The following is a 144,179-nucleotide window of genomic DNA, read 5'->3' as shown; positions in this document are numbered from 1 at the left end:
TCATACATTTCGCAACCTTGTACATTGTTGTTCCTTTTTTTAAGGGAATCCAGCAATATATTTTTTTCTATTGGTTCGTCATCATTATCACTGAGTACTGTGGTACTGTGTACCACTGTGTTCACATTGTCATGTTTTTATACATGTACCTTTATATTATCAATATTTTTTATAGTTTAATAATTTTCTAATTAATTTTTTGTTGTGGTTTTTAGCAGCCACATCTGATCTTTTATTTGTCTGAATGACATTTCAGTAGTTGAATTTCGATTCAACATGAAGTTTTATCATTTCAATTCGGATATTTTCTTCTGTTTCTAAGCTGTTTTAAGGTGAGGAATCTTGACCAACTTCCACTCCCAAACAGGGAGTCGAAGTGAGTCAAGGTTGGAATCAAGATATTTGCTTTTTTTCGTTTGCTTTGTACTAGAGCATAGGGTTCCAGTGTAATTACATTAACATTTTTATTTGATTTTTCAGAAAAGGTTGTCAGAGAGCTGTTCCAGCGGTAGTCAACTGTTGCAAAGTCACTACCATTAAAAAGGCCCAGGGGTACTTGAATCGTTAAAACTACTAGACATAAAGATTTAAGTACAAAAAAATTAAATAAACCTGAAAATGCTAAAAAAAATATCATCAGCCTTTCATAGAGTGTATTCTTCCACCAAATGTCCGCTCCCTACCCTACCCCACAGGGGATAGCACAACATGATATAGAGTGGCCCAAGTGTAAGCCAAACCCGCTTCCTAGGACTGAGAGTATTACAAGAATACAATCACCCCCACCCTAATCATGTTATGGGAAAACAGTATAGAATGCCGAGCGTCCTATCCCCAAAACCAGATCCCCCTGGAATCCGTGGTCCCGCCCTAAAGAATAGTTCTGCCTTTGAGCTATCAATCTGATAACTCTCAGGTCCGAACATTACCGGGCAGTTGATGGTCCTACCACGGTTCCCACTATTTACCTTTGGATATAAACCAAATCCCAGCTCTGATATCTTTTCCTTTTGAACAGATCCAATAAATTTTAGGAAAAGTGGAAAATTCCACAAAAATTAATCCAAACCAATATAAAATTATATATGAGACAAGTGGACTGAAACCCGGAATTTGTCAAGAGTCCCCTCACCAAGTCAAGGTGGTCCCGTATCGAGGGGGTTCTTGTCCCCAAAATGAAGATTAGCGTTGTTTATGAAGATTGATGAGGAAGACTCGGCAATAGTGAAATAAAATGAAATTGGAACAAATCAATATTCACCAGATATTCTGTACAAATTCTACATGTCCTCATATGGAAAAAATGTCAAAGTTTTCAGCGTTTCAGTTTTAGTTTTCTAAGTTCCAAAATAAAGATTAGTGTTCTTTATAAACGTTGATGATAAAAACTCGGACGTAGAGTGAAATAAAACGAAATTTGAGCAAATTTCACCACAAATTCTGTACAAATTCTTCAGGTCTGCATATAAAAATATGTCAAATTGTTCACCTTTTCAATTTTAGTTTTTTGTACCAAAATAAAGATGTTCTTTATAATCACTGATGATGAAAACTCGGCCATAGAGAGAAATAAAAAGAAACCGGAGCAAATCAAATTTCACCAGAAATTTTGTCCAAATTCTGCAGGTCTGCATATGGAAAAAATGTCAGATTTTCAATAATTTAATTTTAGTTCTCTATGTCCCCAAAATGAAGATTAGTGTTGTTTATGAATGCTGATGATGAAGATCCGAAATAGAGTGAAGTGAAAAGAAATTGGAGCAAATCAAATTTCACCAGAAATTCTGTACAAATTCTTCAGGTTGGCGTAGGGAAAAAATGTAGAAAATTTAAACGTTACAGTGTTAGTTTTCTATGTTCCCAAAATGAAGGTTAGTATTCTTTATGAACGTTCATGATGAAGACTCGGGCCATAGAGTGAAATGAAAAGAAATTGGAGCAATTTAATTTTCACCAGAAATTCTGTCCAAATTCTTCAGGTCTGAGTATGGAAAAAATGTCAAATTTTTCAACGATCCAAGTTTAGTTCTCTATGTCCCCAAATTGAAGACTAGTGTTGTTTATGAACGTTGATGAAGAAGATTCGGCCACAGAGTGAAATAAAAAGAAATTGGAGGAAATCAAATTTCACCAGAAATTTTGACCAAATTCTGTAGGTCCACGTACAGAAAAAATGTCATATTTTTCAATGTTTCAATTTTAGTTCTCTTTGGCCCTAAAATTAAATATCAGTATTCTTTATGTACTGTACTCTGATGATAAAGCGTTAAACATAGAATGTAATAAATATAGATTAGCCATTGACATACTAGCAATCGCGCCTTTGATCATAACGGCTCCAATTACCAATAACACAGTCCTCTTGGTCCTTCTAGAAGAGAACTGAAAAATCGAAACACCTAAATTTGGAAGCCATGAAAAGTCTTCCTTATCCTATCCTGAACCCTAACTGCTGTAGCATTGTTTGGTTAGCCAACCCCGTAACAGATCAGACAGATTCCGTCTTATATTCAACCCTCCCCCAAAAAAAAAAAAAAAAAAAAACCTAAGCAACAGAACTTCATTCTGAAACTCTATACTCAAAGATACTGCATCAGACAACAACTACACCTCATAATATTTCTTATATAATAACACCCGGGCCTAACCTCACTACGAAATTAGCCCACGCCATGACTCCCAAAGTCATGGGAATATGAGACTTCAGCATCTGTGTGAACTCATAATGCCCCTTCAGCAAGGAGAAAGCTGTGTACTCTCGACTCTCCTCGCTAAGGGGTACTTGCAAGTACCCTTGCATCATATCAGTTGAAGAATAAATATTCTTGCCCCCAATCTCCACAAATAAATTTGGCAAACACGCCACAGGGTTGTGATCAGGAATGGTTTTCTCGTTCAACTTCCTAAAGTCCACACAAACCCGGACTGAACCATCCTTCTTAGGCACTGCCAACAACAGGAAATTAAAAGGCGAGGAACTGGGCATAACAATGCCTTCTTCCTCCCACTTATTAACCTCTTGCTCTGCCTGTTCTCTAATCTTAAAAGGAATCCTATATTAAGGAACAAAAATAGGCTTAGTCTTGTCCTCCAAACGAACCTTGTGTTCTAACACACTTGTTAACCCTAACTTATCCCCTTTAAGTGCTACTACAGTATGTCCGCAAACTCAGCCAGAACATCTTCCACACCCCAATATATTCTTTATAATCAGGATTGACTAAATGGTCCCTAATAACCTGCCTCCTAGCCTGTAAATCTGCTTTTGATAAACTACAAAAACCCCCGACAGTAGCAACTGAATTATCTTCATCGACCCAGTCAACAAAGTCAGTTGCATAAGTACCCTTCTGATAATTGCGAACTGAATCATTACAGTTTAGCAATTCCACCCAAGTATCCCCTGAACTTGATACCTTGTTTATAGAAATCGTACACACTACCCCCTTCAGGTTTTTGCTACACTCATCCACACACACCTGTCTGGGTTTATGCAGTCCTTTCACTCGAACTTTCACCATGGCAACCATACCAGGACCAAGAACCACATCATCCGAAAAAAAAACCTTATAACACTTCTTACCCACCGACACATGCTCAGCATTCACCTGCAAACTCTCATGTAACCCCCACCCATCATTATCATCATCCTCATCACTACACTCACATCCGTCCCCTCATAAGGCACAAACACACCAGGTACTCCAACAGTTATACAACACACCCCTTTATGAACCGAGATCTTTTGTCTCTGACGTGCTGGATAACCCAGTAACAATGTATTCCCCAAAGCAGCCCCTCGTATAACCAGAAATGGTTCTGCAAATGTTCTACCCCAAGAGATAAGTCCACATCTGCGTATCCCGAAACCCGTAACCTATTTGCTTGAACATCACTTACTGTCTCTTTAGTAGGTCTCAAAGAACAATAGGAAAACTTCGGTCAGAACAACTCATAATTCATCAAATTAGTAGAGGCACCTGTGTCTTTAAAAATATTGACCCTGACCCCATGCACAGACCCTTTTACCACTGGCTTCGCCTCTGAGGGTTCCCCAGATGTCTATATCACAAGAAACACCTATCCAGTTTTCCTGTACAACTGATTGGCCTTTAGAAAATGCTCGCCGATCACAAGATCCCCTCGAAAAATCCGCTTGAGGAACTTTCTTACCTGAGCTACCAAAATTCTGAAATGTAGGCCTACCATTGTACTGTCTCAGAGACGGACAAGACCGCCAGGGATGACCATAACTCCTACAACTGCCACGATATTTAACTCGGAAAAATCTCTTAATGTGTCCCTGCACATTACAGTTAAAACAACGAACCCGTGGGGCCTGAGAACGCAACCCAGCCATCGACCTTTGACGCTTCTGAATTTCAACAAAAGTCTTTAAATTGCAGAATGAATCTCTGTGCCCTACACAACCATAGGCTGACCTAAGGAATCTCTGATCACTATTTCTTCTCGCCGTTTTCGCAGCTTTCCCTTTGTAGATAAATCCGGTAACTTACTCTTGGCTGATCATAAATACAAAATTTCCCAAGTCCTGCAAAAGGACACCCCTTAAAGAAAAAACACAAGAAACAAAACAATTCTCCCTGAAAGAATTCTCACACAGTAAGAAACCCACAATGTTAATTCCCATTACTCTAACAATATCTAACAGTCAAAAGAAAGTACTAATTAAACCCACAATTAAATCAAAACCCCATGGGGAAAAAAGACGGGCAGACCCAGCGCACAGCTGACCGCAAAGTAGGTCAAGATGAGCTTTGCGTCTTCAAGGGCAAACAAAAAAAAAAACTCAGTCCCCCCCTCAAGTAAAGAGAATGGAGCCTACTCCCACATAAAGAAAACAGGACTTGAGCAAATGGAAGAGAGAGAAAGAGAAAGGAAAAGAATTTGATCCCCTCCCCTTAGTGCAATATCTCCCCCCCCCCATCTCCCCAACACATCCATGATCTGCCAAAGCATGCAAAAAAAAAAAAAAAAAAAAAAAAACGCTGAGCGCAAAACCCCAAAGAGACGAGCTCGCCTCTCAAGTCATCAAGGCAAATCTTACCGAGTAAGCTTACAACATTAGCTTCCCCCTTTGCATACATGCACGTATGTACCCAAAGTGAAACTCGTACATATGTAATTATAAAAAGCTTAAAATCTAAGAAATGTACACACACTTGCATGAAAAATGTTTACTCACAGTAACTGAACAACTGTCAAATGAATTATTTCCCAATAATGAAAGTCCTCAGAGATAATACAATAATTAAATAATCCCTTTATTAAACCCTAAACTCCGATGCAAACAGCTGATTGCTCTAAAAAAAAAAAATAAGGCATGCCCAAAATTCAAATGCGCTGCAAAGAGGATGGCGAAGAAGGCGAGAAACTCTGCCCAAACTAATGACGCCGACACCTGACACGTCACTCAGGGGATGACGCCACGACTGCCAAGGCCCGATATTAGTTGCAGTGTAATAAAAAAAAACCATCCCCCTGCCCCCTTAACTGGTTTGTACACTTCAAATCTGACACTAAAATTAACAATAAAAAAATAATAACACTTATGTATGCCCCTGGTTGCGGTGCGAAAATCCTTCCACCAAAGAAAGAGAGAGAGAGAAAAAAAGAAACAATTTTGCATTTTCGCGTGTTTTACCACACACAAACGGTCAAGATACCGCAATTAAATACACTGCGCACACACCCTCTCTTCCCTAAACATTCCCCAATATGAACTAAAGTCCAGAAATACCTGTAACACACTAAAACCTTGCACCCCATGACTCTTCATTAACCACACACACACACTCACGCTCGAGAAAGACTGACTCGAGTGCATTACACAACACCTCCCTAAACCGAATTGCTGAACCATCAGATCCTATTCTGAGACGGCAATACCACTGTTAATGAGATATGTCTCTTCGGAAGCATAACCTATGACCAATCTATTTATCTACTTGACTATCTATTCATGTGTATTACTGCTGCCACCAGACTGTCATGACCATATACCCAGGTTAGTTAGGGTCATAATCTCTTACTGCATCTGCTTTAAGAACAGCGTCGCATCATCTTACATCCCTAAGATTCTCCAGTAGCAGTGGCTGACACCTGGGTCAGAACATTCTTTCTCTCTTGTCGACTCCTCTCACTGAATCTATCCTCAAACAAAGACCTACTGAAATAAAATGCCAAGCTACAAAACTAGACTTTATTTGTAAATTTAATGAAAGTATTTTAACAAAAGCTATGGTCATGAAATGAAGGGACTCACACCCCCTAAAAAATGGGAATCATAACTAGAGGAAATTCAGATTCACAATCAATCGAATTAATGATTCTAGGCCAACCAATACTAATGACTAACACCCTGGTCACCAAAATAAAAAGGCCATAATTATTCTAGATCAAAATAAATGTCACAGAGTATGTTAAAAGAACACCACTTGCAAAATATTCGTCCTCACAGGACGAACCCAGAATTCTTCCTATTGCCGCAAATAACGTATCTCACAGTGGCTGTTCTTATTCATTAACAATGCACAAAGAGTAAATCACACCCAGCCGCAAATTGTAGTCCAAAGATATTGTATGTTCCTCTCATAATATACCGTTACAGAGTGCACACATGCATGCACACATTTAATAACCCCTTCCAGGAAACGTGACAACACTGGTTCAATGTTCGAAGGATCACAACACTTTCACCAATCTGTATCTAACTGTGGAAGCCTCCAATGTCAGCATAAATACACCTGCACCGGATATGCCTTTCACAGGCCAGCACATAGTTCGTCACAAGACTTAATATGTACACAGACCTGAAGAATTTGAACAGAATTTGTGATGAAATTTTATTTGCTCCAATTTCTTTTTATTTCACTCTATGTCCAAGTCTTCATCATCAGTGTTCATAAACAACACCAGTCTTAATTTTGAGGATATAGAGAACTAAAATGGAAATGTTGAAAAATTTGACATTTTTACCATACGAGGATCTGCAGAATTTTGACAGAATTCTATTGAAATTTGATATTCTCCAGTTTCTTTTTATTTCACTATGTCCAAGTATTCATCATCAACTTTCATAAACAACACTAATCCTCATTTTAGCGACTTAGAAAACTAAAATTGAAAAATTTGACAATTTTTCTGTACACGGATCTTCAGAATTTGTACAGAATTTCTGGTGAAGTTTGATTTGTTCCACTTTCATTTTATTGCACTATATCCGGGTCTTCATCATCAAGGCTCTTAAACAACACTAATTTTCATTTTGGGGACATAACTAAAATTGAAACATTGAAAAATTTGACATTTTTTCCATATGCCGACCTGGTGAATTTGGACAGAATTTCTGGTGAAATTTTATTTCCTACAGTTCCTTTTTATATCACTCTGTGTCCCAGTCTTCCTCATCAGCATTCATAAACAATACAAATCTTAATTTTGGGACATAGAGAACTAAAATTGAAACGTTTAAAAATTTGACATTTTTTCCATTAGGTATTTTCCATAAGTATACCTACAGAATTTGGACAGAAATTGGTGTTGTCTATGAATGCTGATGATAAAGACTTGGACAGAGAATAACATAAAAAGAAATTGAAGCAAATAAAATTTCACCAGAAATTCTGTCCAAATTCTACAGGTGTATGTATGGCAAAAATATTAAGTTTTTCAGTATTTCAATTTTAGTTCCCCATGTCCCCAAAATGAACGTGATTGTTTTTATGAACGCTGATGATGAAGAGCCGGACACAGAGTGAAATAAAAAAAAAAAGAGAATCAAATTTCGCTAGAAATTCTGTCCAAATTCTGCAGATCCGCTTATGGAAGAGATGTCAAATTTTTCAGTGTTTCTATTATAGTTGCCTATGCCCCATGTGTGTCATCTTCATTTTGGGGACATAGAGAGCTAAGATTGAAATGTTGAAAATTTTAACATTTTTTCCATATGCAGACCTGCAGAATTTGGACAGAATTTCTGGTGAAATTTTATTTCCTCTGGTTTCTTTTTATTTCAATCTATGGCTGTTATGACCTCACTACCTCGAGATCAACAGGTTCGAAATAAAGACAAACAATTGGGATGAAATGACTGACGAGAGGTGACGAGCAAAGGGGGAAGGAACAGAACAGAACCAAAGAAATGACCATAAAATTAATTTATTATAATAAGATATATACATATTTACAAGTGAGTCAGGTTTGGTTCAAAATAGATCAGATAAATTACATACCCAATATTAGCACCAATGAAATATAATTACCAGCAGCAAGGATTCAAAATAATAAAAGACTTAAATACCATGAATGAGTCCATTCAAAATATAAATACATCAAATTCATAACAGGAGTCAGTTCCAAATCAAAATAACACTGATGTAGCTAAACCAAAGTTACTTTATGAAAGACCATCACATTAAATTAATAAAACAGTAATCATTATGAGTGAACAACACTTTGGCTACATCACAAAATATAAACAAAACAGACAACATAAACAATATGATCAAGCAGCATCAAGCATAATACAAAAATAACATAAATAATTAAGCAACACACATGATCATGAATAATAATAATAAAGCAGCATAAGTAATACCAATACAACAGAAAAAATAATACAGGTACTAGTAGAACCTCGTGCAGCGCAAAAACACAACAGAGAATCTTCGTTGAGATGTCAAGACCAAACATCAAAGGTCAAAGAGGATGAACACCATTAGACAATCCGCCGAGCAATCATCGAAACAGTCCATGACGGTTAACAGGAACAGATCCGAAAATACAGATGATAACGACATTGTCAATGTGACTGCAGATCTGCTGCCCAACAGGAACGACTCCACTCCACTGATAGCCATGGTTTGGCCATCAAACCATCCTCAAGCTGCAGAGGACAACAGGTAACTAATAATTGCTGTTTCAAAACTCCAAGCTGCTATGCTGTCGAGAACATGGCTCGCTGCTATTCCAAACCTGACTAACGCTCTCGAAGACACCGAGACAGACGTCAACTCCTACGCAAAGAAAACAAAAAAGTAAGAAGGCAACAACCCACCAAGGGGAACAATCGACAACGATTGTTCTCACAATGGCCGAGTCTTCATCATCAACTTTCATAAGTAACTCTAATCTTCAATGTTGAAAAATTTGACATTTTTTTCATAAGCGGACCTGCAGAATTTTTACAGAATTTCTGGTGAAATTTGATTTGCTCCAAATTTCTTTTATTTCACTCTGTGTTCGAGTCTTCATCACCAGCGTTCATAAACAACTCTAATCTTCCTTTTTGGGACATAACTAAAATTGAAACGTCGAAAAATTTGAAATTTTTTCACACGGACGTACAGAATTTGGACATAATTTCTGGTGGAATTTTATTTCCTCCAGTTTCTTTTTATTTCACTATATTGTCGTGTCATCATCATCAACGTTGATAAACAACAAAAATTTTCATTTTGAGGACATAGAGAAAAAAAATTGAAACTAAGAAAAATTTGACATTTTTACCATTCGTTGACCTGCAGAATTTGGACATAATTTCTGGTGAAATTTGATTATCTTCTATTTTTTTGTATTTCAATCTATGGCCGAGTCTTCATTATCAAAGTTCATAAACGACACTAATCTTCATTTTGGGGACATAGAGAAATAAAATTGAAACGTTTAAAAATCTGACATGTTTTCCATACATTTACCTGTAGAATTTCAACAGAATTTTTTAGTGAAATTTGATTTCCTTCATCTTCTTTTTATTTCACTCTGTGGCAGAGTCTTTATTATCAACGTTCATAAACGACACTAATCTTCATTTTGGGGATATAGAGAACTAAAATTGAAACGTTTAAAAATTTGACATTTTTCCATACGCGCACATACAGAATTTCTGGCGAAATTTGCTTTACTCCAGTTTCATTTGATTTCACTCTATGGCTGAGTGTTCATCATCAGCGTTCATAAACAACACTAATCTTCATTTTGGGGACATAAAGAACTAAAATTGAAACGTTTAAGAATTTGACATTTTTTCCACACTCAGACCTGCTAAATTTGTACAAAATTTCTGGTGAAATTTGATTTGCTCCAACTTCTTTTATTTCACTGTGCCCGAGTCTTCCTTATCAGCGTTCATAAACAACACTAATCTTCATTTTTTGGACATTGAGAACTAAAATTGAAATGTTGAAAAAATTTTGGCGCTTTTTTCCATACGCGGACCTGCAGAATTTGGACAGAATTTCTGGTGAAATTTGATTTGCTCCTTTTTTTTTTTATTTCACTCTTATGTCCGAGTCTTCATCATCAGCGCTCATCTTCATTTTCGGGAGTTAGAGAACTAAAATTGAAACACTGAAAAATTTCGTATTTTTTCCATTCGCGGACCTGCAGAATTTGTACAGAATTTCTGGTGAAATCTGATTTGCTTCAATTTCTTTTTATTTCACTCTATGTCAGAGTCGTCATCATCAGCGTTTATAGACAACACTAATGTTCATTTTAGGGACATAGAGAACTAAAATTGAAACTGTGAAAAATTTGAAAATTTTTCCATCATTTTGCGGACATAGAAAACTAAAATTGAAACATTGAAAAATTTGACATTTTTTCCATGGAGAATTTGTACAGAATTTCTGGTGAAATTTGATTTGCTCCAGTTTATTTTTATTTCACTCTGTGGTCGAATCTTCATCATCAACGTTCATAAAGAACAAACACTAATTTTCATTTTACAGACGTAGAGAACTAAACCTGAAACGTTGAAAAATTTGACATTTTTTCCAAACGGCCACCTGTAGAATTTGGAGAGAATTTCTTTTGAAATTTGATTTCCTCCAATTTCTTATTTCGCTCTATGGCCGAGTCTTCATCATCAACCTTTATAAACAACACTGATCTTCATTTTGGGCCACAGAGAACTAAATTTGAAACGTTGAAAAATTTTTAATTTTTTCCATACTCGACCTCCAGAATTTCGACAAAATTTCTGGTGAAATATGTTTTCCTCCATTTCTTTTATTTTACTCTATGTACAAATGTTCATCATCAATGTTCGTAAAGAACACTAATTGAAATGTTGAAAAATTTGACATTTTTTCCGTAGGGCTTCCTGCAGAATTTAGACAGAATTTATCGTGAGACTTAATTTCCTGTAGTTTCTTTTTATTTCACTCTATGGTCGAGTCGGCTTCGATGTTGGACGACTTTAACGTGGTGAAGGGGCTCTGAAACCCTAGGAATTTTTTCTTGGATTTGAGTCCAAGAGTCTCACATATTATATATTTCTTTGGAATATTTTTGTGGAATTTTCCACTTTTAAAAAATTTATTGGACTTGATAAATCGGAAAAGATATTATAGCTGGGACTAGGTTTATATTCAAAGTTAAATAGTGGGATGTATGGTAGGACCATCAACTGCCCGATAATGTTCGGACCTGAGAGCTATCAGATTAATAGTTCAAAGGTGGAACTGTTCTGCAGAGTTGGACCACTTATTCCAAGGGTAGATATCTGGTTCTAGGGTTAGGACTCTTGGGCAATCTTGCTGGTTTGCTATTAACATGATTAGGGTGGGGATGATTCTATTGTAATACTCTCAGTCCTAGCAAGCGGGTTTGGCTTACACTTGGGCCACTCTAATCATATTTTGCCATCCATTGTGGTGTAGGTTTGGATGCGGACCACTAAAATTTGGCATTTTATCCATGCACAGGTCTGCAAAATTTGGACAGAATTTATGGTAAAATTTTTATTTACTCCAATTTTTTTTTTCACTCTATGTCCGAGTCTTCATCATCAGCGTTCATAAAAAAAATTAATCTTCATTTTTGGGACTTAGAGAACTAAATTCCAACTTTGAAAAATTTGACATTTTTTCCATACCCAGATCTGCAAAATTTTGACAGAATTTCTGATGAAATTTGATTTCCTCCAATTTCTTTTTATTTCACTCTATATCCGAATCTTCATCATCAGCGTTTATAATAAACAACAACATTCTTCATTTTGGGGACATAGAGAACTAAAATTGAAAAGTTGAAAAATTTGACCTTTTTTCTATACACGTACCTGCCAAATTTGGACAGAATTTCTGGTGAAATTTTATTTCATGTAATTTCTTTTTATTTCACTATATATCCGAGTCTTCATCCTCAGCGTTCATAACCAACACTAAACTGCAATTTGGGGACATAGAGAACTGAAATTGTAACGTTGAAAAATATGACATTTTTCAATACGTGGACTTGCAGAATTTGGACAGAATTTCTGGTGAAATTTGATTTACTCCAATTTTTTTATTTCACTATATGGCCGAGTCTTCATTATCAACGCTCATAAACAACACTAATCTTCATTTTGGAGACATAGAGAACTGAAATTGAAACGTTGAAAACTTTGATATTTTTTCCATACGCAGACCTGCAGAATTTTTACAATTTCTGGTGAAATTTGATTTTCTTCAATTTCTTTTTATTTCATTCTGTGGCTGATTCTTCGTCATCAACGTTCATAAACAACACTATTTTTCATTTTGGGGGCATAGAGAACTAAAATTGAAATATTTAAACATTTTTTATTTTTTCCATACGCAGACCTGCAGAATTTGGACAGTATTTGTGGTGAAATTTGATTTTCTTCAATTTCTTTTTATTTCACTCTATGGCCAGTCTTCATTATCAGCGTTCATAAACAACACTAATCTGCATTTTGGGGACATAGAGAACTAAAATTGAAATGTTAAGAAATGTGACATTTTTTTCCATCCTCGGACCGACAGTATTTGGGCAGAATTTCTGGTGAAATTGTATTTCCTCTCATATTTTCCTTATTTCACTCAATGTCCGAGTCTTTATCTTTAGCGTTCATAAACAACACTAATCTCCATTTTGGGGACATATAGAACTAAAATTGAAACTTTAAATATTTCATATATTTTCAGTAAGCGGTCCCAGCAAAATTTGCACAGAATTTCTGGTGAAATTTGATTTACTCCAATTTCTTTTTATTTCACTCTATGTCCGAGTCTTCATCATCAGCGTTCATCGACAACAGTAATCGTATTTTTGGGGACATTAAGAACTAAAATTGAAATGTTGAAAAATTTGACCTTTTTTCTATATGCGTACTTACTAAATTTGGACAGAATTTCTAGTGAAATTTGATTTCCTCTAATTTCTTTTTATTTCACTATATATCCGAGTGTTCATCCTCAGCGTTCATAACTAACATAAACTACATTTTGGGGACATAGAGAACTGAAATTGAAACTTTGAAAAATGTGACATTTTTCCATACGTGGACCTGCAGAATTTGGACAGAATTTCTTGTGAAATTTGATTTGCTCCAATTTTTTTTATTTCACTATATGGCCGAGTCTTCATTATCAACGTTCAAAAACAACACTAATCTCCATTTTGGGGACATATAGAACTAAATTTGAAACTTTTAAATATTTGACATTTTTTTTTTTAAGTGGTCCTCTCAAAATATGGGCGGAATTTCTGGTGAAATTTGATTTACTCCAATTTCTTTTTATTTCACTCTGTCCGAGTCTTCATCATCAGCGTTCATCGACAACAGTAATCTTATTTTTGGGGACATTAAGAACTAAAATTGAAATGTTGAAAAATATGACCTTTTTTCCGTACGGCTTCCTGCAGAATTTAGACAGAATTTATCGTGAAATTTAATTTTCTCTAGTTTCTTTTTATTGCACTCTATGGTCGAGTCGGCCCTCGATGTTGAACCACTTTATCTTGGTGAAGGGGTCTTAAACCCCAGGAATTTTTCTCTCGGGTTCGAGTCTAAGAGTCTCATATATTACACATTTCTTAGGAATATTTTTGTGAATTTTCTACTTTTTTGTAAAATTTATTGGACTTATCGGAAAAGATATTATAGCTGGGACTGGGTTTATATTCAAGTCTAAATAGTGGGATGTGTGGTAGGACCATCAACTGCCCGATAATGTTCGGACCTGAGAGCTATCAGATTAATAGTTCAAAGGTGGAACTGTTCTGCACAGTTGGACCACTTATTCCAGGGGTATCTGGTTTTAGGGTTAGGACTCGTGGGCAATCTAGCTGGTTTCCTGTTAACATGATTAGGGTGGGGATGATTCTATTCTTGTAATACTCAGTCCTAACAAGAGGGTTTGGCTTACACTTGGGCCACTCTAATCATATTGTGCCATCCCGTGTTGGGTAGGGTATGGATGCCAACCACTAATATTCATTTTGGGGACATACAGAACTAAAATTTAAATGTTGAAAAAGTTGACATTTTATCCATACACAGACCTGCAAAATTTGGACAGAATTTATAGGAAAAATTTATTTACTCCAAATTTTTTTTTTTTTTTTTTTCTCTATGTCCGAATCTTCATCATCAGTGTTCATAAAGAACACTAATCTTCATTTTTGGGACTTAGAGAACTAAAATTCAAACGTTGAAAGATTTGACAATTTTTCCATACCCAGACCTGCAAAATTTGGACAGAATTTATGGTGAAATTTGATTTAATCCAATTTCTTTTTATTTCACTCTTTCTTTTTATTTCACTCTGTCCGAGTCTTCATCATCAGCGTTCAAAAAGAACACTAATCTTCATTTTGGGGACTTCGAGAACTGAAATTGAAACGTTAAAATTTGACATTTTTTTCATACGCAGACATGTAGAATTTGGACAGAATTTCTGGTGAAATTTGATATTCTATAGTTTCTTTTTTTCACTCTATGGCTGTGTCTTCATCATCAGCATTCATAAACAACACTAATCTTCATTTCGTGGACATAGAGAACTGTAATTCAAACGTTAGAAAATTTGACATTTTTTCCATATTGTGACCTTTTAGAATTTGGACAATTTCTGGTGAAATTTGTTTTTCTCAAATTTTTTTTTTTTACTTTGTCCGAGTCTTCATCCTCAGCGTTCATAACCAACACTAATCTTCATTTTGGGGACATGCAGAACTAAAATTGAAAGGTTGAAAAATGTTACATTTTTTTCATATGCCGGCCTGCGGAATTTGGACAGAATTTCTGATGAAATTTGATTTGCTCCGGTTTCTTTTTATTTCACTCTTTGGCTGAGTGTTCACCATCAACGTTCATAAAAAACACTAATCTCCATTTTTGGGACATTGAGAACTAAAATTGAAACTGAAAATTTTGACATTTTTTCCATATACTGACATGTAGAATTTGTACAGAATTTCTGGTGAAATTTCATCTGCTCCAGATTCTTTTTATTTAACTAAATGGCCGAGTGTTCATCGTCAGCGATCATAATCAACACTAATCTTCATTTTGGGGACAGAGAGAGCTAAAATGGAAACTGAAAAATTTGACATTTTTTCCTAGCGTGTACTTGCAGAATTTGGAAAGGATTTATGGTGAAATTGATTTGATGTACAGTAGTTTCTTTTTATTTCACTCTATGTCCAAATCTTCACCATTATCGTTCATAAAGAACACTCATCTTCATTTAGGGGACATAGAGAACTAAAATTGAAATTTTGAAAAATTTTATATTTTTTCCATATGTGAATCTGCAGAATTTGGACAGAATTTCGGGTGAAATTCGATTTGCTCCAGTCTCGCTTTATTTCACTCTTTGACCAATTCTTCGACATCAACGTTCATAAACAAAACACTAATCTTCATTTTGGGGCATAGAGAACTAAAATTGAAACGTTGAAAATTTGACATTTTTTCCATAACCTGCAGAATTTGAACAGAATTTCGGGTGAAATTCGATTTGCTCCAATTTCTTTTTATTTCCCTGTATGCCTGAGTCTTTATCATCAGCTTTCATAAACAGAACTAATCTTTATTTTGGGAAAACTGAAAACCAAAATTGAAATTTTGAAAATTTGACTTTTTTCATAAGTGGACCTGCAAAATTTTGAGAGAAATCCTGGTGAAATTTGATTTGCTCCCGTTTCTTTTTACTTCACTCTATGTCTGAGTCTTCATCAGTAACTTTCATAAAGAACACTAAGCTTCATTTTGGGGACATAGAGAACTAAAATTGAAATGTTAAAAATTTGAAATTTTTCCATATGCGGACCTGCAGAATTTGGGGAGAATTTCTGGTGAAATTTTATTTGCTCCAATTTTTTTTCACTCTGTGTCCGAGTCTTATCATCAGCGTTCATAAACAACACTCTTCTTTATTTTTGGGACATAGAGAACTAAAATTGAAAATGTTAAAAATTTGATATTTTTTCGTTATGCAGTCCCTGCAGAATTTGCACAGAATTTCTTGTGATTTTTTATTTGCTCCAATTTCTTTTTATTTCACTCTATCTCTGCGTCTTCATCATCAGTGTTCATAGACAACACCAATCTTATTTTTTGGGATATTGATAACTAAAATTGAAATGCTGAAATATTTGACATTTTTTCCGTACTCTGTCCTTCAGAGTTTGGACAGAATTTTTGGTGAAATTTAATTTCCTCTAGTTTCTTTTTATTTCACTCTATTGCCGAGTCGCCCCTTGATGTGGGACATTCAACGTGTTGATAAACAAATTTGTTCTTCATTTTGAGGATAAGAGTGTCATAATTGTTGTTATATATTTCTTTGACTATTTTTTGTGGAATGTTTAGTTTTTATAAAGTTTATTAAACCTGATAAATAGGAAAAGATGTCATAGCTGCGATTGAGTTTACATCCGAAGCTGAATAGTGGGATCTGTGGTAGGACCATCATCTCCTTGACAGTATTCGGACCTGAGAGCTGTCAGATTGATAGTTCAAAGGTGAAACTGCTCTGCAAGGTGGACCACTTTATTTCATCCGATTCTTCATTTTTCAGGCAATCTACCTGGGCAGTTAGCATGATTGAAACGGTGGTGACGATTTTTTCTTGTAATACCTCAGAATTTGGACAGAATTTATTTAAATTTAATTTCCTCTTTAAATTTGTGCCATTTCACTTGGCCGAGTCTTTCAGCGTTCACCAAACAAACTAACCTTCATTTTGGGGATATAGAGAACTAAAATTTTAAACATTGAAAAATTTGACATTTTTTCCATACGCGTCCTGCAGAATTTGGACAGAATTTCTGGTGAAATTTGATTTGCTCCAATTTCTTTTTATTTCACTCTGTGTCCAAGTCTTCATCATCAACGTTCATAAGCAACACTAATCTTCATTTTGGGGACATAGAGAACTAAAATTGGAACGTTGAAAAATTTGACATTTTTACCATACACAGACCTACAAAATTTTGACAGAATTTCTAGTGAAACTTGATTTGCTCCAATTTCTTTTTATTTCACACTATTTCCGAGTCTTCATCATCAGTGTTTATAAAGAACACTAATCTTCATTTTGGGGACATAGAGAACTAAAATTGAAACATTGAATACTTTGACATTTTTCCATGCACAATTTGGACAGATTTTCTGGTGAATTTAGTTTGCTGTAATATCTTTTTATTTCACTATCCAAGTCTTCATCATCAGCGTTCTTAAAGAACACCCATCTTCATTTTGGGGACATAGAAAACTAAAATTGAAACATTGAAAAATTTGATATTTTTCCATAATCTGGACAGAAATTTGGACAGAATTTCTGGATTTAATTTCTTCAAATTTCTTTTTATTTTCTCTATGGCCGAGTCTTCATCATCAGCCTTCATAAACATCACTAACCTTCATTTTGGGGGCATTGAAAGTAAAATTGAAAATTTTTTTTTCTACGTGGACCTGCAGAATTTGGACACTTTGAAATTTTTTCCTTCATTTTTGGACATAGATAACTAAAATTTAAACATTGGAAAATTTGACATTTTTACCATTCGTGGGCTTGCAGAATTTGAACAGAATTTCTGGTGAAATTTGATTCGCTCTTATTTTATCTTTATTTCGCTATATGTCCGAATCTTCATCATCAGCATTGCATAAATAACACTGTTCTTCATTTTGGGCACATAGAGAACTTAAATTGAAACGTTGAAAAATTTTATTTTTTATTCATATGCAGACCTCAGAATTTGAAGAGAAGTTCTTGTACAATTTGATTTGTTGTAATTTCTTTTTATTTCACTCTATGGCCTAGTCTTCATCATCAGCGTTCATAAACAACACTAACCTTCATTTTGGGGATATAGAGAAAAAATTGAAACGTTAAAAATTTTTGACATTTTTTTCCATACACGGACCTGCAGAATTTGGACAGAATTTCTGGTGAAATTTGATTTCCTCAAATTTCTTTTTATTTCACATTGTGGCCGAGTCCTCATCAATAGCGTTCATAAACGACACTAATCTTCATTTTGGGGATATTGAGAACTAAAACGGAAATGTTGAAAAATTGATATTTTATCGCACGTGGCCTACAGAATTTGGACATAATTTCTGGTGAAATTTGATTTGCTTCAGTTTCTTTTTATTTCACTCTGTGGCCGAGTCATCATCATCAACGTTCATAAAACAACAAACCTTCATTTTGGGGACATAGAGAATTAAAATTGAAATGCTGAAAAATTTAACATTTTTCCATACATGAACCTGCAGAATTTGGACAGAATTTCTGGTGAAATTTGATTTCCTCGAATTTTATTTTATTTCACGCTATGTCCGAGTCTTTCTCCTCAACGTTCATAGACAATACCAATCTTCTCTTTCATGACATAGGGAAGTAAAATTAAAACTTTACAAAATTTTACATTTTTTACATTTTTTCATATGCAGACCTTGAGAATTTGGACAAATTTCTGGTGAAATTTAATTTGCTCAAATTTCTTTTTATTTGTCTCTATGTCCGAGTCTTCATAATCTGCATTCATAAAGAACACTAATCTTCATTTTTGGGACATAGAGAGCTAAAATTGAAGCATTGAAAAATTTGACATGTTTTCCATATGGTGGACCTACAGAATTTGGACAGAATGTCTGGTGAAATTTCGTTTTCTCTGATTTCTTTTTATTTCACTCTATGTCTGAGGCTTCATCATGAACGTTCATAAACAACACTAATATTCAATTTGGGGACATAGAGAGCTAAAATTGCAGTGTTCAAAAATATGACAATTTTCCATGCAGAATTTGGACAGAATTTGTGGTGAAATTTTATGTGCTCCAATTTCTATTATTTCACTGTATGTCATTCTCTTCATCATTAACGTACATAAACAACACTAATCTTCATTTTGGTGACATAGAGAACTAAAATAGACATGTTGAAATATTTGACATTTTTCCATACGACAAATTTCTGGTGAAATTTAATTTCCTCAAATTTCTTTTTTATTTCACTCTATGTCTGAGTCTTCATCATCAACGTTCATCAACAAACTAATCTTTATTTTGGGGACATAGAGAACTAAAATTGAAACACTGAGTGATTTGACATTTTTCCGGCCCTGTTGAATTTGGACAGAATTTTTGGTGAAATTTGGTTTTCTTTAGTTTCTTTTTATTTCACTCATGGCCGAGTCTTCATCATCAACATTCATAAACAACACTGATCTTCATTTTGTGGACAGAGAGAGCTAAAATTGGAACATTGAAATGTTTGACATTTTTTCCATATGAGTGCCTGCATAATTTGGACTGAATATTTGATGAAAATTTATTTGCTCCAATTTCTTTTTATTTCAATCTGACAGAGTCTTTTCATCATCAAACGTTCATAAACAACACTAATCTTCATTTTGGGGATATAGAGAGAACTGAAATTGAAACGTTGAAAAATTAGACATTTTTTCCATATGCGGACCTGCAGAATTTGGATAATTTCTGGTGAAATGTCAAATTTTCAAATTTCTTTTTATTTCCCTAAATGGAGATGAGTGTTGTTCATCAGGTTCATAAATTATTAACCTTCAGAGGGAAATAAAAAGAAATTGAAACGTGAAATCAAATTTTTTCCATACGCGGACCTGCAAATTTGGACAAAATTTCTGGAAGAAATTTAAATATTTTCAAATTTCTTTTTATTTCATGTCTAGATTAAGAGAGTAGTCTTGTTCATCAGCGTTCATGAAAAAATAACCTTCATTTTGAAATAAAGAGAGCCTGAAATTGAAATATAATTTCAAAATTTTCAAATTCTTCCATACTGACCTTGAAAAAATTTCATGTTTTTTTCTGGTTCAAATTTAATTTCTCTGTATTTCCCAAATGAAGAGTATTTCACTTATGGGAGAGAGTCAATATTCATCAAAGTTCATAAACAAACACTAATTTCATTTTGGGGATAAAATAAAAAAAAAATTATAAAATGAAAATTTTTGACATTTTTCCAAATTCTGAAATTTGGAAAAAAATGGTCAAATTTTCAATGTTTCTTTTTATTTCATCTATGTTCCTAAAATGAGTCTTATTTTCAGACGTTTATAAACACTGATGATGAAGATTTAGGCCATAGAAAAAAAAAAATAAATTGCAAAATTTGAAATTTTTTTCCATATTTCACCTGCAGAATTTGGACAAAATTCTCTGGTCCTCGTATGGAAAAAATGTAATTTCCTCAAATTTCAAAGGTATTTCATCTATGGCCCAAGTCTTCATCATCAGTTTTTCATTTTTTGGAAGCTTCATTTTGAAGATTGGCTATTTTGAAATACAAAAATTGAAATAAAATTTAACCATCAATTTTTCATATTCTGCAGAATTTGGACAAATTTCTGGAGAAACTTTTTAATTTTCAAATTTCTTTTTATTTCACTATATGGCCAGTCATGGATTTCAGCGTTCATAAACAACACTAATGAAGACTTCATTTTGGGGATAGAGAGAAATAAAATTGAAACGTCAAATCATTTGACATTTTTCTGTCCAAATTCTGCAGGTCCATCTGCAGAAAAAATGTCAAATTTTTGAAATTTAATTTTAAATTTCTTTTATTTCAAAATGGCCGAGTTTTCATCATCAGACAGTGATGATGAATAATCTGCCATAATTTTGGGGATAAAAAGAAATTAGAGGAAATTAAATAAAAAAAATTTTGACAATTCTGTATTGGAAAAATTTGTCAACTAATTTCTGGTGAAATTTAATTTTAGTTCTTTTTATTTCACAAAATGAAGATTAGAGCTTCTTGGATCAGATTCATAAACAACACTAACCTTCATTTTGAAGGGATATTGAGAAAATCTAAACGTTGCAAAATTTGATTTTTTCCATACGCGGACCTCAAAATTTGGACAGTTTTCTGGAAAAAAATTTTGAATTTTCAAATTTCTTTTTTTTCACTCTATGGCCCGAAATTCATCAGCGTTAGCTCATAAACAACACTAACCTGTCATTTTGATATGGAGAAATTTAAACTTGCAAAATTTGAAATTTTTCCATGAATTGGAGGAAATAAAAATTTATCAAAATTTTTGCAAAATTTAATTTCCTGAAAACTTTTTTTTCAAAATTTTAGTTCTCATCATTAGTCTTCATAAACAACACTCTGATGATGGAGACTTAGTCATAGAATTGGGATAAAAGGAATTGGAGAAAATCAAAATTATCCAAAAATTTTGCAAAAATTTAGTAGGTCTGCATATGGAAAAAATGAATTTGGAAAAATGGTGCAATTTTAATTCTATTAAAGCTTTTTTCATCAGTGTTCATAAACAACACTAATGGATTCTTGGGTCATAGAATTTAAAAGGCAAGAAAAATTTTTATGCTTGAATTTTGAAAAAGTTAAAATTTTCAACTTTTATTTCACTCTAGTTCTGTATTTCATTATATAAACAACACTTTTTCATTTTGGGGGTCCATATAGAGCTAAAATTGAAACGTTGCAAAATTTGACATTTTTAGTACTGCATAATTTTTCAAAATTTCTATGAAATTTTGATTTCCCCAAATTCTTTTTTTATTTCATCTATTTGACTAAATCTCCATCATCATCAGAGTTCATAAACAACACTAATCTTCAAAATTAGAGAACTAAAATTGAAACGTTGAAAATTTTGATGTTTTTTGCATGCGTGGACCTGCTGACTTTTTGAAAAATCTTTTGGTTAATTTTGAATTCCTCCAATTCCTTTTTATTTCATTCTATTTGATTATTCTCGATCATCAGAGTATATAAAGAAAACTAATCTTTAATTTGGAGCCATAGAGAACGAAAATTGAAGTATTTATGAATTTGACATTTTTTGCCTACGATATATGCAGAATTTCTACAGAATTTTTTGCTAATATTCATATCCTCCAGTTCCTTTATATTTCATTCTATGACAACATATCCATGATCAGTGTACATGAAGAAGACTAATCTTTAATTTCGTGCTATAGAGAACTAAATTTGAAACCATGAAAAATTTGACGTTTCTAGCATATGCCAACATGCTGAATTTTTGGTTAATTTTGATTTTCTCCGATTCCTTTTTCTTTTATTCTATGACTTAATCTCATCATCAGAAAATAAAAAGAAGACTAATCTTCAATTTAGGGCCTTAGAGAAACGTTGAAAAATTTGAAATTTTTTTTAAATGCACGGGCCTGCTGACTTTCAACGAAATTTTTGGCTAATTTTGATTTCCTCCAATTCATTTCTGTTTCATTCTATGATTTAAACTTTATCATAAGAGTGCATAAAGAATACTAATCTTTAATTCTGGCCGGTAGAAAACTAAAATTGAAATGTTGAAAAATTTGACATTTTTTTTTGCATATGGGAACCTGCGGAATTTCTACAGAATTTTTTGGTAGTTTTCATTTCCTCGAATTCCTTCTTATTTCATTCTATGACTAAATCTCCATCATCAGAGTATGTAAAGAAGGTTAATCTTTAAATTGGGGCTGTAGAGAACTAAGATTGAAACGTTGAAAAATTTGACATTATTTGCATATGTGGACCTGTGGAATTTCTACTGAATTTTGTGCTAATTTTGATTTCCTCCTATTCCTTTCTGTTTCATTCTGACTAATTCTCCATCATCAAAGTACGTAAAGAAAACTAATCTTTGATTTGGAGCCATAAATAATTAAAATTGATACGTTAAAATCTTGACATTTTTCACATAGGCGGACCTGAGGAATTTTTTCTGTAGAATATTTTGCTAATTTTGATATCCTCCTATTCCTTTCTGTTTCATTTTATGAATAAGTCTTCATTATCAGAGTATATAGAGAAGACTAATCTTTAATTTAGGGTCATAGAGAACTAAAATTGAAACTTTGAAAAATTTGACATTTTTTTGCGCATGTGGTCCTGCTGAGTTTTACAAAAAAAATTTTTGTTTTATTTCTTCCAATTCCTTTTCATTTCATTCTATTATCAGAGCACATAAAGAAGAATAATCTTTAATTTGGGGCTATAGAGAACTAAAATTTAAACTGAAAAATTTGACTTTTTTTTCATGCACATTCTGAATTTTTGCAACATTTTTATGCTAATTTTGGTTTTCTCCAACTCCTTTTTATTCCATTCTCTGATAAAATCTCCATCATCAGAATGCGTAAAGAAGACTGGTCTTTAATTTGGGGCCATACAGAACTATAATTGAAATGTTGAAAAATTTAACATGTTTTGTGGAAATCATAAAAGAGTTTTTTTCTAATTATGATTTTCTCCAATTCCTTCTTATTTCATTCTGTGACTAAATCTACATCATCAGAGTACATAAAGAAGACTAATCTTTAATTTAGGGCCATACAGAACTAAAATTGAAAAGTTAAAAACTTGAGATTTTTTACTTACGCGGACCTGCAGGATACATCCAGAATTTTTTGCTATATGTGATTTCCTCCAGTTCCTTTTTATTTCATTCTATGACTAAATATCTATCATCAGAGTACATAAAGAAGACTAATCTTTAATTTTGGACCTTAAAGAACTAAAATTTAAACGTTGAAAAATTTGTGGAAATTATAAAGAATTTTTTGTTAATTTTGAATTCCTCCAATTCCTTTTTATTCCATTCTGTGACTAAAACTCCATCATCAGAGTACATCGTGAAGACTAATCTTTAATTTGGGGCCATAGAGAACTAAAATTTAAACTGAAAAATTCGACATTTTTTTCATACACATTCTGAATTTTTGCAAAATTTGTTTTTGCTAATTTTGATATCCTCCAATTCCTTTTTGTTTCATTCTATGACTAAATCTCCATCATCAGAGTAAGTAAAGATGGCTGATCTTTAATTTGCGGCCATACAGAACTAAAATTGAAATGTTGAAAAATTTAACATTTTTTGTATACACTGACCTGCGGAAATTCTACAGAATTTTTTTGCTAATTTTGAGTCTCCAATTCCTTTTTATTTCATTCTTTGACTAAATCTCCATCATCAGAGTACATAAAGGTGACTAATCTTTAATTTGGGACCATGGAGAACTAAAATTGTAAAGTTGAAAACTTAACTTTTTTTATACATGCAAACCTGCGGAATTTCAACAGAATTTTTTGCTTATTTTGTTTTCCTCCAATTCATTTTTATTTAATTCTATGACTAAATGTTTTTGATAAGCTGATTTTTACATAAGTAGTTCCAGTGGTTATGATAACTTTTATCTTGTTTTATTAAGTTTTGAACTTTATTTTTGTAGGTTGAAATTATTTTTGTATGTATGAACTATGTTTTTTCTTCTTGTCAGGTATGTATTGTGGACTCTCTCGGTTGAATAGGTTCTTTATATCATTCTTTAACAATTAGGTAAGTACTTATGTTTAGAGGTACAGCATTACAAATATACACTATATGTGAGTTTTCATCCGTGCATGTGCGTGCATGCATGCAACTGCAGTCTTAGTAAGTGACACTACGTAGAGATCTCTGTCCTAGTAATCCATTGCATCTTAATCGAAGGTAGGAGAGAGGGTAGTTTTAAATTTCTTGGGGAAGAAATTCTTCATAAATAGAGTGTTTGCTGAGGAATGTGGTGGCAATAATTGGTAAAAAACTTAGAAAATTGTGCTCTAGGAAGTGCAATGGTTTGTGACATAGACATGATGTTCTACGAGGCAGAGGAGCACCTGGTGAGGGTTGCAGAACCTTAGTAGGATTAAATGCCCTGTAAATGGCGGCTGAGCCTCTTCTCTTGAGTCCAGTGGCAACCAGTCTTTCACGCTTTTTGATGCCGGGAAAGGAAAATAATAGTATTCTCGTTGTTGTGTGTGCCTTTGAGTCACGAAGAAAAGTAGGACACTAAGTCTTTAGCTTCTGGGTGTTCTTGAATGTGGTACAGAGTGGTATAAATGTATGATAGTTGACTTTTTTAAAGAGGGAAAGCTGAATGTGTTGCCATTTAGTGAGACAGAAGTGACAGGTCATTGTGTTGTCCAGGAATGGGAAGGAATGAAACTGATTGTACATGTGGTAGCTGAAAGCTGTAGAGCTAGAGAGGGGTATTTCTTAAAGTATTAATTCAAGGACTGTAGAGATGGGTGGCCGAGGAAGAGATGATGGTAGTATATATGGAGTTGCTGGAATACATAAGAATGGAGAGTGTTTGTAGAAATGGTTCGGAAATGTTCTTGAATGTTAGAAATATATGAATCCTAAAGAATATTGGTATTAGATTTACATTAATAAATATAGTACATATAAAGTACAAAATTGAAAATACTAAAAGAAAGAACAGTGATGTCTATAAAAGAGGCTAAATTAGAATTGAAAGTGAGAGGGCTTCAAGATCCTGCTAAGAAACTTACATATTCCTCGATAACAAGAACTATTAATGAAACAAAAACACAGATAGAAGTAACAAAACGCACCAAATAATTATCAAGAAGAAATTAATGCACTACATAAAAAAAACTAAGATGGTAAAGAATCAAGACACAGGTACAAAGGATATGTATAACATTTTATCATTCATTTGAAATGTTAATGTAAATAGGAGCACAAGAAGATACTACTGCAGAAGTAGCAGAGGAAAGTTGTGAGGGACTGGAAATTAAACATAAAAATTGACCTTTGGAGAGGACATCACCTAAAACAAAAACAAAAAAAATTATATTAGAGCAACATCGGTTAAACCAAAGGCAAAGGATATAGAACAAAACCAAAAACAAGCTAACAATATACCTATATCTCCAAAAATAATAGTAAAACCTATCGAAGCAAATATCCAAAACACCAAAGAAGTAGATGACCATACCAAAGATAAAAATGATTAAGTTAAGGAAGAAGAGATTACTACTACATCACCAATAATTGGTACAACAAGAGCAAATGAAACAAGAAATGTACATGAAAGCACATGCGGATGTAATGATTGTTTCGTTGAATTGTGCAAGAATAACAAAAACATAACAAAAGATGGTTTAAGAAACATTATAAGAAATTTTATGAAATATAGAAAAAAAGAAAACACAGATTTGAGTAACCATGAAAAAAAAGATGCATGTGCATTGAGCACTTAATCTATTATAAAGAAAAACAGATGAATGTCGTGAGTAAATTATTAGAAAAATTCCAAATTGATAATACAAAAAGAAAACAAAACTCGACCGCTATAAAAAATATTTTCAATAGTTATATTATACAATGGAACGTAAATGGTCTACAGACCAGATTACACCTAGGAGAAATAATGGTTATTAAAAGAATATGAACCAATGATATTATGTTTGCAACATGTCAACAAAACAATATTAACGATAGGTAAATATACCTTAGCATCTTCATCTAGAGAGGAAGAAGGAAATTTAGGTACTGCTATATATGTACATAACAAAGTATGTTATGACAAAGTACCTGTAAACTTTACTGATTTGCAAATATCAGGTATTAGAATACGAATAAAAACGATAATTATGTAATTCATAATTTGTACAATCAACCTAATAAAAATTATGACGTTGATAAACTCAAAAGAATTACTTAATAATACTAAGGAACCAACATTAATAGTAGGTGATTTTAATGCCCACAACCCAATGTGGGACTGTAATTGTACAAAATCAAATAGAGTAGGGAATAAAATAGAAGAATTCATAGATTCAAATGACATGTGCTGTATAAATGATAACGAAATCAGCACATATTTTTCAAAAACACATGGAACATATTCCTCAATAAACCTAACTCTATGTACAACAAACATAGTAGACAGATTGGATTGGAATACAGTTGATGACTTGCATACAAGTGATCATTTCCCCATATTAATTTCTTTATTACAAAATAACCCCACCAAACATGCCCTCTCATATATAACATTTATAAAGCAGATTGGGAACAATATGAATTCCACACCAGGAATATCCCACCATTTGAGTATTTGAAAGACCATAATGAAACTAATAAATTTCTTGTTGATTTCATTAAAAATGCTGCTGATAAAGCAATACCAAAATCCAAATCTCATCCAACAAAACACAAAGTCCCATGGTGGTCTGAAAAACTAACAGAATTAATAAAAATAAAAACACCAGATTGGAAGACGACTAAATAATTTGAATAGAAAATTCAGTAAATTAAACAAAACTAATTACCGATATTAGAAGGAACCTTAAAAAAAACTAACTATATTATTATTAGAAATTGATACATTAAAACCTCTTTATAATAAAATATCTGCAAAGTTTAAAAGAAAGTAATTCAAGGAAGAATCATTTCATGGAAAAAATATGTATCAGATCTCTCTAAAAATACTCCCATACAAAAATATGGGAAAAATTCAGGAAAATAAATGGTACCCATGTTAAACCACCTAGACATGCCATAATAAAAGATGGGAAAAGAATACTTGATCCTAAAGAAATTAGTAATGTAATAGGTGAAAATTTAGCAAATGTAAGTAGCAACAAAAATTTAGATGAGCATTTCCGCACAAAGAAAAATAATATAGAATTAATAACAATAAATTTTGAAACAGTAGAAGATATATATTATAATAGAAAATTTAGTATGGAAGAGTTGGAATTTGCTCTGTTGAACAACAATAAATCTGCCCCTGGAGGTGACAATATTTGTTTTGAAATGATATGCCATTTAGCACCTTTGGCAAAGACATACTTGTTAGAGTTTTATAATCATTTATGGCTTAGAAATTTATTTCCTGATGAATGGCGTAAAGCTATAATTATTCCAATCCCCAAACCTGGAAAAGATCCCAGTAATGTAAATAATTACAGACCAATTTCTTTAACAAGTTGTTTGTGCAGATTACTAGAGAAAATGGTAAATGCTCGACTAACATGGCACATTTGAGAAAATAAAATTTTAACTCGCACTCAGTTCAGGTCACAGTGTAACAGATCTACATTAGATTCTCTCTGTAACTTAGAAGACCATATACGCAGAGGTTTTGAACGAAAACAAATTACTGTAGCTGTCTTTTTTGACATTGAAAAAGCATACGACACTACATGGAGGTATGCTATATTAAAAACTTTACAAAACAACAACATATGTGGACATTTACCTAGGTTTATACAAAACTTTTTGACAAATCGCAGTTTTCAGGTGAGAATTGATGATGTTCTGTCTAGAACATTTCCTCTAGAAAATGGTGTTCCACAGGAAGCGTCCTTAGTGGCACCCTGTTTACGTTAGCAATTAATGATATCAGTAAAAATCTACCTACTGGTATTAAAAGTAACCTGTATATGGATGATTTTGCCATATATTATTCAGCATCTCGAATAAAACATGCAGAACGAATCATTAATAAAAGCATAGTAAAAATAGATGAATGGGCTTTATCTGTAGGCTTTAAATTTTCTATAGATAAAACCGAAGCAATCATGTTTTATAAAAACAAAAAATGGAAAAAAGGAGAAGAAATAGACTTAAAAATCAGAAACCATAGTATACCAATTGGCCAAACAGCAAAATTTTTAGGATTAGTATTTGATACTCACCTGAACTGGAAAGCCCACATAACATACATGAAATCAAAACATAAAAGGGCATTAAATCTAATTAAAAACTATGGAACACTACTTGGGGAGCCGATAGACATACCCTTACTTTACTGTATAAAGCAACAGTACTGTCTGTCATTGATTATGGAAGTGAAATATATGGCTCGGCATCAGACGCAACGCTGAAAACGGTAGACCCAATTCATAATGAGGGTCTTAGAATATGTTCAGGAGCTTTTCGATCATCACCAACATCTTCTTTATAAGTTGAATGTGGTGAACTACCTCTGTGTCTCCATAGAGAGCTAGTAACGATGAAGAGTGCTTGAGCTCAAGTGATTCTCCAACCAAAAAAATATTTGGATTAAGAGATGTGTTTATAAACAATCATCCACCTTTCTTTCCCAATTAGGGCTAGAAGATTGTTTGAGTCGCTAAATATGTATGTACAATTACCTGTAATGTTAAAATTGCCTCCTCCTTGGACAATGAATAAAATGAGAATTTGTACACACTTGAAATATTTATCAAAAAATCATTCATATACTTCAGAATACCAAAGACAACATGCAGTAGAGCATATAATCCGAAAAGGTCCACATTACAATAACACACAGACGGATCTAAATCAAACATTTTGGGGAGGAGGTGGGGATATGCTCAGGTATCCCAAAACAAAACGTATCAGTTCTCTTTTAAACAAAGCCTCTGTATTTACAGCTGAGTTATGCAATAGTTTCATGGCCATAAAAATAATTAGAGAAGTCTCATATAATAATTTTGTAATTTTTATACCATAAAGAACTCCAGAAGTGCTATAGAAGCTATTCAAAGCTATAATCCCAGAAATAATATTGTACAACAACATAAAAACTTCTCACTCCATAAATTGTATAATAAGGGAAAAATATTGAAATATGTTGGATCCCTGCCCATGTAGGGATTAAGGGAAATGAAGAGGCTGATAAAGCAGCTAAAGAAGCCAGTCCACATGACAAGAACAAATGTAGACATCCCTATCAGTGACTATACAAAATATATAAAAACAGTCATTGTAAATAAATGGCAAAATATATGGAACGAAGAACCTGAAAATAATAAATTAAAACATAAAATCCAGTGTTGGAAAATGGAATTCGTCATATCAAAGAGAGACAAGCACAAGTGATTCTGACACGTCTTCGAATAGGCCATACTCGTTTGACACATGGACACTTAATGAACAGTCCATGTGGCCCTCAACCCAAATGCCCAGATTGCAATGTGCTGATAACAGTTAAGCATATACTGTGTGAATGTCCAAAATATAACCTGCAGCGATTATCAAATTTTTCATAGACCAATAGAAGAAATTTTGTCAGAATCTTCAACGTTCTCAATAACACCCATTTTAATGTTCTGTGAGAAGCTGCAAATTAATTGGAAAAATATAAGAAAAAAAACAATCAATCAGTATAATGAATTTTAAAACAAGTAAATTTTATGATTTTACTTAATTTATTTTAAATTTTAATATACCTTTTTAGTATGTATGTATGGAAGCATGAGTTTAAATGTATTTATTGTGTGAGTGTGTTCCAGTATGAAAGTGTATGCATTTTTACAGCTTTTAATTTCATTTTCATTTTCGTTTATCATCATTGACAAGTGACCTATTAGGGTTGGTGTGCTAGGCTTCTAGCCTAGACTTGTCATTCCATCCTAATCCTTCAAACTGTCAAAGATGTGAGAGCTGATGGTCAGCTCAGTGGTCTGGTTAAACTATTTTAATAATAATAATAATAATAATAATAATAATAATAATAATAAGTGTTTTCAATGGAAGAATTTCTGGTAAATTTAATTTCTCAAATTTCTTTTATTTCATTTCACTCACTACATAAACAACACTAAATCCATTTTGGGGATAAGAGCCGAAAGCAAAATTCATCTTTGACAACACTAACCTTCAATTTTCAATGAAATTTAATTTCCTCAAATTTCTTTTTATTTCACTCTATGTTGCTCCATCATCAGCGTTCATAAACAACACTAACCTTCATTTTGGGGATATAGAGAGCCTTGAAACGTTGCAAAATTTGACATTTTTTCCATACGCGGACAGCAGAATTTGGACAGAATTTCTGGTGAAATTTAATTTCCTCAAATTTCTTTTATTTCACTCACTCTATGGCCGAGTCTCCATCATCAGCGTTCATAAACAACACTAACCTTCATTTTGGGGATATAGAGAGCCGAAATTGAAACGTTGCAAAATTTGACATTTTTTCCATACGCGGACCTGCAGAATTTGGACAGAATTTCTGGTGAAATTTAATTTCCTCAAATTTCTTTTTATTTCACTCTATGGCCGAGTCTCCATCATCAGCGTTCATAAACAACACTAACCTTCATTTTGGGGATATAGAGAGCCGAAATTGAAACGTTGCAAAATTTGACATTTTTTCCATACGCTACATTGCAGAATTTGGACAGAATTTCTGGTGAAATTTAATTTCCTCAAATTTCTTTTTTTCACTCTATGGCCGAGTCTCATCATCAGCGTTCATAAACAACACACTAACCTTCATTTTTATAGAGAGCCGAAATTGAAACGTTGCAAAATTTGACATTTTTTCCATAAGGACCTGCAGAATTTGGACAGAATTTCTGGTGAAATTTAATTTCCTCAAATTTCTTTTTATTTCACTCTATGGCCGAGTCTTCATCATCAATGCGTTCATAAACAACACTAACCTTCATTTTGGGGATATAGAGAGCCGAAATTGAAACGTTGCAAAATTTGACATTTTTTCCATACTGAGTTTGTGCAGAATTTGGACAGAATTTCTGGTGAAATTTAATTTCCTCAAATTTCTTTTTATTTCACTCTATGGCCGAGTCTTCATCATCACTGTTCATAAACAACACTAACCTTCATTTTGGGGATATAGAGAGCCGAAATTGAAACGTTTTGCAAAATTTGACATTTTTTCCATACTTACCTGCAGAATTTGGACAGAATTTCTGGTGAAATTTAATTTCAAATTTCTTTTTATTTCACTCTATGGCCGAGTCTCCATCATCAGCGTTCATAAACAACACTAACCTTCATTTTGGGGATATAGAGAGCCGAAATTGAAACGTTGCAAAATTTGACATTTTTTCCATAGACCTGCAAATTTGGACAGAATTTCTGGGAAATTTAATTTCCTCAAATTTCTTTTATTTCACTCTATGGCCGAGTTTTTTGACTTCATTTTTTTTTTCATTTGACTAAATTTGGATGGGCATTTTTGGACAGAATTTCCTGAAATTTAATTTTCCAAATTTCTTTTTATTTCACTCTATGGCCGAGTCTTCATCATCAGCGTTCATAAACAACACTAACCTTCATTTTGGGGATATAGAGAGCCTACTATTCCACCATTGAAACGTTGGCTGTTGACATTTTTTCCATCACGTGGACCTGCAGAATTTGGACAGAATTCTGGTGAAATTTAATTTCATCAGATTTATTTATTTCACTCTATGGCCTAGTCTTGATCATCACCGTTCATAAACAACACTACCCTTCATTTTCGGGATAGAGAGCAAAAATTGAAACGTTGCAAAATTTGACCGTTTTTACATACGCGGGCCTGCAGAATTTAGAGAGAATTTCTGTTGAAATTCAATTTCCTCAAATTTCTTTTTATTTCACTCTATGGCCGAGTCTTCATCATCAGCGTTCATAAACAACACTAACCTTTATTTTGGGGATATAGAGAGCCGAAATTGAAACGTTTCTCCAAAATTTGACATTTTTTCCATAACCTGCAGAATTTGGACAGAATTTCTGGTGAAATTTAATTTCCTCAAATTTCTTTTTATTTCACTCTATGGCCGAGTCTTCATCATCAGCGTTCATAAACAACACTAACCTTCATTTTGGGGATATAGAGAGCCGAAATTGAAACGTTGCAAAATTTGACATTTTTTCCATAACGCGGACCTGCAGAATTTGGACAGAATTTCTGGTGAAATTTAATTTCTCAAATTTCTTTTTTATTTCACTCTATGGCTCAGTCTTCATCATCAGCGTTCATAAACAACACTAACCTTCATTTTGGGGATATAGAGAGCCGAAATTGAAACGTTGCAAAATTTGACATTTTTTCCATACCACCTGCAGAATTTGGACAGAATTTCTGGTGAAATTTAATTTCCTCAAATTTTTTTTTATTTCACTCTATGGCCGAAAGTCTCCATCATCAGCGTTCATAAACAACACTAACCTTCATTTTGGGGATATAGAGAGAGCCGAAATTGAAACGTTGCAAAATTTGACATTTTTTCCATATTCACCTGCAGAATTTGGACAAATTTCTGGTGAAATTTAATTTCCTCAAATTTCTTTTTATTTCACTCTATGGCCGAGTCTTCATCATCAGCGTTCATAAACAACACTAACCTTCATTTTGGGGATATAGAGAGCCGAAATTGAAACGTTGCAAAAATTTGACATTTTTTCCATACGACCTGCAGAATTTGGACAGAATTTCTGGTGAAATTTAATTTCCTCAAATTTCTTTTTATTTCACTCTATGGCCGAGTCTCTTCATCATCAGCGTTCATAAACAACACTAACCTTCATTTTGGGGATATAGAGAGCCGAAATTGAAACGTTTCCAAAATTTGACATTTTTTCCATACTGCTTGACCTGCAGAATTTGGACAGAATTTCTGGTGAAATTTAATTTCCTCAAATTTCTTTTATTTCACTCTATGGCCGAGTCGTCATCATCAGCGTTCATAAACAACACTAACCTTCATTTTGGGGATATAGAGAGCCGAAATTGAAACGTTGCAAAATTTGACATTTTTCCATAAGCGGACCTGCAGAATTTGGACAGAATTTCTGGTGAAATTTAATTTCCTCAAATTTCTTTTTATTTCACTCTATGGCCGAGTCTTCATCATCAGCGTTCATAAACAACACTAACCTTCATTTTGGGGATATAGAGAGCCATTAATTGAAACGTTGCAAAATTTGACATTTTTTCCATACACGGACCTGCAGAATTTGGACAGAATTTCTGGTGAAATTTAATTTCCTCAAATTTCTTTTTTATTTCACTCTATGGCCGAGTCTTCATCATCAGCGTTCATAAACAACACTAACCTTCATTTTGGGGATATAGAGAGCCGAAATTGAAACGTTGCAAAATTTGACATTTTTTGTCATAATTTCACTCGACCTGCAGAATTTGGACAGAATTTCTGGTTTTTAATTCAAATCAAATTTTTTTTATTTCACTCTATGGCCTGAGTCTTCATCATCAGCGTTCATAAACAACACTAACCTTCATTTTGGGGATATAGAGAGCCGAAATTGAAACGTTGCAAAATTTGACATTTTTTCCATACGCGGACCTGCAGAATTTGGACAGAATTTCTGGTGAAATTTAATTTCCTCAAATTTCTTTTTATTTCACTCTATGGCCGAGTCTTCATCATCAGCGTTCATAAACAACACTAACCTTCATTTTGGGGATATAGAGAGCCGAAATTGAAACGTTGCAAAATTTGACATTTTTTCCATTCAGAATTTGGACAGAATTTCTGGTGAAATTTAATTTCCTCAAATTTCTTTTTATTTCAGTCTATGGCCGAGTCTTCATCATCAGGTTCATAAACAACACTAACCTTCATTTTGGGGATATAGAGAGCTAAATTGAAACGTTTCAAAATTTGACATTTTTTTTTTCTGCAGAATTTGGACAGAATTTCTGGTGAAATGTTTTTTTTCTCAAATTTCTTTTTATTTCACTCTATGGCCGAGTCTTCATCATCAGCGTTCATAAACAACACTAACCTTCATTTTGGGGATATAGAGAGCCGAAATTGAAACGTTGCAAAATTTGACATTTTTTCCATACGCATGACCTGCAGAATTTGGACAGAATTTCTGGTGAAATTTAATTTCCTCAAATTTCTTTTTATTTCACTCTATGGCCGAGTCTCCATCATCAGCGTTCATAAACAACACTAACCTTCATTTTGGGGATATAGAGAGCCTGTTGAAACGTTGCAAAATTTGACATTTTTTCCATATGCCTACCTGCAGAATTTGGACGGAATTTCTGGTGAAATTTGATTTCGTCCGGTTTCTTTTTATTTCACTCTATGGCCGAGTCTTCATTAACGTTCATAAACAACACTAACCTTCATTTTGGGGATATAGAGAGCCGAAATTGAATTGTTAAAAAATTTAACATTTTTTCCATATGCGGACCTGCAGAATTTGGACAGAATTTCTGGTGAAATTTAATTTCTCAAATTTCTTTTTATTTCACTCTATGGCAAGTCTCATCATCATCAGCGTTCATAAACAACACTAACCTTCATTTTGGGGATATAGAGAGCCGAAATTGAAACGTTGCAAAATTTGACATTTTTTCCATACGCGGACCTGCAGAATTTGGACAGAATTTCTGGTGAAATTTAATTTCCTCAAATTTCTTTTTATTTCACTCTATGGCCGAGTCTCCATCATCAGCGTTCATAAACAACACTAACCTTCATTTTGGGGATAAAGAGCCGAAATTGAAACGTTGCAAAATTTGACATTTTTTCCATACTGGCCCATGCAGAATTTGGACAATGAATTTCTGAGAAATTTAATTTCCTCAAATTTCTTTTTATTTCACTCTATGGCCGAGTCTTCATCATCAGCGTTCATAAACAACACTAACCTTCATTTTGGGGATATAGAGAGCCGAAATTGAAACGTTGCAAAATTTGACATTTTTTCCATACGCTTGGACCTGCAATAAAATGGACAGAATTTCTGGTGAAATTTAATTTTATCAAATTTCTTTTTATTTCACTCTATGGCCGAGTCTTCATCATCAGCGTTCATAAACAACACTAACCTTCATTTTGGGGATATAGAGAGCCTAAATTGAAACGTTGCAAAATTTGACATTTTTTCCATACAAAACGGACCTGCAGAATTTGGACAGAATTTCTGGTGAAATTTAATTTCCTCAAATTTCTTTTTATTTCACTCTATGGCTTTTCTTCATCATCAGCGTTCATAAACAACACTAACCTTCATTTTGGGGATATAGAGAGCCAGAAATTGAAACGTTGCAAAATTTGACATTTTTTCCATACAGCAACCTGCAGAATTTGGACAGAATTTCTGGTGAAATTTAATTTCCTCAAATTTCTTTTTATTTCACTCTATGGCCGAGTCTTCATCATCAGCGTTCATAAACAACACTAACCTTCATTTTGGGGATATAGAGAGCCGAAATTGAAACGTTGCAAAATTTGACATTTTTTCCATAGCGGACCTGCAGAATTTGGACAGAATTTCTGGTGAAATTTAATTTCCTCAAATTTCTTTTTATTTCACTCTATGGCCGAGTCTTCATCATCAGCGTTCATAAACAACACTAACCTTCATTTTGGGGATATAAGAACCTGAAATTGAAACGTTGCAAATTTGACATTTTTTCCATATCAGGACCTGCAGAATTTGGACAGAATTTCTGGTGAAATTTAATTTCCTCAAATTTCTTTTTATTTCACTCTATGGCCGAGTCTTCATCATCAGCTTTCATAAACAACACTAACCTTCATTTTGGGGATATAGAGAGCCGAAATTGAAACGTTGCAAAATTTGACATTTTTCCATATAAATCGACCTGCAGAATTTTGACAGAATTTCTGGTGAAATTTAATTTCCTCAAATTTCTTTTATTTCACTCTATGGCCGAGTCTCATCATCAGCGTTCATAAACAACACTAAATTTTGGGGATATAAAAAATAAACGTTGCAATAATTTGAAAAACATTTTTCCATTTCTGACCTGAAACCTGGACATTTTTTCTTTTTATTTCACTCTATGGGAGTCTCCATCATCAGCGTTCATAAACAACACTAACCTTAAAATTTTGGGGATAAGAGCCGAAATTGAAACGTTGCAAAACCTTTTTATTTTTTCCATACGGACCTGCAGAATTTGGACAGAATTTTTGGTGAAATTTAATTTCCTCAAATTTCTTTTTATTTCACTCTATGGCCGAGTCTTCATCATCAGCGTTCATAAACAACACTAACCTTCATTTTGGGGATATAGAGAGCCGAAATTAAAACATTGCAAAATTTGACATTTTTTCCATACTAACCTGCTGAATTTGGACAGAATTTCTGGTGAAATTTAATTTCCTCAAATTTCTTTTTATTTCACTCTATGGCCGAGTCTCCATCATCAGCGTTCATAAACAACACTAACCTTCATTTTGGGGATATAGAGAGCCGAAATTGAAACGTTGCAAAATTTGACATTTTTTCCATATGCGACCTGCAGAATTTGGACAGAATTTCTGGTGAAATTTAATTTCCTCAAATTTCTTTTTATTTCACTCTATGGCCGAGTCTTCATCATCAGCGTTCATAAACAACACTAACCTTCATTTTGGGGATATAGAGAGCCGAAAATTGAAACGTTGCAAAATTTGACATTTTTTCCATACGCGGACCTGCAGAATTTGGACAGAATTTCTGGTGAAATTTAATTTCCTCAAATTTCTTTTTATTTCACTCTATGGCCGAGTCTTCCATCATCAGCGTTCATAAACAACACTAACCTTCATTTTGGGGATATAGAGAGCCGAAATTGAAACGTTGCAAAATTTGACATTTTTTCCATACGAGGACCTGCAGAATTTGGACAGAATTTCTGGTGAAATTTAATTTCCTCAAATTTCTTTTTATTTCACTCTATGGCCGAGTCTCCATCATCAGCGTTCATAAACAACACTAACCTTCATTTTGGGGATATAGAGAGCCGAAATTGAAACGTTGCAAAATTTCACATTTTCCATACGCGGACCTGCAGAATTTGGACAGAATTTCTGGTGAAATTTAATTTCCTCAAATTTCTTTTTATTTCACTCTATGGCCGAGTCTTCATCATCAGCGTTCATAAACAACACTAACCTTCATTTTGGGGATATAGAGAGCCGAAATTGAAACGTTGCAAAATTTGACATTTTTTCCATATGCGGACCTGCAGAATTTGGACAGAATTTCTGGTGAAATTTAATTTCCTCAAATTTCTTTTATTTCACTCTATGGCCGAGTCTTCATCATCAGCGTTCATAAACAACACTAACTTTCATTTTGGGGATATAGAGAGCCAAAATTGAAACGTTGCAAAATTTGACATTTTTTCCATACGCGGGACCTGCAGAATTTGGACAGAATTTCTGGTGAAATTTAATTTCCTCAAATTTCTTTTTATTTCACTCTATGGCCGAGTCTTCCATCATCAGCGTTCATAAACAACACTAACCTTCATTTTGGGGATATAGAGAGCTAAAATTGAAACGTTGCAAAATTTGACATTTTTTCCATACGCGGACCTGCAGAATTTGGACAGAATTTCTGGTGAAATTTAATTTCCTCAAATTTCTTTTTATTTCACTCTATGGCCGAGTCTTCATCATCAGCGTTCATAAACAACACTAACCTTCATTTTGGGGATATAGAGAGCCGAAATTGAAACGTTGCAAAATTTGACATTTTTTCCATACCCGGACCTGCAGAATTTGGACAGAATTTCTGGTGAAATTTAATTTCCTCAAATTTCTTTTTATTTCACTCTATGGCCGAGTCTTCATCATCAGCGTTCATAAACAACACTAACCTTCATTTTGGGGATATAGAGAGCCGAAATTGAAACGTTGCAAAATTTGACATTTTTTCCATACGCGGAACTGCAGAATTTGGACAGAATTTCTGGTGAAATTTAATTTCCTCAAATTTCTTTTTATTTCACTCTATGGCCGAGTCTTCATCATCAGCGTTCATAAACAACACTAACCTTCATTTTGGGGATATAGAGAGCCGAAATTGAAACGTTGCAAAAATTTGACATTTTTTCCATACGCGGACCTGCAGAATTTGGACAGAATTTCTGGTGAAATTTAATTTCCTCAAATTTCTTTTTATTTCACTCTATGGCCGAGTCTTCATCATCAGCGTTCATAAACAACACTAACCTTCATTTTGGGGATATAGAGAGCCGAAATTGAAACGTTGCAAAATTTGACATTTTTTCCATACGCGGACCTGCAGAATTTGGACAGAATTTCTGGTGAAATTTAATTTCCTCAAATTTCTTTTTATTTCACTCTATGGCCGAGTCTTCATCATCAGCGTTCATAAACAACACTAACCTTCATTTTGGGGATATAGAGAGCCGAAATTGAAACGTTGCAAAATTTGACATTTTTTCCATATGCAGACCTGCAGAATTTGGACAGAATTTCTGGTGAAATTTAATTTCCTCAAATTTCTTTTTATTTCACTCTATGGCCGAGTCTTCATCATCAGCGTTCATAAACAACACTAACCTTCATTTTGGGGATATAGAGAGCCGAAATTGAAACGTTGCAAAATTTGACATTTTTTCCATACGCGGACCTGCAGAATTTGGACAGAATTTCTGGTGAAATTTAATTTCCTCAAATTTCTTTTTATTTCACTCTATGGCCGAGTCTTCCATCATCAGCGTTCATAAACAACACTAACCTTCATTTTGGGGATATAGAGAGCCGAAATTGAAACGTTGCAAAATTTGACATTTTTTCCATATGTGGACCTGCAGAATTTGGACAGAATTTCTGGTGAAATTTAATTTCCTCAAATTTCTTTTATTTCACTCTATGGCCGAGTCTTCATCATCAGCGTTCATAAACAACACTAACCTTCATTTTGGGGATATAGAGAGCCGAAATTGAAACGTTGCAAAATTTGACATTTTTTCCATACGGACCTGCAGAATTTGGACAGAATTTCTGGTGAAATTTAATTTCCTCAAATTTCTTTTTATTTTCACTCTATGGCCGAGTCTTCCATCATCAGCGTTCATAAACAACACTAACCTTCATTTTGGGGATATAGAGAGCCGAAATTGAAACGTTGCAAAATTTGACATTTTTTCCATACGCGGACCTGCAGAATTTGGACAGAATTTCTGGTGAAATTTAATTTCCTCAAATTTCTTTTTATTTCACTCTATGGCCGAGTCTTCATCATCAGCGTTCATAAACAACACTAACCTTCATTTTGGGGATATAGAGAGCCGAAATTGAAACGTTGCAAAATTTGACATTTTTTCCATACGCGGACCTGCAGAATTTGGACAGAATTTCTGGTGAAATTTAATTTCCTCAAATTTCTTTTTATTTCACTCTATGGCCGAGTCTTCATCATCAGCGTTCATAAACAACACTAACCTTCATTTTGGGGATATAGAGAGCCGAAATTGAAACGTTGCAAAATTTGACATTTTTCCATACGCGGACCTGCAGAATTTGGACAGAATTTCTGGTGAAATTTAATTTCCTCAAATTTCTTTTTATTTCACTCTATGGCCGAGTCTCCATCATCAGCGTTCATAAACAACACTAACCTTCATTTTGGGGATATAGAGAGCCGAAATTGAAACGTTGCAAAATTTGACATTTTTTCCATACGCGACCTGCAGAATTTGGACAGAATTTCTGGTGAAATTTAATTTCCTCAAATTTCTTTTTATTTCACTCTATGGCCGAGTCTTCCATCATCAGCGTTCATAAACAACACTAACCTTCATTTTGGGGATATAGAGAGCTAAAATTGAAACGTTGCAAAATTTGACATTTTTTCCATACGCTGGACCTGCAGAATTTGGACAGAATTTCTGGTGAAATTTAATTTCCTCAAATTTCTTTTTATTTCACTCTATGGCCGAGTCTTCATCATCAGCGTTCATAAACAACACTAACCTTCATTTTGGGGATATAGAAATAAAATTGAAACGTTGCAAAATTTGACATTTTTTCCATATGCAGACCTGCAGAATTTGGACAGAATTTCTGGTGAAATTTAATTTCCTCAAATTTCTTTTATTTCACTCTATGGCCGAGTCTTCCATCATCAGCGTTCATAAACAACACTAACCTTCATTTTGGGGATATAGAGAGCTAAAATTGAAACGTTGCAAAATTTGACATTTTTTCCATATACCTGCAGAATTTGGACAGAATTTCTGGTGAAATTTAATTTCCTCAAATTTCTTTTTATTTCACTCTATGGCCGAGTCTTCATCATCATCAGCGTTCATAAACAACACTAACCTTCATTTTGGGGATATAGAGAGCCGAAATTGAAACGTTGCAAAATTTGACATTTTTTCCATATGTGGACCTGCAGAATTTGGACAGAATTTCTGGTGAAATTTAATTTCCTCAAATTTCTTTTTATTTCACTCTATGGCCGAGTCTTCATCATCAGCGTTCATAAACAACACTAATCTTCATTTTGGGGACATAGAGAGCTAAAATTGAAACGTTGAAAAATTTGACATTTTTTTCCATATGCGGACCTGCAGAATTTGGACAGAATTTCTGGTGAAATTTAATTTGCTCCAATTTCTTTTTATTTCACTCTATGGCCGAGTCTTCATCATCAACGTTCATAAACAACACTAACCTTCATTTTGGGGATATAGAGAGCCGAAATTGAAACGTTGCAAAATTTGACATTTTTTCCATACGCGGACCTGCAGAATTTGGACAGAATTTCTGGTGAAATTTAATTTCCTCAAATTTCTTTTTATTTCACTCTATGGCCGAGTCTTCATCATCAGCGTTCATAAACAACACTAACCTTCATTTTGGGGATATAGAGAGCCGAAATTGAAACGTTGCAAAATTTGACATTTTTTCCATACGCGGACCTGCAGAATTTGGACAGAATTTCTGGTGAAATTTAATTTCCTCAAATTTCTTTTTATTTCATATGGCCGAGTCTTCCATCATCAGCGTTCATAAACAACACTAACCTTCATTTTGGGGATATAGAGAGCTGAAATTGAAACGTTGAAAAATTTGACATTTTTTCCATACGCGGACCTGCAGAATTTGGACAGAATTTCTGGTGAAATTTAATTTCCTCAAATTTCTTTTTATTTCACTCTATGGCCGAGTCTCCATCATCAGCGTTCATAAACAACACTAACCTTCATTTTGGGGATATAGAGAGCCGAAATTGAAACGTTGCAAAATTTGACATTTTTCCATACGCGGACCTGCAGAATTTGGACAGAATTTCTGGTGAAATTTAATTTCCTCAAATTTCTTTTTATTTCACTCTATGGCCGAGTCTTCATCATCAGCGTTCATAAACAACACTAACCTTCATTTTGGGGATATAGAGAGCCGAAATTGAAACGTTGCAAAATTTGACATTTTTTCCATACGCGGACCTGCAGAATTTCTGGTGAAATTTAATTTCCTCAAATTTCTTTTTATTTCACTCTATGGCCGAGTCTCCATCATCAGCGTTCATAAACAACACTAACCTTCATTTTGGGGATATAGAGAGCTAAAATTGAAACGTTGCAAAATTTGACATTTTTTCCATACGCGGACCTGCAGAATTTGGACAGAATTTCTGGTGAAATTTAATTTCCTCAAATTTCTTTTTATTTCACTCTATGGCCGAGTCTCCATCATCAGCGTTCATAAACAACACTAACCTTCATTTTGGGGATATAGAGAGCCGAAATTGAAACGTTGCAAATTTGACATTTTTTCCATACGCGACCTGCAGAATTTGGACAGAATTTCTGGTGAAATTTAATTTCCTCAAATTTCTTTTTATTTCACTCTATGGCCGAGTCTTCATCATCAGCGTTCATAAACAACACTAACCTTCATTTTGGGGATATAGAGAGCCAAAATTGAAACGTTGCAAAATTTGACATTTTTTCCATACGCGGACCTGCAGAATTTGGACAGAATTTCTGGTGAAATTTAATTTCCTCAAATTTCTTTTTATTTCACTCTATGGCTGAGTCTCCATCATCAGCGTTCATAAACAACACTAACCTTCATTTTGGGGATATAGAGAGCCGAAATTGAAACGTTGCAAATTTGACATTTTTTCCATACGCGGACCTGCAGAATTTGGACAGAATTTTTGGTGAAATTTAATTTCCTCAAATTTCTTTTTATTTCACTCTATGGCCGAGTCTTCATCATAAGTCTTCATAAACAACACTAACCTTCATTTTGGGGGTATAAAGAGCCGAAATTGAAACGTTGCAAAATTTGACCATTTTCCATACGCGGACCTGAATAATTTGGGCAGAATTTCTGTTGAAATTTAATTTCCTCAAATTTCTTTTTATTCACACTATATCCGAGTCTCCATCATCAGCGTTCATAAACAACACTAACTTTCATTTTGGGGGTATAGAGAGCCGAAATTGAAACGTTGCAAAATTTGACATTTTTCCATACGCGGACCTGCAAAATTTGGACAGAATTTCTGGTGAAATTTAATTTCCTCAAATTTCTTTTTATTTCACTCTATGGCCGAGTCTTCCATCATCAGTGTTCATAAACAACACTAACCTTCATTTTGGGGATATAGAGAGCTAAAATTGAAACGTTGCAAAATTTGACATTTTTTCCATACGTGGACCTGCAGAATTTGGACAGAATTTCTGGTGAAATTTAATTTCCTCAAATTTCTTTTTATTTCACTCTATGGCCGAGTCTCCATCATCAGCGTTCATAAACAACACTAACCTTCATTTTGGGGATATAGAGAGCCAAAATTGAAACGTTGCAAAATTTGACATTTTTTCCATACGCATACCGGCAGGATTTGGACAGAATTTCTGGTGAAATTTAATTTCCTCAAATTTCTTTTTATTTCACTCTGTGGCCAAGTCTTCATCATCAGTGTTCATAAACAACACTAACCTTCATTTTGGGGATATAGAGAGCCTAAAATTGAAACGTTGCAAAATTTGACATTTTTTCCATATGCGGACCTGCAGAATTTGGACAGAATTTCTGGTGAAATTTAATTTCCTCAAATTTCTTTTTATTTCACTCTATGGCCGAGTCTTCATCATCAGCGTTCATAAACAACACTAACCTTCATTTTGGGGATATAGAGAGCCGAAATTGAAACGTTGCAAAATTTGACATTTTTTCCATACGCGGACCTGCAGAATTTGGACAGAATTTCTGGTGAAATTTAATTTCCTCAAATTTCTTTTTATTTCACTCTATGGCCGAGTCTTCATCATCAGCGTTCATAAACAACACTAACCTTCATTTTGGGGATATAGAGAGCTAAAATTGAAACGTTGCAAAATTTGACATTTTTTCCATACGCAGACCTGCAGAATTTAGAGAGAATTTCTGGTGAAATTCAATTTCCTCAAATTTCATTTTATTTCACTCTATGGCCGAGTCTTCATCATCAGACGTTCATAAACAACACTAACCTTCATTTTTTGGATATAGAGAGCCGAAATTGAAACGTTGCAAAATTTCACATCATTTCCATATGCAGACCTGCAGAATTTGGAAAGAATTTCTGGTGAAATTTGATTTGCTCCAATTTTTATTCTTTCATTCTGTGGCCGAGTCTTCATCATCAGCGTTCATAAACAACGCTAATCTTGATTTTGGGGACTTAGACAGCTAAAATTGAAACGTTGAAAAATTTCACATATTATCCATATGCAGACCTGCAGAAATTGGACAGAATTTTTGATAAAATTTGATTTGCTCCAATTTCTTTTTATTTTACTCTGTGGTCGAGTCTTGATCATGAACGTTCATAAACATCATTGATCATTGATCTTCATTTTGGGGACTAAGAGAACTAAAATTTAAACGTTGAAAAATTTGACATTTTACCATACGTGGAGCTGAAGAATTTGGACAGAATTTCTTGTGAAATTTGATTTGCTCAAATTTCTTTTTATTTCACTCTATGGCCGAGTCTTCATTATCAATGTTCATAAACAACACTAACCTTCAATATGGGACACAGAGAGCTCAAATTGAAACGCTGAAATATTTGACATTTTTCCATATGCGACCTTAAAGAATTTGGACAGAATTTCTGGTGAAATTTAATTTCTCAAATTTCTTTTTATTTCACTCTATGGCTGAGTCTTCATCATCAGCGTTCATAAACAACACTAACCTTCATTTTGGGGATATAGAGAGCCGAAATTGAAACGTTGCAAAATTTGACATTTTTTCCATACGTGGACCTGCAGAATTTGGACAGAATTTCTGGTGAAATTTAATTTCCTCAAATTTCTTTTATTTCACTCTATGGCCGAGTCTTCATCATCAGCGTTCATAAACAACACTAACCTTCATTTTGGGGATATAGAGAGCCGAAATTGAAACGTTGCAAAATTTGACATTTTTTCCATATGCGGACCTGCAGAATTTGGACAGAATTTCTGGTGAAATTTAATTTCCTCAAATTTCTTTTATTTCACTCTATGGCCGAGTCTTCATCATCAGCGTTCATAAACAACACTAACCTTCATTTTGGGGATATAGAGAGCAAAAATTGAAACGTTGCAAATTTGACATTTTTTCCATACAAGCGGACCTGCAGAATTTGGACAGAATTTCTGGTGAAATTTAATTTCCTCAAATTTCTTTTTATTTCACTCTATGGCCGAGTCTTCATCATCAGCGTTCATAAACAACACTAACCTTCATTTTGGGGATATAGAGAGCCGAAATTGAAACGTTGCAAAATTTGACATTTTTTCCATACGAGGACCTGCAGAATTTGGACAGAATTTCTGGTGAAATTTAATTTCCTCAAATTTCTTTTTATTTCACTCTATGGCCGAGTCTTCATCATCAGCGTTCATAAACAACACTAACCTTCATTTTGGGGATATTTAGAGCTAAAATTGAAACGTTGCAAAATTTGACCTTTCCATACGCTGACCTGCAGAATTTAGAGAGAATTTCTGTTGAAATTTAATTTCTTCAAATTTCTTTTTATTTCACGCCATGGCCGAGTCTTCACCATCAACGTTCATAAACAAAACTAATCATCATTTTGGGGATATAGAGAGGTGAAATTGAAAAGTTGCAAAATTTGACATTTTTCCATATGGGGACCTGCTGAATTTGGACAGAATTTCTGGTGTAATTTAATTTCCTCAAATTTCTTTTTATTTCACTCTATGGCCGAGTCTTCATCATCAACGTTCATAAACAACACTAACCTTCATTTTGGGGATATAGAGAGCTAAAATTGAAACGTTGCAAAATTTGACATTTTTTCCATATGTGGACCTGCAGAATTTGGACAGAATTTCTGGTGAAATTTAATTTCCTCAAATTTCTTTTTATTTCACTCTATGGCCGAGTCTTCATCATCAGCGTTCATAAAAAAAACACTAACCTTCATTTTGGGGATATAGAGAGCTAAATTGAAACGTTGCAAAATTTGACATTTTTTCCATACACGGACCTGCAGAATTTGGACAGAATTTCTGGTGAAATTTAATTTCCTCAAATTTCTTTTTATTTCATTCTATGGCCGAGTCTTCATCATCAGCGTTCATAAACAACACTAACCTTCATTTTAGGGATATAGAGAGCTAAAATTGAAACGTTGCAAAAAATTGACATTTTTTCCATACGCAGACCTTGAGAATTTGGACAGAATTTCTGGTGAAATTTAATTTCAAATTTCTTTTATTTCACTCTATGGCCGAGTCTTCCATCATCAGCATTTCATAAACAACACTAACCTTCATTTTGGGGATATAGAGAGCCGAAATTGAAACGTTGCAAAATTTGACATTTTTTCCATACGCGGACCTGCAGAATTTGGACAGAATTTCTGATGAAATTTAATTTCCTCAAATTTCTTTTTATTTCACTCTATGGCCGCGTCTTCATCATCAACGTTTATAAACAATACTTATCTTCATTTTGTGGACATGAGAACTAAAACAAACGTTAAAAAATTTAACATTTTTACCATACGCAGACCAGCAGAATTTGGACAGAACTTCTGGTGGAATTTCATTTTCTCTAATTTCTTTTTATTTCACTAAAGACAAGTTTTCATCATCAACGTTCATAAGCAACACTAATCTTCATTTTGGGGACATAAAAAAAAAACTAAAATTGAAACGTTGAAAAATTTGACATTTTTTCCATACGCGGACCTGCAGAATTTGGACAGAATTTCTGGTGAAATTTAATTTCCTCAAATTTCTTTTTATTTCACTCTATGGCCGAGTCTTCATCATCAGCGTTCATAAAAAACACTAACCTTCATTTTGGGGATATAGAGAGCCGAAATTGAAACGTTGCAAATTTGACATTTTTTCCATACGTGACCTGCAGAATTTGGACAGAATTTCTGGTGAAATTTGATTTCCTCCATATTTTTATTTCTCTCTATGGCCGAGTTTTCGTCATAACGTTCATAAACAAGACTAATCTTCATTTTGAGGATATAGAGAACTGCGACTGAAAAAATGAAAAATATGACATTTTTTCCATACGTGGACCTACAGAATTTGGACAGAATTTCTGGTAAAATTTTATTTGCTCCAATATGTTTTTTTTTTTTCACTCTGTGGCCGAGTCTTCATCGTCAGAGTTCATAAACAACACTGATCTTCATTTTCGGGGCATAGAGAACTAAAATTGAAACATTGAAAAATTTTACACTTTTTCCATACGCCGTCCAGTGCAATTTGGACAGAATTGCCGGTGAAATTTCATTTGCTCCAATTTCTTTTTATTTCACTCTATGGCCAGTCTTCATCATCAACGTTCATAAACAACACTAACCTTCATTTTGGGGATATAGAGAATTAAAAATTGAAACGTTGAAAATTTGACATTTTTTCCATACGCGGACCTGCAGAATTTGGACAGAATTTCTGGTGAAATTTAATTTCCTCAAATTTCTTTTTATTTCACTCTATGGCCGAGTCTTCATCATCAGCGTTCATAAACAACACTAACCTTCATTTTGGGGATATAGAGAGCTAAAAATTGAAATGTTGCAAAAATTTGACATTTTTTCATTGTGGCCCTGAGAATTTGGACAGAATTTCTGGTGAAATTTAATTTTCAAATTTCTTTTTATTTCACTCTATGGCCGAGTCTCATCATATCAGCGTTCATAAACAACACTAACCTTCATTTTGGGGATATAGAGAGCTAAAATTGAAACGTTGAAAATTTGACATTTTTTTGCAGACCTGCAGAATTTGGACAGAATTTCTGGTGAAATTTTATTTTTCAAATTTCTTTTTATTTCACTCTATGGCCGAGTCTTCATCATCAACGTTCATAAACAACACTAACCTTCATTTTGGGGATATAGAGAGCTAAAATTGAAAACGTTGCAAAAATTTGACATTTTTTCCATATGCCGACCTGCAGAATTTGGACAGAATTTCTGGTGAAATTTGATTTCCTCAAATTTCTTTTTATTTCACTCTATGGCCGAGTCTTCATCATCAACGTTTATAAACAACACTAATCTTCATTTTGGGGACATAGAGAACTAAAATTGAAACGTTGAAAAATTTAACATTTTTTCCATATGCCCACTGGCAGAATTTGGACAGAATCCCTGGTGAAATTTGATTTGCTCCATTTTCTTTTTATTTCACTTTCAGGCCAAGTTTTTATCATTGACGTTTATAAACAACACTCATTTTCATTCTGGGGACATAGAGAAATAAAATGTAAAAGTTGAAAAATTTAACATTTTTTCCATATGCCCACCTGCAGAATTCTGACAGAATTTCTGGTGAAATTGTATTTGATCCAATTTCTTTTTATTTCACTCTATGGCTGAATCCCCATCGTCAGCGTTCATAAACAACACTGATCCTCATTTGGGGGACGTAGAGAACTAAAATTGAAACGTTGAAAAATTTGACATCTTTTCCATATGCTGGCCTGCAGAATTTAGACAGAATTCCTGGTTAAATTTTATTTACTGTAATTACTAATCTGATTTTCGTTGACTTGAGAACTAAAATTAAGATGTTGAAAAATTTAACCTTCATTTTGGGGACACAGAAATCATCAACGTCCAACGTTGCAAAATTTTTCATTTTTTCCATACAACTGGACCTGAACCATTTGAAAAAATTTCTGTGAAATTTTTTCCATACAAATTTCTTTTTATTTCAATTTTGGCCGAAATTTCATCATCAGCGTTCATAATCAACACTAATCTTCGTTTTTGAGGACATAGAGAACTAAAATTGAAACGTTGAGAAATTTTGACATCTTTTCTATACGCTGCCCTGCAGAATTTGTACAGAATTTCTGGTGAAATTTTATTTGGTCCAATTTCTTTTTATTTCATTTTATGGCCGAGACATACTCATTAACGTTCTTAAACAACACTTATCTTCATTTTGGGGACATACAGAACTAAAATTGAAACGTTGAAAATTTTGACATTTTTTCAGTGTGGACCTGCAGAATTTGGACAGAATTTCTGGTGAAATTTAATTTCAATTTCTTTTTATTTCACTCTATGGCCGAGTCTTCATCATCAGCGTTCATAAACAACACTAACCTTCATTTTGGGGATATAGAGAGCCTAAATTGAAACGTTGCAAAATTTGACATTTTTTCCATACGCGGACCTGCAGAATTTGGACAGAATTTCTGGTGAAATATTTGCTCCAATTTCTTTTTATTTCACTCTATGGCCGAGTCCTCATCATCAACGTTCATAAACAACACCAATCTTCTTTTTGGGGACTTAAAGAACTAAAATTGAATCATTGAAAAGTATGGCATTTTTCCATATGTTGACCTGCAGAATTTGGATAGAATTTCTGGGGAAATTTTATTTGCTCCATTTTCATTTTATTTCACTTTCTGGCCAAGTTTTCATCATCAACATTTATAAACAACACTCATTTTCATTCTAGGGACTTAGAGAAACGTTGAAAAATTTGACATTTTTCCATCCGCGGACCTGCAGAATTTGGACAGAATTTCTTGTGAAATTTGAGTTCCTCAAATTTCTTTTTATTTCACTCTCTGCCCGAGTCTTCATCATCAGCATTCATAAACAACAGTAGTCTTCATTTTGGGGACATAGAGAACTATAGTTGAAACGTTGAAATATTTGACATTTTTTCCTTAGGCGGAGCTCTAGATTTTTTGACAGAATTTCTGCTGAAATTTGATTTGCCCCAACTTCTTTTTATTTCACTCTATGTCTAAGTCTTCCTCATCAACGTTGATAAACAACACGTATCTACATTTTGGGACAGAACTGAAATTGAAACGTTGAAAAATTTGACATTTTTTCCATACGTGGACCTGCAGAATTTCTGGTGAAATATGATTTGCTTCAATTTCTTTTTATTTCAATCTATGGCCGAGTCTTCATCATCAACGTTCATCAACAACACTAATCTTTATTTAGGGAACATAGAGAACTAAAATTGGAACGTTTAAAAATTTGACATTTATTCCATATGTGGACTGTAGAATTTGGACAGTGTTTCTGGTGAAATTTTATTTGTTCCAATTTCCTTTTGTATCACTCTGTGTCCGAGTCTTCATCATCAGCGTTCATGAAGAACACTAATCTTCATTTTGGGGACATAAGAAATAAAATTGAAAGGTTAAAAATGTGACATTTTTTCATACACGTACCTATAGAATTTGGACAGAATTTCCGGTGAAATTTAATTTCCTCAAATTTCTTTTTATTTCACTCTATGTCTGAGTCTGATCATCAGTGTTCATAAAAACACTAACACATTTTGGGGATATAGAACTGAAATTGAAATGTTGAAAAATTTTACATTTTTTCCATATGCAGACCTGTAGAATTGTGTCAGCATTTCTGTTGAATTTTGATTTGCGCCATTTCTTTTTATTTCACACTGTGTCCAAGTCTTCATGATCAGCGTTCATAAACAATACTAATCTTCATTTTATGGGCTTAGAGAATTAAAATTGAAACATTGAAAAGTTCGACATTTTTCCGTCCACAAAATTTGGACAGAATTTCTATTGAAATTTTATGTGCTCCAATTTCTTTTTATTTCACTCTATGGCCGAGTCTTCATCATCAACCTTGATAAACAACAGTAAGCCTTAATTTGGGGACATAGAGAACTGAAATGGAAACATTGAAAAACTTGACATTTTTTCCGTATCCAGACCTTCAGAATTTGGACAGAATTTCTGGTGAAAAAAATTTTTTTTTTCCTCCCATTTCTTTTTAATTCACTCTCTGGCCGAGTCGTCATCATCATCATCTACAAAGAACACTAATCTTCGTTTTGGGGACATAGATAACTAAAATCGAAACGGTGAAAAATTTGACATTTTTTCCATATGCGGACCTGCAGAATGTGGACACAATTTCTGGTGAAATTTGAATCGATCCAATTTCTTTTTATTTCATTCTGTGTCCGAGTCTTCATTATCAGCGTTCATAAACAACACTAATCTTCATTTTATGGAAATACAGAACTTCAGTTGAAACGTTGAAAAATTAAAATTTTTTCCATACGCGGACCTGTATTTGGACAGAATTTAGAAATTTAATTTTGGCAAATTTCTTTATTTCACTCCTGGCTGGTCTGAGAGTCATCCAGACCATAAACAACACTAACCTTCATTTTGAACCTATAGAGAGCCCTAAATTGAAACGTTCATTTTGGGGACCTTTTTTTCCATACACGGTCCTGCAGAATTTGGACAGAATTTCTGGTGAAGTTTGATTTGCTCTAATTACTTTTTATTTCAGTCTATGGCCGAGTCTTCATCATCAACGTTCATAAACAACACTAATCTTCAATTTGGGAACATGAAGAACAAAAATTGAAACGTTGAAAAATTTGACATTTTTTCCATATGCGGACCTTATGAATTTGAACAAAATTTCTGGTGAAATTTCATTTCTCCAATTTCTTTTTATTTCACTTTATGTCTGAGTCTTCCTCATCAGCGTTCATAAACAACACTAATCTTCATTTTGGGGACATAGAGAACTAAAATTGAAACGTTGAAAAATTTGACATTTTTTCCACCTGCAGAATTTGGACAGAATTTCTGGTGAAATTTTATTTGCTCCAATTTCTTTTTATTTCAATTTGTATTCGAGTGTTCATCATCAACGTTCATAAACAACATGATTTCCATACGCGTACCTGTAGAATTTAGAGAGATTTTCTGGTGAAATTTGATTTTCTCCAATTTCTTTTTATTTCAATCTATGTCCGAGTCTTCATCATCAACCTTCATAAAGAACACTAGTCTTCATTTTGGGGACATGAGAAATAAAATTGGACAGAATTTGTTGAAATTTTATTATCTCCAATTTCTTTTCATTTCAATCTATGGCAGAGTCTTCATCTTCAGCGCTCAGAAACAACACTAATCTTCATTTTGGGGACATAGAGAACTGAAATTGAAACGTTGAAAAATTTGACATTTTTTCCATACACGGACCTGCAGAATTTGGACAGAATTTCTAGTGAAATTTGATTTGCTCCAATTTCTTTTTATTTCACTCTATGGCCGAGTCTTCATCATCAACCTTCGTAAACAATACTAATCTTCATTTTAGGGGCATAGAATTAAAACTGAAACATTGAAAATTTTAAAATTTTTTCCATTACAAAATTTGGACAGAATTTCTGTTGAAATTTGATTTCCTCCAATTGCTTTTTATTTCACTCTATGGCCGAGTTTTCATCATCAGTATCTACAAACAACACTAATCTTCATTTTCGGGCAGAGAACTAAAATTGAAACGTTGAAAAATTTGACATTCTTTCCGTACGCGGACCTGCAGATTTTGAAAAATTTCTGGTGAAATTTTATTTGCTCCAGTTTTTTTTTTATTTAACTCTATGGCCGAGTTTTAATCATAAATGTTTATAAGCAACACTAATCTTCATTTTGGGGACATAAAGAACTAAAATTGAAACCTTGAAGTAAGTAAGTATACCTTAGTTTAACCAGACCACTGAACTGATTAACGTCTCTCCTAGGGCTGGCCTGAAGGATTAGATTTATTTTACATGGCTAAGAACATTGAAAAATTTAGCATTTTTTCCACCTGTAGAATTTGGTCAGAATTTCTGGTGAAATTTAATTTGCTGTAATTTCTTCTTATTTCACTCTATGGCCGAGTCTTCGTCATTAATCTTTTTAAACAACACTAATCGTTAATTTGAGGACATAGAGAACTGAAATTGAAACTGAAAAATTTGACATTTTTTCCATGGGCAGACCTGCAGAATTTGGACATAATTTCTAGTGAAATTTGATTCTCTCCAATGTCTTTTTATTTCACTCTATGTCAGGGTCTTTATCATCAAGGTTCATAAGCAACACTAATGTTCGTTTTGGGGAAATAAAGGACTAAAATTGAAACGTTGAAAAGTTTGACATTTTTCCCTACAGAATTTCGACAGAATCTCTTGTGGAATTTGATTTGCTCCAATTTCTTTTCATTTCAGTTTATGACTGAATCATCATCATCAGTTCTCATAAACAAGACTTATCTTCATTTTAGGGACATAGAGAATTAAAATTGAAACGTTGAAAAATCTGACTTTTAGAATTTGGACAAAATTTCTGGTGAAATTTAATTTGTTCCAATTTCTTTTTATTTCACTCTATGTCCGAGTCTTCCTCATCAGCGTTCATTAACAATACTGATCTTCATTTTGGGAACAGAGAACTACAATAGAAACTTTGAAAAATTTGACATTTTTTCATACACAGACCTGCAGAATTTGGACAGTTTCCAGTGAAATTTGGTTTGCTCCAATTTCTTTTTATTTCAGTATGGCCGAGTCTTCATCAGTGTTCATCAACAACACTGATCTTTTTTGCGGGTGCCATTGAGAACTAAAATTGAAACGTTGTAAAATTTGACATTTTTTCCATACGCGGACCTGCCGAATTAGGAAAGAATTTCTGATGAAATTTGATTTGCCCCAATTTTTTTTTTTTTTTTTTTTTTATATGGCCGTGTCTTCATCATCAACGGTAAAAAGCAACACTAATCTTCATTTTGGGTACATAGAGAACTAGAATTGAAACGCTGAATAATTTGACATTTTTTCCTATAGAATTTGGACATAATTTCTGGTGAAATTTGATTTGCTCCAATTCCTTTTCATTTCAGTCTATGGCCTCGTCTTCATCATCAATTCTCATAAACAACACTAATCTTCATTTTGGGGACATAGAAATCTAAAATTGCCGCCCTGAAATATTTGACATTTGTTCCTTGTGCGGATCTAAAGAATTTGGACAGAATTTCTGTTGAAATTTGATTTGCTCCGACTTCTTTTTATTTCACTCTATATTCGAATCTTCATCATCAGCATTCACAAACAACACTATTCTTCATTTTGGGGAATATAGAGAACTAAAATTGAAACTTTGAAAACTAGGACATTTTTTCATACGCGGACCTGCAGAATTTCGACAGATATTTCTTGTGTAATTGCTCCAATTTCTTTTCATTTCAGTCAGTGGCCGAGTCTTCATCATCAACGTTCATAAACTACACGAATCTTCATTTCGAGGACATCGAGAACTAAAATTGAAACGTTGAAAATTTTTTTAATATATTTTCCACCTGCAAAATTTGGACAGTAATTCTGGTGAAATTTGATTTACTCCAATTTCTTTTTATTTCACTTTATATCCGAGTCTTCATCATCAACGTTCATAAACAACGCTACTCTTCATTTTGGGGACATGAGAATTAAATTTAAAACATTGAAAAATTTGACATTTTTCCCAGACGCATACTTAGAGAATTTGGACAGAATTTCTGGTGAAATTTGATTTGCTCCAATTTCTTTTTATTTCACCCTGTGTCCGAGTCTTTTTCATCGGCGTTCATAAACAACTTTAACCTTCATTTTGCAGACGCAGAGAAATTGAAACTTAAATTTGACATTTTTTCCATTCGCTGACCTGCAGAATTTGGACAGAATTTCTGGTATAACGTGGTTTGCTCTAATTTCTTCTTATTTTAGTGTATGGCCGAGTCTTCGTCATCGACATTCATAAACTACACTAATCTTCATTTTGGGGACATTGAGAAGTAAAATTGAAACATTGAAAAATTTGACAATTTTTCCTTATGCAGATAAGCAGAATTTGAACCGAATTTCTGGTGAAATTTGATTTGCTGCAATTCCTGTTTATTTCACTTTATGGTCAAGTCTTCTCCATCATGGTTCATAAACAACACTAATCTTCATTTTGGAGACACAGAGAACTAAAATTGAAACGTTGAAAATTTTTACATTTTTTCCTGCAGTATTTGGACAGAATTCCAGGTGAAATTTTATTTCCTCTATTTTTTTTTCACTGCATGCCTAGACTTCATCGTCATCGTTCGTAAAAAAACAGTAATCTTCATTTTGTGGACATGAGAACTAAAATTGAAACATTGAAAAATTTCATTGTTTCAATGTTCGAACCTGCAGAATTTGGACAGAATTTTTTGTGAAATTTCTTTTGCTCCAATTTCTTCTTATTTCACTCTGTGTCCGAGCCTTCATCATCAGCGTTCACAAACAACACTAATCTTAATTTTACAGACACAGAGAAATTGAAACATTGAAAAATTTGACATATTTACTATACGCCGACCTCCATCATTTGGACATAATTTCTGGTGAAATTTTTTAGGCTCCAATTTCTTTTTATTTTTGTCAATGGCCGAGTCTTCATCATTAACGTTCAGAAACAACACTAATCTTTATTTTACGGACATAGAGAACTAAAATTGAAACACTGAAAAATTTGACATTTTTTCCATACCCTGACCTGCAGAATTTGGAAAGAATTTCTGGTATAATGTGATTTGCTCTAATTTGTACAAATTTTTTTTTGATTTCACTAATTTCTTTTTGTTTCACTGTATGTCTGAGTCTTTTTCATCAGCGTTCATAAACAACACTAATCTTCATTTTGGGGACATAGAGAACTAAAATTGAAACATTGAAAAATTTGACATTTTTTCACCAGCAGAATCTGGACATTATTTCTGGTGAAATTTGATTTTCTTCAATTGTTTTTTATTTCACTTTATGTCCGAGTCTTCACCATCAGCGTTCATAAACAACAATAATCTTTAATTTGGGGACACAGAACTACAGGTGAAACGTTGAAAAATTTGACATTTTTTCCATACTCAGGTCTGCAGAATTTGGACAGAATTTCTGGTGAAACTTTATTTGCTCCAATTTCTTTTTATTTCACTGTATGGCCGAGTCTTTGTCATCAGCGTTCACAAACAACACTAATCTTCATTTTGCAGACACAGAAAAATTGATACGTTGACATTTTCTCTTTATGCGGACCTTCAGAATTTAGATAGAATTTCTGGTGAAATTTTATATGCTCCAATTTCTTTTTATTTCAGTCAATGTCCGAGTCTTCATCATCAACGTTCATAAACAACACTTATCTTTATTTTGCGGACATAGAGAACTAAAATTGAAACACTGAAAAATTTGACAATTTTTCCATACCCTGACCTGCAGAATTTGGACAGAATTTCTGGTATAATGTGATTTGCTCTAATTTGTACATAATTTTTGGTGAAGTTTGATTTGCTTTAATTTCTTTTTGTTTCACTGTATGTCTGAGTCTTCTTCATCAGCGTTCATAAACAATACTAATCTTCATTTTGGGGACATTGAGAACTAAAATTCAAATATTGGAAAATTTGACATTTTTTCCATACGTGGGACCTGCAGTTTGGACAGAATTTCTGGTGAAATGTGATTTGCTCCAATTTCTTTTTATTTCATTTTGTGGCCGAGTTTTATCATCAGCGTTCATATGCAACATTAATCTACATTTTGGGGACATAGAGAACTAAAATTGAAACATTGAAAAATATGACATTTTTCCACCTGCATAATTTGGACATTATTTCTGGTGAGATTTGATTTGCTCCAGTCTCTTTTTATTTCACTTAATATCCGAGTCTTCATCGTCAACGTTCATAAACAACACTATTCTTTAATTTAGGAACAGAACTGCAATTAAAACGTTGAAAAAATTTACATATTTTCCATGCTCTGACCTGCAGAATTTGGATAGAATTTCTGGTGAAATTTGATTTACTCCAATTTCTTTTCATTTCACTCTATGGCCGAGTCTTCTTCATCAACGTTCATAAAAAACACTAATCTTCATTTTGGGGACAGAACTAATATTGAAACGTTGAAAAATTTGACATTTTTTCCATACCAGGACCTGCAGAATTTGGACATTTTTTTCTCAAATTTCTTTTTTATTTCACTTTATGGCCGAGTCTTCATCATCAGCGTTCATAAACAACACTAACCTTCATTTTGGGGACAGAGAGCTAAATTGAAACATTGAAAAATTTGACATTTTTTCCATATTTGGACAGAATTTCTGGTGAAATTTAATTTCAAATTTTTTTCAGTTTCACTCTAATCTTCATTTTGGCCGTTTAAAAATCTTTTTTTTATATCATCAGCGTTCATAAACAAGTCATCATCAGCGTTCATTAATAACACTAATCTTTATTTTGGGGACATACAGGACTCAAAATGAAACATTGAAAAATTTGGCATTTTTTCCATATGCAGATCTAGAAGATTTGGACAGAATTTTTCGTGAAATTTGATTTGCTCTAATTTCTTTTTATTTCACTATATGTCCGAATCTTCATCATCAGCGTTCACAGACAACGGTATTCTTTATTTTGGGGACAGAAAACTAAAATTGAGACTTCGAAAAATTTGACATTTTTCCATACGCTGACCTGCAGAACTTGGACAGATATTTCGTAAATAATTTTATTTGCTCCAATTTCTTCTTATTTTAGTCTATGGCCGAGTCTTCATCATCAACGTTCATCAACTGCACTAATCTTCATTTTGGGGACATTGAGAACTTAAATTGAAACGTTGAAAAATTTGACATTTTTTCCTTTTGCGAACCTGCAGAATTTGGACAGAATTTCTGGTGAAATTTTAATTCTCTAATCTCTTTTTGTTTCAGTGTATGTCTGAGTCTTCTTCCTCTTCTTCAGCGTTCACAGACACCACTAATCTTCATTTTGGGGATATAGAGAACTAAAACTGAAATGTTGAAAATTTTGACATTATTCCATACTCGGACCTGCAGAATTTGGACAGAACTTCTGGGGAAATTTGATTTTTTCCTATTGCCTTTTTTTCACTACGTTCATAAGCAACACTAATCTTCATTTTGGGAACATAGAGAACTAAAATTGAAACATTGAAAAATTTTACTTTTTTCCACCTGCAGAATTTGTGCAGAATTTTTCGTGGAATTTGATGTTTTTCAATTTCTTTTATTTCACTCTATGGCCGAGTCTTCGTCATCAACGTTCATAAACAACGCTAATTTCATTTTGGGGCCACAGAGAACCAAAATTGAAACGTTGAAAAATTTTTTTTTTTCCATACAGAATTTGGACAGAATTTCTGATAAAATTTGATTTGCTCCACTTTCTTTTTACTTTGCTCTGTGATCGAGTCTTCTTCGTCAACGTTCACAAACAACACTACTCTTCATTTTGGCGACAAAGGACTAAAATTTAAAGTTGAAAAATTTTCCATTTTTCCATACGGGGACCTGGAGAATTTGGACAGTTTCTGGTGAAATTTGATTTGCTGCAATTTCTTTTTATTTCATTTTATGTCCGAGCCTTCCTAATCAGCATTCACAAACAACACTAATCTTCATTTTGGTGACGTAGAGAACGTAAATTAAAATGTTGAAAAATTTAACATTTTTTCCACATGCAGTCCTGCAGAATTTGGACCGAATTTCTATTGAAATTTGTTGTGCTCCAGTTTCTTTTTATTTCACTCTATGGCTGAGTCTTCATCATCAACGTTCATAAACCTCTCTAATCTTCATTTTGGGGACATAGAGAACTAAAATTGAAACATTGAAAAACTTGACATTTTTTCCATACGTGGAAATAATGCAGAGCTGGTATGGTGCCTAAGTGTTATCTATGGAATTACAAGAGGTAATGGGTGAAATTCATCCTTCCCCTGCTTTTTAAGTTGTTGAAGAGTTGATTTGAAATCCAAGTTGTCATAAATAAACACATACCTCATGGGAGTATGGAATGAAAGATTTTAATACAACTGGTATGACGAAGCATCGTAGGAGGAACAGGTGACTTCCATGGTCATTCATTGTTCCAAGGGTACCACTTTATCACTAGCCTTGCGCTGCATTGAGGGTATTATTAAAGAGTGTATGTCATAACAGATCATAGTATTGTATTGTAAATTCAAGCATCTTTCCTCTAGGCTTTCCTGAAGGGTTATAGAATATCACGGGGTTTACTTGATGTTAATCAAGTGATGTTTGTGGAGGCAATTTGAATAGAAAGAGTAGCCACATCCTCATGACATTTTGCATGATGCAGTTTTAAATGTCTGAACTCCAAAGGCTTGTTTTAATATAACCGCTTGCTATAAATGTGGCGAAACCCATTGCAGTTGGCAGCTATAGGTTCTAGATAATAAGTTTCCTTGAATAATCATGTGTGTAATTTAGGTTCACGACAATGAATGGTCACCATTAACGGGGAAACTCTTGTATGCAGTTATGTATTGGGTGTAGATATATCATTGGAACAGTTCTATCTTTTTTCGACGGGATGAAGTATATAATGTATTTGCCAATGCCCAACACGAATAAAATAGTCTTTACTATTGTTTCCCTAGCTCTTGATTGAAATATGCCAGTCATCAACCTGCCATTCAAGCTGCCTTTGAAAGCTACATAATTAAATGCTTTAGCCTCATTCATAATAGATTTAGTAATCATTCCCAACTTAGAGATGAAGGAAAGATAACTTATTGTTTGCTATTAGAAGAAAAGAAAATAAATCAGGATACCCCTTACATTAACACTGTTAACCAATATTTCCTAGCCGTCCCTATTCCTCGGCCTAATTTAACATATCAGTTGAAGTGAAACCCAAGTGTAGCTTCCATCAGACATTGCAATAAGTTTAAATCACACACAAATAGATTTTGCAGTGTGCCGGCAATTGTTGATCATAGACTTCCTGACTACAAGAGTAACATAGTATTTTATTGCTTTTTTGATATGAAGAAAATATATAGTAGTGTGTGGTGTGTTTAAAGGAAGGGGTAATCCATTATTGAATACAATATTTTTTTTACAGTAAATATCAATTTACATTTTTTTAAATCTTGGTGATAATTCTATTATCTAACCTATTCGATTTTTCTTTCAGGTATGTACTGGAACTTCCAATCTTTTTGGCTTGTGCTGCATTGATACAGTTTGTGAGTTCTGTAATGCAGGTATGTAGTTCATTTATGTATAGTATGCATGTATTTTATATGTCTACACAAGCATGTGGACACCCCAATATATGTAGATGTACGGTACTGATTATATACATGGAGTGTATTCTCAACGTACATCAGGTTTTCCAGTTGTAAACATTTCATATGTGTGTAATCTTTTTTCGTTAAAGTGGACATACGGGTTCTAGATTGAAAGCTAGTGCATGAAGTGTGTAAAAGATCTCCCTTAGCATCAAACACATTTGTGTTCTTGCTTGGGTTAGTGCTTGTCAAGTTATTCATCAAATTGTGTAAGTTTAAATGCTTTGCATGATTGGTGTCAGTAGTTGAGGCATATTTCAGTGCTTCCTTACCTATTTACAGTTCCACAAATTATTGGTTTGGGAGAGATGGCTATTTTGGGTGCACAAAGTTCATAAATGACACACTTGAGAATACTTCAGAACAGGTTGTACCTTTTGGACAGATGTGTAGCTGTTGCTTTGTAGACTGTTTACGATGAATGAAGGGATTTGCATTTGCTTTGTGTAGCTTTGTGGTTCGACTAACAAACTTTACGTTCATTACCTAAGTAACTATCTTTAAAGTATTGATGTTGAATATTTTACTAGTGTGTTATCTTTTGGGCAAGTAACTTACTCCATTTGTTGTGAATAATTTTGCGTCCCCTTTTCACTTCAAGAATCATCTTAGCACTCAGATGATGCTTTTCCCAGTGTGCTTATCTTCATAGCTCTTAGGTTTTTAATGATATTTATTGCCATTATCCTACTTTCCACAGCAGTAGGTTCCATTGAAGCTTAACCTTGTATCGGTTGATCTGTAATTTTAACATTCTGTCATGATTCCTTTATGTCAAGGACTTCTAAAAACTTATGCCATTCTGATGACCCACCCTGTCTTTTTTTTTTTTTCTCTCTCCCAAGACTTTTAAACTATATATCATTGGCACCAGCTTTTCATTCTCTCCATACCACCCAATTACTTGGAACCGCTGATTAACATTCAGAGGTAATTCATATCAGCAGCTCCCGATTTTTTTTTTTTTTTTTTTTTTTTTTTTTAATAAATAAATCACACTTAAATTTAGTGTATAGGGTAGTCAAAATAAACCCTTCATACATTCTTCTTTGGCTTCGAAAGACTCATGCAAACGCTTTCAAGCTCTTGTACCAGTCTGCGCAGCTTCTCTTCGCTATTTTCACCTACATCTATTCTAAACAAATACTTAGTCTACACACCTTGCTCTTCCCCAGCCAATTACTGTGTTCTCTCACCTTCAGATCAGGACAATCCAAATATTTTCCCAGTGCCATGTAAACAATACTTCACACTTAAAGCGCGTACAGTAACCTATACGGAATTTTCTTTTATACGAGGGGACAGTTATCCCTCCTATCCATTAGTTTCGGATCTTTCCTTTATCCAAACATGCCCAGTGAAGCAGCCTGTAGCATCAAATTAGTAATTAAATCTTTTTCCGTCTTTTACTCTCCTTCATTTTTATATCTTGCGCAATTTGCCTTTCTGTCCTGCAGGTCTGCTTGAAATAATCTTTTTATACATTTATATGACTGTCCTACCTGTTATTTCTTCTCCCGTCTTCCTGTACCTGCAAGTATCATCTTCTGCCAGGTGATCCCATCCTTCATCATTTAAGACTCGCTGTTAGCTCCATCCACTTTTGTATCTTAAAGAAATGTAGCATTGTTAATTCGGTGGGATGGAGGCAACTATAGGTGTCCATCTGTCTATCACGCTTATATTGTCATCACAACTCGTACATGGTTCAATGATTTACAGTAAAAAATTGGTACGAAAGTAGACCATCATACATTGATATGCATGAAGGAAGGTGGTTTGTATGTTTGTCAATGTCTGTTATACTTATCGTGTCACCACAACTCCTCCCACCGGGAAGAAGGGATTACATGCAGACTTTGTGCTAAAAAGAGCGCAAAAATAGACCATCATAAATAGACATGCTTAAAGGGAGATTGTATGTCTGGCTGTCATCACATTCTCTACGTGAAAAGGGATGTGTCTTTTGTCTGCCACTGAATCTCCTACGCTTAAACCCCGTAGAGGGGAAGTGCGGTCAACAGGCAGTACTTAAGGTTCTTTGCAGCATCCCTTCGGCCCCTAGCTGCAACTCCTTTCATTCCTTTTATTGTACCTCCATTCATATTCTCTTTTTTCCATCTTCCTTTCCACCCTCTCCTAACAATTGAATCATAGTGCAACTGCAAGGTTTTCCTCCTGTTATACTTTTCAAACTTTTTTACTGCAAATTTCTGTTTCGGCGCTGAATGACCTCACAGGTCCCAGCGCTTAGCCTTTGGCCTAAATTCTATATTCTATTCTCTTACAGTTAAACTGTCATCACAACTCCTACTCTGTTGAGTTGGTTTCAGTCAAACCAGTGAAAAAGATGGGCTGACTTTTATAGAAGCACATCAAGAGGGCGATCATCCTTTTGTCTGTCCTTCTGCCTGCCTTTCAGTGTGTTGTTCGTCTTATGTTGGCTTTCATTCGGACCGCGTGTGAGGAAAGATGAAACAATGGCATGGAAACCCGCAGATTTTTTAAAACACCAAATGCATTTCGCTGTGCGATTGTTGGAATTACCTATCTTTGCTAGAACCATGATGGTGTCATCATATCATGACTTGGAATGCTCTTAGCAAGAAGTTAGTAGGGGACATGTATTGCTGTAGCAATATTCCCAGAATGCTTGTTGAAATGTAGTTCACTTGTTTGGCTGTAGAGGCTTCATGGGATCTTGATTTTTTTTTTTTTTTTTTTTTTTTTGCAAGATTCTGCAGAATGGCGGTTTCTCTTTTTTCAGCAATAAAATCTGTGATTTAGACCGTCATTGGGAGATATCCTGTTCAACTTGCAAAAGCACTAGGAAGCTTTCATCAGTGCCCATTCCCCAAGACCTTGCTTTGCTACCCATATTCTGCTTAGGTACCACGTTGATGTACTTTCCATTACCAAAGTCTTGTAACCCTTTTACTGTAAACTGTAGAATGATATTTTTGGCAGCAGTATTAGCACGCAACATTGACTTAGTTTGTAACCTGTCGTTCTTTTATGAAAATGTTTATATGTGGTAAAGGCCCTTGTCAAACTTTTACAAAGGGCCATTGGCCTAACCTGAGTTCAGTTGGTATCCAATAGCTGGTAGCCGACAAGTTCCTTCTCTCTCTCTCTCTCTCTCTCTCTCTCTCTCTCTCTCTCTCTCTCTCTCTCTCTCTCTCCTATTCTGTCTAAGGTGTGTAAATCAAATCCTAAAATTACAAAACTTAAATTTATTAAGCAGGTTTAACAACCAATCGTGTAAAATGAAATCGTGGAAGATAGATATTAAACCTATTAAGCATTACCCCGAAACAAAAGAAATATCGCTTGTCAGATATGATACGTAGAGATTATTTCCTGTCCCTCACCAAGTCTCTAAACCAACCTTCCATTTCAGTGAAGTCTGTTACACACAACTTTCAAAGTAATTTCTGTCATTGGTTCCATTATAAACGACCACTTTCCACATCGGCCATTTTAGAAGCTCGCTTATACAGGATCCATTGAAACATTCCTGGCAAAGAAGTGAATCATCTATATGAAAATCCAGTTTATAAACACACCAAAACACATGAGATAAATGTTAAATAATAAAAAAAAAAAAATCGCTAAATCAGTTTCATAAAGGTTAGTCATTTTTCTAAGTCTACTCGTGCACCAAGCGTTTTCATAATGTGCAAATGGATTCACATCTCTGTTGACACACACCAATATCCGAATATAACCAGACCAAAAAGTTCCATGCAATAATGATGGAAATTCCCATCTTTGACACGACGCTGTATCCGTGTGCCCTCCGAACAATGTTCAGGTCACCCATCAATCAGTTGCTGAATATACTTGTTACCATGTGGACAGAATCTCCGTGGTTTCCAACCGCCTTTGGAAGGACTAACACAGTTGCATCTCAAAAGTGACTGAACGTTAGGTGCTGAATTAAACACTTAAGAAATCTGCAAAATTGGTGAACTTGGCAAGTATTCGCATGTTACGAATACCTCCATACAGGAGCTCAGTCCACCTCCACCTGTGTCACCCCGACACGGGCCACACTTATTGACTTCTATGGTACAGACTCATGATTAACAGCCAGACTTGTGGAGCTCACTTCTCCGTGAGGCAGCAAAGTTTCTTGCATTTAAAAACAACAGCCACCACCATAATTGTAATTATAAATAAAGCAGCAAGGGCACACATCAACACCAATATGTGCTCCAGGAATAGTTCAGCATCGTTTATGTATTCCATTTGTTGTAACGCTGGCAACGTTGTAACCTCCATCATGGCCCGATTCTACAGCCCTGTGCTGATTGTGACATGCTGCATAAAGATCCTTGCTGATGAGTTGCAGATCCTCCTGTGCATGTCGACACCCATCATAGCTATTACCGTGCACGCTCCATCCAAATTGTGAACCCCTCTAGAAAAAACGAAGACAGCATGTTGTGGCACAGCTTCGTCAGTCTGCTCCCCGACAAAACAACTGCTGATGACGCCTCTAATGGTACTCCCCCTGTAGGGTTTGGGGAATGGTCTATAGGAACAGTTTGTTGGAGTTATGTCATGGGTCAATCAAAATTTCGTAACCCCTGAAACTATATTTCTCATAATGAACGCTCTGTTATCGCAAACATACCTATAATGGTCTAATGTACACCTGCCCTATAATCAATAGCTACTGACCGAAACTTATCCCCTATTATATACAGTGTCTAGTCCCTCTAACAACACTACACTTATATGTACTAGGAAAAGCCTTATGATACAACCACAAAATGATTCATTGTCACTTCTAAGTCATCTCTAAACTCCTCAATAGTAGATTACAACATATTGAACATTTTCCTCAAATTTACAAAACATCCACACAACTCTACGGTACTACTACAAAACTTTTAACTTCCAAAAATACAAAGTATACCAACCCCCTCCCCAAAAAATGCAAAAGAAAACCAGAAATGATGCAAATAAAAAAAATGACCCGATACACAACTTCCGTGTTAAAAAAACCTGTCACATTACACTAAATCCCCGCATCTGTGAGCATAGGAAAGTGAGGAAAAATAAACCATAAATAATTATTTAACCGTAACGAAACAAAAACGAGAAAAAGAAAAAACAAACCATAATAAATGTCCCCTGAAAATAAAACATCCAAACAAACCTCCACCCATTATTAAGTTGTTCCCTTGATCTTAGATATATTTGTCAATCTAGTCATCCCCGTATCTTCATCCAGAACAACAAACCTGAGTCCCCTTTTCTCTTCCATAACCCGAAACGGGCCTTCAAATTTGGGACCTAATTTATAATTTAATTAATTTCTGACATTAATTTTAAAAAATACCTTATCCCCAACCACAATTTTTGTGCTGACAGATTTCGCATTACTTCTCTCAGCCTTTTCTTGCTTCCTTGACTCAAGAACTACTACTAAGATGTGCATGTCTTTCCTTAGCTGTAGCAATTAACGATGTAATTGTATCGTCACAACAAGAAGGTATAGACAACAAATCAAATGCACCCCAAACTGGATAACCAAATAATGCCTCAGCAGGCGACATACCAGTGGTATCACTAACCATTGTATTTATGCTAAATCTCAATCTAAATACCTAGATCCCAAATAGTATCATTACCACCCATTGTAACTCTAAGGGCCTTGAGCACCCTTCTGTCGGCTCGTTCACATAACCCATTAGCTTCAGGCCTATACAGAAGAATATTTACTTTCTGTATTCCCAGAACTTCCGCAAGACACACTAACATTCTATTCACAAATTTTCTCCCATTATCAGTAATAAGAACCTCAGGAACCCCATATCAACAAATATACCCAATGAAAAAAAATCTCTATAGCCTCATCTGCCATCTTATTCTTTAAAGGAGAAATTGCCACAAATCTCGTTAATTCATTTATAATCACCAACAAATGCCTATAGCCATAACCTGATTCGCAAAAGTTGGTCAAAAAGTCCATGTGAACACTTTGAAATGGCCTACTAGGGATAGGAAAAGAGCCTAGTTTACATGACGTAGCCCTCGCCGGTTTGCACGAATTACACACAGAACACCCCTTGACAAAATTCTCCACTGAGGAAAACATATTTCTCTAGAAAAAATTGTTATGTACTTTCTGGTACATCTCCTCAATCCCCAAATGTGGGCTACCAAACATACAATGAACAATATCCAAAACCACTGGAATCAACTCCTTTGGCACCACAATCTGCGTTGTATCACCTTTATAATCACAACTCCTCAACTTATATTCAATTCTCCTCCAACAAATTACTCTCTAACTCCTGACCTGCATAAGAAAACTTATAACCCTTTCTCACTAATTCCCCTTTTAGAAGTGCCTTTGTGTCTGCTAAAACCTCATCTTCATCTTGTTTCTTCTACAATAAACTAATATCCCAATGTACATACCAGTTACGTACACACATAGTCACCCTCCATGTCCACAAAATTCCTACTAAGGGCATCTGCTACCACATTATGTTTGACATCAATGCACCTAAGCTTAGCATCAAAATCCCTAACTGTCAAAAACCACGTAGCCCTCTTAGGAGAAAGATCTGGCTTATTAAAAAGATCCAACAACAGCTTATGATCCTTCAGAGCTTCCACCTTATTCCTCATTAACATCATCTTGAAATGAACCAAACCAGACGCCACCACAAACACTTCCTTATCTACGGTAGCCATTAACCTTTCATTACTCCCCCGCGTCTTAAAATTTCTGCTGTAAAAAGCAATAGGATGGAATTTATCCTCAAGTTTCTGCATTATGCAGGCACCTACCCCCTCTTGACTGGCATCAGTCACTAATGTGAAGGGTAAAGAAAACTCAGGAAACTGCAAAACCGGAGGACTTGTTAAAGCTTCTTTGACTTTCTGAAAGGCTGCCTGCTGAGCCTCACCCCATGAAAACTGTACATCATCCCTCAATACATCTATCAAAGGTGCCGACAACGACGGAAAAATCCCGCCATTCCCATGAACGAGAGGATCTGTTTCTTATTTCTAGTTGTAGGAAAATCCACTATAGCCCTGATTTTCTCCCCATTCACTCGAACACCTTTCGAAATGACATGTCCTAAATATACAGTCTGTCTTTTGAAGAAATCACACTTGGCTAGTTTAACTTTCAAACCCGCCATTGCAAGCCTCCTAAGGACTTCCCTAAGCACTTCTAAGTGTTCCTCTATAGAATCTGTAGCAATCAGAATATCGTCCCTATAAACGAACACTGTTTTTCCCCAACAACCCATGCAAGACAGTATTCACTAGCCTCGTAAATGTCATAGAACTACCTGACAAACCAAATGGCATTCATGTAAATTCATAATGTCGCATAGGGACGGAAAACGCTGTCAACCTTCTACTCCCCTCACTAGTGGCACTGCAAAAACCAACATGAGATCAATTGAGTAAATATTCATACTTTGAATCTCCATGAATAAATCTGGTAGCGAGCTAGGCCTAATCATACCTTCCTCTACCCACTTGCTAACCTCTTGTTCCACCTGCACTGCCCCCTCGGCATGGGACCACATTGATGTGGTGAGGGCTCTTGAACCCCAGGAATTTGTTCCCCAGTTTGAGTCCAACAGTCTCATATATCATTATATATTTCTTTGGATTAATCTGTGTGGAATTTTCCACTTTCTAAAAATAATTGTACCTGATAAATAGGAAAAGATATCATACCTCGGAATGGTTTTATATCCGAAGCGAAATAGTGGGAACTGTGATAGGACCATCAACTGCCCAATAACGTTTGGACCTGAGAGATATCAGGCTGAAGTTCAAAGGCAGAACTATTCTGCAGGGCTGGACCACGGATTCCAAGGGGGGAGGGTATCTGGTTCTGGGGATAGGAATCTCGGCATTCTATCCGGTTTGCTCATAATATGATTAGGGTGGGGATGATTGTATTCATGCAATACTCTCAGTCCTAGGAAGCGGGTTTGGCTTACACTTGGGCCACTCTAATCATGTTGTGCCATCCCCTGTGGGGTATGGTAGGGACGTGGACAATTTGGATTCGGTTCTCACTTGTGCCATCGGTGCAAGAATTAACTCCATGAAAGGCTTATGATATCTTTTTAAGGTTTTCATGTTCATCGGTGCAAGAATTAACTCCATGAAAGGCTTAAGATATCTTTTTAAGGTTTTCATGTTTATTTTTTTATACTTTAATCTCTATTAGTAATTATAAAGATTCAAGTACACCTGGGCCTTTTGATGGTACCGACTTGGTACAGTTGACGACCACTGGAACCTCCTCTGACAACCTTTGTTTAGAAAAATATAAAAAAAGACAGTGTAATTACACCGGAACCCTATGCTCCATTACAGAGCAAACCTAAAAAAAGGAAATATCGTCTTTACCCAACCTTGACTCACTTCGACTCCCTCTTTGGGAGTGGAAGTTGGCCAAGGTTTCTAACCTTAGAAACAGAACGGAAAATTTCAGCCCTAAAGTTAGAAAAATACCTATTAAACAGACATTTAATGGCAGAAATGTCGTTTAGACAGACAAGAGAAAATACGTGGCTTATAGAAGCCACAACATAGAGTCAGTCTGAGGACTATATGTATAACAATAATAAATAATATAAATGTAAAAATTAAAAAGCCCTGACACTATGAATAGCATTCAGGGTACCATTGTTTCCTGAGAATAGTGACGAACCTATCGACAAGAGTATTCTCTTGGACTCTCTTAAAAAAAGATATCCCAGTGTCCAAGATTGTGAGGTATATATACCGAGTAAGCAAAGAAATAAGTAAATGTTAAAAATCACCAAATAAAATTCGAAGGCCAAGGTCTGCCTCAAAAAATAAAAATATTGGGCCAAAACAGAGAAATAAGACCATATGTCCCAAAGCCACTACAATGTCAAAATTGTAGTAAATATGGGCATGCAAAGAAATATAGTAGAAACGAACCTGTATACACGCATTATGAATCTGAAGAACATGCCACACGATGAACGTGTATAAACTGTGGTCAAGACCATCGTGCAAGGTCCAAAGAATGTACGTACTATATATACAATACAGAATGTATGTACTATATATAAAATACAGAGTTAAAAATATTACAAGAAAGAACTGGTATGTCTATAAAAGAAGCTAAATTAGAATTAAAAGTGAGAGGAATTCAAGATCCGTCTAAGAAACACATATTCTTCAATAACAAGAACCAAAAATGAAAGAAAAACGCATACAGATAGTAGTAATGGGGCACAGAAAAATAAAACGCAAGAAGAAATTAATACTTTACAGGAAAAAACTAAAATAGTAAGGAATAAAGAAACAGGTTTATATGATACTGATATTTTATCAGATTCATTTGAAATATTAATTAAAATAGCATAAGAAGATGCTACTACAGAAGTAGTAGAGGAAAGTTGTGATGGACCAGAAATTAAAGATAAAAAGAGACCTTTGGAGAGAACAGTACCCAAAACGAAGAAACCAACTATTATTAGAGAAACATCGGTTAAACCAAAGACAAAGGATATGAAGAAAGAGCAAAAACAAAAACAGGCTAAGATTGTACCTTTATCTCCTAAAATAGTAGTAAAATCTATGAAAGCAGATATCCAAAACACCAAAGAAGTAGAAGAGATCCACACCATAGATAATAATGATTATGTCATGGGAGAAGAGATTACTCCATCTCCAACAATTGGTACAAGAACAAATGAAAAAAGAAATAAACATGATAACACATATGGCTGTAATGATTGTTTTGTAGAATTGTGTAATAATAACAAAAACATAATGAAAGATGGTTTAACAAACATCATAAGAAATTTTATGAAATATAGGAAAAAAGAAACCACTGATTTGAGCACCCATGAAAAAGGTTGCTTGTGCATTGCACACTTAATATATTATAAAGAAAAAACAAGTAAATGTCGTGAGTAAATTATCAGAAAAAATCTAAATTGATAATAGAAAAAAAAAGTAAAACTCTACAATATAATATTTTGAATAGCTATATTATACAATGGAACGTAAATGGTCTAAAAGAATATGAACCAATAATATTATGTTTACAACATGTCAACAATAGATAAATGCACCTTAGTATTTTCATCACGAGAGGAAGAAGGAAATTTAGGTACAGCCATATATGTAAATAACACACTAGTTTATGACAAAGTACCTGTGAACATTTCTGACTTGCAAATATCAGGTATTAAAACCCGAATAAAAAACGATAATTATGTAATTTATGATTTATGCAACCAACCTAATAAAAATTACGACATTGATAAACTTAAAGAATTACTTAACAATTGCAGGAAACCTAAATTAATAGTAGGTGATTGTAATGCTCACAACCCGATATGGGACTGTAATTGTACAAACTCAAATAGAGCAAGAAGTAAATTAGAATTCATAGATTCAAACGGCGTTTGATATATAAATGATAACGAAGTCAGCACATATTTTTCAAAAACACATGGAACGTTTTCCTCAGTAGATTTAACTCTTATGTACAACAAGCATAGTAGACGGATTGGATTGGAATACAGGTGATGACTTGCATACCAGTGATCATTTCCCAGTATCAGTTTCATTATTACAAAACAAACCCGCCAAGCATGTCCTTCAATATAACATTTATAAAGCAGATTGGGAGCGATATGAATTCCACACTAGGAATATCCCACCTTTTGAGTATATACGAGATCATATGAAACAAATAGATTTTTTGTTGATTTCATTAAAAATGCTGGTAAAGCAATACCAAAATCAAAATCTCATCCAACAAAACGCAAAGTCCCATGGTGGTGTGAAAAACTAACGGAGTTAATAAAAATAAAGATTAAATAACTTGAATAGAAATTTCAATAAAATAAATAAAATATCAATATTAGAAGAAAATTTACAAAAACTAACTATATTATTGTTAGAAATTGATACATTAAAACCTCCACATAATACAATATGTGCAAAATAAAACTAAAAAAGAGGTAATTCAAGGAAGAACCATTTCATGACGGAAATATGTATCAGAGCTCTCAAATAATACTCCTATACAAAAATTGTGGGAAAAATTCAGGAAAATCAATGGTATCCATGTTAAACCACCTAGACATGCCATATTAAAAGATGGGAAAAGAATACTTGATTCGAAAGAAATAAGTAATGTAAAAGGAGGAAATTTAGCAAAAGTAATTGATGATAAAATTTAGATGAACACTTCCACACAGAGAAAAATAGTATAGAATTAATAACAATAAATTTTGAAACAATAGAAGATATATATTGTAACAGAAGATTTAATGTGGAAGAGATGGAATTTGCCCTCTTAAACAGCAATAAATCTGCCACTGGAGGTAACAATATTTGTTTTGAGATGATCTGCCACTTAGCACCTTTGACGAAGTCATATTTATTAGAGTTTTATAATCGCTTATGGCTTCGAAATTTATTTCTTGATGAATGGCGTAAAGCTGTAATTATTCCTGTGCCCAAGCCGGGAAAGGATCCCAGTAATTTAACAATTACAGACCAATTTCTTCAACAAGTTGCTAATGAAAATTACTACAGAAAATGGTAAAGGGTCGACTAACATGGCAAATTCGACAAAATAAAATTTTGACTCCCACTCAGTTCAGGTCACAGTGTAACAGAACTACATTGGATTCTCTATCTAACTTACAAGACCACATACAAAGAGGATTTGAACGAAAACAAAATACTACAGCCGTCTTTTTTTACATTGAAAAGGCACATCATACTACATGAAGATATGTAATATTAAAAACGTTACATAAAAACAGCATCCATTTCCATTTGAAAATGGTGTTCCACAAGGAAGCGTACTTATTGGCACACTGTTTACTTTAGCAATAAATTATATCAGCAATAATCTACCTATTGGAATTAAAAGTAACCTGTATATGGATGATTTTGCCATATATTATTCAGCATCTCTCATAAAACATGCAAAGCGCATCATTATTATTAAAACACTAATAAAAATAGATAATGGACCTCACCTGCAGGCTTTAAATTATCCATGCAAAAGACTCAAGCAGTAATGTTTTATAAAAATAAAAAGTGGAAAAAAGGTGAAGAAATAGTTTTAAAAATCAGAAATCATTCCGTACCAATTGGCCATATAGCAAAATATTTAGGATTAGTGTTTGATACTCACTTGAATTGGAAAGCCCACTTAACATAGGTGAAATCTAAATGTACAAGAGCATTAAATCTAATAAAAAAAAAACTATCGAACACTACTTGGGGAGTCGATAGGCATACCCTTACGTTACTGTATGAAGCAACAGTGTTGTCTATCATGGATCATGAAAGCGAAATATATGGCTCAGCATCAGACACAACGCTGAAAATGTTGGGTCCAGTTCACAATGAAGGCCTTTGAATAAGCTCAGGAGCCTTTAGATCATCACCAACATCATCTTTACAAGTCAAATGTAGTCTCTCCATAGAGAGTTTGTAACAATGAAAAGTGCCCTGAGAATTCAGACAAGTGATTCTCCAACAAAAAAATTATTTGATTTAAGAGATGTATATATCAACAATCACTCACCACCTTTCCCTGTTAGAGCTAGAAGACTGAGTCGCTGAATATAAATATACAATTGCCTTCAGTAGTAAAATTACCTCCTCCTTGGACTTTGAATAAAATAAGAATTTGCACTCACTTAAAATATTTATCAAAAAGCTACTCATATACCCCAGAACATCATAGACAACATTCAATAGAGCATATAAGCCGAAAAGGTCCACGTTATGCAATATATACAGACGGATCTAAATCAGAGCATGAAGTGGGATATGCTGCGGTATCCCAAGACAAAGTGTATCAGTTCTCCTTACCAGATAATGCCTCGGTATTTACAACTGAGTTATGCGCAACAGCATCAGCCATAAAAATAATTAAAGAAACCTCATGTAATAATTTTGTGATTTTTAGCGACTCTAAAAGTGCCATTCAGGGTTACAAACCAAAAAATAACATTGTACAATAAATAAAGTTATTACTCCATAAGCTTTATAATAACGGGAAAAATATAGAAATATGTTGGATCCCTGCCAATGAAGGGATTAAGGGAAATGAAGAGGCTGATAAAGCAGCTAAAGAAGCAACCCATATGACAAGATCGAGTGTAAATATCCCTGTTAACGATTATATGGCACGTATAAGATTAGGCATTATAAACAAATGGCAAAATAAATGAAATGAAGAACCTGAAAATAATAAGTTGAAGCAAGTAAAACCTGGAGTTAAAATATGAAGTTCATCATACCAATGAGAGAGGCATGCACAAGTAATTCTAACAGGTCTCCGAATAGACCATACTCGTCTGACATATGGACACTTAATGAGCAGCCCACTTGAACCAGCTCCCGAATGCTCAGAATGCAAAGTGATAATAATAGTTAAACGTGTTATGCGAATGTCCAAAATACAACCAACAACGGTTATCAACTTTTGGAAATGGATCAGTTGGTGAAGTTTTATCAGAGTCTGCAACATTTTCAATTGACCCAATTTTAATATTCAGAGGAAATGTAAATCAATTGATCAAATATAAAAAGTAATTTATGAAAATACTAAATGCCATTGGGCAACTAATAAAAAAAAATCCGCATTTTAGAAATCTTGTTGTGATTTTTATCATTACTCAGTGTTATTTTTAGTTTTCTCGCAGATGGAAACTTGAGTAAATATATTGAATGTGTGCATGTGTTCTAGCGTGGAAGCCTATGCCATTTTGCATATTTTTAAAGTTTCATTATTCATTCATCATTTAGTCTCAGTGCTTAGCCTGTGGCTTAGACCTGGTACTCCATTTCATTTTTATCGTTCGGGCCAACCCTATAAGAGCTGTTAATCAGCTCAGTGGTCTGGTTAAACTATTTTAACAATAATAATGATCCACCTGCTTCCCAATCTTAAAGGGTATCTTATATGATGGGACAAAAAGGGATTTAGTCCCTTCCTCCAGCTGCACCTGATGCTGTAACACATCTGTTACCCCCAATTTATCCCCCTTAAAGCAATAACATCTGCATATTCAGCTAATATCTCATCTAACCCCTCTGTATATAGTCTGCTTCACCTAAACGATTCCTATAAATCTCCCTTCTAACCTCCATTTAAGCCTCTGAAAATCCATTGTGGTCTGCTACTAATGCCACTGATTCAGCATCATCACTCCATTCCTCCAAATCCACTATATAAGTATTCCTCTGATATCGCCTAACAGAATTATTGCAGTTTAACAATTCCACCCATGTAACACCATTATTTGACACCTTATTTACTGAAACTGTACTCACCACACCTTCAAGTTTCTCACTACCTTCCACCACAGACACCTGTTTATTCACCTTTATATCCCTCACCTTCACTTTCACCATAGCAGCCATACTTGGTTCTAAAATAATATCCTCCAACAAAATGGCTTTATATATCTTCTTCCCCTCATCATTAGGGTCACTATCCCCCTGTGACTGATTATCCCCCACAATTTCCTCATTATTTCCACTTATAGATATATTCCCCTCCATATCATCAACACCCACATATGGAATAAAACCTCCAGTTTCACCAACAGTTATACCTCCTTTACCAGGGTATATAGAAATACCAACCCTCTTACAAGCTGGATGCTCCAATAAAATCTTATTCCCCAAATTAACACCTCTTATTATCAGGACCGGTTCCCTTATTAACTGGTTCCCAGCGAAAAATAGATATCCTCCTCTCCTACAACATCCAGTGTTCGACCCTGTACATTACACACTTTCTCCTCTGAATGCCTCAACCGATACTGGGAAGACATCGACTGATAAAAATCATAGTCTACCAAACTGACTGAAGCACCCGTATCTACAAAAATCAAAATACTAGACCCAGTTACGGCTCCCTTCAGCACAGGCTTTAGTTCTCGTACATCTCTCAAAAGTCCTATGACACTCGCAGTTTACCTTTTCCCCTTTTGCTGCTCGGCCCTCCAAAAATCCTGTCTATTTCTAGACCACCTTTGATCTCCCTCCTGAGGAGCTTTCTTATAGCTACCACCAAAATTCTGAGGTATTGGCCTAACATTGCTTCCTTTGAGCGATGGGCAAAACTTCCAGTTGTGTGTAACATTCTTACAAATGGCACAATACTTAAGATGGCAATATTTCTTCGTGTGGCCTTGCTTATTGCAATTAAAGCAACGAAACTACGCTGCTTGTTTCTCATATTTCCCATCATTTCCCACCTTCGCACAGAAACCACTAGAAGCAAATCGTAAAACTCCTTGTGAAAAGATCTGCTGACCACCCCCTGTGGTTTTCGGCCCCCCAGTGAAAAATGTGCCATCTATCGTTGGACATTTCGACATGTACTTACGAATCTGGGCAAAAATCAATGCCACATCAGACATATGTTCTACCCGACTGTCGAAACCACACACTACTGGGTCAGGGACGTCATTCAAGAGCCAGGAAAACTGTAACAATTTCTGAAAGTTTCCTAACGAAATATAATCACCAGATACCCAGCTCGAACCTTTCAATTTCTCTACGAAATCTCCTGCAGCATCAAACAGTTGTGAGCTAAAATCAGTTACCGAATTCTGTCCCTTCCTAATCTTATAGAATGCTCTCATATCCCAAGCTAAATTCCCACACTCATCTGCCTCGTGCGCAGTTCTAAGAAACCCTTTGAGGTCCTCCCAAGTCTGACATTTTCGAAACTGAAAACTACGACAGCGTCTACCAATATGCCCCACGTCCAAAGCCAGAAAACTTTTAGCTTCATTAAACGCCTCCACCTCATCTGAGATCTTTTTTGTATTCAAATGGTTTTGAACACTCAATAAAAATTTCAATTGGCTGACACAAGACCCCATTTACTAACCCCGCAAAAGACTAAATTGACGAAGCAATTGTCGTTACCTTATGAATTAAAGTTTTCTTATCCTCATCGTCCCCTACCATTTTCCCAGATCTCTTTTCCTATCTCTGCCTAAATTAAAAAAACTCCAAGTCAGCTCACAAACTCGGCCTGATTTTAAATACATATAATATCAAACTCTCACTTAATATGGTCTAAAACAACAAAAGAAACAAAAATGCACAAAAAATCAAAATATTATTATCCCCCCAATACACAAATATTCAAAAACTCAATGGGAGTAAATCCCTTCTCTCGTACGCATGCCAGTAACCCAGTTAAACAGCAAAGCGTACAGCCAATATGTGAGTCAAGGCCAAATGCAAGGTCCCCCTAGGAATGAAAGAAAGAAAGAGAAGGAAAAAAAAGGAAATACTCTAAAGTAAAGTTCTCTCTCCAATATCACCCCTAGCTGCTCGCAAGCGACAAATGCTGAAGTTGCAAACCCGGCACGGACGCCTATCACCACGTAAGAAAACACTGATGCGGCGCCCAGAGACAAAGCAGAGTTACCGTGCAGAGAGAGCCACACTCGACAGCTACGAGCACAAATTGCTGAGATCACAAACGAGGCGTTGCACTCTGTCTCTAAACAGAGGCACCAGTGATTTACTTAAATACACAAATCATCCATTAAACACACCCACATAAGAAAAAGTTACATATACACACACAGTTCAACCCCACAACAGTTCAATAAGTGGAGAGAAAAAAGAAAAAGGAGAGAAAAAGAGGATCTCAAAGCAACTGTAACGAAAATAATAATGAACACTCCTGTTTTTTTTCCCCACTCGCATTCCAGCATTGCCTCGAGTACGCAATCCCAAAACGCACTAAGATACAATCACACTTCACTTAAAAAAAAAAAGGCCCTTGTCGAACCTTGGCAAAGAGCCTTCGGCCTTACCTGAGTTCTGTTGGTATCCTGTAGCTGGTAGCCAGCAAGTTCCTTCTCTCTCTCTCTCTCTCTCTCTCTCTCTCTCTCTCTCTCTCTCTCTCTCTCTCTCTCTCTCGTACCTATTCTGTCTAAGGTGTGTAAATCAAATCCTAAAATTACTAAACTATAATTTTTTAAGCAAATTTAACAACGAATCATGTAAAATGAAATCATGGAAGATAGCTATTAAACCCATTAAGCATTACCCAAAGCAAAGGAAATAATCGCATGTCAGATATGATATGTAGGGATTATTTCCTGTCCCTCACCAAGTCTCTAAACCAACCCTCCATTCAGTTAAGTCTGTTACACAACTTTCAAAGTAATTTCTGTCATTGGTTCCATTATAAACGACCAATTCCCACACCGCCCATTTTAGATGCTCGCTTGTACACGAGCACATCCTCCACAGTTAATCATGGGTCCATTGAAACATTCCTGGCAAAGAGCAGAACCATCTCGGTTAAAATTCAAGTTATAAACACACCAAAACACATGAGATAAATGTTAAATAATGACAAAAAGAACAATCATTAAATGATCAGTTTCATAAAGGTTTGTAATTTTTCAAAGCCTCTATTTGCTCTTAAGTGAATGGGAATCTCGATTCCCAGCGTGCCCAACACGTATTTTTTGATGGACTTTCACACAAGAGTGCACAAATCTCGTACAAATGGATTCACATCCCGTTAACACACCCCAGTATCCGATTATAACCAGACCAAAAAGTTCCATGGAATAATGATGGAAATTTCCATCTTTGACGCATGACGCTATCTGAGCGCCCTCCGAAGAGTGTTCAGGTCACCGATCGATCAATTGCTGAATTTACTTACGTCCTCATGTGGACGGAATCTCCGTGGTTCCACCGCCTTTGGAAAGACTGACACAGCTGAATCTCAAAAGTGACTGAACGTTAGGCACTGAATAAATGCTTAAGACATCTGCACAATTGCTGAACACGGCAAGCATTCGTGCATTATAAAATAGTACCTCCATATATGTTTAACATATTTATGGTAATTCATCTTTACTTGTTTTCCTTTTGTCTGTTTTCTTTTATTTTTCGGCATATAGTTATCCCGTTCTGTAGAAGCTCTCTTTGATAGCCATTGGCCATTTAGGCTTGTTTCATACTCATATTTGCTGATTTATATAATATTCTTATTAGTCATAAAGCCATTTCTGGTTGTGAACCTATTGTCAGGTACGTTCCTTGAATCTCATTAGTTGCTAATGAAAACTGCACTAGAGGATAATTAATGGTCTTACTTCATATTTCAAAGTTTTTGCAATGACGAACCACCACCGATTTCATTTCTTATCCTAGCTCTCGCTGAGTTTCATGTTGCGATTAAAATATCAGGTTTTGGATGTTTAACCCTCGCATAACATTGATGATTTCCTTTCATTTATCTCCCACTCTTTTATATATGCTTTCCGAAGGTTGATGAATCATTTTGGTGACAAATGAAAGGAAATTATCAATGTCACGTGGGCGTTAAACATCCAAAACTTAATACTTTAATCATACTTGTTAGCATGTTCACGGCAAGTAGTCCGCTCCGAAAAGCATGTTTTTTCATAGGTATACAATGTGAAAATACCGTGGTTTGTGGATGATAAGAGTAAAAGCATTTGCATAGGTGTCAAGGGAAAATTATTCTGATATAGATCTGCGAGGAAAAGTTAAAGGTAAGTGGATCATCCTTAAGGCTGCTCTAAGGTGTGGGAAATGGGGAGAGAGGCAGCACTATCAAGGAGAATATCGATAGTTATGCATTTTCAAAAACTAGGCAGTGCAGATGAGGATAGAAAAAAAAATCATTGTGCATTATATGAACGACAACAGGTGTAGGGTGCTTAGAATATGCACAGCCAGTGTAGAATGTTGATAGGATGGAAAGATGACAGTGAGATTCATACATGTTCATTTAATCTTATACAAATTGTCAGAATAAGCAGGCCAGGTGCCAGCACTAGCTCTTGGGGTCATACGAGCGGCCCGCAGTGAAGTTACTTGTCACATGGTGTACGCATGTCTGATTTTGTATAAATCGAGGGCCTAGGTAAAAACACCTGACCCTGTATATAGATAGCTTTTGAACTAACCGTTACTAATACAGTGCCTCTGCAACCCAACATAGCATTTGCTCCTAACTTGAAGCCATACATTTTTTTATGAGTGTGTTGCTTGGGCCTTTTAATTTTCATATTGCTTATTAATGATCCTTTAGGAGGTACCTTTGCGAATTTCTTCTGGGGTTAGACCATTTTTGACCGTCATCTTCTCGAATTATAGATAAAAAAGATAGAAGTCATGTGATTGCCAGTTCTTTTGATTCCAATCCTGGCAAAGGGCTGCAGAGTCGCGTGTTTCTCTGTCACACCCAAGCAATCACTTCTTGAAATACTGCAAAAATAATAATAATAATAATAATTGAAGTGCTGTTAGAAAATGTTCAAGTTCAGTTATTTGCAGTAAAAATAATGGAGAAATGGAAGGAAGTATTTCAGAATTAGCTGACACTTTTACTATAACTTTTCACGCACGTTTTACTTATATTTTGTGATACACAGCAGACTCTAGGTAAAAAAGATATTCTTTTAAAAATACGGTATATCAATGTGTAAAATATTTTTAATGATATGCGAAACATATAAAACAAATTTTCAATGGAGAACATCACAAAACGTAGTTTTCTTAGACAAGTCTCTGCATTTCTTATGAAGAGGTGAAGTTGTCCTTCCATGTGGAAAACGAAAGTTATTGCAACTGAAAGGATATCTAGATTCATATGTATTATTCAAAGATTGGCCTGCAGTAGCCGTAAGGTACTTTTACTATAGTTTCTTAAAGGAAAATCTGATATATATATATATATATATATATATATATATATATATATATATATATATATATATATATATATATATATATATGTATATGTATATATATGTGTATATGCATATATATAAATTATATATATATATATATATATATATATATATATATATATATATATATATATATATATATATATATATATATAATTTTTAGTTGATACACACACACCTTGTGTGATTTTCAGATCTTTACAAGACTAAGTTATTAATGAACAGAGCACAAGAGAGGTAGACCGAAATTCATCTCTTTTATTTACACCCACCCACGATCGCTTTAGGCCAATCCCTTTATCACATCACCGTATCATCAGAACTGCAATGGAATCGGAGGACACTGTACTAAAAAGGTGCCGAAATAGTTAATATGTTGATAATATATATAGTCAGTCAGTTACATAACCCTTCACAGTTTTCAGCCACATCTCTTTAACAATCTAATCCAGTAACACTTTTTTTTTTTTTTTGCACATTTTTGCGTTTTAATAATATAACGGCTGTTATATTATGCGACTAAATATTCTATCAGCATATTAGCTACGTAAGCACGTTTTTAAGACTGCAAATTGATTTTCTTGTAGCCCTGATGATGGAAAGGGATTCCAGAACGGTTACTGCAGACAAATAGAAGGGGTGAAATTCGGTCTTCTTGATGCTCTAGTCATTACTAATATAGATTATATATATATATATATATATATATATATATATATATATATATATATATATATGTGTGTGTGTGTGTGTGTGTGTGTGTTACACAATCGAGAGTAGATCTCATCGCTTACCTTTGCTAAAAAGTCAAGAAGTCCCATCTTTTGGACTTGATAGTGACCGCATCAAAAGGCTACTGGCAATGCAATCTGTACACATCTGTACATACACACACTCATTCTCTCTCTCTCTCTCTCTCTCTCTCTCTCTCTCTCTCTCTTGCAGGTCTACAGCGAAACAAGCGTTACTCAAAATAATTTATTTGACAAAAATGTAACATAACTGGATTGCAAGAAACAAGAGATGAAATAAAATGGAATGCTAATGTTCACCAAACGATCAAACATATTACAGTCCATCATATTCAGCTAATTATTCTGCCTAAATACTTTTCCCACAATAGGTCAAAATAAGTCAAGTCCAGTATATTCCCAATGAGTACATTTTAACCTCTTCCTCAGCGAAACATCTGAAGTCAAATAAAACCCTTATTAAACAAAGTCATAAAAATGAAGATATGGGAATTCCTCCCATGTTACTTATAAAGTACTTTACAATGTAAGAAATGCATGACACAAGTGAGATATATGTTAAATGAAAGGAACAATCTTCAGTTTGGGAAATCTAAAATGTTTCCTACCTCCAAACAGCAATGTTCACAGTCTTAATCGACAGGTCTCGAACCACAGTCTGCACTGAAGATTTCTGATAATATTGGGTGTCGATCCTCGAATGACAATTTGTTTGATAACTGATCCATTCACACCCTGGGACTCTGCCCACCCCAAAAAAAAAAAAAAAAAACACGTATGAACGCATTTTCTGGAACCTGGACATTTCCGGCAAAAGCACTCACAAAGTCTTATCAGTAGGCAGGGATGTTCTCACCTCTCGAGAATACCTGACACACCTGCCACATATACAGTTTTCATAATCGGAATGCGCGCCAGACATCAGCTAATCATCCTCTCAAGGTACTTCCCAATGCCTTTAGCCACATGTATTAATAAAAAATCTACTGTGTATTGTATATAATTCATAAAATATCTGTGACCTATGAGCTTTTCAGATGCTCGGCCACCACAAAGAAGTGCTGCCCCCAGCAGTAGGGAGATAGCAATCATTAATTGCCAGATTCATGCACTAAATGGACAGCCACACCCCAGACAGGCTGATTTTCAGGTGATGGTTTACTCACACAATGTTTTCGAACATGAGAAATACCCCACTTTATGAGGAGTATGACGACAAAGGCCCCGATCACCGATAAAGTAGCGATGAGGAGGTACTGATTCGGCATTGGGAAAGGTTTGTCATCCGGCATTGTAGGAAGTGGTGGAATTGTGGCAATCACACCCCTTAAAGGTGGCACCGGAACAACTAGATGTTCCCCATGAAGATGCCAAATGAAGACAGGAGTAGTAGAGTTGAAGACACTTGCCCAGGACTTGAAACTTTGGCGTGACCAGTCTACACGCCGCATCGAAGAGGTGTGATCCCCACAGAAAGAACGTATCCAATGAATTATGGCACCAGATGGACATCTCGCATCCCTTGCAGAACAACATATTGAGGGTCTTTGTAGGAGGCCAGCTTGTACTCATGTTGGAACGTTCGAAAGTCACAGTCAAGAGTCTGGTTATGTACTAACATCTCACATCCTAACCAGTCAACGTTTATGAGCGTAAAGATACTACAGACACAAATATATCTATCACGACCTAAAACGCACCCTGACTTATAATTAACAGCCAAGGATTGAAACTAGTCCCACAAAAGGTACATAGTCTCCTTACTATCCCATAATATTACGGAACCATTAAAACCATTAGGGAAAGGTCGTATGATATAGCTATGAAATGATTTCAAGTTACCAACTGGAATTTCCACAAGCAACCCCCTATCAGACACTCTCACTTTTAAAATCTCATAATAGCAATACAAATTCTCCCCAGTAAAAATTACCTGTGAACGATACTGATATGCTGCATTAATCAAAATCGATTCTAAAGACCTAAGAGGTAAAATATCTCCAAACATTCGCCCCTTACAAATGGCAACCACTGCCTTAATCTGTATTTGAATTTCAGATAATATGGACTCCGATTCTTTCTCAATATTCAACAAGGTAGTTTGACAAGAAGACAAAACTATCGTAACTTCTAAGAGTCCCCCCATCCTATCAACTGTGACCAATAACCCATTTAAAGATGTCCTCAATGTCTCAAAACCCTTTCGTAATTTATCATTACTATCTCGTAAAATCATCAAAGTTTTACCTTGGCTAGCTAATTCTGCCGATACCTGTTCAATTTTCACCAAATTAGCAATTGACATAGTAGCAAGCGTTCCTATGACCATAACGGCTCCAATTAACAATGGTGCAGCCCTCTTACTCCTAGAAGAAACCTGAGGAGTTGGAGAACCTAAATTTGGAAGCCATGTTGAAGTCTTCTTTATCTTATCCTGGACCCTAACAGTTGTAGTATTAAGTTCGGTTAACCAACCCTGCAACGGATCAGACAGATCCCGTCCAATATTCATCTTGCCCAATAAATTTCTAAGTGACTGAACTTTATTTTGGGATGCTTCAATCTCATCCCTTGCCAAACATACATCCTCAAACTCTATACTGGAGTTACCAGATCAGACGACAACCACATATCATAGTCTTCTTCTACAATAACACCTGGTCCTAACCTCACTACGGAATTAGCCCATACCACGACCCGTATATTACCAGAACCCGAAACAAAAAAAAAAATAACCAAGAAGAGAAACCCATGCATCTATAAAACTCTACAGTATTTTGCACCTAATTTAAGTAAGTTTTTCCCTCTCAGATATTATTTCAACACACAAAAAATAACTACTCAGAACTGCTGCACTTATGCAGAAAAGGAAAAAAGAGCAAAAAAAAAAACTGATCTCAGACTATTAAAGATTTGTATAACTCTACCACAGATGTCCTCCCCTGTTAAAAAAAAATTACAAATCACACACCTTTAAAACCCATTAAAAAAAGCATAGGAGAGAGAAAAAAACGATCAGAAACAACAGTACATCATAGGAATTAACCCACAAGATTCCCATTAACGTGTCTTTTTAATTTTAGAAATTATATGTCAACGAGACATTCCGTATTTTCATCTTGAACAACAAATCTATTCCCCGTCTACTTCTACAACCCGTAAAGGACCCTTAAATTTAGGACCTAGTTTATAATTCAACTGATTCTTAACATTATTTTCACAAAAACCCTATCTCCCACAGCAACTTTAACTCTATCTGGCTTCAAATTTCTCCTGTCAACCATATCCTGAGTTTTCAACTCAAGATTCTTAGCAAGACATGCATATCTCTCCTTAGCAATAGAGATCAGCGATTTAACTGTATCATTACCCAATGGAATAGGTAATAAATCGAATGCGCCCGCACTGGGTAGCCAAATACCACTTTATTGGGAGATATTCCAATGGTATCACTAACCATAGAATTGATGCTATGCTGAACCTGTGGAATATATCGATAGCAATTCACATTATTGCCCCCTACAGTAATTCTGGGAGCCTCAGTTACCTTCCCTATTTGTCCATTCACATAGCCCATTAGCTTCTGGTTTACAGGGAATAGTAGTGACTTTCCAAATGCCCATTACATCTGCAAGACACTCGTAACGTCTTGTTCACAAACTCTCTCCCATTATCTGTTATCAGCACCTCAGGAACCCCATAACGACAAATATATCCAATTAAGAATGCGACTGCCACCTCCTTCCACTGTCTTATGCTTCAAAGGAAAAATCTCTACAAACTTAGTTAATTCGTCAACAGCCACCAACAGGTGCCTCTGGCCATAACTAGATTCACAGAAATTGGATAGCAGGTCCATATGGACCCTAGAAAATGGTCTACTGGGAATAGGCAACGAGCCCAATTTATAAGAAACGACCCTTGATGGCTTATACGCATTACAAACTGAACAACTTCTCGCAAAGTCTTGCACTGACGCAAGCATATTCTTCCAAAAGAATTGTCCCCATATATTCTGATACGTCTTCTCAATACCCAAATGCGGACTGCCAGACCTACGGTGAATAATATGCAGAACTGTAGGTACTAAACTCTTAGGGACAATTATTTGCGTTGTATCACCCTTATCCTCACTATTTCTAAGTCTGTATTTAATCTTCCTAACTAACAAATTACCCTCTAATTCAAGACCCACAAAAGGCAATTTATAACCGCTCTTAACTAATTTCCCTCTAATAAACGCTTTTGCGTCTGCAAAACCTCATTCTCATCCTGTTTAGATTCTACTAAGCTAATATCCCAGTCTATGCAGTCTCCAGATACATAACATATATGAGAACCATCTGAATCAGAAAAACTTCTACTAAGGGTATCCACTACAACCTTGTCTACCCTCTATATACCTAAGCTTGGCATCAAAATCCCTGGTTGTCGAATACCACCTAGCTTTTTTAAGGGGAAAGATCCATTTTATTGAAAAGATCCAAGAATGGCCTATGATCTGTAAGAACCTCTATTTGATTGCCCATCAATAACATCTTAAAATGAACCAAACTAGACGCTACAGAAAAGGCTTCCATGTCCTAAACTTCCTACTGTAAAATGCAACCGGATGGAGTCTTCCATCTAACTTCTGCATAAGGCAGGCCCCTATGCCTTCGTGACTGGCATCTGTCACCAAAGTGAAAGGACGCTCAAAATCAGGAAACTTCAACACTGGGGGATTAACTACAGCATCCTTAATATTCTGAAAGGCTGACTGCTGTCCATCACCCCATACAAACTGCACATTGCTCCTCAGGACATCTGTCAAAGGAGATGCTAAAGTAGAAAAACCCTTCACAAACCTACAAAAAAATCCAGCCATGCCCAAGAAAGACAGAATATCTGTTTCTTATTCTTGGGAGTAGGAAAATCTACAATTGTCTGAACTTTAACCTCATTCACTCTAACACCCTCTTTAGAAATGACATGCCCCAAACATACTATCTGCTTCATCAGAAAATTAAACTTAGCTAATTTTATCTTCAAACCCGCTAACCTAAGCCTCCTAAAAACTTCCCTAAGAACCTCTAAATATTCTCTACAGAATCAGTGGCAACTAAGATGTCGTCCATATACACAAAATTGGACTTCCCTAACAAGCCATGCCAAACTGTATTCACTATCATAGTAAATGTCATAGGACTACCTGATAAACCAAACGGCATCCACATGAACTCATAATGTCCCTTTGGCAAAGAAAATGCTGTATGCTTGCGATGCTCCTCGCTAAGTGGTAATTGCAAGTACCCTTGCATCAGATCAGTTGAAGAATAAATATTCTTGCCCCCAATTTCAACAAATAAATCTGGCAAACACGCCACAGGGTAACGATCAGGAATGGTTTTCTCGTTCAACTTCCCAAAGTCCCCACAAACCTGGACTGAACCATCCTTCTTAGGCACTGCTAACAACGGAAAATTAAAAAATGAGGAACTGGGCCTAACAGTCCCTTCCTCCTCCCACATATTAACCTCTTGCTATACCTGTTCTCTAATCTTAAAAGGAACCCTGTATAAAGGGACAAAAATAGGCTTAGTCTTATCCTCTAAATGAACCTTGTGTTCTAACACATTTGTTAACCCTAACTTATCCCCTTTAAGTGCGACTATGTCCACAAACTCAGCCAGAACATCTTCCACACCCTCAATATATTCTTTAAAATCAGCATTGGTTAATTGATCACTAAAAACCTGCCTCCTAGCCTGTAAATCTGCTTCTGAAAATTCACAAATATTCCCAGCAATAGCAACTGACTTATCTCCATCAACCCAGTCAACAAAAGCGACCATATAAGTACACTTCTGATAGTTCTGAACTGAATCATTACAGTGTAGCAACTCCACCCAATTATCCCCTGAACTTGATACATTGCTTATAGAAACCATACACACTACCCCTTTCAGCTTTTTGCTACACTCATCTGCACACACCTGTCTGGGTTTATGAACACCTTTCACTCGAACTTTCACCATAGAAACCATACCAGGACCTAGAACCACATCATCTGACAAAACCCCCTTATAATACTTCCTACCCACAGAAACATGTTCAGAATCCACCCGCAAGTCCTCATGTACTCCCGATCCATTATCAATATCCACTCTACTATATCCATTCCCTCGTAAGGTACAGAAACACCAGGTACTCCAGCAGTCATACCGCATACCCCTGTATGAACTGAGATTTTGTGTCTTCGACATGCTGAATGACCCAGTAAAAATGTATTCCCCAAAGCAGTCCCTTTTATAACCAAAAATGGCTTTGTAAAAGTTCTACCTCCAAGAGATAAACACACATCTACTAGCCCAAAACCCGTAGCCTATTTGCTTGCACATCACATACTGTCTCTTTTGCAGGCCTCAAAGAACAATTAAAAACATCGATCTCAATAACCCATAATTCATCAAATTAACAGAGGCGCCTGTATTTATAAAGACATTCACATCAACCCCATACACAGACCCTTTTATCACTGGCTTCGGCTCTGAGGGCTCACCCAGAAGTCTTATATCCCAAGAAACAACCTCTTTTATATCTTCTCTTTCTGCTGTCGGTCCTCCAAAAATTTTGTTGGCCCCTAAAGGCTCCCAAAAAAACCCCTCAAGGAGTTCCCCTACCTGCCAGACCAGTGCTCTGAGGCGTGCTTCCACACTCATTATGTTTAAGAAGCGGGCAAAACTGCCAACCATGATACGTAGACTTGCAAGCTCGACAATATTTCACCTTACTAAACTTCTTAGCAAGGTCCTGCCTATTACAATCATAACAACACCCCTGAAATCCTGAACTCACAGAAGTCTTATCACCCTCTGTCTTGGCACATAGCCTCATAAGTTTGGAATCAGAATTACTCTGTGTATGATGTTTCGGAATAGCCCCGGAAGATTTCGCCATCCTGCCCAAAAAGGAGTTATCGACTGTAGGACATTTCGACATGTGCTTACGAATTTGAGAGAACAGTAAATTTTCATCTGACACTTTTCTATCTCCGTGTCAAACTATTTATGATAGCATCAGGAACGTCATTCAGGATCCACGCATATTGCAATAGTTTCTCAAGATTCTCTGTTGTAATAGAGCTTCCATTTACCCAACCAGATTTTCTAAACTTCTTCAAAAAATTCCTTGCAGCATCAAAACATCTGGCACGAAATGTGACCAGCGAATCATGGCCTCTACAGACTTTGAAAAGAGATCTGAGGCCTCGAACTACGTCGCCGGCTCCTGCTGTTCCATATGACGCTCTCAAAAAATCCTTAAGATTGTCCCAGGTCCTTCAATTTAAAAAGTGATGGCTCTGGCAATGCTGTCCGATATCCCCTTTATCTAAACTAAGGAAGCCTTTTGCTTCATTGAAAGCTTCTACCCCATCCGTTATTTTCTTGGCAACAAAAAAATTTGATGCTCCCTCTATAAAAATTTCAAGGGGAATTGGAAGAACGTCATCAATCAGTCCTGGAAAAGGCTGTATTCTTGCATTTACGGATGTAAATTTGTGCAACATTGTCACATCCTTATCTTCGTTAGCCCCTGTCATAGTATCCAAACGGATAACCTTCCAAGTCCAGGTACCGACCTGATCTCAACTTCATATAACTCCTCAAAGGTAGAAAGAGAAAGGAGAAAAATAAAAAAAAAGTTAAAAATTCAACAACCCCTCAACACTAACGCAAATACGAACCATTAAATCAAATTCCAAACACCAAATGCGTACAAAGCAGCAACCCTAACCACAGATGCGAACAGTTAGGAAAAAAAAATTCTAAACACTGTCACGATCGATAACCAGAAATTTTCCCGAACTCGAAATACTTTGGTCCACCCTCAGAGTATACCTTAGTTTAACCAGACCACTGAGCTGATTAACAGGTCTCCTAGGGCTGGCCCGAAGGATTAGATTTATTTTACGTGGCTAAGAACCAATTGGTTACCTAGCAACGGGACCTACAGCTTATTGTGGAATCCGAACCACATTATAACGAGAAATGAGTTTCTATCACCAGAAGTAAATTTCTCTAATTCCTCATTGGCCGGTTGGAGAATCGAATGCAGGCCCAGCAGAGTGCTAGCTGAGAACGATACCAACCCGTCCAATGAGGAACTCCACCCTCAAAGAAAATGGGCTTGCAGAGAGAACAGGATAATGGCGTCAAGCGCTCTCCATGACGTCATAAGATCGTCACTGCTCTTTAATGAAAGCTACACCCAACGTCTTCCTGACGTAACAACAAAGCAACAGAACTCTCCCTTAATTAGCCCCCATTACAAGTAACTAACAAAAAAAAAACTCATAGCAACACTCATGTAACCCCTTCCCACTACAATGGCAACACTTTACGTAGCTAACCTGAAAAGAAACAGAACACTTTCCCATCTTTCAAACGCACGCCCTCAAAACTCGTTGATCGAAGTAGATGCGAAGTTGTTGATTTGGTAATCCCAAATGAATTTTTGTTTAATGGTGGGTGGCACAAGGTAATTTTATTTCACCCTTGCTGTTTGCCTTTCTCAAAGATTTTATAATGAAATGTTGGTCAGAGATGAAAGAGAAGATTTAGATTGTAGTAATGGTAAGTCCAAACATGCAAATAATGCCGTTTTATTCAGCAAAACACCGCAAGATTTGCAAAGTTTGCTTAATAGAATAAATCAAATTTCATAGAGATGAGACTTCAGAGAAATTTAACCAAAACAGAGGTAGTGATTACACAGTATATACAGATACAGAACATTAAAAGGAGAAGGGATTAATTGAAGTTAAATCTTTCAAACACAAAGGCGTAGGAGGTGAGATTTATTTTGGGGGGCAACACCCAAATTTGCCCGAATTTCAGAAACCCCCAGAGTTTTTTTAAATTGCCATATATTCTGTGTAATAAACACCAAACAGCTGTTAAATCATGTACAGTAGGTACGAGTTTAAAGAAGTTTAGGAAAACCTTGTAGGTACTATTTATTACCTGGTTAACTTACAAATACAAGTTTGCCATCATTTTTATTCTTATTCTTGTTATTTTGTAAATTATAGAATTTTTCTTCCCCAAGTGCCCGAATATCCCGACCCATTTGCCAGAATTTTAGCAGATTCCCGAATCCCGCGGGGGGGGACTGTTGTCCCCTGCCCCCAGCCTCCTACGCCTATGTTCAAGCATATAGAAAAAAAATGACACTTTAGGTGGAGAAAGGAGTAATTGAAGTTGAATCTGCCAGATATTTATGAACAGTGCTGTTCAGTTGGAATTTAGTGAAAGACTGAAAAAGGCAAATTGAACAATGTGCAGGTTGAATAATATTTGGAAACAAATAGATTGAAGTTGCATACCTGAGTAAGGTAATACGTAATTCTAGTATGGTCTATATTGATATGCGGGCATGAATTATGGTATGACAATGAAAGTATGCCCAAAAGATTTTTTCGCCATAAGAATAAAGGTTTTAAGAAGAGTATGAAGAGTTAGATGCCAGGATAGAGTTAGAAATGATACCAGAAAGGATATTATGCAAGTTCCACAATGATAAAGGTAGGGATGCTGATGAGGGCATGTCTTTCGGGCAACCCTTGCAAAATAGTACTTAATAATACAACCTACGTTCCGCCGGACACCAAAAGAGTTTAAAGTCTCACTTAGAAGAAAACTGTGAGAAGGAAGGCTGGAGATGAGTGGAGACTTTCGGAAGATAAAACATGGGAAAGAGATAAGTGGGGGAATTTCACAGAGGCCCTTTATGTCACGTGCCCTTGGAGTCAATGATCGTGAAAATTGTTTGAACGTAGATGTGCTCTTGATTGGGGAAAGTGCCAAGGACATTGCTAGGTTTACACAAGTCCCTCCTTAAACCCAATAAGTAAAAAGAAAATGTGGATGTAGAAGACATTGAAAACGGCTCTACTGCATATACTATTATTTTTGGTAAAGAATCTTTGTAGTCTACCAATTTTTTCTACTCTGAAGCTTTTAGAAGAAAACACTATTAAATAAAAACAACAGTGATGGTAGAATCACGGATAGTATCCTATTTCGATAGAAGTCGTGCTACACTCGCCCCGAAACTGTAATTTTCGCGTTATAAAATTACAGAAACAATCGGAGGTCAAGAGCTTAAATGATGAAGCAAAAATCAGAATGATCTCTTAATCAGATGGGTCTGCTAGAACCCGTGACTCACTTTTTCGCTTGTAGTCCTCGTTTCATAATGATATTACGGCTGTCTTTACATAAAAATCCAGTTGTCCATTGTTGACTGAGGCAGTGATTTTTATGTTGGTGTTAGTCGCCTGCTGTAGGTGGCACCTTGGGCGGAGAAACAAAAATGGACATGCCAGGACGGGATCATGCTCACCCAACTGGTTAACTCTTCCTAAGGTAATCATGAAATGTGCTTTTTCCGAAGACAGACTCTCTCTCTCTCTCTCTCTCTCTCTCTCTCTCTCTCTCTCTCTCTCTCTCTCTCTCTCTCTCTCTCTCTCTCTCTCTCTCGTCTGGTTTCTGTTGAAGTGGCTCTATATTATTGTTGTTGTTAGAATCCAGATTCTGTATTAACCGTTGAAATCTTTCATTTCAACAGATACTGGCTTTGCTATTGTGTTTCATATACTGTTTTATGAGTATTAGTCAGCTGTTTCCAGCGTAGAAATATTCGTTTAAGAAGTGTTGTTACAAATGATAATGTCATTTTTTTTATTATAGCTTTGTTAGGAGAAAGGTGAGGTAAAGTGACATAGCTGACTATAGAAACTGGCTTTTATTTAGGACATCAATTCCATTTTATTACTGATAGCCCTTCTTATTCGTTCGTATGCAGTAATTGTCCATCGCTGTCGAACTTCTCAGTTCCACAGGTCCTTTATTCCCCACTCTGCACTGTTGGACTGTGGAGCAGTATCCCTGAGGATGTTGTGCAATTGGAACTTCAAAAATTCTAGCAAAGTAGCAACGCATTATTACCTTAAAACAATTCAATTTGTATTTTAATAATTTACTTACATTTTATGTTTATTAATTTGTTAATTATTTTTCTTTTCAAATATAGTATTTCCTATTATCTTCTGTTACTTGTTTCAAGTGAATACCTTATTCTTTGGAAGCTTGAATTTAAAGTCAGTGGCCCCTGTAGGCTTGTTTCATATGAATAGGGTTCATGTTCTGAATATAGTATAATAAAATGACATTATAGATTAAGCCAGCCCCATTCTGGCAAAGGATCTTACTCTTGGGAAGCCCATAAAAACGCCTGAGTGCTCAGCTGAGACGCAGAAGTACTGAGGCTGGTGGTATTGCCCTGGAGCAAACGCCCCCGGCGAGGAAAGAACTTGAGTGCTAAGTCAGGGTAGTAAGGTTATGTCAAGTAGAGCTATTACAGGTAACGTGAATATTTAATCATTCGCCAACTGTGCTCTCATTCCTCTCATGGTCATTGCTTGTTAAGCACTTTCCATAGTAAATGAGTACACAAAAACTGGAAAGCTATTAAAAAGATATACTTCCACCCCAAACGGAGGGGTCACGCAGAGAAAGAAAGAAAATTGAAAAAAGTGGAGCATACCTCTGAAGGAAGCTAGCTACAGGCCCGCCTTTTGAAAGAAAGTTGGAAATAGGCCTCTCAGAAATCAGGAGATTGGAGAATATTCAGCAACTCGAAGTTGGAGGGAAATATTCAGTGAAGGAATTAGTGGTGTGCATGGATATTTCTCCACCTGATTAGGACTCTCTCCTTAAACTTGATTATTCAAATAATGGTTAGAATTGTGCATAAAGAGGATTGTGTGCAAAGTCATCATATTGCAGAGAGAATGAATATGTAGAGATGATCTTATTGTGTGCACAGTAATCTGATGAATTGTATTTGACTTTTTCTTTTCAAGATGAGAAACAAAAAAAGAAACCTCAGAATTGAGACCTTAGTTCCAAACAGAGTGCTGAAAACAACAAATGGGTACTCTAATGGGGATGGGGAAATATAGTATCTAGCATCAAAATAAAGCTAGTTTTTAATATGCAGCTTTTTCAGCATGAATTCTTTTACTATCCCAAGACAAGTTTGAAGAATTTGAATATTGCTGATAGTCCATTAGTCGGATTTTGTCATTAAACAGAAAAGAAAAATGGAATAATGGATTTAAGGTCATAATGTGCAGATGAAGAAAGACCCTTTACAGTTTTAGACCAAACAATGGAGTATGTCAGGGACACAAACGTCAAGATTTTTACAGTGTAGGATTGTCAACAAAATTGGAGAAGAAACAGAGTAAAAAGAACCAGTGATAAATTGGAACAAATGAATAAGGAAAACTGTTCTATAAATTGGGAAAGGAGTTGATGTTGCTTTGTCAGCAACAAATACGGTTGGACAAAATGCTATAAAGGGGTTGATAGTGGAGGAATAAAGACAAAACAGGAGTTTAGCTAAAAGAGGCTTATGATTCATCCCTTTTAATTCCATGTACATTTCAAGAACCAAGAGATAAGATTCTTATGGTTTTGCAGAGAAGAGGACCAAGGATTAGTGATATAGAAAATAAAAACTGCCAGCATGTCGCGCGTGAAGGAAATTTTTGAGCCACAGACTGTGTCAGAGAGGAAATCCTAAAGCCAGTATATCACCAGATACTCAAAAGAAACTTGCCCGAATATCATCTCTGCCAAGTGCCTTGTTAGTTTTTAATCAAGAAAGGACCTGAATACTTTGTGGCCAAAAATTGTGTGACAGTATAGGTTTAGTGGAGACAGTAATAGGATCAGTGACATTAGAAGGATGTGGCATTATTTTCTAGAACTCCAGGGTAATAGAGAAAAAGAGAAAGTGAACTAGCAAAAGATATTCAGATTTACTGGTAGAGGACTAGAACATTTTCTTAGAAGAAAACAACTTTTCTACCTGAGGTGTATTCCTATTGGAGGAAACCATCCGTTTGAATTAGTTATTTTATTTCGTACAAATTTAAAAGTGGCAAAGGTGGCATAAGAAGGGCTTAATATGATTGTCGCCCATGTCTCTTTGGCATGTTAGCCGAAGAGCAGGAGTGGTCACATTAAGGATTAGCTGGAGAGGTTGTGAAAAGGAGGAGGAATTTGTGCCTCGCCCTGGAAAGATATTGTCTTAGCGGCAGGTTAGATAAGCTGAAGATTTTGAGGGCCGAAGTAAGGCTCTGCCATGGAAATTTGGAATGAAATATTCCTATTTTAACCCATGGGAAATGTTAAAGCCTTAGAATATGTTTGGTGGTAGAATAAATAGGGCAGGAGCAAAGGGGAAAATTGCAAAGAAGAAAGTTTGATAAGAGAGACAAACGGAAATTCTTTCAGTAGTTAGGGAACTAAAGGTATACAAAGATTCAAAATATCAGTTTCAAGTCTGTGACATTTACAGGAGTGTGTTTGATGTTGAATCATTTAGTCTGTGACATGAGCAACAGAAAACAAATCAAGTATGTCATTACATTCTATATTGCTGCTAGTAAAGTGGAGCACATACTCAGGCGCACACTGAAATTGATATAAGATCATTTTCATCGTGTGGGGGAAATATAGCAGACTCGTGTCAGAGTACGAGGTTAAAAAATAAGATGCATCAAAATTATGTGAAGAGGAACAAAAGCAAAGAGTGAAATTTAGAACGACGGAGTAGAGACTGGGGGGTCAATAATTCAGGCTATGTGGGTGCTGATGCTATAATGAGAGCAAACCCACTTTTGAAAGGCTGGTCCCCGGGTCATGAGTAGAATCAATACTACTGACAAGTACAGCTCTTACCTTTGGTAGTCTTTACCAAGGATGATTTTGAAACAATATTCAGCTGAGCCCTTTCGGTAATAACTTTCATGGGGTCGACTCATAATGAAGGATGAAAATGTGGTAGAGAGGTTTGTAGTAAGATTCCAACAGAAGAAAAGGCGTAAAGACTCTTCTGGTAGGTGTGGGTATCGAAAGAATTATAACCATGCCATTTTTTATGTTTATTTCACCAGTAGTTATGAGGCCATATAAATGCGCTAAATCTGTAAGTCTCACAGGTTGAACTATCGGCTAACCCGTTCTACGAATATACTCTTATAGGTCTCTTTTATACAGAGTAACGTGCATTTTTCTTTAGTTTACCCCAGGGCATTAAAATCCATCCATCCTCTCCGAATATGCAGACTAAACTTAGAGAAATTACGGTAGATTTATGTGATTGCCCAAAGCTAACAAGAAACCTTTATCATCTGTCGATGGAGAAGAAAGCAAACCGAGGAGCATTCGTTGCCATCCTGACCCTCTTGTTTGTGAAAGTTTTCAGCCACGTTAAAAATCTGTGAGGTCCTTTGACACCTGAGAATACAGTTAGGACGTATCATTAAAGTTTAATGGGTAACTTTTATGTTGCTTTAGATATTGTAAGAACTAAATTTTAATTCTGAGTATAGTGACCAATCGAAAAGATACTGCAACAAGATTAAAACAAGACTGATAGAATAGGCCGTTAGGATCGTGGATTGCAGGATTTTATGCATTTAACAAACAGGTTGTTTTAGAGACAGCAGTAATCCAGCTTAAAACGATTTTTAAAACTCAGATAAAAGGTACTGTAAATAGTGTTGTCGGCAGCCTGTAGCCATGCGTAGGTTGATGTACCCTGTGTTTTGCAGAGTCAGAGCTTAAACGCTGCAATTATATGTAACGAGACAGTCGCACGTTTCTTTTTCACTGTAGTTGAAAAATAAAAAAGTTGTGTACAATTAGTCATTTCTTTTTTGGTGTTGTCAAGTTCATATTTTAAAGCGTGTTGCATATGCGTCAGTCAGAATTGTTCAGAACGTAATTATATCTCAAAATCATTTTTTTCTACTTTAAAGCACTTTGTAAAAACATTTTGTAAGACTAAAAGATACAGTGTTAATTGTAACATTGAATTATTGCATCCAAATTGTGATGTATTGTAACTTTGCCATCATACTTGGGATTAACGACCGAAAATAAGGCATTGTACCGAGAGCATATGAATTTACCAAGATACAGATGAGTCGTCCAAATTCGGCGTGTTTCTCTCTCTCTCTCTCTCTCTCTCTCTCTCTCTCTCTCTCTCTCTCTCTCTCTCTCTCTCTCTCTCTCAACTCGGTCATTAGCGCATTCTGATGTACATTTCTATATACTCCTCTGGCGTGTAACCTAATTGAAGGAGGCGTGATAGGGACTCATTTGTGTGTGCATAACATAAATATATACTGTATGTGTGGCGTTGTTGGGAAGTGAGGCGATAATACGGAAGTGGAAGCCTTCCCTGCAATCACTCTCTACGTCGAGGTTATTTCCGATTTCCATGGCTGCTACCTTGCACTCCTCCTCGATGGAAGGCTGTGCCGTTTCGCAGCATAAACCATCTTTCAGTGACAAAATATTTTTGCTTTGCGGGAACGTAGAAGGGGCAGTCAGTCGGGACGGGTCCAGTGGCACATTTCCCAAACCGGTGTTGCATTTGATCATTTTTTGGTATAACTGTATTTCTCTTGCCAGTGCCTTTCATAACCGGAATGATATTCAGACTCGAAAGTTGTCTGAAATATTTTATGGACGAGCAAATTTTTGTTGAAAAGAAATAGGTGAACCTTTCATAGGAATGTATAATTCATGCGCATTCTCACATCTACAGTATATATATATATATATATATATATATATATATATATATATATATATATATATATATATATATATATATATATATATATAAAGGAAAATAACCTTTTACCTGTTGTATTGCTAAGCGAGGAATTTTGTTATTTATATCCTTTCCTCAAAGTAATCAGACAGTTTCTCTTAACCTGCAGTGGTTTTCTCATTTACGTGTTATTTTCCGTGACTTTAAAGTTCTTGATCTATACGAAGAAATACAATCGATTCATATTAATTATCTCTCTCTCCCTCTCTCTCTCTAGCATTGTGAGTAAGTTTGCATATTTGTGGTTACGTGAGTCAGTGTAGGAGACCTTCCTTGGAGAAAATGATGACGCGGGAAGTAGTGGCATCCGGTGACTCAAGGCGTGCTTTTACTCTTGAGCAAGTGCTCAATATTTTATAAAAGACAAGAATTACCATATATATATATATATATATATATATATATATATATATATATATATATATATATATATATATATTCTTATCCCTCTTGGTAGTGTAAAAACCTAAGCACTATCCACAGTCTCCTAACAGTCGCGGTCGAATCCCACCTAAGAAGCAGAATTTCAGGGTTTTCAGTGGAAGGCGTTTCCAAAAATATTGGGAAATAGAGGACTTAGGAGGTCACTGTGGTCATGTACTACTTGAATCTTGTAAATATGACCAGTGGGTAAGCATTAATACGCTGACTTTTTAACTTGGAAAAAACCTCCTTTAAGAGTCTTGATATTTTGAAGAAATTTAACATTCCATAATACCTCGTGTGTTTTTGTTTATTTATTCTTGTTTGTACAGTGGTTAGCAGTTTGATGTTCTCGTTCGCTTTTGTGAATATTTATTGTGAGATTCATTCTTCAATGTACTAAGTAGCAAAGGATATTTTTCTTTGTATTACAAAATAGTTGTAGTTATACTTCTCTCTGTATGTATGTTTATATATATATATATATATATATATATATATATATATATATATATATATATATATATATATATATATATATATATATATAGATTAAGAGAGGGGGAGAGAAGTTCCAAAGATGAGAAGGGAGATTAAAATTAAATGAATAGATTTTAGATTTCAGCAGCTTTTGAAAACTAATTTGACACTAAACCTAATCATCTGCAAATGTCAGAGACAAATTAACAGTATATTATGGTAGTAGAAGATATTGTGACTTATTTAAGAAAACCATGTGATAAAAATTTGTACCGGGTCATAGACAACCTCGCCAAGGATACATTTTAGGGCACTGAGAGACTACCTCGAAGTAATCTCATGGGTACAGTTATTATCTTAGGAATGATGCATATGCCGGGTACATATACTGCACGATAGTCTTAGAAATCTCTCTCTCTCTCTCTCTCTCTCTCTCTCTCTCTCTCTCTCTCTCTCTCTCTCTCATTACAAGCAACACCAGTTTGAATTTGATCAACTCGACAGAAACCGGATGTGGACGCATGTATATGTTTGTGTTTTGAGGGTTGCTGATAAATTGCAGCGCATTTTACGGGAGTGTTTAGACTAAAAAATGATCATAGCCTTGTGAGATTTTTCTGTCTTTTTAACCTAACCAACCTGAAAAGTCAGGAAAGGTTAACAGGAAGACAATTGTTAGTTAGGAAAGAAGCCAATGGACGAGTAAAGCAGGCGAACTTTTACTTCAAGTTAATACATTTCGTAAGAACCTCAGGAATGTCATTTAGGCCGATTTATAGTATCACGTATCGTACTAAAATAAGAAAAAAGATGATAATGACGGACGGGCCTTGCCATGACATACTTAGACCCTACATGTAACCCTTCCTTTTCTCTAGATGGCATCATGTCATGAGGAATGAGTTGCAGTAGAGATAACCATGACTTATGACTGCACAAAAGCCCTTTTAAAAAAACCGGGACAGCTCCGGTGTCAACCCCATTTTTCGTCAACCTTGGAAAGAACACACTGGAAACAGTCGAGTGTTTTTCACCCACAACCGACAGGGAAATGACGCCGTTGCCATTTTTCGTTGACTCGTTGTTTCAGTGATTCGAAGACACGTTATTCGAATTCTCCCTTTGGATGAAATTCAGTTTGTTTTGGGTGTTACTTGGGAAACCAGATTAGGATGGCGTGATCGTGACAGTTGTCCATTAGTGTGGTGGTTACGCTTTATCAGGCGGTTGTCAGCTAGACGACCAACATCATTGTACGACGACCATGGCCTACTTCTGAAGACCGTGCAGATTCCCTCAACCTTCCAAAATTGAACCGCCACGCAATTCAAGGTGGCTTTTGATCAAATGGAAAATATATTGAAAAGAAAGTGTAAGGGGGAAAAATATCTCAGTATAAGGATCGTGGGAAATCCATCAGTTGCATTCGATCATGGTCCCTGGTCAGAAAATATGTGATGCGTTGTAAGCTGAGTCCCCCATCCACGAGAGTGTGAAGATTTTTTTTTTCTGAGTTCCTTCACTTCCTCATGCGGTAACGCTTTCTCTGTTTCTCTACGGAGATCGTAATCTCACTGTCCCGAAATTCCAAAACTATTTGCATTGATAAGGCACTTTAAATAGATACAACAGAAAATTAACGTAAACGTGTTTTACAATCACGATTTTGTTTTACTCAGAACAGTTCACATAAAATCAACTGCGTCGTGCCTCAGTAAGTGATTACGCTTACAATTGATATGCTCTTTGCAAGCTGCCTTGTCAGTTAAAGTACAGGAGGCAGTCCCAGTGTGTAGTTCCTGACAAACATATCTAAGGGCAATATATATTTTAACTGACTGTCTTCTGTTTAATAAAGAGAGATAAGATACCTCACCAAGTGACAGGTCCTCGAGTGAGGTACTCAGCGATGGTTGTAATGTTGATAACCTAATGTTGTTTGTAATGAAAAGTGTTTTTACCATAAATTCAAAATTGGTTGCTTGATTTTGTAGTCTGGTATGAATTTTAACATGCATAAATATTCCTACAGTAATCTCTGCACGGCGATGAATGGGATTCTAGCCTAAGTTTCATAACTCGTTTCAATTCAACCTGTGCACGCGCGTTGAGAGACAGAGAGAAACTTCGATTTGTATTGGCGGAAGTTGGGGGTCGATTTCAGTCACGTGCGCCGTACTGTAAGCATACGAGATGGAGACATTATGTTCTGCAGCTTACCAAGAAGGGTATTAGTTTTATTAAGGAGCATTGTTAGAAAATAGCGATCTTAACTGCAAACTGAGCGATCTGGATGGCAGGAAAGGACAACGATAATGGGTTAGACCCCATCACAAACGCTGGACCTGCAGGAAGGAAGGTAACGTGGGGCTGTCACAGGAGGTGCTTCATGTAATTCGGGGAAAAATGCAACTCCTATGACAACGTGAAAAGGTTACGTATAATTCGTTTTCAAACCCCTTTGGAATTGTCGCTGTGGGTGAGGTAGCATCTCATCTCATATATATATATATATATATATATATATATATATATATATATATATATATATATATATATATATATATATATATATATATATATATATATATATGTATGTATATGTACTGTATGTATGTATGTATATATACCGCCTAGATATAAACACTAACCCTTTAAACCAATATGTACATGAGGTAAGAAGTGAAACAGACCCAGTTGTTAATGAGCTTGGAGATAGGAGGAATGGGGCTTGAGCTAATATATATATATATATATATATATATATATATATATATATATATATATATATATATATATATATTATATATATATATATATGCTGCCAGATATTACGCATTGATTCTCTTAGCGCTTGTTAGCAATTCTAAGTGTGATGCTCATTTTATCACAACGTATTACGTATTAATGTGTAGTTTGTTCTGCAAAATCTTGTAGACTAAGATTGAGTGGATAATGAGTACTCCTCGGTCTTGAACTCCGTGACAGGCAGTCTGAGGAGACACTTGAATGTGGAAAAGGGTTTGGCCATGAGCAAAGCATTTTTTGTTTCGTGCATTGCAAACCAGAGTCATTGAGGCCATCGTAGCATTTCCGAATTTACTATTGTTACTAGTAGCAGTAGTGCAGTAGTAGTACAACAGTAGTATTAGGGGTGGAATAATTTGTATCTTCTGGGTAGTGTAAATGGAAAATTAGAATATTTTATTATGAGTGGTTTTGTTTTTGTAATGATCATTGTTTTTGTGCTTGTAGGCTTTCAAAGTGTGAATGAAATTCGAGTGTCATAAAGTCACTTTGTCCAATTATTCTGTCAGCTTTGTAATGCAAGATGATCGTGGCTACCGCAGATATGCTCGAATGTCGGTTGCCTGTCTGTTTCCGGTTTGGTGAGTCATAATCGAAAGCTGACTCTCTCTCTCTCTCTCTCTCTCTCTCTCTCTCTCTCGTTAGTTCTGTTTATCTTCTCACGTTATCAGAAATAGACAAACCGAGCTATTCTTATTTGATCGTAATTCATTGAGACACTTGATATATGTATGTATGTATATATACATACATTGATACGCACACAGTATATGTATATACGTGTGTGTGTATGCATGAAGGTGTGTAAATTATAAACCAATGATAAGAATAGAATCGTAAGTGAATGAAAATATGTCTTATTGCTCTTTATACATTTGATATGTTGACCTGTTGTACTGTAACACCATAATAATGTACATATTTTAACTGTGTATTTCCGTAATTTTCACTGCACTGACACTTGCGTTGACGTGCATTTCTATATTATTTTCACAAATATTATTCGTGAGACGTCAGACCAGCAACTTCACTCCATGAATACTTGCTGAAAATAAGGGGCAATACCGTTCTATCTAGACGTGCTTATACATTCCCTTAAGGCGAAGAATGAATGGTATAAAAAGAGGTAAGTTCATCTATATGTAAATTGTGGTAATGTATATTGAATGGAAGATGACTCCGGGGAGAAACAAGAAACAGTCACGACCTCAATGATCTCGTAACTAATGAATCATGAATGAACGGTTCTAAAATCTTTGGCATCCACCTAACTGAGGGCTCATCAGCAATGCGTTGATTCCTTCCAATGCACATCTTTCCGCGCTCTCGCGCTTCCCAATTGGGTCTTTCCGTCCGAATACCTCTTTCCACTTCCTGGATACAAGGGACCTTCGGCTTCTACATCAGTTCCACGAAATCTACCCACTACTTTTGCGTATTTACCTGTCTTCTTTCCCCCCAAAACTTCCGATTTTCTCTTCACAGTAGCCTATCGTCCTTCCCACGTGCCCAAACTGCTTCATAACACATTGATCCACTTTTCCTTTGTGCTACAGCTACGATGACCAGTGGGGTTGCTAAATAAATCAATCACCTGTTCTAACCATTTTACCTCATCGTCTTATTCTCACTTTATCGTCCCTTCAACTCGTTACTCCACACACTTCTTTTGCATACTAGGCTAAGTAACGTACTTGAAGCCTACGGAGGCCATGTTTATTTCTGCATTTCCTCGTGGTCAAGACCACAACAAAGTACGAATACATGATGAATGGGAGGGTGGGTGGTGGCGCGTCCTTCCATGAGACGTGCGAGCGAGCGAGCGAGCGAGCGAGCGTCGTGCTGTCCATGACTCAAAGTAGGGTGAGGAGGCAAGAATGGTCCAGTCATAGCGTGCGCCTCCTTGTGGAAACACCCGGCCCAGAGACGCTCGAGTCTGCTCTTGAGCATTAAAGTGTACGTCAACGTTTTCTCTTTTTGGAGTCTGAGTATCTGCATCACGAGGGAAGCATCGTGCAACATTTATTACGCCCAGTATTTTGGGAACTGAAGTTTGTGACCTGATTGCCCTTCAAAATTTTTTTCTCCCGTGGGGGGTCTCATTGATTGGGCTTTATTTTACATTTGATGCAGCAAAAGGAAAATGTTGCAAGGTGTTTGTCCTGGATGTTTTAAAAACTGACATTTTCTGGGGTATTGTTATGATCTTGATTGAGCAGTTTTTGGGTGGTCATTACGTTTATTTTTTCATATACAATGTGTGGTTATTGGCGAAGATCTGTGAATTATTCATGTGCCGTTGAAGATAATGGATTGTGAACCATAGTTCGTTATGAATAGACGAGTGTTGCTGCCAAAATGAATAACTGATGTAGCGCGTTTGTAGGGTTAATGTCGAATTCCAAGATTCCTTCCTTTTTTAACGTTGTTGATATTTAGACGAAGCAGAGATTACTCAGTTAAAATCTCATACTTAATTTTTTCTGTATGATTAACCTGCTAATTTTACTTAAGACTGTCCAGTTTTCCTTTTCAAAAAAATTATCAGGAAAATTTTTTATGTATTAACCCTGTGGGCTGATTAATATAGGAGTTTCTAACATCTCCATAGAAAACAGACCATTGTACATATATTGAGGAAACCCTCGATTACTTTTTAATTTTATTTTTTTCTCTTATAATGTGAAACTTTGACAATTCTCTCGTATATACGTGTATATATATATATGTGTGTGTGTGTGTAAGCGTGCACGTGATAAACATATATATATATATATATATATATATATATATATATATATATATATATATATATATATATATATATATATATATATATATATATATATATATATATATATATATATATATATATATATATATATATATATATATATATATATATATATATATATATATATATAGAGAGAGAGAGAGAGAGAGAGAGAGAGAGAGAGAGAGAGAGAAGGCTTATCACCTAGACACCTGCCTTGAACATCCTTATGTATCTTAAATTGTGAGATTTCTTTCATTTTAACGTTCCTTTAGTCAAACAGCCTTAACACGCAGCTCCATATTTATATATTGTAATCGTTTTGTACCATTTTTTTTTTTCTCACCCATTACACATACCTTACAGTGCTGACAGTTTTTTACAGATTCCACTTTTTCATATTTTGAAACCACACGTCATCCTTAAAGAACAAAAGGGTAGGCTCAACAGCACATTACATATTTACAATTTTCGCTTCTCAGAAACTCATCTTTTATTCCACTCGCTTTCTCGATAGGTTACTTCACTCGCTCATTTTACTTTATGGCACATCTCTCAGTATACCATTATCCTTTTTTGGCTCCGTAATCTTTACAACCGTACGCTTGCTAAATGTCACTTTCAGCAAACTGCTTCAATAAAGTTTCAGCCACCTTCATCAGTATCTGAAACTCCTCCTTGCCATCACCAATCGACTTAACATCAGGAATTCCACACTTCATTCAAAACCTGTATTTTTTTCTTAGGTCCTATTGTCTCAATAACTTTCCTATTACTGTGTATGTGTAATTAGTTAATAGCCACAGACAGTGCACACACTATGACTGTAACCGTTTTTAACAACAGTCCAGTAATTCATCCATTTTTATATGCTTACAAAAACATGACTTTCGTCATAAAAACTTCTCTTTGCAAACTACGTAGTGCATCTTTCACCCTCATCTTCTACATCACAGATTTATAAGTTATTATGAGCTCCCTCTGTGACCCAGCATGCCAATTGCGATTTCCTGCTTACTGTGAACAAACCAGCTTCTTGTTCTAACCATTGTACTTTTCCCGTATGAGACTTGCTATTATCTGTCTCAGTTATGCTCCTAGTGTGCCTCCACAATTCGTAAATTCGCTTGGGTTGAATCTTATTATTACAAAAACAAAAAAGTTATTTTTATCCATTTACCAGGAACGTTTCCTCATCAATACTCACCTGATCAGCCAGTCAGTTACACAATTTTTGTCATCAACAGCTACATCTCGCATGTAATCCTGTTAACTCTTCAACTTTTTAAGTACTTTGGTCTTCCAGAGACTTCCCCAATAATTGTCATTTAACCCCTTCACCCTTTGCATCATTTAATTTTTTCTTCTTTCCTGTTATCTGCATTATCAAACAGTCCATGTGCATGTTTTAAAGTTAGTTCATTCTCAACATTTCTTCCAAAAGTCTTGCTTACACTCATCACAGACGTGTCAAGTCCCTCCTCTTTTTACTGTCACATTATGATTATTCCTTCTACCGTGCAACTCAGCTTCAGTCTGTATCATTATTTACCTCACTAATTCATCCATTCCACAGTCCGCTATCCATCTTTTTTATTCTCTCTTTCATGTGCGCCTATACCCACATGCTTTCTCAACAAACTCAGTGACCTTCCTTAATCCCTTTTGAGAACCTGCTTATACGAAACGTAAGCTTATGTCCAGTTCACCTTGTCCTTATATATGTTGCTCTTGTACATTTATGGCCAAATTCTGAACCCTTTGTCCCCAGTTGAAATAAGTTTTTGTTTGTACTGAAACTTAAGTTTCATTTGAAAATTCTTGAGTCATTCCAACAATGAAGCATCTCTCAAAACTCTTTTCCAGAATAAGCGCTTCTCTCCTTTGCCAGAACCAGACAGAGAGAGTCTGGCTTAACTGAAATATCCAGTCATTCTCTCAGTTTCTGTTACCTCAAAAATAAGTTTACATATCACTTATCACTTGCCTTTTTTACCCTTTCGACACCACAGTCTTAGGACTTCCTAATCCCCCCTGTCTTGTCACACCAGACGAACTGCCATAAAAACATGCTTTCTGTCTCAAAAATTCAACTGCCGTATATTTCACTCTCAAAACTTCAACTACCGTATATTTCTTCTTGTCGTCTTCTTACTCTGTACTTTTACAGCAGAAGTGCATTATGAACGTGGTACCAGTCCTATTCCCATGCCGCTAAAGCAGCCAAAGATGCTTTTGTTATGGTTAGTGGTACCCCACAGGAGCAGTGACGTGAATTGTCCGTGGTCTTAAAATAGATTCCTCTTCCATTTTGGGGTCTCTTGCTTTGAGTGGTTTATTACAATGGACTTGCTATTTTGCTGGGTGTTTTGTGCTTGCGTAGCCTTACCACTAATAGTCTTTTCTGATATTACAACATCAGGAAACAGTTGCGATAAATGCTTCATCTTTTATACAAATTCTTAAACAAAATGAGGTTCGCATAGCAGATAACATGAACCGAAAAATTTATTTATTTATTTTGTCAGTCGCAGGTAAGAGGTAAATTGGCTTGACTTTTAGATTATCTAATAAGTCTCTCTCTCTCTCTCTCTCTCTCTCTCTCTCTCTCTCTCTCTCTCTCTCTCTCTCGTGGAGCATCTTTTGCGCCGTACCCTACCTTCTTCTTGTGATCCTGCCTTAGCAAGCAGTGTCATGCAGCTGATATCGATCCTCCAGGGAGCCGTATTCGTTGCAGCTAGCAGACGAATTGCGATGTTTCTTTTAATCTAATTTTACTCTCCATTGAACTTTTGTCTTTAAGGTGACTCATGATTTTGTATCATCCTCTCTCCTTCAGGTGTATTTGTATGGTGGAAGTGTGCACATCATACCCATCGCCACTTCACCCTCGTCCCTCACACCACTTCCCAAGGGCGTTCCCTCCGTCATGGATGCCGTCAACACCATCACCCGCCTCCCGGAACTGACCAAAGCTTCTCAAAACGTCCAGTCTGCCATTCAAGTCAAAATCAACGGGTAAGGCTCCAGTCTTTATTTCGTGGGTCACACTCCCCTCTCTATCAGTAGCATATAATGAGGATTCTCGCTAATATACTTAAAAGAAGCGGGCGATTATTTGTCATTGATAAGTTTTTAAGACATTTTATACCTACCTTGAATGATAGAACGCTTGGAGATTATCTTGCATTATCCGCAATTTACTGTTATTTATATACATATATATAGTAAGGCTGTGGTAATGCACAAAAAAGATAATTATTTAAATGGAAATGACTGTTCTTTTTTACATAGCATTTATAAGGCTATAAAACAATTTTCTGCTGCGTCGCTTGTAATAAAAATTTCCGAACTATCTTCGCTCAGAACAGATAGCAAACTGCGACAAGTATTAAAGGTGACACGCATGTCTTTTTTACGTCTTGGTAATTACCTCGTAAATGTCTACAGTTATCGTTCCGTTCCTCTGTGCTGTTAATGGAAGTCATCATTCGCGCTTTCTCTCTCTCTCTCTCTCTCTCTCTCTCTCTCTCTCTCTCTCTCTGTTTTACATTTTTCAGAATGTGTTTATATTTGCGTCATTTTTCAAAACTGAATGAATTAACAATATTCCACTTTTGTATTGCTTGCGCTGAGAAATATACATTAAACATTAGCATTTTTATGCATACTGTGTATAAATTTTTTACCAGTTTGTCGCTGCCCTAATAGTAGTTCACTGTCTGTAAAGAAAAACTGTGACATAATTACCCCTTCATACACCTCCATAGATCCTCCTTTAAACTGCTTGTGCTCCCTTGCTTCTTGGATTTTAGTGCCCTTCCGTTCCAGTGCTTTTTTCACTCCATTAATCCAGCAGTATCAACAGGTCTTTCCTGAAAAATCAGTTGCGCTATGTCGACTAAGGTGAATTATGCACTTAATTGTTAGCAACTGTGGTGGGTTACAGCCAGAGTAATGGGCATTTCAGGCATCCTCATCCCAGTATACTTCCTGAGAACCAATTAGCTTACACGTTTTATAAGGGAAAAACGTACCGTGTACATTTGTATATATGTGTGTGTATATATATGTATATATATATATATATATATATATATATATATATATATATATATATATATATATATATATATATATATATATATATATATATATATATATATATATATATATATATCATGTTTCATTTTGTGTTGAAACGTGATGATTGCACTTATAATATGCATATTGTGACAGTAAAAATAGTTTTATGAGCGTGAAACATTTTTATGAAAGGAAAAGATGAATTATTGGTGTTAAAACATTATATGAGTATAAAACCATTTTTATGAGTCATCCCCACGCTTTGTCAGTTAATTGAATCCTCACTTGATGAGTTTCTAAGGGTTATGATGTTTTTATCCTCAAGAAAACGGTCTTTTAACAGGTTCTTGTCTCCACAGTTTTCTCTTTGAATGGTTCAGGTATTGTTAGATAATTCATGGTATCAAGAAAAATGTTGTACTCTAGTTGATTGAACTTCATGGCTTCTAGTTCTTTTATTGAAAAACCCACAGGTAGTAGCACAAACTTAGTCTCTCTCTCTCTCTCTCTCTCTCTCTCTCTCTCTCTCTTATACATGTTAAGCCTAAGTGCTGTAGATGGAGAATGTAAGACTTCCTGGCCCTTGAAATGTATAGTATTTTATGAAGCGAAATCTAATGGCCAGCCTTCACCTTCTAATCCAGAGGAGAAAAAAGGGAAAGGGCAATTTTCGCTGATGGCTGAATCCATCATCACATCTCCGTTTTTATTCCCGCAAAGTTCACTCGTTTACGACCAGCCAGGCGGACCGAATACCTGGGCGGGATTTGGAAAGGAGAATTGCCATAGGCCTTCCGCGCTCTCCGGAGAGAGAGAAAAAAGACAGTTGTATTTCGGCTTGTGGCAACCTGACTCAGTGAATGGTTTCAGACAACCTTCAGAGAACCTTGAAGTGTCTCAAAGTTATAGGTGAATCATATCAAAGAGATTTATATCTAAAGGGGCATCTCTTCTCCTATTCTGGAAAGTGCGAAATGAGTTAAAATCTTCGTTCGGAGCTGAATAACTGCCTGAAATAGAGAAACACATCCACCCACTTCCGGCGTCGTATCCCTCTGCGACGCGAATTTGAAGTTAGATGACATCGATAAGGTCTTTCTGTCTTATAAGGAAGGATCTGCTAAGTGAGCTGCCTTGAACACGTATCAACTTCCACCTTCCCCCGGAAGTGGCAACCCCCCCTGTATCCTTCCTCATCCCCAAAACCACCGTCTTCGCGGCAGTGCCTTGCACATGGGCCTCTTGCAGTCTCAGGGTCAGTTCGTCTTGCACCTGTAAAGGTATCTTTGGTCGTAGATGTTAAATATGTTAAATAGTCTCCCTCACGTCGTTGCCACAACAGCTGGAATTAAAGGAATAGTTTCCGAAGTTTGAAGGTTAGGTGCTTGCTAAGGGATGCAAGAGATAAGATGTGGACATTAATGCCACTGAAATATCGAGAGATTGGGATATTGTTCTCGTTGTTAGATATCATTGTTATAAATCGCTGGTAGACATTTCAAGGACAGACAATAGCACGATTGCGGAAACTGAAAATTTTTAAACTTTTGGTGTGACCCTGTCTTTAAAAGAGAGTTACACCTCTCTCTCTCTCTCTCTCTCTCTCTCTCTCTCTCTCTCTCTCTCTCTCTCTCTCTCTCTCTCTCTCTCTCTCTCTCAATAAAAGAGAGTTAAACGAATAATGATTTCGGTTACGTCCTTGGAGAACATTGATTTTCGATAGGTTGGATACTGATTTTAAAAGGAATTCTATAGTTCTCTCGCTTTTCTCAAATCGAAATTTCGCAAGAAAAGAAAAGAATACGTATCATAATCGGAAACCTTTTTTTTTCGTGTGTTCCAAGAATAGTTATTGTTAATGCTGACCAGTTTAAATAATACATTTCCGACTAATTTGAACACATAGAGAGAGAGAGAGAGAGAGAGAGAGAGAGAGAGAGAGAGAGAGAGAGAGAGAGGCGTTAGCGGATGAAAGGATTATCTCGATTTTAAGGACTGAATTTGTGGTATGAGTTGAGGTTAGAATTCTAAATCCTGTGTAACTGTTACTAGTCTTACTCACCTAGAAGCATTCTAGGAGTGATGGCTTCCAACAAGTAAGGTTGCATGCAAAGAGACACGCCTTTGTAATTTCATAGTTATGCTTGAAGCACGCAACAGAAATCTCATTATGATGATGAATCGTGTCTTTTTTGTGTCTCGTTTGCTGTCGCTCTCTTTTTTCCTCGTCTCTCTTCTTTTGTTTTTTTTTTTTTTTTAGGTGGCGGTAGAGGAAGGATGAGTCTTGAGACCTTGAAGCGTTACATTTCCTCTTAAATTTCCATATGAAATAGTCTGAAGAGTGTTTCCCGGTGTGGAACATATTCTCACTTCGTGCTGTTAATGATATTCGTCTTCTGATTCTTATTTCTGTATCATTAGCGGCTCTTGGAAGCTGACACGCAATTGAATCTATCCTGTTATACACTAAAGGGACTTCGTACTTTGTAGGCAAGCACATCGAATAATAACGAATGATATTGAAATTCCAGAATACATCGAGTAGAGCTCCTTTTGATAGTAATTGTCTCTCTCTCTCTCTCTCTCTCTCTCTCTCTCTCTCTCTCTCTCTCTCTCTCTCTCTCTCTCTCTCTCTATATATACATATATACACATATATATAAATATATATATATAATATATATATATATATATATATATATATATATATATATATATATATATATATATATATATATATATATATATATATATTATTTCTGTTTATGTATCTACAGTCAACTGCACAAGGATAAATATGACTTTCTTTGCATTCGTGTTATTCTTATTCTTCATCTTCTCGAGACTTTTCCTTGAACTCCTTTGGCAGTTTTGAAGATTGAGCATTGAAACACAAAACACTAACAGAACCATGATGAAGGGCAGAAGTTTCAGAGCGCCACAAGTGTCATCTGTGGTCCTGTATATGAGAGAAAAATACACTACTCCGATAAACCAAAATCAACTAAAGGGATTACTATCATTTTTCCACCGTATATTTGGAATCGATTAGTATTTTTTACACATTGTTATGCAAAATTGTAGAAAACATAAATAATTGTAAAAATGACGATTTCCTATTTGTTGTTCAAGTGTATGAGAAGAAAACGCGTGAAATGTTCTCCAACACAAAAGCTGAGACGTGTACAAATATATATTATTTAGGTACGAGTTTGACCAGGTAAGAAAACAAAGGAGAAAAGAACACGGAAATTTTCAATGGTCTTACAGCGGGCTGTGAATTTTCTTTGAGGGGAAAGTAGAGCAGGTAAGAGTAAAGGCTGCTGACAGCCGATTGATACTAAAATTTAATTGCTTATTTATGTATTCCTGATTTAATCTTTCTCACTCCTTAAGTTACTGGCCTTATAGTCTTGCTTTGTAGGAGTGTTTGCTCATTTTAGATAATAATTATAAAGAAAATAATTATAAATGTTCCAAGGTAAACTATTGTAATTATTTGATCTGTGTTGATTGACGTTTCCTTACAGTTTCATTACTTCAATTCAGTACGTTTTCGTTTAGTTATATATTTTTCCCTTTTACATTTGAGAGTTCGTGATGTTCTTTGTTACACAAAAAAGCGTCGGGTGTTGGTACTGTTCCTGCTGTGTTAGTGTTGTTTTAGTATCCATCGATTGTCCTCGTCTTGCTGCGTACGTCATTACGAAAGCAATTACGAATTCCTTTGGGAATATTCTCAACTGCCGTTCAGGTTCCTGGTGGGTTACTCATAATGTCTTTTCGTTGCAGTCATTACCGAAGAAGCAAATGCTTTTCTGAAATCGTCTAGGTACATTAATAATCTGGGGGAAACGATGGATGATGATGAGTGTTTTTGTGGATTGTTTACCTTGTTGGAAAAAATACAAAGTAATAAAAAATCTACCTGGTTAGATTTCATATTTAAGGGTAATATTCGTTCGTAGATTCAAAACTAACAGTTCTCGACACTGTAAAGTATGGAGCAAACTCAAGCCTTTGATAATAACCCAGTGACTTGAACATATTTAATTCAAGAGAGGTTACACAGAAACGATAAGTTTGTTTAAATGATAAACCAAAAATTTGCTGTCCTGTGCAGTTTCAAGAAAAACAGTCAGTTTCGATGCGGTATGGGAAAAAAGTTAATGCGAATTTTTGCCGGAAAGCTTAACATCATGACTTTACACATTACAGTATTGTTATCCGAGTAAAGGTTAAACGGCACAGCTGTGGTGCCCTTTTCTTTTCACTGCCTTCGAATGCTGATCCTCCAAAATTTCTAATCGATAACTGCTAGAAAGGAAAGGTTACAGAGCCAGTTGAGTGGCTTCCTCTGATGCAAGGCTAATAAAGTTATGAGTGTGATGCCGGGGTGCAGATATGTTACGGAACCGATAATGATACGTGAAACAGTATTAGGTGACCTGAGGTCAGTTATTGACGCTCTAAAAACAACAGGCTATCGAAATACGAATATGTTCCATCCAGGAACCGACATCTCATTTTGCAGCTGAGTAAGTTTTTGCTAGTAGAGCGTCATAAATTCTGGTTATGGCGACTTAGGCCCTAAACCTTTACGTGGAGAGCTTCGGTAAGGAAGTTGGTAGTGACTACGAAAATAGGCTTTACGTTGTGATGGGATTTCGGAGAAACCCCACATTGCTTGACATGAATTAATCCTTAGATTAATGTGTGATAGGTCTTCGTCTGGCCCTTTTCGTTTGTTTTCAGTAATGTTGTTTGCAAACTATTATTATTATTATTATTATTATTATTATTATTATTATTATTATTATTAAAGCTATGGAACCTGAGGCTGAACTGTCACTCATAAGTTCTCTGTATTAACAGTTAGTGAAAATGGCACGCTTTAAAATAATATACAAATTTTGTTTGCAAGAAAAATGATGTGACACTCAAAACAGATTTACTCTTTTGATATTCAAACTGAGCGATCAAAAGATGAACGAGTATTATCTGAAAGTGTTCCACCTGAAAGTGTCCCAACTCATATTATAAATATCACACACACACACACACACACACACACATATATATATATATATCACACACACGCACAACCGCCTAATATTATGAAAAGTTATTCTACACCTGGGCTCATTCTCGATTCAGTTGAATTATGAGCGTCTTGTGTTTTTATTCGGAGCCACCCCTTATATATATATATATATATATATATATATATATATAGTATTGATTTGTATTTATATACATATTTTTGTATTACAAATAAATGAGAATGAGGCGGAAAACCGAAATAAGGCATGATCAACACCAAAATGAAAAGTATCATATCCATGAATAGTTTCATTTGCTTATAAATCACGACAGTAATCATTGTTTGGTTAAAGATAGAATATTACCCTTGTGTGCTTTTTCACTGAGTTTTTGCACTTGGAAACTTAATCGATTTGATTCGTTGCTCACGATTACTTGCAACGCATGAGGACTGAAATACAATCACAGATCTGTAGACTTTACTTACCAGACTATTGGAATAATTATACTATACCAAGTATCTAAAAGTGCACACACATGTATTTCTAAATTAGTCGTGACATTAAAAAGTTTTTGTTTTAATCTTCCAGTATTTAAATTTAGTCAAAGTATTAGGGCTAACGATAGGAGAATAACACACTTTAATTGCAGTGGTTCGTATTTTTATTACCTCGGTAGTAGAGTACGCAAGAGAAAAGGTATCTGACATGTCAGTCAGGAAATCATTTAATGTTCCAGATGATATTTGTCGTGTTTAGGTAAGAGAGCTCTCCAAACCCCACGAGTGCCCACCTTGCCCAATCCGCTCTAGATCTCTGATAAGACTGGTAGCTATTTCACGTCACATCTGATCAGCAGGAACTGGTGTTCCATTGTCATCATTTTGGTGTCTCTTGCCCCGTTAAGCACACCACTTTACTAATCCGCTTTAGATTACTATCAAGAGTGTTGGTCGTCATTTCGCATCTGAGTAGGGGAAATCATTCCTACAAGTATTCCACCACCGTATTACTTTAATTTCAAGGCCAACAGTCATGCCACCAGGAAAAGCTAGAAAAATTCGTGTTGCAGGACACTGCCTCATGGAATACTAGACTGAGTAGGTCTACCTCAGCCTCAATTAAAAATCAACCAGCATAACTGCTGATGGCCACTTGAAATGTGTGAGGAAAATACAGTACACCACTTGATTCGAACTCATCAACTTACAAGTTTACAAGGAGGTGACTTGTGGTTACCCAAGAAAAACAAGGAACTTAATAGTTTTGAACAAGTTTTGAATTCATATTCAATATGCATGTCATGGTTAAAATGATAGAAATCTTAAAGAGCATCATAATATCTTAATAACGTCCTCTATGCCTAGTGGCAGTCAGGAGCCACAATGGAATTTTTCCAGCAACCTTATAAAACACTGACATGAGGGGCTTTGGTCAGTGATTAATGTGCTGTGAATGCAGACCTAATACCCTCTCATCTGAAAAAAGTTTATTTACAGAGGAAAAGGCCCTATTTATGCCAAAAATAAAAAGAAATGGCAATGAAACCGCAGATATTTTATAGAAAAATGATAGTAACAGCCGACGAACACTTTCACTGTCTTGTCAGGCAAGGTCATCTGAGATTGTTTTATTGTAGGATGTCTGTTTCCTCCTTACAGATTCCCCAGCAAGATCAGCCGAGAACAGCACGTTGCCCACGCTTATGTTCCTGTAGGCGTCGCTGCATTACTCAGGGAGTACCCGACTCTGGTCGCCCAAGCAGTGCACGCGTTCTGCAAGAGAGATGCCATTGATAATAAGGTATGCTTACTCTAACAGTAGCCCCTTGGGAGCTCTCGGTATATGAACTTTCTTCCATTATTTGTTATAGTTAAGATTTTTGCAGGAAGATGAAGAGTTTATATCTTTGCGCAGGATTCTGTGTGTCATAACTCTCCCTTATATAACTCTGAAATTGTCTTAATGCGTTTATTCAAACGGGTTAATGTTCATGATATTTCCATCTGAAATGGGTAACTGGTGCTAAATCTATAGTTGATGTCGGTTATTGTGGTATAATATTTAAGAATCGCGCAAAGTACTGACAAGTTGTATCTGGGTTAGTACTAATTCTAATCGATACTAAGTGAGCTGAGGTATTACCTATGCCCGCTCCTAGACTATCAAAAAGTAGGTCATGGAATGGGTGCGGCTTCAAAGAGCAACTTTCGATCGAAGAAAGGCCACAGGAGAAAGAACTATCACCCCAGCCAAGTAGATTCAAAGGAAGAGAAACATGCAGCTATAGTATTTGTAGTAGGTAACCATTTAACCTGACTCCTGGGTTAAAATTGAGGTTCCTAAGTCTCACGGGGCTGCCGGTATTTGAGAGAGAGAGAGAGCGGTTTAACCAAAGATTTGATGCTCTGTGTATGTTATATGTTCGTGAAAGAGAGAAGGATGATGCCAGTATTTTAATGCTCTGTGTACTGTATTGTATATAGTAGAGTGTAAGAGAGGGATTTTAATGCTTTATACATTTTATGTAGGAGGGAGAGTGAGAGACTTTACCAAGGCTTTGATACGTTTGGTTTTTTCTAAATAACGCTAAATATTGTTATAAGGAACAAAGAGAATTGACAGAAAATCGGTCTTGTTTTACGAAACACACGAATCAAGTAAGCTGCACGGAACTGATTCTCAAAGTAATGTGTAAGGACGTTGCAGCGTTTTGACATAGGCTGCATCCTCAAGAGTTTTCACATCTCCGTGGAATGAAGATGTGCGTTTCTGAATCATTGCGCGAGAGCGATGTCTGGGGTGAATTTTAAGCGGACTAGACGTCGTGTATCCTTGTGTTGCGGGATGCAGTCTGTATGCGTGGTGGCGGCGGCGGTCAAATACTTTCTCTGCGGTTAGTTGGCCTTTCCTTAATAAACCCCAGAATTAGCGTTTTCTTAGACTTGGGGACATGTCATTCAAATATGCAAAGATTAACCTACTTAGATGGTCGTTTAAATGGAGATCAGCGGTTGACAAAGTCCTTTTAGTGCGTGCTTGTTTAAAACGATCGCTCGTTTTGTCCTTCTAACGCTCTTGAGGATACGGAAGTAAAAGGATGTTCCACGTACCCATTGATTCATTTCGTATCGACTCAGATAGTTAGAGAAATTAGTTCTAAGGTTAATTATATGTCAGGGTCATGCAATAAGAGTCTCGCGTGCTAACTTGGTAAACTGTTTTCGCAAATGTCGAACTAAATTCGTGGCTCCTCCCCAATACTGTCATTACCAAGATTGCCTGAGACTTTGTGTGCTCCTTTCGAGAGAAGACAAAACGACCATAAATGCTGTTTATCTGTTTAGAGAGAATTGCCATATGAACCTTTCAGGTCTTGTCTGGTAATGTTAAGAGAGAGAGAGAGAGAGAGAGATTATTTGTTTATCAAAATATTTATTCAGCTGGCAAAAATTATGAAGTTTTATTCGGCAAAAACGCTTTGATTATTTTGTTTTGGAAGTTTATAAATCGTATATACAGTATATGATGTGTTTTAATGATAAACGGTGTGAAGGTGATTAAAATAAAAAATCATAAACATTGGGCAAGCGTATTAGTAGTGTAGAGATGACAGTGATTTGGTTGACTATTGAATATATATTTCACACCGTCCCATTCGCCAAAATAAGAAGATAATGAGTTGTAGATTTACACAAACTGCTGCATAATAATGTCATAACCCCCTTCCGCCTCTCTCTCTCTCTCTCTCTCTCTCTCTCTCTCTTCTTATTTATAGTTACGTGCTTTGTTTTTGTAATGAAGGCCAATTTCAGTTGTCATTTAGACATGCAAAGTGTCTATATCTATTTTTTTTTAGTAGGCGCATTTCCTTCGACTTTAATTAGTGAACGTTTATTCCTGAGCGTTTCTCTTTAATGTCTTGCATCCTGTTAACATACGGTTGTCACAGGTTTCTTCATTTGGATCCTACGCTTCGCTGTGAAAAACGTATCCAAAATGTGAAGAAATCAATAAGTGACCAGCCAGTATATTATCAGTATATATGTGTATGTATATATATATATATATATATATATATATATATATATATATATATATATATATATATATATATATATATATATATGTATATGTATATATAATATATATGTGTGTATAACCAGTAAACCCTTTTCTTTGTTCCTTTGGTCCCAATAACTTTTCAAACCCAAAGATTTTACTTTTCGATAGGAGTCACCTATTTCTCTGCCACTTTCTCACGGCCTAATTTATACTTTTAAAAAATTCGCCCTTCTGTCCTGCAAAAACTCTTCAGCAAACCTCCTTTATATATTCTGAACTTTTGATTTCCTTGTCCTGCCACTCATACCACTTTTGTTTCTTTACTGTTCATTTTCACTTTTAAAGATATTGTTTATTTTTCCCTACATTTTTTTATGAAAGCCACCTGACTCACTCGTATTAGTTGCCACACTGTAAATCCTTCCAACTATTAATCTTTCTCCAACTTACTTTTCCACGTATTGTTTAATAACACTGAATCGCAAACTTTGTTCTTGATCATTTTTTCAGAAATATACTCAAGAACCAAGTATTTCAAACAATCGATGCCCTTTTTTATGACACGTTCGCAAACCTATCCCATCTCACTCAAGATACTGAATCTGCCAACTACACCTTTTTATTCCCTATGACTTATTTCTACGTCCAAACTCCTCGGCACTGCTACCCATATCCCTTCTCTAAACACACACACACACACACACACAATAACAACAGCTAACTCACCGATGGGGATAGTACTGAGTGTTGGGGTTTTGAGTACACAATGACGTAGTATATTTATATTTAGGGACAAAATGTTGACAGTGCTACAGATTTAGCGTTTCCGAGAAACTTTCACTATTGCCAGTTACAAAATCCTTGGAATAACATATTTATGTCCATTCACGCAACCCTACAATTTTCATGACACAACGAGACCTGCCCTACATCTGTCTGCCACGCCACACACCTCACACCTAATTACTTCCTGTCCATGACACCTTGCGTTTTCATTTTCCTTTCCGTAGACGCCATCAAATCCAGCAGTTTGTCCTTAGATGTATCAGTCCCCTCCCCCTTCTTCTGTACCACGTCATTGTGTACTCAGAACCCTAAGATTCAGTACTATTCAGAACAGTGAAATTGCTGTTTTATTGTGTATGTGTGTATGTATAAGTAAATCACTTAACGCATCCTTGGGTTGAGTAAATAAGCAAAAGGGAAACTTAGTTGTTTGCTTGGTATAGGCTACTGTGATGATTGAATGACATCAGTATGTTTTTAAGAGACACAGTACTATGAAGAGCTGACAATGTTTCTTTTCAGATTCACAGTAATCATCTGAAATGACACCGTTTCAGTCACATATATAATTCAAATAATTTAGTTGCTTAAAACATCCTTCCAGATCTAGCGGAATCAGCGCTTGTATATTTTACTTATTATTTTTCATTAGCACCGACCCTCACCCTCACCGAAATCGAATGTACTTTTACGCTTTCTTAGTTTTTTTTTTTTTTTTTTTTTTGTTAGCTATAGCAGTAGAAAATCATGTTCTCCCGCAACTGTTTTGAAAGTTGTATAAATGACTTGCAGTTTATGGTAATCGTACTCAGTTCTTAGTTTCCTAAAGGACCCGGCTTGCTTGCTTGGAGTGACTCTTCATTTTTTGGGTGTCAAAAAGCCCAGGTTCTTAGGGAATAACCCTCGCCAGTGATTAACAAAACTTTTGTATCCTGGTGACCTCTTTCCTGGCATTGCGGAAGTAATTTGTCTCGCTTATCTGTCCCGTTGGTGGATGGCTGTTACATTTCGGTCACTGTAGCTGTATCCTTGTGGACCCCCCCCCCCTCTGCATGTCTCAGGTGGGCGTCGATAGTTTCCATTTAGTATTTATTTGCTGCATCATTGTCGTCCTTCACTTTCAAAGCATTGTCTGATCATTCTTTGTTTTCACACCTACTTTGTTCTTGGGATCATTTTTGCTAATGAAGGAACTGGAAGTGTTATCAGGGATATTTTGACGGCCTTCGAATGCAAGCTAAAGGATTGCGATGGAACTTTCTCTTATGAATCGCTGTTTGTTGATTTCGAAATAACGAAGCGTCATTTATTTTTTACCTTCTCTTCCGCCACCAGTCAGTATGGTGGTCTGACCAATTTAAATTGCTCTCTGATACATCATTTTAAAAGTATCACATGTACAGTTGATGTTGGATAAGAATCCAGAAAAGGTTTCTGCTGTGATGTTTTAGAGTCATCATTGTTAGTTACTGACAACTGTTCTTTTGAGTAGATCGCACTTGGGTTACTGGAAAAGGATAAGTCCACCGCTATATAGACCTGCTTACTTTCCTTGGTTGGCTGTTCTGGAACACCCAAGAAGTTCCACTATATGTATGCTTACACTGTATACTATTGGGTTAGGTATCCCGTAATTACACGGAGTAAAGTGGAACACAGATAATGGTGCAGTTAACCGTCAACAATTTCCTGAGGAAAATATATAGCCTGACTTACATTTATATGTACAGTAGAATTTTCTTGTAGACTGAAATATGTCTTCCGCCCTATCAACCCCCGACCTTCGTCTTTTCCAGAAAAATAGCATAGTTGAGGTCACGCAACCCACCTGAGGAGGGGGCCATATGTCACACGCCTTGATGTCCTTATCCCCCTGTTCTCTTTGTTCTGGATCGGCCTTCTTTCCGACGAATGTTTGGCAAAAGGCTTTTGTGTGCAGAGTTGTATCGAACGCAATCCGCGTGACAGGAATTCCATGCGTATTGAGGTCAGCCAGGATGACCACGGATCACATGACAAAATTGATTACCTTCTGCCCCATAGCAAGTGGAAAAGTAGGTCAGGTGGTAGAAGCACAGACCCTGTCAGATAATCATGCCGCCTAAATTTACCCTAACAGATAAATGACTGAGTACATGAAAAATTTAGTCAGCGGTGTGAATGTTGCCTCGGAATGCATTTGTTTTGTTTTTAAGCTTTAGATTTTTTGGTCATTATTTAGAAATGAGGCAGAGAATGTACTTCTTTAAGTAATCGAAGGAACAGCCACAACTGCTGAAGTCAAAGATGATTACAGGTGGCTCCCAGTCCCCGTCTGTAGAAGGCCTCAGTCTTTCATGTTATTCCAACCCGTCAGTTTGGGATGTCATTCATCAGGTGCTTTTAGTTTTCTGTAAAAGAAACCTGTTGTGATGGCTTTGTCGGTTCGTCCGCACTTTTTATGCGCGCCCTCAGATCTTAAAAACTGCTAAGGCTTGAGGGCTGCAAATTGTTAGTTGATCATCCACCCTCCAATCATCAAACGTACCAGATTCCAGCCCTCTAACCTCAGTAGTTTTTATTTTGTTTAAGGTTAAATTTAACCATAGTCGTGCGTCTTGCAACCCTATAGGACAGGCCAACACCGGGTCGTGGCTGAAAGCTTCATGGGCCACGGCTCATACAGAAAACTTGAGTGCGCCAAAGAAGCTTCGGCGCATATTTTGCTTGTTTATGTGTGCATCCTAATGAGGGGGAAGATTAGCTGTTTGTGCTAGGAAGTAGCAAAGCTTTGAAAAGCTGTTTCCATGTAGGTAGAAAAAAATTTACTGTGACGAAAGACTCTTCAAAATTATCGTTCCTTACTTGACTCTTACGGTTTCGAAACCCACCTGTGAAGGAGAATTTCAACGTTCATATCTTTCCGGATTGAAAGGGAAAACGCATCGAAAAACATTATGAAATAGAAAAGTTGAAAGGGCGTTGTGGACATCGCATTGCATAGAACTCGTGAAGTACACTCTCTCTCTCTCTCTCTCTCTCTCTCTCTCTCTCTCTCTCTCTCTCTCTCTCTCTCTCTCTCTCTCTCTCTCTCTCTATATATATATATATATCTATATCTATATCTATATCTATATATATATATATATATATATATATATATATATATATATATATATATATATATATATATATATATATATATATATATATATTAATGTGACTATGTAATTATGCATGCTGTAACCATAAGGGTATACGGTAAGAGTATGATGGCAGAGCAAGAATATGCGAAGATAAAAGAAATCTCTTACCCCTTTGCCTAGAAGGTATTCAGACATTTTTTCTCTTTTATCTTTTTTTACTTTGCCGTCAGTTTCTTCCAAAGTAACATTTGGGACAGACACCGAAGGTACACATTACAAATAGAACTAACAGAATACTCAAGAGAAAATTCAAGCGGAATGTGAGAAAAGTGAGCGGTGTTGAATATTGCATGTTATTCAGACGTTATTCTTCATGGCCCACTTTATAAATCAAGAATTAAATTAAGTTGACATTCAACCCCTGTAATTTGCAGTTTGTGATAGGGCTCTCGTCATTCTCTCGGGGTATTATCACATCGTTCGCAATGATGTAGAACACTTCTTGAAGAGCCAGAGAAAAAGTATATTAGTAGCTTAATGAGCGCAGTACTGCATTTTGATTTTAATCTTTATACCTTAAGTTTTCTAAGTAAAACTTAGGATTTCTTACGTTATGTTTCGTTGACACCAGTTTACGTGACATAATAAACGCTTATATCTGAGAAGGGGTTGTGCACAGTTACAGTATTTATTGTTTTGGTGTTTTTTTTTTAAAGACAATATTAACAAATATTGTTTTGTGCAACAATTCATATGCCTGGAGTTGATTATTCTTCCATAAAGGATACTGCAGATGTTTTCATTGAAAATCAGACCTTATGGTGAATGAGATTTTCTATAGCTAGGACTTTTGTTACTGCGACGGCCTGTAACTTCCAAATGGTCAATCATTGTTATAATGTTTTGCCATTTATGAACAGTATTCGTTACACTTCTTTGTAATTTTGAAATTCTCATTCTTCTCCTAATATACAATAGAACAGTAAACCTTTAGAGTGATAACCGCAAAACCCATCACTCAAGAAAGATAAATTTAAGATTTAAAATAGAATTCCAAAAAATTACTGTACTCTAGTGGCTCTTACACCTAGCAAGCCAACCATTTTCACAAATCAGACATGAACTGCACACTATATATATATATATATATATATATATATATATATATATATATATATATATATATATATATATATATATATATATATATATATATATATATATATATATATATATAATTTTCAGATTAACCCACTTCTTTTCGAGAAGAGTCCATGATCATTTCTGCATTCATTCTTTAATTGCTGGGTTGTGGATGAATCCACTGGGGAGAAAACTTCCACAAAATCAGCCACTGTGCACCTATACGAAAATGAACCCCAGCAGTGCATCAAACCCCATAGTGCATACTGCGTCATTCACCTCGATCTGAGACGCTCTCTCATGCTTCTTGGATGTTGAGGCTCCATTTTTTTATACACTGCTATTTAGCTTGCTTTTTTTTGTCTGTTTGTTTGTTAGTTTGTCTTGGTCAAATCTTGTAAATCAATTTTCAACCTGTTCCCTTCATCCGATGGACTTGAAATTTTGCAAGGTTGCTCAATCCCAGTGACAGCTTAACCTTGCATAATCAGGAGGTCAGCGGTGACCTCTAGTGACCCTACAGTGACCTCTCCCAGTATCGCGGGATTTGTATGAAACACTTCGGATTTTTCACAACTTCTTTGACTTGGTAAATAACTACACATTTTTCACAACTTCTTTGACTCGGTAAATAACTCTACAGATTTTTCACAAATTCTTTGATTTGGTAAATAACTACAGGTTTTTCACAACCTCTTTGACTCTGTAAATAACTATATAAATTTTTCACAACTTCTTTGACTCAGTAAATAACTCTATAGATTTTTCACAACTTCTTTGACTCGGTAAATAACTTCAGATTTTTCACAGCTTCTTTGACTCCGTAAATAACCCTACAGATTTTTCACAACTTCTTTGACTCGGTAAATAACTCTACAGATTTTTCACAACTTTTTTGACTCGGTAAAGAACTCTACAGATTTTTCACAACTTCTTTGACTCGGTAAATAATTCTACAGATTTTTCACAACTTTTTTGACTGTAAATAAAACTACAAAATTTTCACAACTTCTTTGACTTAAAAAATAACTCTACAGATTTTCACAACTTTTTGACTCGGTAAAAAGAACTCTACAGATTTTCACAACTTCTTTGACTCGGTAAATAATTCTACAGATTTTTCACAACTTTTTTGACCCTGTAAATAAAACTACAAAATTTTCACAACTTCTTTGACTCGGTAAATAACTCTACAGATTTTTCACAACTTCTTTGACTTGGTAAATAACTGTACAAATTTTTCACTTCTTTGACACAGTAAATAACTACAGATTTTTCAAACCTTCTTTGGCTCGGTAAATAACTACATATTTTTCACAACTTCTTTGATTCGGTAAATAACTCTACAGATTTTTCACAACTTCTTTGACTCGGTAAATAACTCTACAGGTTTTTCACAACCTCTTTGACTCTGTAAATAACTATATAAATTTTTCACAACTTCTTTGACTCAGTAAATAACTATAGATTTTTCACAACTTCTTTGACTCAGTAAATAACTTCAGATTTTTCACAGCTTCTTTGACTCGATAAATAACTCTACAGATTTTTCACAACTTTCTTTACTCGCTAAATAACTACAGATTTTTCACAACTTCTTTGACTCAGTAAAGAACTCTACAGATTTTTCACAGCTTCTTTGACTCTGTAAATAACTCTACAGATTTTTCACAACTTCTTTGACTCGATAAATAACTCTACAGATTTTTCACAACTTTTTTGACCCGGTAAATAACTCTACAGGTTTTTCACAACTTCTTTGACTCTGTAAGTAACTCTACAGGTTTTTCACAACTTCTTTGACTTGGTAAATAACTCTACAGATTTTTCACAACTTCTTTGATGCGGTAAATAACTCTACAGATTTTTCACAACTTCTTTGACTCGGTAAATAACTCTACAGATTTTTCACAACTTCTTTGACTCAGTAAATAACTCTACAGATTTTTCACAACTTCCTTGACTCGATAAATAACTATACAGATTTTTCAAACCTTCTTTGGCTCGACAGGATATCAATTTCGTTAGCAACAATCATATATTGGGTACAATATCTATCAAAACTAAAAAGTATAAAATAAAATAATAAAAATAAAAAATTTGCACTGGCCTTTATTAAAATGCACTAAAAAGTGAAAAGTAAATTTTTGAGACACCCCAGGATTTTCTTACATGTCTACAAAAGTAAAAGCATTGGCTCCAAACATGGAAGAAAATGCTACATGAGATAAAAATATATATTTCTTTTCTTGTAACATTTTCTTCCACGTTTTTCGCCCACGCTTTTATTTTTGTACATATGATTAATTGTAAGAAAATCCTGGTGTATCAAAATATTTATTTTCCACTTTTTAGTGCATTTTAATAAAAGCGTGTTTTAAAAAAAAATATATTTTTCATTTTAGTAATGTCTATTGGCCTCTTTCACATCATCTATCCATCCATTTGTGTGCCTCCCCCTCCTCCTTCCTCCTAACACTTCCGAATTATATATTCTTTTCACCAGCCTATCATCCTTCTTTATTATCACTTTATCAGATTCTCTCTCTCTCTCTCTCTCTCTCTCTCTCTCTCTCTCTCTCTCTCTCTCTCTCTATATATATATATATATATATATATATATATATATATATATATATATATATATATATATATATATATAAATATATGTGTGTGTGTGTGTGTGTGTGTTGGCTTGTGAAGGGAACGTTTTATGTTTTCTTTAGGCAAACAAAGCTCAGTGACGAGAAATTACCGTTATATTTAGGTGCTGCATCAGATGTGCCTTAGTTTGACGTCTGTGAAGTCCCTATAAGGTCACTTTTTTCTTGCTGAACACCAGATGGTCTCCAATATATTTGTTTCAGGCTATGTTGAATTTAGATCATGCGCTTGGCGGGGTAATTTCCCATTGTTGCCGTCAGACAGTAAATACTGTATCTATTATTATTATTATTATTATTATTATTATTATTATTATTATTATTATTATTATTATTATTATTGACTTCTGTTAGCATTATCGTTTGCGTTAATGTCATCATTATTAATAAGCTTTATTTATTACCGATACGCATCGTTTATTAACATTGCGATTATTATGTAATAAAAATCCACAGTTGTATGAATAAATCGTATTTACGTGCAAAAGAGACGATTTATTTACATAATTGTGGATTTTTATTACATAACAGTTTGTCACGATATTTTCTTAACATTACGGTTATGAGTACTAAACAACGAGTAAAAGGGATTTACGAGATATCGCTGTTATTCATATTTCGGAGTTTTAAGAATCGTGTCATATTTTACTGTGGAATTTGATCAGGGTCACGTCACTTCATAGGCGTCATATGATCTTCATTGATGGTCTGGTAATATTTACATACTTTTACGGCATCCATCTGACAGTTTGGAAATAGTAGAAATTAATTTTTGATTTTCAGTTGACTCTTAATATCACCATTATATACCGCCGTAGCTCAGTCAGTGTGAAACAAATAGATTTTGAATTTGACTTGTACACACATCTAACTGTACTTTTCCACCATTGATAATGTTAAAGCCTAAACCTCCAGATTTCTCAGTGATATCTCTAGCGGTTAGTTTCAAGAAATGTACAGTTTCTAGTTTTTGGTGTCTTCTTTTCCATTGTGATTAGATCAAGATCATGGTTGTTGATATTGTAGCATAACGCCTTCCGAAAAATACTAGTGGCTTCAAATTTGTGACGTTATAATGTCTTTGTAATGAATACATAAAATTTTCGAAATCCTTCATCTTTTGAGTGAATCGTGTTTTGTACAGTAGCATTTTTCTAAGTATTGTATTTTCACAGAGAAGGTAGTTAAGAGTTCTTTTTTGAGAGATGTCACAACTATTGTGTTGCTTCTCGTCATTCTTGAATAGGTATTACATAGTAATTTAAAGTTTTTAGATCGTCAGAAGCTTAGGATTTCAGGTATACATAAAACACCGAACCGCTAAGTTTTTATGGTGGATGGGATGGTCCATAGAACGGACTCTTTGGACTTAGATTTTCAGACTGGCAAGGCCGTTCAACTTTTGCCAACTTGAAACATCACAGTAGCCATTCGGAGGCCCTCGGTCTTGGTCTCTCCTTGAAAGCTTGGGGAATAGCAAATTAACTCATAGGTTGAGAAGCTGCAATGCACCAAAGTGTAGGATACAAATTAGTTAAAGTAACTGTGAGTTTGAGTAGCTGTATCGGTTTATGGCTTATTGGTCATATAATACCTTGTCTATGATTTTTCCTCTTCTTCAGCAAGAACTTGAATTCATGTTGTATAGAATAAAGCTAGTTGTCATGCTGAGTGACAGACAGATGGATGCAACCAAAGCAGACACAAGGACAGACCTTTACTATTTATATAATAATTATTGTGTGGTTTCCTTAACCTTCATTGAGGAAAACCCTCGTCTCACCCCATGTGGCCTTGTTTTCCTTTCCTTAAATATGTGTTTGTTTATCTTTCACTCCAGAGAATAGAACAGTGCACTGGTGCCCCATAGGTTCAATACTTTGCCTGTCAAAGTTTGTAAAAATAAAGCAAGATTTTACCCCGAGCAAACAAGATTGTGCCTTAATAATTTCGTAGGGAGATTTATGTAAAAAGTATTAAAAATAGATTATATGCTTATTTTATTTGGAAAGTTATATCGAAATAGTTTTGAAGGGTAGTACAGTATAACAGTAGAATTTCCAGTTTGGACTTTGCCATCTCATATTTTGTCCTTTTTTCAGTTGTCATCAGCGATAAACATTTTTTCATATTTTTTTCCTTTTTATGTGTTTTACAAGTTTTCTTCAGTTTCTTTTAAGATTTGTTATTATTTTATTTGCAGGCCTTACGCGTGATGCGCCATTTCCCCCCTGAGACAAGAGTGATGACAGCTGTACGATTCAGTAAGGCTCTTTATGCCCAGATGGTTGCGAATCGGTACACTCCTGATGTTAGGACAGGATGGGACCTCCCGATACCTACTCATCCTTCCTTCAAAGCCCACGATCTTGGCATGAAACTGGTCAGTCACTTACTCAGTGTATTACTGGATGAATTATGTTTATACAAAGATCAAATTTTAATTGTGTTTATACCTGCATGACTTGCGCAGCTCTCCAGGTTTTGGATACCAGATAAATGGCCATTTTGCATATGAAGTAAGTAACTGTTTCGAAAGAGTAGTTAACTGGTTTGAATGTCTGCATTCACTAGGTGCCCAGAGTTTGAGAATGATATCGGTTAGCCAAAAAGTTGAGATGACCTTAATGAATATGACAGAAATTTACATTGACTTACGAATCGATTGTAGCGAATTCACGTGTGAAAAAATTAAGGCAGGAAAAAAAGGCTCTCAATATGATAATAAAAATTACCATAAAATGATATTTATAATTAAGAGTAAATTAATAAAAATGGGCATTTGAGAATTTCAAATGCAAGACTGGATGCCAGGGAACACTTACTGTGGAATAGCCCAAGGAGCCAAATGGGGCACCTGAGATGACCTAGCAGCAACAAGCAGGAATTGATACTCCAGAATTATAGCAATATTTTGTACATGAGGAATTTTTTTTATTTTATCAAAAAAAAGGTGCAATGTAGACTATATTTCTTGGAAGACACACTTGATTTCTAGGTATCGTAAGGACCAGGCTAAAGCTAGAAAAGGCAGATAACATCAGGAATTCTGGGACCCTCATGATGAGTGCAAAAAGCAAACTTTGTCTGTGATCTCCTTAAGTATCATTCTGATTTATAGGCTTGTGGTTTTGAACTACTAGTATGCACAGCTGGGGGTGTAACCCCTGTGTCCACACCTACATCAGGGCCATGTTCTCCAGAAGATGCTCCAACATCCAGACTAGATCTGGCAAACAACCCCAAATGGATTCGTTATCAACAGTCACTTGCAGAAAAGGGATACTTTCGGGTATGGTCGATTATTTATTTTACTGTGTGTGGAGTTATTTATATTGCATATATTGGCATGAGTTTGGCATTGTGCAGTTTTGTTAAAGCTAAAACATCTTTTCAGGGTGAGCTAGAAGGATCCCAGTTATATAAAGAATTGGAAGATCGTGCACAACAGTTTTTCATCACTAACATGATGTCTGGTGATGGATCTCATGATGCTTTGTCAGCTGGAGCAGTCATCATTAAGCTGCTTAGTAAAGTGAATATTGATTATGAATTCTACAAGGAAAGGGCCACTCGACTAGTTCCTGCTGATGGTTAGTATACATTACAGTTTCATTTGTGGCTGACAGGGAATAAAGTGCACTAAGCTACTCTTTTAAGTCTCTATGTCTCGCTTAAAGATCAGTCATAAGGTACTCATGTTCGGTTAACTTTTATGTACTTTGCATTGTACAGAAGGTAACAACTGCTGGAACTTGAAGTCACAGTAACATGTTACTTTTGTGGTGAACATTAAACATTAATGGTTTTTTCCAGTTGTGATTGACTAAATAATTGATATAATGAACTGGATTACAGCAGCAATTCAAGTGGAAACCTGGGTAAATAAGCAAATAAATGGATGTAATTAAAAAGTAAATATCCACTATAACTTTTGTTCATTATTGATAGACATACTCAGATCATGCGTGTAAATCTAAATGCATACATGATAAGAATTACAGCACTTTACTATATAATTTAGTATAGCAAAGGTTAGAGTATGGATAGAAACGAAGAAATCATATACAAAATTTATGAAGGCCAGCTTTTTAAAGCAAGTAGAAAAAATGCCAATCCTTCATGGATGGATAGGACTAACTGCATTTCAAGTTATTAGGTGGTATAGCTGAACCACTGAGTAAGAGTCAAATTTTTATATGACTTGGATGTTATCATGAATTTGTTTTTATTGGTATACTTAGATATTATCGTGAACTCATTTTAATTGTTATACGGTGTAAGATGTTACCATCATGTTGAGTATAGAAACCTAGAAAATTCTATACTTTCATCTGCATGCTGCATTCATGGCAGATAAACTGAGTGCTGGATAGCAGGAAATAGTAGGTAGAGTAGACATCAGTAAGGCCAGTCTTACCTGTCCAGTATTGTCAGTTCTTGAAATTGGTCCCTTGTCTGTTTGCAACATCTGATAACTTTTCCTTTTCCTTACCTAAGAAATTCATTACTTCATTGATAATTGTGCAGTTATGTTTGTTTGTGTTGGTGTGTGTGTTCACTTGTTTTTGCCATCTGTAGTTTTTATTACCAGAAGCAGGGATGCTATTTATCAATGAGTTCATTCAAGGTGTCTAAACCTTAGGTATAGTAAGTATTGTAATAAAATTTTGACCTCTGTGACAACAGATATGTGACCACCCCAGAGTAATGACAGTGACTACAAAGGTCCACATTAATACCATGGATTCCACCTGTAGTGACTGTAGACTAGACTGTAAAACAGAAATACTAGAAATTATTGTTGCTATAGGCTTGGCTAAGGAAAAACACTGGTCACACATGGAACTCATAGTGTAGACGAAGAACAACAAGTTATGAGAAAAGGATAACTGCCACAGAAATAGGTTCTTTTCCAGAACAAATAGATCCTATTCCAACTGAACGAGGATCAGAAAATCATGTAGTAACTACTGTAGAGGATAAGCGGTCATCATTAGGAGTCTAGCAAAGGCAGTCTTGTTCTTTGAGTTAGTGTGGGAGTAGCCTAAGAGAACCCACTTATAGGTGGTAGGTCAGCAGGAGGAAAAATAAGCACACAAGGAGAACTGAGGTGACACAGGAAGAGGAGAGACGAGATGAGTGCATAAGAGGAGAAGGGCAGAGACATTGTCTTTCCCATCTACTCTTATTTAAGTAGACATATAGTAGGCTTCATTCACCTACAGCACCCACAACATTAAGAGGGAAGGTGTGTTTTAAGAGATTATATGATGTTTTATTAAGACAGAATAAAAAATAAAAACAGGTTTTGCATGAGACTAGCACGGATCATCTGCGTTAATGGCTTGAGTTCTTTCTAAGACCAAGATTCTGAAACTTGATGCCAAACCTTGTTTGTAAATCCTCAGTCATTGGCAGCATCTCAGAGTATTTATACAAATAAGGAGGGAATTAACTTAAGAAGTTAATCAAGGTGCTTAAGCTTATCCCGTTTTCCTCTAGTTCAGTTAAAGGACAGCATACAGGATTAGAAACTTAAAGGGTAAATGGGGTTCCAGATGAAATTGGTTTAATGATCAGAGGAATTTTTCACCAGAGAAAGGCTATTGGAGCTTTCTCTTTCCATTTGTGGGGAGTCCTTAGACACTGTAAAGCAGATAATCAGAGCCATGAAGTTATGGCAGGATCATTCAACTGTTGACATGGTAAGACTCCTAATTTCTGGCTATTTGCTGGGATAATTAAGAAGGCTCAAAGGGTCACCAGGTCACTCAAGAAGTTCACAATGTTCCAACACCTAGGGAAGAGTGGCAGTGTCGTTTCCTGGCTGCCACCACAGCTGAGATACACAGATCCCTAGAACGTAAGAGAGTGCAACTGGAGTGAGGACATGCTGTTTGAAGATGTGATGGAGATGGTGCTGAAGTTATTGTATTTCACACTGTACCTGTCATTGCTATCCCAAATCAAACATTTCAGCTAGGTAAAGGCCTTTGTAAACATTCTGTAGGGTTTGAGAGTTCCAGAAACATGAGAGAACAACAGGATGTTTGTGAATGTTGAGTGCTACTTTCCATTATCAGCATAACACCCATAGATCATATGATGCTTGCAGTAGGAATTAGGATATTTCAAACCTTTGAAAACCTCCAGGTTCAACCAGAGAGGTAATTAAATGGTAATCAAGCATATGTATGAACCTGAAGAGGTTAGGTTGAGTATTGAGTCCTATGTTACAACCTTGCCAGTATCTAGAGTGACAAGATAATTTATCCTTCAGATGAAGAACACTTAAGAAACTATGAAGGGATTCACTAACAATAATACACCAGTTCAACTGAAGAAACCATGAAGGGATTCACTAACAATAATACACCAGTTCAACTGACAGACATGATCAGTGGATTTCCAGTGTGTCCCAAGGTCCTGTGCCAGTTTCAAATCTAATTTTAATGTCAGTCTCTAGGAGTTAATTTATACACGAGGAGACAGGTATTATCAAACCACTCTAATATTTTTCATTGTCTAGAAAACAGAGGGCTTGAATCTCTGGCTTCCCAAGAACAAAGGAATGATTCAGAAACATTGAGAGGAGGTGGTATTTTGTTTGCATACCTACACAGAACTCCACTATGATACTGCAGCTCAAAAAATGTGTAAGGCAAGTCTCATGAACACTTTTTGCTGTGTTCATGGAAAAGTGCACACTTACCTGGCAGGTGAATGAATGTCAGAGCTAGTTGACTAGGGGATATATAAAGTATGGTCTGCATTGGGACTGCATGCTGTGCTGGATGATCCAACTAAAGGCTCAAGTTGCCTGTGTTGCGTTATTTTCTGGCCCACAAGCAGTCATGTTGATACACAGTATTGACCTATTCTATAAATAAAACATTAACTATCTGCAGCTTTCAAGGTACTATATGTGAAATGTGAAGTGATACTAGAATGGTAGTACTGTGCATCAGTAGAGGGGAACCAAGACATCTCATTAAAGAGTATGTTTGTCATTATTTCTGTATAATGAAATGACATTTTTTTATGAGATACTACTGTATATGTAGTTATATTAATTTGGGCTATAATATTTAAATGTGTATAAATCCTACTCTGTCATCTTTCATATTTTTCCTGTGACTTATTTGTAGAAATATTCGGGTAAATGGTGCAAAAATTTTATGGCTCACATGTATAAAACTGAATTTTTATGGTAGCAGACTTTTTTTACTATATGATTTTAGGTCCATTGAGAAATTATTAAATAAAAATAATAATTGAAAGATCAGTCTAAAGTTCATGTGTAAACATTAAATCTGCTCTGATCCACACTTAGTACTGCAATTTCTTCCTTGCTAATGGTAACAGATTTTTTCTGATGGCTACTGTTAAGACTGACATTTATTGATCTAGCAAAATACAGTATGTGATACTGTTCAAGCATAATTGTAACTTGCAGGTTAGGTTACTTAGATGATGTTACATATTAGGGAAAATTAATATATCACAGGGTACTGTTTATACCCAGAATGTTATATTGGATCTCCAGAACATAAAGACACGTTTGCTCGTGTTTAAGGAAAAAGGTTCATCATATGAAGCATCTTTGTTTTTTTATTGTTGGTGTGTTTTATTTGATAGTTTTCATGGAACCTCTGTAATATCTTGCCTATGTAGTATAAAGGTAAAACTTGACTGAAAATTTTGGCCTTTTCAAATAATATTACAGTACTAGTGGACAGTGTGTCAAATTTCACACTCAAAAACCTTGACAATCTGTAGTGGTTGGGTAGGTACTTGCTAAGTTCAGTGAGCATACTGTGCTAAATTTGTGTATTGTATAAGAGTGTAGTACTGTACAACTAAAAAATACTATGTCAGATATTGTTTCTTTGTGAAATATAGTGGTATAGTGTATAGGGAACAAGTATAAATATTACTCAAACAGTTATTTCAGATTACAGTATAGGACAACAATTAATTTTGAGAGAATATAAGACTGTAGGTGACTAGTTTTACAAACTTCTTACCAAAAGAAAAGCTTTGGTATGAATTTTAGAGTAATTCAATTATGCAGTTACATAGAGGATATTAATGTACATTTATTTTTCAGATGATAGCTGGCTGAATATTACACCAGATGCATTGGATGAATGGTTGGAATCTAAATTTGGAACTAATGGTAATGAAATACCAAAGGGGCTAGTGAGGAAGAAGTTATGAATACACTCTCAGCCTTTTTAGGTCATATGTCTGATTTAGAGGGTGCTGAAGTCCCGCAGGATTTGCAAGATCGTATTAGGAAACTGTCAACTTTGTCAACACGAAAAAGTTCTTCAAGTAAAGGCAGAAAGGTTTCTAACCTTTCAGTTCACCCTCAAGTCCGCAAAATTTCGAATCAGTCCAATATGTCTGAATCATCAAACAGTTCTGAGATGTCCTCCTTTTCAAACAAAGTTGAGTTCAATGCTGATTCCTTTACAGATGCTTTGGCAAATGTTCTAGGTAAGTTCAAATACCAGTTCTTTGCAATTTTCATACTGCTTAGTGCATTACTGTACTTATTATTACACTAGGTTAGAATGAGCCAGTGTTTGCTGGCTCATAATAAAAGTATTGATATCATTATTATTATTAATTAATTATCTTTACCATCATCACCACTATCATTTATTAATCGTACTCACACTTCACATGTTGTCTTAAGTTTATGCTTTACTTCTGTTATAAAGTTTTATTTGATAATTGCTAAAATTTCCTCCCAAAAATAAAGATCACCTAAATTTTCATGGGTTTAGGAGTGCCAGCACCTTCAAATTAAAAATTTGAGAGTAATTTTTAATCCCTAAGAATGTAGTATCTGACAGCTTCATAGACTAGGTTTCGTTAGAAAACTAGTAGCCAAGCCAACATTTTCAGTGGCAGGATGCTAGAACGCTAAACTTGGAATACCTTAGATCGAAGTTATTAGTAATAACTGCAGTTATCAGTAACAATTACATAAAGTAGCAATGCACATTACTGTACTAGTACTAAGCATTGCTGTAATTATAAGTACCGTAACAGATCCCTTAGTTTCACAAACATACATTAAGTACAGTAGAAGTATGGGCCATTATGGTAATATGGTAATGCCATTTTACCTGTTGGTATTAGGAATGAATGTTGTCAAGGTGAAGGACAAGAAATTGTAGCATAGGATGTTTTGGACTATGTAATCAAGATCTCTGGACCTTTCAAGTTATCGTGTAAATTTTAGTATACCATACTCTAATATCATCAGTAGGATTAAAATTATAAATTATTAATGATGAACAGTATGTAAGATAGACTGATGCTGTCAGAAAAACAGATGTTCAGTACAAATTCATAAGATAGCACATGTGTTTGTTTATTTTATCATTTAATGCTATAAATTACACACATTTATTTATTTTAAAATTAAACTAAGTAATATTATTATGGTATTTATGTACAGTAAAATAGTATTTGAAAATTCACAAGATTTTCATATACTGTACCGAACGTGTAAATGAACAGGTTTTGACTCATGAAGAACCAATTTTTGGTAGTTGCTGTTGAGTCGTCAAGGAGTTACCCTTCCTGGTCTACCAGAGCACCCACGGAGCTCTGGTAGACCATGAGGTAATTCCTTGAGGACGAAACAAGTGACTACGCTATCAAAAACAATATTATTTTAATAATAATAATAATAATAATAATAATAATAATAATAATAATAATTTAAAGTGATAAACAAGAAATTAACATCTATGACAGTATGTGATATGACCTCTTTTATGTTATGCCATTACATTTTGTTCAGTTTGCTCATGCTATACACACCATCATCTGTGCTTTATGCTTATGACTTTTGAAAATTTTTACATTGAATAATGACATGGACTAATATGTAACATATTGAATTATTTATGACATTGAACTTTTCTCATTTTTTTATTTGTCTAATCTGCCTAAGTCATACATCATGTTCCAGGTGGCTGCAAAAACTTCAGGATGGCTAATTTTTCATTTATTCATTGACAACAAAACGACTCATTTAAGACCCTTGGACTTTGATGGTCAGATGTACAGTCTAAAATTCTGTATCTGACAAGAAAAACCAGTTAAATTACAGAAAGAACTCTAACTACAATGGAATATGATAGTACATTAAACTAAAGCACTTTTTTTTTGTTTCAACTACTGTACCCACTTGGATATAAATAAAACATTAATATAAAAGCCACATGACCTTGCCAACCAAAAGCTAACATTTCTGTAAACCTGGGTTTACAGAACACAGTTTAACAAAATAGGGAAAGAAGTGTAAGTTCCAGTTCACAAGGCACAGTAAGCAGGAATTGCCAAGCTTAATTTCGTGTTGTACTCTACACATTTCTGAGAAATGCATCCAGATATGCTAGTGCAGTTCAGAGTTTGCATTAACTTTGTGTGAATGTGCAGTTCTTGTTGTTCCCTTTCTGTGTCATCTCAATGCCATCAGTGATATGCCCACATTTTTGGGATCCATAACATCACAAGACAGTCTTTCTTTTCCTACAGACAGATAGAGCATTCAGGCATGCTCTATCTGCCAGTTGGAACTGGTTACCTTCCTCACCATTCATGTGTCTTTAGCACTGAACTTGGCACTCTCAGAATCTTCCTAGCTTTGTGCTCATTCATAGTTAACCACCATCTTTTTCTGCTCCTTCACTTTTTACTTAGCAAAATAGTTAAAGTGTGACCTTGGCTACTTGTGGGTTTCGTCATCATCGGTTTAACCTGTAACACCTGCTTTTGTCCCTATGGGAATACAAACCATCACCTTTTATGTAGGAATATTCCTCACCATAGGCTGGAAATGATCATTGAAACTTGCTACAATGGTGCTTGATTAATTAGAAGCATGCACTTTTTCTTCAGCTGTGGTTAAAACAAGATGCTGCTTTCCTATGTGACTGCCTCGTTGAAGTGTTTCTGCCTTTTTTTCTGTATATATGGTGCTTGTTTTTTATGTATATCGTGGATGTGAACAATCAATGCTGTCAAAGGACATGTGAAGGATGTTCATATGTTTGGCCAGTTTATGCCTCTTTGTTGGTGTATCCTTAGTGTCTTTGATTCTTTTTAGTGTTGGGTACTGCAGCTCTGATTATCCTGTGATGAGTGCGCTGGCTGGTCTCCTTCACAGTGGAAGAGGCATGGCAGGAAGCTGCGGAAGGCCTAGAGGCATTCACTGGTATCTTGAGAAGGGTTAAATACTCACCTAGTGACATCATGAATCTTTTTGGTACCATCCTATCAGACTGCCCAACCCTGCTACTTGCCTTCCATAGGAAGCAAAAGAAGTGTTGGAAGGCCCTCTCATAAGCAAGCCCCATTGGACTTTAAGTGAGCACCTTCCCTTTGCGAGGGTTGGCAGCAGCATTTGTTCCACAGCAGTTAGGAAATCTGCTGTAGGTAGAATTCCCAAGCATGCTTGGAACCCATGTCTCCTCATTTCTTCCAAGATTTGAGGACTGCCCCAGACATTTTTGTGTTTTTATTTCAGCAGAGAAGAGTCATTGTTACTTCATTTAGTGTGTGCACAACTTCTAGATCATGCACATTGTAGAAAGATGGTTCATGCATAGCATGTTGCCTTGTACAGATACAGCTGGGTATTGTGACCATTGGTGGGGCTTTGTCCAGAGCTCACATGTGTGGTTTTTCCAGAGTTCCCAATGTATGTCCAGCCCCAGTCAGTTACTGGATGGCCTACAGGAGGGATGACCATGGTTTAGAACATGCTCATTCTGCTCACAAGTCATCCTTGACTCATGGTTCAGTGATTGGTGTCACAAGTTACAATTATTCATGGTTACAACCACATTGGTGGAATGACCCTGGTTACCTTCTGGTAGGGGTGCCCTTGGCTCCTCACTCTCCAGTGTTTAGCAGGTACCCTCTGAGTGATAGACAGGATGCACTGTGTCAACTTCTTGGATTCAAGGCTGTCCTTCTAGGCATCTGAGCATTTATGCCATTACTGGAAGGACAAATTTTCAGTATGATAGCATGCAAATCAACAACAGTTGACTGCTAGTGGACTTTTTCCAGTGAGCAGAGGTTAATGAGATGGGGATAGTGCCTAGGTTTGATGCAGGGAAGCACAGTGTAGTGGTGGGCAGTCTCAAGTTCTGTCATGAGAGTGATTGTTATATCTGGAAGTTTGCAAGGTGCTTAGGTGACTGTGAGACATGCCATTGTCAGATCTATTTTCCACAGGCCTCAGTTGCAAATTTTCAGTCTCATCAGAGCTGAATTTATGTGGCCTGGAAGTAGGAGACGATGTTCCCCTCCTGGGACAGCTGGACATTTATGCTTTTCTGCTGTTCAGCCTCATAAGCTAATCTCAAGGCTCCAAACATTTGCTGATGGCATTAATTGCTCCCTTTTGGCCTGGAGATATTTCCCAAGCAGCCACACTTCCTTAGGTACCATGGCAACCTCTAGATGCTCCTGCATACTTGAGGTTATCAAGTGAGGTCTTTGAGGCTTAGAATTTTCTTAGCACTGTAATAGTCATTGTCCAGCCCTTCCATGCCTAGACAAGCAACTTATACCAGTTCAAATGGAATCTGTTCTGCGATTGGTGCAGCTACAGGGGGCTCAAATTCAGTCAGCTCCACTCCTCCCTTAGTTGCCAGTTTGTGCCTTTTAGTGCACCATCAGAAGAGGCCTTCTGTTTCTGCATTTAAATGGAATAGAGATGCTCTCTGGCAAGTTTTGGAGCCTCTAGGGATAGATGTTACTGCTTATTTTGACTTAGAGGTAATCAATCACTACAAGAAAGAAACCTCAAAGGATGATTTAACCCTGAATGGGTTGTAGTGAAACAAACTGAGTTTTAAAATTAAATCAGTCTCCTCCCAGCCCCTTGTATCTCACTGTTTCATATTCACATCACACAAACTTTGAAGAGGGTGGATCCACATGGTACATGTATGGATACTTCCCTTCCTGTCTGAAAGACAAAATACTTTGTTTAGGAACATTCAGTACTATTAACAAGGATACAATGTGACTGATGGATTTGTGTACAAGAACTAGTTTTACGTTTTAAATATTGTTTTAATCTACAGTATTGTATTTAGTATTTGTTGTTGAGTAGCCATTTCTTTCTAATAATTATGTGATATGCAATGGGTGTTTATAATAAAATCTTTTAATTGGGGATTTTGTTAAAATAGTGGTTAGCAAGAAAATGTTTGATGTTTGTTTTGTTCATTTTACATGATTATGAAAAAAGTACTGTACCTATGATATACTTAAATGTGCTTTCAGTTATTTGTGTAGCTATACTTTTACAATGCATGCCTGAAAGTATATTGTCGGTTTGGTGTTGATGTATATTTCTAGGGGATATTCTTCTTTCTTATGTTTGCAGTTAACTTTCATTTATAAAGTTATTCAACTTTACAGAATTTGGAGTTCCAGAAGATGATTACTGGAATAATTCTGAGGATGAATCTTCTGGAATGAGCAGCTATGGAGAAGAGGATTTGGGTGATGGAGGTTTAAGCCGCAAGTCTTCAAATACTTCACAGAAATCATCAACATCTGCATTTTCTGCAACTTCTTCTGGTGTTGATACACAAATGAAAGAATACATGAAAGAAATGGAGCGAGAGTTAGCAGCTACAAATCTTGGGAATACCTTTGCTTCAAATGAAGATGATGGAGATGATGAATTTGATGATGTTGAAAATTTTGAACCTGTAAAGGTTGATATGAGAGCTGTGCAGGATTTAGTGAAAACATACACTGCACAGAATGGCATGCCTGGCCCAGCATCTTCTCTTCTTGGATCAGTTGGAATGAAACCTAAAACAAAAAAGTAGAAGCTTGATGTGTGCTTAATTTCTGTAATATAATCTTATACATTGAGTATCATATATCAGAAACCATCGTTAAAATCATTATGATGAGGCTTGAAGGTGCACTTAAAACTGGTAGTGTTTTATGTCTTTGTGTAATATATCACTAGTAGTGAGACATATCAGTGAAATGTTAATCATTATAGAGTATTAACAATGCACTCAAGAGGACTGCTGTGTTGAGACTTTGCTGGTGCCAGTTTGGCTTATTGTCATAAATCTGTTAAATTCGAGTACTTTTGAAGCGGTGCATTAATGGTTTGCTCAACTGTGATTTATTTTAAGTTAAGATGATGTCCATTTTTCTCAGCCGTAATGTAGGGTATTTGATATTAGCTACAGTAATTATGACATGACTTTCCCTTCAGTTAGTGCTGATAACTCAAAACTTACATGAAGGGAAATCAAATATGGACAGTATCTTAAGGTCACCTTCATGTGATATTAAAAAATGGGTATTATAATTCTATTGGGTGTTACCCATAGAAGCTGAAACGTCTTAGTCCATTTTATGGCATTATTAATACTTAAGGTGAATTGGCTTTGGACCAGTAAGTATTTTGATAATCAAGATAACATTTGTGGTTAAAATGAGAGGCATTCATAGGTTAGTGATTACTTGATACTCATGGAATTTCAGAACTAAATTTATGTTGTCATGTTTAGATTTTAAATTTTAAATGATAAAAATAAGAATAAGTAAGTTTTAACATTTCTTTCATTGCTATCTTCTCTGAAGCAGAAATTTAATCTCTTTAAGATAACTCATTGTATTATAATTTATTTTATTTAATTGGCCTATTTATTAATGAAAGTACATCGGGTACCTGTGCAACATGAAGCTTTATTCATTAAATCATTTTATTAGTTTATACTATTATAAAAATGTGCATAATTTCATGACCCCTTTTCACTAAAATAATTTTATTTTAATGCAGTTTGCTCAAGTTTTCTTTTGATTTCATCTCATACATGTTCATAAATAGATTTCTATGTAATCTTGAGCTTTTTCTGTAGCAAAATCAGCGACCTATATGTTCTGTATACCTACTTCTATTAAAGAAAATTTTTTGTATCTTTGGCTATAAATATATAAATATAGGCATTATGTATTTTTTGTTGTACCCTCATTGGGCAGATTTTCAGAGAATCATTATTTTTAGGGGATGGGGATTTGAACACACATCAGTCAAAAAACATCCTCAGAGCAGCAAGGTTTTCAAAAAATTTGTTTGTGATGTACTTGCTGCCTTAACTTAGTAAGTTTTATTACCAAACTCTCCATTTTCTCACAAAATGTACTGTATTGACTGGATCTTGATATTTTGAAGTAGTAGTGTGTCAGTGCACATTGCTTTAATATATCCATACACAAGAGAGGTATTATATGCTGGAGGAAATGTAACAATAACAAAAATGTTAGCTGAGAGGAGGCCTTTCAGCCTGGATTAAATTATTCTTAAAATCTTTCCACAAATGAATACCTGATTGGGTTTCATAAAACTGCAGCTCCCGGTCCCTAATGAGGTCCTTTGTTAGGACATTATTTACTTGTTATGTATTAAGTGAATCACAGACTAATGCCATAGTAAAGCCCATCGCCTTTTTTACTTAGAGAAGAGAGAAATGCCCTTTCTAATGAAGCACAGTAATAGCCACAATCTCTCACCCTTATACACCATAAATCTTTAGTCTCTGATTATAATTTGCTTGACAGTTCATTCTTGAATTTACCTCACATTTTTTATCATTTTACATGTAAAAGTGTTCTTCCACTTTTCTCATACTTTTTGTATTCTTCCAGGATCATGTGACAACCTTATGGCATGTGCTTGCTTGCTTTTACCTAATAGCGTTTCTCAAGGCGTTTGTCTTCTTTGTATGAAACTTACCGTTAGACCTAATTCACTCAGACTTCATGGTAAGCTAAGCTTTTACTCTTCCTATGCTTGGTTTTTTAATTAGATTTGCATGAACTAGGTGTATGTATGTTACATTTTAATAAGTTCATCCTAGTTTAATATTTTATTTATTTGCATATCTAACACACTAATTTCTATGACCTTTGCTGAGAAATTGTATCTAGATATTCTTTGAAATTTTGTGTTCATGTTATACATATCATTGCCTTATACTTCAGTTCAAATTGTACTGATCACATCCCAGGCCAACAACCAAAGAATTGAATTAGGACAGTTTTTGATGATAAAAACACACCTGGTGAAAATAGCACTACCAAGGAAATTAGACTTAGGTCATAGAAATTCTAACTTCAGACAAGGATATAGGCACTCTATTGTCTTCCATTTTTCAAAATCCATTAGCAGAATAGGGATTTCACAGTTCCAAAGAAACAAAAATGTTTCCAAAGAAAGTTTCCAAAGAACAAAAAAAGAAACAGCCACTGGGGTTTAGCTCACATTCTTATGTGGACTTATTCTTGCTATAGATTCTTGAAGACTTGATGCAAACACTCTTCTCTCTCATAACATTAATTATGAATTTCAGCGATTTATGTTTCACAAGAGAAAACTTATAAATTAGATTTATCTTTGAGCAAAAAATAAATTATTGTAAATCTTAAACAATGGCAAGAACATCACATTTTCTGCTTGAAAAATGAAAAATTAGCTATTATTACAAGCATATACTGAAAAAACAAGTGGGAAATATGGTGAGAGACCACTGTAGTTCGTTTTCAAGTGGTAATTGAGGAAGGGTTTGGAGTATAACAGAGTTTGTATTTCTTCCCCTTCACCTCTATCAGATCTTATCAGCAGTATGTTTTCCAGTAAGACGAAGTGGCAATTGCTGGTTCCTTAGTAATAATTATCTCTGTTGGTGGCAGAGATGCTACTATGCAACGGTCACAAAAAATCCCACTATGTCTGAATAAGTCATATTTGGTCATTCGCCTTTATATTTCATTGGAGGAAAGAGTTCACATGGGCAGACCTTGGTGCTTAAGCCTTATTAAATTGGGCAGTATCAGATTCCTAAACTAATATGGCAATGGAATTTTTATGGTTTCTCTGTCATGGCTTTTCCTGACATTGTTTGCCTGATTGACATGAAGCACAGTATTAATATTATATGTTAATAACAACAGTCTGCTCCAACACATGATGGCTTCTCTAAGCAATGCACTATTCCTGCTCTTCTCCAGCTAACAAAGGGCTAGGAAGTTACAGGGGAAGAATCCTTCTTATGGAAATTGACTTTGGAAAGTAGGTAAAAGTAACAAAGGTGTTCCATAAATAGACCTCCTTGAGAGAGAAGTGGTATCTTGTAGACAAGTGTACTGGGAAAATTGGTAAACAGGCAAATGTGCTGTCAAGATAAGGTACAAATGAAGAATAAGCATGATATAAATAAAGATGAAGGTAGGAATATGCAATAGGAGAATTGAAAAATAATATGGGGACAGACAATGGTGTTTTGCCACATCCTCTTGTCAGAAAAAATTGTCGTGGTAACCTAATATCAATTTAAGGTTCTTGGCCAAGGAATATGATACTCAAGAACTTTAGTAATGTGTATCTTAGAACAAATCATGATTAGCAAGTTTTACAAACTTGAATGAACTCTCCCCAGCACTTTAGACTTCTTAAATTTGTTAACCTATTGCACCTAACAAACAATTGTAACTCCTGTCATGTTCCAACACAAATATATTCATATACAGAACAATATCTTCAGGAGAGGACAATTACCAATTTAAGAGCTAACATAGAGTAACTTGAATCAGTCAATACACAGTAGTATTCTAAAGCCTTAACTTATCCTAAACCCAGCTTCACCAGTGGCCAAATGCTACTGTTTAGTGACAAGACATGACCACCACCAATGAGACCATATCCAAATTTATGAATGATACATCATACAATTATGACTGACAATTTTTTCAAGATTTGACAAGTTGTAAACAGCAATCAGTACCTCAGGAGAGGTAATACTCGAGATCACTCCATTAATCAAACAATAAGGTACATCAAACTGAAGCAAGTGGGTTAAACCCAGAGTGAAATAGTAACTCTAATCTGAATCAAGTTAAGGGAAAGAAAAACTTCAGTACTGAAATAAGTCAAACTTCAAAGAATCAAAAAGAGTGAATTTTAGATCTGTGAATATTCAAGTCAGTTATAAATCAAAAAAGGAAACACATTAAGAATGGTAAAACTTACATTACTTACTGTTGCAATTTCCAGTATAATAGTTTCATGTACAAAAAATTAAGTTTAGGAACATTAACTAATGCCAGTTTTTTTAAGAGGAAGGGATAAGACGCCAACAAATATGTTAAGCAAAAAAAAAACATGGAATGGAAAAGGATATTGATGAATAATATGACACACTTTAAGGCAACCAAATTAATACTCTTAACATGAACAATCTGATGAAGGAAAAAAGAAAGTATTGAACAAGAAAAGTGATAATTTTTCCACACATCTACTCACCAATAATTATCAATGATATGCATACATTCCATTGCTGAACTGTATCGATTATTATCAGTTAATTTACTGATTTGGCAAAGTGAAATGGTTAAAAAAAATGTTTTATGTTGCCATTATAAATTTAACTCAACTGAATAATGGAGAACTATAATTTCCTCCATAAAAGGAAATACTATCAGCATTTATCTTAGTGTTCGTAAGTATACTTAAAACGCAGTTAATAATTGGCATCCAAGCTGTTTGTTGAGTAATTTTTACCCATAAAACCTATTTTACTAAAGCACCTGAGGCAATTGTATATTGACTGGAGCTTAATTTTACTCTCTACTTTAGCGAACATTTACTCATATAAAACGAATTTTCTGCATAGACATTATACAACTGACAAGTCACAGTACAATATACGATAAGTGACACAGGCGGTAACTGTCTCAACTTAACCAGAGCAAGAGAGAGAGGGAAAGAAGGCAATTCTAGAGCATATTCCACGAAATAAGGCAAATTCGTGCAAAGAATTATGATATGATAATGCCGTGGATGAACTACCAACATAAATCAGATTAGCAACTAAGCTGAACGTATTCTTGGATACAAAGCAATGAATTGCAATTCAAGATGAAATCATACAAAGACTCTGTTATCAAGGAGATGAACTTATGGAGAGATAACTGGGTAGTTCAAGAATAATTTCAAAGGTCCAGTGTCAAACAACAACAAAGTCAAAACTCTACATGTTAGAGTACTGAAGTGTGAATAAAGAAAGAAGAGAGAGAAAGATGATAAATACAAATTCCCTATTTACAAATTTTCTTACAGCCAAAACTATTTTACAACAGTTAGGCATATTATCACAAGTTTGATTAAGCTCTTTGCATTGCCCTTTCCCTGATGCCTGCCAAAGGGCTGTGGTGTACATCTTTCTTGCAGCCCCACCAGGAGTAGTAACAGTAGAGGGATGCTGTGATCCCATTCTGTTAAGGATCTAATTCAACAGTTGCAGTCACCTTAAAATGATTGCATGTCAGAGATCCTACCATTCCTGTCATTCCCTTTGCCAAGGGAGTCATGTTAATTAGACAGGTGCAGGACTGACTAAGGTTCCAGGGGATAAGGAGAAAAGACATGTAGATTTCTAAAGAATGATCACCGACCAATTCCATATCTAGGCTCTTTCAAGGAATTCCAAGGTGCTGTAAGTGAGCTTAAGGCTGAAAAAGGTCAAGTGATTTTTTTCATGGTCATACATATTTTTGGTGTGCTGTAGGGGTGCAGTGAGTTGAAAGGGAAGCCCAGATAATGCCTGCAAGCATTGTAACAATACTTGCATCAGTTCTTTTGGCAGTCAAAGGGGGTAGATGATTTCTCTCTTCTACTACTGCTGTAGTGAGTATGAGGTGAGTCATTTTCTAAGGGTATGTCTTGTAGGGAACAAAACATTACAGAAGCAAAAGTGTCTCAAGAATTCACCCATCATTGTTGGGGACTGAGGCTGGAATTTTTGACATACAAACAAACTGGGAACTCATGATTCTGTGTCAACGTTTGGCAAGAATCTGTCAAACATACAAAATACAAGGGCATTATCAAAGGGACAATTGATGATGGTTCATGAAAAGCAACAATTATTTTCAAAACAAGAATAAATTTCTTACCAACCTTCAGTTACATAACAGACAAGTTCCTTAGTCTCAAACATTATGTATATACAGTTTGGAAAAGCAACAATTATTTTCAAAACAAGATTAAATTTCTTACCAACCTTCAGTTACATAACATAGACAAGTTCCTTAGTCTCAAACATTATGTATGTACAGTTTGTCAGGGTCAGTGTTGCAAGGACTGGGGGATGAGTGACATACCGGCTGGGTGTTAACTGGTTTATTGGTAGTTCCTTACTGAGATAAATGTACATGTTGTTTTAGATGTTATTGACGCATGCAAGCGGTAATGTAGCGTCTACACATAGACAAGTAAAACAGAGATAAAAGGTTCA

General features: G+C 35.5%; 1 protein-coding gene across 1 annotated transcript; it reads left to right on the top strand.

Moving 5' to 3' along the window:
* The first annotated feature begins 59,971 nt into the window (after positions 1–59,971).
* LOC136838581 (protein ecdysoneless homolog) lies at positions 59,972–138,834 on the top strand. The gene is given in 9 exon segments (XM_067103786.1): positions 59,972–60,037; positions 105,734–105,912; positions 113,684–113,825; positions 126,008–126,187; positions 126,926–127,096; positions 127,202–127,397; positions 131,918–131,992; positions 131,995–132,309; positions 137,275–138,834. Coding segments are annotated over 9 exon segments (1,683 nt in total). The 5' UTR covers positions 59,972–60,031; the 3' UTR covers positions 137,694–138,834.
* The last annotated feature ends 5,345 nt before the right edge of the window (positions 138,835–144,179 follow it).

Source organism: Macrobrachium rosenbergii, chromosome 5 (genome assembly GCF_040412425.1).
Source record: "Macrobrachium rosenbergii isolate ZJJX-2024 chromosome 5, ASM4041242v1, whole genome shotgun sequence".
Taxonomy (NCBI): domain Eukaryota; kingdom Metazoa; phylum Arthropoda; class Malacostraca; order Decapoda; family Palaemonidae; genus Macrobrachium; species Macrobrachium rosenbergii.
This window is presented reverse-complemented; position numbering and strand designations above follow the sequence as displayed.